We start from the raw sequence: 144,179 nt of genomic DNA on the forward strand, positions 1-144,179 counted from the left end.
CACTCACATGAAAGAGTGTTCCAAATCACTACTGATCAGAGAAATGCAAATTAAGACCACTCTGAGATACCACTACACACCTGTCAGATTGGCTAAGATGACAGGAACAAATAATGACAAATGTTGGAGGGGATGTGGGGAAACTGGGACACTAATACATTGCTGGTGGAGTTGTGAAAGAATCCAGCCATTCTGGAGAGCAATCTGGAATTATGCCCAAAAAGTTATCAAACTGTGCATACCCTTTGACCCAGCAGCGCTACTACTGGGATTATATCCCAAAGAAATACTAAAGAGCGGAAAGAGACATATATGTGCCAAAATGTTTGTGGCAGCTCTTTTTGTTGTAGCTAGAAACTGGAGGATGAATGGATGTCCATCAGTTGGAGAATGGTTGGGTAAATTGTGGTATATGAAGGTTATGGAATATTATTGCTCGGTAAGAAATGACCAGCAGGAGGAATATAGAGAGGCCTGGAGAGACTTAAATCAACTGATGCTGAGTGAAATGAGCAGAACCAGAAGATCACTGTACACTTCAACAACAATGCTGTATGAGGATGTATTCTGATGGAAGTGGAAATCTTCAACATAAAGAAGATCCAACTCACTTCCAGTTGATCAATGATGGACAGAGGTAGCTGCACCCAGAGAAGAAACACTGGGAGGGGAATGAAAATTGTTAGCACTAATATCTGTCTGCCCAGGTTGCATGTACCTTCGGATTCTAATGTTTATTGTGCAACAAGAAAGTGATATTCGCACACATGTATTGTACCTAGACTATATTGTAACACATGTAAAATGTATGGTATTGCCTGTCGTCGGGGGGAGGGAATAGAGGGAGGGGGAGTAAATTGGAAAAATGAATACAAGGGATAATATTATAAAATATATATATATATATATATATAATAAAAAAAAAATACATACAAAAAAAAAAAAAAAAGAAATAAGGGGGGAGGGAAAGGATAATGTGGGATATATAGAAGGATGTGTGGACTTATGGCAGTGGGACAAGTTGTGTGGATTAATGGGAAGGAGATAAAGTATAAAATGGGGTATAGAAGGGTGTATTAAATGAGATAAAGTGTGTAGGTTACTTGGAAAGGGATAAATGGGGGTGGCATAGTAGAAGGTGAGATACAGAAAGGTGTTTAGATTAACAGGAGTGGGATAAAGTATGTAGATTAATGGGAATAATCAATATACTTTATCCCATTCCTATTACTGGGAATTCCTAATGGGAATAGGATGAAGAGAGAAGGAAAGAGTGGGGGAGAAGGTAAAGGAGGGATTCATGGGGGAAGGAGATTAAGTAATAGCAAGGCAAATCTAAGGAGCAGAATTAAAGTAAAGTAGAATTAAACAGGTAGAATTAAAGGAGCAGAATTAAAGTAGGGATAGGAAATAAGAGATGTACACAAACCTCACAAGGATCAGGGGTTGAATTTATTAGGAAAAAAAAGTAGGGCTAGGAATCATTTATCTTAGGCAAAATCAGACTTAGAGATTCAATCAAGAGAGAAATCAGTCTTATTAATATTGCTTTAGATATATGTTTACATATGGATAAATGAGTATTATGTAAAATATGTGTATATATATCTAAGTATATGTGGATATATGTATGTAGGTGTATGTATGTATGGGTGCATGGGTGGATGTGAGTGTGTTTTTGTGTGTATGAGTGAAGCATGCACACACACACACACACACACATATATATACATATATATATATGGCCTGCTTGGGGAGGTGGATAGATGGAAGAAGAAAAAAAGAATAAAGTAAATAGTGCACATTAGAGAACAAAAGAATAATTTACAAGGAAGCAAAGGAATATAATCTCTTCTATTATCAAATATGCTTTCTTGAAATGGAAATGTATTTTTATATATTTTGAATTTTCCATAATGTTCTGCTGGGCCTGTAACAATGTTTTGTTTTTGTTTTTGTTTTTGTTTTTTTCCTTTTCCTGTCTTTTTCTATTTTTTCTTTTTTTTTTTCTTGTGTATTTTGTATTCAGTTAAATACAAGAAAAAAAATTTTTAAGTCGTAGAATTAAAAACACAACAAAACTGCAATGGGAATTTGCTCATATCCAGATCAATTAAGGTGGAGGCCTTCATCCATATGTGAGACATTAGGAGCCTGCTTCTGTGAGAAAGCATTCTATATTCTCTTACCACTTGGTTGTAAACAGTCTTGTTGTGTAGCCAAAACTGTATCTTTAAATTTATCTGACTGAAGCACAATTGTTATCTCTGTCTTCCTGGTAGCACGTAAGGGTGAAGGTTTTGTTCAGCCAAAGCATGACTTTATTCACTAAACTGGGTATAAGGAAAACTGATCTTTCCACTCTCCCTTTAGGCCTCCTTTGGGGTTTTGGTCAATTTTGTTTCTCTCTTTCAATTCTAAGCACGGATGATAAAGTTTCCTAACCAGGAACTTGAGACATGATGAAGTCCTTTTTCCAAGGCAGATGTTGCTGTCATAGTAAGGAATCTTTGAGAAGTCAAGGTGCACAGACATGAACCTGAGAGAGCTTTGAACTTAGAACTTGGAGGGATTGATGCTATATAGGAACTATCTAAGTTGTAAACATAATGTCCCTCCTCTTCTCCCTCTCCAGAGACTGAATTGGTACTTGGGAAGAGATTGTATAGACATTAGCTCAATCCAGTACCATCTGGTAAATTCAGATATTCTGAGGCAGCTCAGTGTCATAAAAGGTATATATACACATGACCATTGCAGTCTTAAACTGAAACCATGTTATAACTGTAGCTTATACTAAATAATTTGCGTGCTACTTTGTGTGTGTGTATGTGTGTGTGTGTGTGTGTGTGTATAACAAGCAGCATGATGTCTTGAATGCTGAACTGACTTGGATTTAAGTACTGCCCTTAATATATATTGAATATTTGACTTTGGAGAAGTTACTTAATCTCTCTATTCTACAGGAAACTATTAATCAGTCAGCCAATAAACTTTTATTAAGGACCTACTATATTCCAGGCATTGTGTTAAGTGCTAGACATACAAAGAAGGATGTAGTCCTGTTTGCTTTCGAGGAGCTCACAATCCAATGGAGGAAGAAAATTCATAAAAAGAATGTAAAAAGGTAGGGGAGGAGATCAAAGTATAACTTAACTAGTATAGAGGTATGTTGAAGTCCAGAAGAGTGAAGCTTGAAAGGATAAGATGGCTGCTCTGGGTGCCTCTTTCAAACCAAGGATCTGGGGGATGTTCTTCCCTATCCATCCTCTGACCTCTCCAATCAGAAGGAGGGAAAGGCCTCTGGGTTAGGAGGTATTAAAGAGGTGAGAGGTTTCAGAGTTAATGTAATCTTGTAGGATGGTGAGATACCAAAACTCTAAATTTCAGAGAATGTGTCAACCTACATCATGAGAGGGAATTTCCTCATCCAAAAGGTTTACTATATCAATGAAATAATGTCTAGTTTCTATACTATTCCTATAGTGTAATGCTGGAGAAACTGAGCCAAGATAGGGATTAGAGTTTTTAATATTTTATTTGAGAGGGAGAAATTGTGCTGGGGGCATGTTGCCCCCAGGGCTGATGTCTCAAAGTATCCAGCAGTGAATGTGAGTTCTCAAGGACATATATATGGCTCTAAGTTCGAGTAGCTAAACAAAGGCAGGGGGGAGTTCAATCCAAACTCTGGTGAGTGAGAATCTCCAGGCTGGGACCATCAATCCGGTTCTGACAGGTTGGGGATAGGACTATAAATTCTTACAAATTGGGACGACTTAGGAGGTATCCAACTAGAGCCAGAAAGTCTGGGACTTAGAGATATAGACAATGCCAATTAGGTATCTGAGATAGGACATATGGAGTCTTATCTTCTGGAATGTCAGATCTCCATATCCCTAATTATCCCAGTTCTAATGGGCAGAAAAGGGAGGTTGCAACCAGGGGGATTGAGGCAGAACAGTTCAAGGAACTGAGGCAGAACAATTTAGGAAAACTGAAGCAGAGCAATTTAGGGAAATTGAGACAGGACAATTTAGGGAAACTGAGGCAGTATAATTTAGAGAAACTGAGGCTGGACAATAAAAGGAAATTGTGGCACAACATTAGATATAACAAATATATTAAGAAACTATTGCTAGGTCTGAGAATCTAGGATACTGTGCCCATTTGAATCCTTTCCTATTGAAAAACAAATTGCTCTGGACCCAGGGGCAGGTTTAGAATGAGTTCAGTCCTGGGGGACCTTGGCTTATAATAACTCTCTTTTTTCATATTCTTTAAATAAGTGAAATACACACACACACACACATTTCCACACCCTTCAGACTCCCAGGTTTTGATTCACATCCAAGTTTCTCTAAAGAGGGGAATGTAAAAGATACCAAATATGTATAAAGTACATCAGGCATTGACAGGTGTTTATTTTTTAAACGCAAAAGATATATTAAAACACAAAAGACACAATACTAACATGACTTAAAACAGTATTTAGTGACTTAAATTATAATTACTGTTATAATTTCTCATGAAGTTATACTTGTACTTCACTAGAAGATAAAGCATTTGATGGAATTGCTAACTAGGCATTTAGCATTTTGCCTCAGCTCCTTCTGACCAAACAACACTTAAATACATCTGCTGGTAAGGTTGCTGGTTAACTGATGGTTGTTACTAACATTCTCTTGCTGGTTGTTGTCTTCTTTGCACAAATGTTTCCCTTTATATTATACAGTTCCACTCATTAGACCTTATAAGTTCCTTCTGAAATTTTTAAACTCACAAGATCACCTCCAAGTCTCAAGAAATATCTGCATATTTTTCCTGTCAGGAGGATGAAAGCAGGAAGGTGAGTCAGAACAATCCTAAAATCATTTGTATTTGGAAAATGAAATAACAGGGACTAAAAAATGACAATTTTAAAGACTGAAAAGAATGAGATATCATCTCCTTTAAAATCCATTTCCAGATTCCCCCCTTTGCCATCCCAATTTGTTTTGCTCTATACTTTCCCAAAACCAAAAATGTTGTTTTGAATAGAAAAACAGGTTTAAGTTAAAGGGGGAAAATTCAATTTTTCCTCCTTCCGTTCTCCCAAATTTTTAAACCTCCTTAGTTCTTTAATCCTTTATATTTCTTTGACCTGTAATAGTCCTCAACTACGACAGGTTTGTTTTGGTTTGATTTGGTTTTTAAACAATAATCTTTTCTACCCTCTAATGAAAATCTTGATCTCCTGATTAATCTTTTCTTATCTACTGTCTTGATTTTCCTAAATAGTGTTCCCTTTGATTATTTATGGTACAAAGTGCATGAATGGGAGATGACATTTCAAAGTAGTCTTGAGAGGTAGGAAGGAAATGAAGCAAAAAGAAAACAAAAGAGAGGGAAAAAAAGAAAGACGAGAAAAAGAAAAAGGAAGAAAAGAAAAAAGAAAATTGTGCTTAGAAAACAATGTCATAAATAAATATCACACTAAACAAATGGCAGCAAGGAAGAATATGGTAGATAAGGATAGTGTGAAGATTTTAAAGAAAAAAAGCAATCAAATATCCAGAAAAGGTAGAAAAGATTAAAGGCACAAAGGAGTTGCCATTTATTTGTCATAGCATTTTCTGAAATTTGACTATGAAAGAGAAGAACAAAAATAGAAATCAAGGGTGAGAGACAAGTAAAGAGTGGGACATATTGGGAATACTTTTCTAAAATTCCAAGCTTTTTGTTTGTTTATCAGTCTTACTGCTGGTTTGTTTGTGAGGTGTATTTTTTAGTTACTTTCTTTTTTGTTTCTCTTTAATTCTTCATTTCCATATGGCATATTATTTGCTTTTTTTTTTTTTTTTTTTTTTTTTTTATGATGGAAAGGGATTCATCTTAGAGGACTCTCTCCCTCAGCTATCATATTGCAGCTTCTTTCATCTTGTATTTTTCTTTTCTTTCTTTTTAAAGTACTTATCTTGTGACATGATGGTATACTTAGAGAACCCCAAAGACTCTACTAAAAAGCTATTAGAAATAATTCAGAATTTTAGCAAAGTGGCAGGATACAAAATAAATCCACATAAATCCTCAGCATTTTTATATATCACCAATAAAATGCAACAGCAAGAGATACAAAGAGAAATTCCATTCCAAACAAATGTTGAGAGTATAAAGTATTTGGGAATCCATCTACCAAAGAATAGTCAGGAATTATATGAGAAAAATTACAAAACACTTGCCACAAAAATAAAGTCAGATTTAAATAATTGGAAAGACATTCAGTGCTCTTGGATAGGCCGAGTGAATATAATAAAGATGACAGTACTCCCCAAACTAATCTATTTATTTAGTGCTATACCAATCAGACTCCCAAGAAACTATTTTAATGACCTAGAAAAAATAACAACAAAATTCATATGGAAGAATAAAAGGTCGAGAATTGCAAGGGAACTAATGAAAAAAAAGTCAGAGGAAGGTGGTCTAAAGCTATATTATATAGCAGCAGTCACCAAAACCATTTGGTATTGGCTAAGAAATGACCGGTTGATCAGTGGAACAGATTAGATACAAAGCACAAAAAAGGGTACATCTATAGCAATCTAATCTTTGACAAACCCAAAGATACAAACATTAGGGATAAAAATTCATTATTTGGAAAAAACTGTTGGGAAAACTGGAAATTAGTATGGCAGAAATTAGATATGGACCCACACTTAACACCATATACCAAGATAAGATCAAAATGGGTCCATGACTTAGGCATAAAGAATGAGATCATAAATAGATTAGAGGAACAGAGAATAGTCTACCTCTCAGACCTGTGGAGGAGGAAGGAATTTATGACCAGAGGAGAACTAGAGATCATTATTGATCACAAAATAGAAGATTTTGATTACATCAAACTAAAAAGTTTCTGTACAAACAATACTAATGCAAACAAGATTAGAAGGGAAGTAACAAATTGGGAAAATATTTTTAAAGTTAAAGGTTTTGACAAAGGTCTCATTTCCAAAATATATAGAGAACTGACCCTAATTTATAAGAAATCAAACCATTCTCCAATTGATAAATGGTCAAGGGATATGAACAGACAATTCTCAGATGATGAAATTGAAACTATATCCACTCATATGAAAGAGTGTTCCAAATCACTACTGATCAGAGAAATGCAAATTAAGACAACTCTGAGATACCACTATACACCTGTCAGATTGGCTAAGATGACAGGAACAAATAATGATGAATGTTGGAGGGGATGTGGGAAAACTGGGACACTGATACATTGTTGGTGGAGTTGTGAAAGAATCCAGACATTCTGGAGAGCAATTTGGAACTATGCCCAAAAAGTTATCAAACTGTGCATACCCTTTGACCCAGAATTGCTGTTATGGGGCTTATATCCCAAAGAAATACTAAAGAGTGGAAAGGGACCTGTATGTGCCAAAATGTTTGTGGCAGCTCTTTTTGTTGTAGCTAGAAACTGGAAGATGAATGGATGTCCATCAATTGGAGAATGGTTGGGTAAATTATGGTATATGAAGGTTATGGAATATTATTGCTCTGTAAGAAATGACCAGCAGGAGGAATACAGAGAGGCTTGGAGAGACTTACATCAACTGATGCTGAGTGAAATGAATAGAACCAGAAAATCTCTGTACACTTCAATGTTGTATGAAGATGTATTCTGATGGAAGTGGATATCTTCAACATAAAGAAGATCCAACTCACTTCCAGTTGATCAATGATGGACAGAAACAAGTACACCCAGATTAGGAACACTGGGAAGTGAATGTAAATTGTTAGCACTACTGTCTATCTACTCAGGTTACTTATACCTTCGGAATCTAATATTTAATGTGCAACAAGAAAATGGTATTTACACACATATATTGTATCTAGGAGGATCTGAGTTCAAATCTGGTCTCAGACACTTAGCTTCCTACCTGTGTGACCCTGGGCAAGTCACTTAGCCCTAATTGCCTCAGCAAAAAAAATTTAAAAAAAATAAAAAATTGCAGGCTTCAACCCATTTTCTCATCAAGGGGCAAAGTTTCTTATAATTTTAACACTATTAAAAGTGGGCTGAATTCCAAAAGAAATTAGCAAAGTCCTAAGAGACCTTTATTCAGCTTTCTATGGCCCAGAGGAGTGGTCTCTGGAATTTGGTTATAACTGACCAACAGATTATCTGAGCTGAGGAGTGGTCTATTAACTTTGTCTCAAGAGTTTGTGGGACTATCCTGAGACTAGAAACTATCTGACTGAGGAATAGTCCATTCAGAATCAGATTGTCAGAACAATAGCATTCCTAGGTTAGGGGAGGGGGACAAAGCCAAAGGACTTTGGAATCAGATTGTCAGAAAAGAAGCCCTCTAAAATCACTGTTATATTTCCCTAGAAGCTATATTCCTTCAAAACTAGTGACTCATCACTTCTAGTACAATCGATTGAGAGGTCTGGTGGGGATATGAGCAGTATTTGGAAGACTGCTAATCATATAGCTAGCATTTTACCTCCAGTAAGCATGGTATAATCAAACAATAAGAGAAATTTCCCTTCCACGGGTTTCCTTCACCTATGCCAAAGACTTCCTTGTCAAAAAGGATATCCCTAATACTGCTGCTGTACTTACAGTCACTCCAATAGACTCTCCTTTTTGCCAGCCTTCAAGGGTCGCCCAGAATCTGTATTCACAATACTAAAAAAAATTAAACATCAAAAGAGAGGAGAAGGAATGGGGCCTTTGGTACCAACTTTATTACTGAATTCACTTTCCATTTTGCTAAAGTAGAGAAGGAACTTTCTTTCATCTCCTCCCTCCCCCAACTAGAGCCACATTTTATTTTCCTCAAAAATATTCCCTAAGAGCTAGAAGCCACTGTTTCTCTCAGGAGTGGCACCATACATTATCAACTTTTCTGGTTCAGCAAATAACCCTCTGATGGGGATAATGTAATAGGACTCTGTCTCCCAGATCTTTGTGGAAAATGGAACACTTGGCCTGGGGAAATTCCTAAAAATGATCCCCACCCACCTGAATCTCCCTTGGGAAAGCTACCTGGTTCCCACAGAAAACTCCCACTGGGAGTCACTTTGGTCTGAGAAAGGATCACTACCCTTATTGATTTGGAAATTAGCCCCTAATTGCTCCCTAGCTCCAAATCATAGAAGGCTAAGTTAAAAACAAGATTCTATACCCAAACTTTTGCTCTTCCTGATCAGGAAGCAGCCTGCTGAGAGAAAGAGTTTCTCAATTAAGTAAATACATTTTTGCCCAAAAATGCAGAGTGGGACTGTAAATACTTTCTTTCGCAAAACCTGCTACACAAGCCTGAGGACTCCCATCACTGTTAAGTTATCTCTCACTCTTCAAAGGGTGGGGGGGGGGGGAGAAAAAAGGGGAATGGGTGATGCATTTTCTGCAAAAGGCCCCATTCCCAAATGTCAGCATCTCATCTCTGAATGACACCCCACTTTTAATTTGCTCCTGATATTTGTTTTCTCTATGCTTCAAGCATTGGATTTTCAATTGCTCTTCAGCCTGGAGAACATGGGAAGCCTGACTGGGACAGGCTACCATTTTCAGACTTCACCTCCTGGCATGAACCCCCAAATGAACTAGGGACATCTCTATGACCCTTGCCAGCTTGAAGCAGCTATGGAAGAAAAGACCTTTGCCTCTTTTATCCCAAGTGAATTTGGGGTGACTGCTTGAGGGGGGAATGATGAAGGGACCCCAAAACTCTCTAAAACTCCTTGAAGGAGAGATTCTCCTTGAACCCTGTGTCTATGGGACCCTGCCTGAGGGAAACAAGATAAACAGCTTCATTCTGTTATCTAGGTAGGATTAGTTGAGTCTGGAGCTGGAGAATTCCAATCCTATTCAATTAAAGACTCATTCAATTCTATTCAATTCCATCTTAAACTCCACCCACCAGCCCCCATCGGGAGGTAGAGCAGGCCTCAACTTGTAGCTAAGTCTTCTATTATAAAAGAAACGATCTTAAACATCCTCTCCTTGCAGAGGACTTAACATGTCATGCCATGTTATCCCATGCCAAGGAAACCTCTGCCTGCTGGAATGATATTCTCTTTTAGCATTACCCTCTCTTTGTCCTCATTTATTTCCCTAATGAGACTTTATACCTCTCTGTCGGGATTTCTCTACTAGAAACTTTACTTCTCTGCCAGGATCTTGCCACTAAGCAAAGGCTGACTTCCCAATGCCTATAATAAACTTCTTTTTATCAGTCTAGCTTTTTGGGTTCATAAATTCCTTTACGAAGGACCTCTGCACCTCTAGAAGGGGGGTTCCCACAATTCCCTACCTTGCGTGAATCCTTAAGGGGATTTAGGGGAGCCAAATCTCTTCATTTGGTTCCCTGATCCTCGAACCACCACTAACCTCATCATTTAACTCCCGGACCACCAGGAACCCTATACTTATCATTTGGTTCCCTGAATCTAATCTCATCAAAGGGAGATTAAATGCAGCTACCACTCACAGATAACTAGAAACAGTCAAAGGATATTTGTAACTGCTCAAATGCCTACTCTTTCCCACTCCATCCCTAAAACAGAAAAGATAGGTTGCAGAAGCAAGTTTTTGAAGGTTTTGTTTTTTTGTTTTTTTTTTTCCTGTAATACCTCAATATTTTTTCACGAGATATCAATCAAATGTTTATTCACATTTTCCCCACTGCTAAGGATTTTTACATTGATACATATCTTATATAGAGATATATAATATATATATAAATTATCTATTTTCATTCAAAACTATATTATTCCAGTTATATTAATTACTATACAGTTGAGATTAGATTTTAGTGACTCCAGCCCTAAAGAGAGATATGTTAATCCAACTGGGTCACTGCCTAAGGGAAAAGCATTATGGAAAACAATGGGTGCTATCTTGACTACCTTAATTCACATCTCAGTAGCAGGATAAAGTTCAAAACAGTGAGCTCTGGGAATACCTAAGAGCTTTGACTGATGATCAGCCTTTTTCTCATTGAAGCATTCACTTCCATTTTTTTCTCTTGTTGTTTTATTATTGTTCTTTTAAGTTGGGTGGAGATGAGGGCTATGTTTAAATGAAGTCTCTCAGGTATCTCTTAAGAAATTCTCAGCATTGTATGGTTCAGAATGGTGGGTGATCCCCATCAAAAAAAAAAAAAAAAAAAAAGCTAGAGATATGTCTAGGAGCAAAATGAAAGTTTATTATATGTTCTGGAGAGAAGTGGGCCTTCCTTCAATTGAACAAGCAATGGAAAGGGGGAAGTACCTTGGGGACAAATTTAACAGTTTAAATAGTCTCTAACTCAAATACCCTTCCCACCACTGATCCTCATCCTCATTGGTCGAGGGTCTTACATTCTAATCAAGGCAAATTGAACTTTGGCCAATAAGTACATAGCTATCTATATTTGTTTGAGGTAGGAAGAAATTAATGTGATGGAAGAATAGCAGGAAGGGGAAGTAGATATCTTTGGGTCAATGTCCAAGAACTACCTTAAAGTCTACTCCAACTCTGGGGTAGATGAAGCCTTATTTGATTTTCACAACTATCTTTTAGAGAGCTCACTCCATCTCATTCAGCACCAATTTTTTTTTTTAGCAACAGTATTCTACTGATACTTTTTGATAATGATGAAAAATTATGAAGTACCAATCTCCAAAAAATTAAAGTTTCCAGTTCTGATAGGTGCAGAACAGAATATAGTAGAAGTGAGAATGTTACAAGCATTAAGAAGATACATGTGTTGGACGTGTGGGACAGTATCATTCACTAAAACAATCAGAGATTCTCAAAGTAAGAAAATGCAAAAAGAAGTATGAGGTTTATTAAGATCTCTTAAGAAAGGCTATTTCCTATCTGACAAGGTGTTTGTCAGCAAAATGAATGCAAAGCATAACTTCTAAAAACAAGATTAAATAGCCTAAACATAGAAGTCCCCACTCCTCCAGGCTGGCCTTTTCTCCCATTATTTGGGGAAGTCCAGACTTTCTAATGCAGAACTCTAACCCAGAAACAAAAGAATACAAGTCAATAATAATAAACTCTTAATTTAATTTTCCCTAGAGAATTTATATAAAGCAGATAAAGAATTCAAAGCCATTATCACCAAAGCCTGCAACTTTTAGCTATAGCTCCATTTGTTATCATAAAGTCTCAAGTTACAATTAAATTATAGTTTAAGGCTATATTCCCTTGAGAGCATCTTTACTCAGTTAATTCCTTTCTTGGGCATGTAGTGAACAGAGCAATGAAGGATATGACTCATTGGTATCCATGAAATACCAATTCATCAGTCAATAAGCATTTATTATTAGCCTACTATTGGCCAGGTACCATACTGCAAGAGATACAAGAGATCTGGAGGAAGTTCCACTACCATGTTGAGTTGAACCCTGTGAAATATTTATGGACTGACATTGGTAAGAGTCACAAAAGATGAAAAAGCTTAGATGGAATCTACTCCTTTGGAAGAGTTGCCTGAATCAATGAGATCACCAATTCCAGTGAAACATTAACATTTCAGTCTCTTATGATAAGTCTGGCTTCCTAGCCTGGGTGGCCAAGCCTAGATGGGTAGCCAAAGGAGGTAAGGATTTGGTAGTGGACACGTGGGTCTTCAGACCAGGTGTTCACTCGGGAACCAACAAGTCAGCGCATCAGTCAGGGCATTATGTGAGTAGGTATAATAAAGGCTTTTAAGATTACACGTGGCTGTTCTTGAGTGCGCTACTGGTTATTAAGCTATAGATTCAAGAGATTGTGGCCAGAGACCTTTGAAGGCCTCAGAGGAGGCCTACCTCAGAGGTAGAGTTCACACTGCAAAGGACAGTGGTCAAAGGTACTCTGGTGGGTTTAGGACAGACTAGTAATTGTAACTGCCTGGAGAGCTCGTTACAAATCCCTACAAGTCCCTTATCAGTCCCTTTGGTCAATTGATCAATTGATCTGTATTTTCCTGTTTTGTGCCTCATTTGATATTCATAATTAGGAAGTCCATAGTGAAAACTCTGTGATTGGATATATTAAGGAATTTCATATGTATAAGCAACTACTTATTAAAGGAAAGACTTTAAAAAATTAGAAAATCTGCCTAGGCAAAAGCAATGTCCAAAGTACTTAGTTATTAAAGGTTTGTTTGTTTGTTTGTTTGTTTTTCTGTAAAGCCATAATATTGATAGGGGTTAAAGATTCCTTTCTAATTCCCAGCCCCATGAATCTCAATGGGAGATATCCGGGCTTTCCCAGCCCTCACCAGGTCTGAAACTAACTTGAGCTGTCCTAGTCCCCACTCTAAAGATCTACTCTGATTTTCCCAACCCCCACCCCCAGCACAAACAGTTCCTTATCTAAAAACCCATTGAATTCTATTCAATTCTATTCAATTCTAACCCTGGCCTTAATCGGCCAGGAGCCTGGGACTCCACCCACCTTCAAGATTACCAACAGCCCCCATTATAAAAAGGGGAACGCTGGAACCCACTCTTTGCAGAAGCCCCAAACATGACATTCTTACTCAGGCCATGTTTGGGTTCCTGTTCGCCTGGCACTAGAATCTTTCTTCCTTTACCCTTACTTTCAAACCCCAAATAAACCTCTTATTAATCTAGGTTTTCGGGACTGTAAATTCCTTTACAGAGGACTCTGTGAGGCTACTAGACCTCATTTAACTCTGTATCCTTGCACCAAATGCAAAGGATTCAGAGCAGGAGAGCTCTATTTGATTCCCTGTACCCCAAACCTGCCACTAGACCTCAATTAACCCTAATTTCATCCAGGTATCCCTTACCTAACTCTCATCATTATTGTCTAATGAAGTAAGAATCAAATGTTTATTTACATTTTTGCCAATGCTAAGGATTTCTATATTGATGTACATCTTATTTAGACATATACATGTATATATAATATACAGAAAGATGTCTATTTTCATTTAAAATATATAGACATATTCCTAAAGCTTTATTATTTTGAGCTAAATTTCCTCATGAGTGGCTTCCCCTCCCCTCAAAAAAGGCAGGCATTTTAGGAAGGTTTAAGAAAATGTATGCCTTACTCTATCATTTCTGAATTAGATATTTGCATGATAAATACATTTATTGCTTTTCCCCCCCCCAATTGATTCAAAGCCACAAATTTTGACAAGTCAATGACTCAGGAAAAGACATTGAAAATAATCTTAGAAATTAAGTACATCAGCTTCTGGAACTTTTCTACTCTTCCTCACCCTCAAAATTCACTTCTGTAACCTATGGATAAGATGTTTCCTTGCTTGCAAGACAGTGTTTTAGTAACAATTTCAAATCATTGCAGACTGATCAAGTAGATGGGTTACTTCTCAAGTCTGACACCATACCTTTAGTTCAGCTGCTTCAGGTATAACACATATTATACTCTCCAAAAGTAGACTTTCAGTGACTCTTCCAACCTTTCAAAGCTCACAATGTCACAATCTGGTCCATTCACTCTATGATGCTTATTCACTTAAGATCAGGAAATAATGAACACAACTAGACAGAAAAAAAAAGGGGGGGGAGGGGACTAAAGGTTTGCAGCCATGGCCTCCTGAGTGGGGAGGGATAAGGCATCCAGAAGCACTGCTTGATATATCTCTCCCCATCTGAAGGGTTACAAAATTTCTTCCATCTTTCTCAAAAGGCTTCAAGGAAAAATATTAATCTATTCCTGACTTTTGTATTCACACATAATTCCAGTTCAATAGTCTACTTAAAGGCTTTTTTATCACCATGTAGAAAGAAGACAAGAAATGATCAAAAGAATATTTTCACACATATTCTGACTTTGGATTTTTCCCTCCCTCACATATCATGCATTTCTGGAAGCACAGCCACATCTTTCACATGAGCTAATACCACCATCTCCTCCAAGAATCTGAAGGAGAATGCTCAGAATTCTAAACCCAGGAGTAATATTCTTCCAGCCCAATATCCTTTGCCATCCTTCTAGGAAACATTCTCTGTAGAGTGGTATCCTAGAAACAGTTCAACTGCAGCATGGTCTCAGAAAAATTTGGGAGATTTTATGAAATGATACAAAGTCAATTGAGAAGAACTAGGAAGACATTGTACATATTAACAGCAATATTATAAGGATGATCAACTGTAAAAGACTCATTTACTCTGATTAAGACAATGATTCCAATCCAAGATAGTTCCAATAGACTTGGAATGGAAAATGCCATCTATATTCAGAGGAAGAACAAGGAGATTTTTTTTTCTTGTTTTTCCATTTGTTCTGATTTTTCTTTCACTGTATGACTAATATGTAAATATGTGTAAAAAGATGAACATGTATAACCTATATCAGATTCCTTGCTGTCTTTAGGAGGGGGGAGAAAGGGAGACAAGGAGGAAAAAAAAATTGGAACTCAGAATCTTACAAAAGTGAATGTTGAAAACTATACATGTAACTGGAAAAGTAAAATTCTATTAAGTGTGGGGCGGGGAGGGGGGAAGAAAGACATTAATCCAAGGCAGTTCCAAAGATCCATGATGAAAAATGCTATCCACTATGAACAGACAATTCTCAGATGAAGAAATTGAAACTATTTCTAGCCATATGAAAAGATGCTCCAAGTCATTATTAATCAGAGAAATGAAAATTAAGACAACTCTGAGATATCACTACACACCTGTCAGATTAGCTAGAATGACAGGGAAAAATAATGCAGAATGTTGGAGGGGATATGGGAAAACTGGGACACTGATACATTGTTAGTGGAATTGTGAATACATCCAGCCATTCTGGAGAACAATTTGGAACTATGCTCAAAAAGTTATCAAACTGTGTATACCCTTTGATCCACAGTGTTACTACTGGGCTTATATCCCAAAGAGATTTTAAAGAAGGGAAAGGGACCTGTATGTGCAAGAATGTTTGTGGCAGCCCTTTTTGTAGTGGCCAGAAACTGGAAACTGAGTGGATGCCCATCAATTGGAGAATGGCTGAATAAATTGTGGTGTATGAATATTATGGAATATTATTGTTCTGTAAGAAATGACCAGCAGGATGATTTCAGAAAGGTCTGGAGAGACTTACATGAACTTATGCTGAGTGAAATGAGTAGGACCAGAAGATCAGTATGTACTTCAACAACAATACTATATGATGATCAATTCTGATGGACATGGCCCTCTTCAACAATGAGATGAGCCAAATCAATTCCAATAGAACAGTAATGAACTGAAACAGCTACACCCAACAAAAGAACTCTGGGAGATGACTCTGAACCACTACATAGAATTCCCAATCCCTCTGTTTTTGTCCGCCTGAATTTTGGATTTCCTTCACAGGCTAATTGCACACTATTTCAAAGTCTGGTGTTTTTTTGCAGGAAAACAACTATTTGGACATGTATACATATATTGTATTTAATTTATACTTTAACATATTTAACATGTATTGGTCAACCTGCCATCTGGAGGAAGGGGTAGGAGGAAGGAGGGGAAAAGTTGGAACAAAAGGTTTGGCAATTGTCAATGCCAAAAAATTACTTATGCATATATCTTGTAAATAAAAAGCTATAATAAAAAATGAAAGAAAAAAAAAGAAAAGAAAAATGCTATCCACCTTTGGCAAGAGAACTGATAAACTCTAAGTGCAGATGGAAGTGTAGTTTTAAAAAACTTCCTTCATTTTTCTTTTTTATTTATATGTATGTTTGTGTGTGTGTGTGTGTGTGTGTGTGTGTGTGTGTGTGTGTGTGTGTTTACAACATAGTTACCCTGGAAATATGTCTTTTATGACTTCACATGTGTAATAGGTATTGCTGGCTTTCTGAAGTGATGAGAGAGGGACAGGAGAAATGAAGAGAATTTGGAATTTAAAATTTAAGAAAACAATTTTAATTCTTTTTTTAAAAATTAACAATAAGAATTGAAAATTGAAAAGACACCCATCAAGTGGGGAATGGCTGAACAAGTTGTTATATATAATTATAATGGAATTTGTTAGTGCTATAAGAAATGACAAGCAATGGCTTTTCTCAGCAATGGGGTGATTCAAGACAATTTCAATAGACTTGGGATGGAAAATGCCATTCGCAGCCAGAGAGAAAACAATGGAGACTGAATATGGATCAAAACATAGTATTTTCACCTTTTTTTGTTTGTCTGATTTTTTTCTCATTTTTTTCCCCTTTTGGTCTGATTTTTCTTGTATAACATGACAAATATGGAAATATGTTTAAAAGGATTGCATGTATTTAATCTATATTGGATTGTTTGCTATCTTGGGAAGGAGGAAGGTAAGAAAGAGAAAAAGAAAAGTCTGGAACACAAAATCTTATAGAAATCAATGTTGTAAACATGTATTGGTCAATCTGACATCTGGGGGAAGGGGTGGGGGGAAAGAGGGGAAAAGTTGAAACAAAAGGTTTTGCAATTGTCAATGCTGGAAAATTACTATGCATAAAATTTTTGTAAAAGTTAATTTAATTAATTAATTAAAAAAGAAATGAATGTTGAAAACAATTTTACATGTATTTGGAAAAAATAAAATACTATTAAGAAAAATATAAAAAGATCAGTAAGCAAATTAACAAATATATGAATGAATTTTTTTTAAAAAGAAAGTAGTATGAGTTCAGGAAAAAAATTAGAAAGTTTTACATGAAATGATGCAGAGTGAAGTGAGCAGGATCAGAAAAACATTGTACATAGTAACAACAATATTGTATGATGAACAACTGTGAATGACTTAACTATTCTCAGCAATACAATGATTCAGGACAATATCAAAGGAGTAAGGATGAAAAAGGCTATCAGATTCTAGAGAAAGAACTGATGGTGTCTGAATAAGATCAAAGCATACTATTTTTCTCTTCTTGCTTTCCTTTCTATTTCCTTTCCTTTTCTTTCTTACCAATAAATACATAGTTGCCCATATTTGACTGAAATAGGGAGGAAATTGTGTCATGGGAGTATAGCAGAAAGGGGACTCAATTATCCCCTTGAATCAATGCTCAAAGTCCTTCAGGCCTACTCAAACTCTGAAGTAGATGAAGCCTTACTCGATTTTCACAACTGTCTTGAAAGATCTCACCTCATCTCATTCAGTCCCTCCTCTTATTTGCACACTGAGATCTCTTCAAATTTTTGTAACATAATTTTACATTTGCCTATCTAATTCCTCATCCACTTCTGGTTGCTGTTGGCCTTGGGCCACTGGCTCCATCCTTGTCCTTTTAACAGCATCCATCTAACAGACCCTTCAGCTTCTCTTCCAACCTAAATCATTCTAGATAATGAGTTTTGGACAATTCTGGTTATTAATCGGGGCAAACAAGGGATGCAGATAGGGAGTAATATGACCACTAAGGGCTATGAGGCCAAACCAAAGGAGCTGCTTCCACCAGCTTTCCCAAACCAGAACCACCAAGAAGTATTGAATGGTGAGGTCCAAGTCTGTACAGGAACATGAGCAAGTTTCCTAATGTTCTTAGGGATTTCTCTTACTAGATTTCCATGTCATCAATCTTTATACAACATGTTGATAAATTTAGTTTAGCAAAAAAATCCCCCTTCCTCAGCCAACAAATAATCCAACAAATGGTTAGTGTTGGAAATGTTTTTGCACAATTGTATATGTATAACCCATATCAGATGGCTTACCTTTTCAAGGAGAGAGGAAGGAGATAGAATTTGGAACTCAAACTTTTTTGGGGGGGAGGGGGTCTTTTTTTTTTTAATAGTTTTTATTTACCAGATATATGCATGGGTAATTTTACAACATCGACAATTGCCAAACCCTTTGTTCCCATTTTTCCCCTCCTCCCCCCCTCCCAGATGGCAGGTCAACCAATACATGTTAAGTATGTTAGAGTATAAATTAAATACAATATATGTATACATGACCAAACAGTAGCTTTGCTGTACAAAAAGAATCAGACTTTGAAATAGTGTACGTTTAGCCTGTGAAAGAAATCCAAAATGCAGGCAGACAATATTAGAGGGATTGGGAATTCTATGTAGTGGTTCAGAGTCATCTCCCAGAGTTCTTTTGCTGGGTGTAGCTGGTTCAGTTCATTACTGCTCTATTGGAATTGATTTGGTTCATCTCATTGTTGAAAATGGCCACATCCATCAGAATTGATGATCATATAGTATTGTTGAAGTATACAACGATATCCTGGTCCTGCTCATTTCACTCAGCATCAGTTTATGTAAGTCTCTCCAGACCTTTCTGAAATCATCCTGCTGGTCATTTCTTACAGAACAATAATATTTCATAATATTCATATACCACAATTTATTTAGCCAATCTCCAATTGATAGGCATCCACGTAGTTTCCAGTTTCTGGCCACCACAAAGAGGGCTGCCACAAACATTCTTGCACATACAGGTCCCTTTCCCTTCTTTAAAATCTCTTTGGGATATAAGCCCAGTAGTAACACTGTGGATCAAAGGGTATGCACAGTTTGATAACTTTTTGAGCATGGAACTCAAACTTTTAAAAAAGAATTAAAAATTGTTTTTACATGTAATTTGAAGAAAATAAAATATTAAAAAAAAAGAAAGTTTAACAGGTTAACACTTTTACATGTAATTTTGAAATATTTATCAAAATAAATAAAAACATATTTGAAAAAAGAAAAAGAAACAATCTAACTGCCCCTGAAGATTCTATACCATAGCTACTGAAGACCAAAGAAAATTCTTGTAACCAAAAAAGTCCTTAACCCTATAAAATAATTAAATATCAGAAACAAATATGATTTTAAAAATAGAAATGACATAAAAAAAAAAGCAATTGCTTTCTGCTTAGTTATTGTACCATGGTGATGAATATCTTCTAGGAGAGACGGACATTATTTTGAGGCCCCTAATTTTAAGGGGGTTTCTGTTCTAACAATAAATAAGTGATGCTAAATCTTCTGACTTTGGAGTCTGCTTCAGGGACTTCTGATACCCAGTTTAAGAATAACAATCTGTCTGATTCTGAATAGACCACTGCTCAATTCTTTGCTGACTATCTGATATCTTCTGAGATAACACTGATAATCTGTTGGTCAATGAGAACCAAATACCAGAGCAACCACTCATCTGAGCCATAGAATTAGCAAGTCAATGACAGAAAGCTGAGTAAAGTTATCTCCTCTCTCTTAGTACTTTGCTAAATTCTTTCAGAATTTAGTTTCCTTTAGATTGGTGTTACAATTACAATAAGACTTTGCCCCTTGATTAGGAAATGAGTTCAAGCCTGAAAATTCTTTTGAGATACCTCCTGACACCAATCTGTGACCCCAAACTTTTGGGGTCCCCTTCCCATCTCAACTTTGGGACCAAGAGACTTATCTTTGTATATATTGTCTCCCTCATTAGAATGTAAATTCTTTGAAAGCAAGAACTGTCTTACTTTACTCTTCACATACATCTCCAGCACTCAGCATAGTGCTTTGCACATAATAAGTGCTTAATAGATGTTTTATTCATTCATTTATTTGGTATCTATGTTCATAGTTCATACCCTGTCATATTCATAGTCATAGTCATAGTCAATAAACATTTCTTAAGTACCTCCTCAGTGTCCAGGTGAGTGCTAAGCACTGGAAATACAAATACAAAATTGCAAAGTCCCTGTTCTCAAGGAGTTTATAATCTATCTACTGGGAGAAGAAGATTTATAAAGACAGCTGAAAAATTGGGGGAGGATGTGACTGGAGGAAAGGAGAGGATATGGTAACCTTAAGCAAATTATTTTCTCTCTGGATTTTAGTTACTTTATAATATGAATAGGTAGTATCAGATTATCTCTAAGGTCTCTTCCTTCTTCCTTCTACTCTCATTTTTCTACCTCTCTCCATCTCACCTTAATTCTCTTTTCCTCTCTCCTCATCTTCTTCCCTCCCTCTCTGTTTCTCTGTGTTTCTGTGTTTCTCTTTGTGTTTCTATCTCTGTCTCTCTGTTTCTGTGTATTTATGTATCTCTATCTCTGTCTCCATGTCTGTTTCTATCTCTTTGTGTGTCTCTCTAGCTATCTATTATTTATTTTTCACACATATACCTTTTCTGAAATTTATAGTCTTAAAGAGTTATCTATACAGGATTCCATGTTACCCAGTTTATCTATTTTTCAAGGCAAAGTACTCAGTCCTCAATAAACTGTTAGGTCCTTGTTATGCATCATTTAATTTTTTTTTTTTTTTTTATAATGGAAGAATAACTAGAAAGTCTTTTTTATTCTCAACTCCTCCTGAAAGCTTTTTAAAAATGTCACATCAATCATATGTAATAGAGGATAATTAAATTTTCCTTTGCTTTTGGAGGATCTGACCACAGTGCCTAGGGGACATGATTTTGGACATGCGTTTCATTGCACAGAACTGTAGGTGGAGGCATAGTAATCATTTAAAAAAAGAAATTGGCTGACCTTGGGACATACCACAAAAGCAGTTCACTTGAAATATCGTTGCTTCTATATGGTTCTTTCTCAATTGAGGCAAAATTCTGTTTGAGGCTCCTCTTTACTGAGATTTTCTTATATTTGCAAAAGTACTAATTAGCCCATACCATTCTTCTCAAGTAGTCTAATGATGTAGAGACAGCTAAGGGTAATAAAGAAGTTCATTTTATTTAATTTATGTTTAACTCATGCTTCTAAGTGTGAAAGAATGTTGTTGTTTTTCTTCAATAGGTCTTTCTACTTTAAATAAAAAATATCCTACTGTGTAAAAAGAGGTCACTAATACAATTATAAGTTACTTAAAGTATCTGAATGAAAATTATGTAGTGAGGCATTTCCCTTCTCCAAAACTTCTCTATAGCAATTCCTGTTTCTAGCAAACCAGACCCTTAGGACACATCCTGGCCCTAAAGCTAGTTTTGGATTGCTTCTTTTGTGTTTCATTTCTTAAGTAAATGACAAAGGAACTCTGAGACAGATTTGTCCAGGGATGACCTTGTGAGTTGAAATGAATGAAGATCCTGAAATTGATGTTAAAAGCTAGTAGTTGTAGTAACTGCAGGAGTTGACTTGGGGCAAGGGATGCTTTTATATCAAAGAAGATGCCAGGGACAAGAGGGTTGGCTCAAGACTAACTATGTCACCAGTAGACTTTTTAGACAGTATAGAGTTAAAATATAAAAGACCAAATTAGCAGGTTTAAATATTAACTTCTCTGAACAATGTAATAGAACTTATATACATTGTTATAGTTGTTAAATCCTCTTAAGTTTTTGAATCCTCTTAATGTGCACTTGAGCTCTTTATGTTTAGCTTTTACTTGTGTGTGTGTCAGAATGAATTAACTGCCCCATAAATGATTTATATTGTACAGTGAATACTTATTTTTGTTTCTTTTTTTTGTGAAGACCTCTAGACTTGTAAGTAATAATTAAATTTGCTAAATGTGCTGTGATACCAATGTGGGAATTTTAAGGGCTAAAGAATATGAGGAAAAAAGTCTAATTCATCGTAATTAATAGCTGACTAATCCAAGCCTGAATCAAATCCTAACAACATTCTTCATTGGGTACACAACTGGGAGTAACATAGTACACTAGCCCTTGTAAACCCAATAGTACTTCAACTAAATATATAAGCATCAAGTATAAATAAAATATAGAAATAAGCTATTTTACAGGAATATAAGAAGCAGTTCAATTTCTTATCCTCTTGATTCTCTTTTCATTTCAAAACATTTAATGTTCTACTTTATTTAATTCTATTTTCCTCAACAAACTGGCAGGTACTCAGGGATTATGAATACAAAGACAAAAAAAAAAAAAAAAAAAAAGATTTCAAGAGTTTATATTCTACCAAGATAAACCATACAAAGATAAATAAATACAATATAATTCTGGAAGAGAGTCAGTGAGCAAGTGGAAAATCAGGAAAGTCTTCTTCTTTATTGCCAATTAAACTAATCCTTGAAAGGGACTAGGGGATTTTAAAGGATGGAGATGAGAAAAAAGTGCATTTTATACTGGAAACAGCATGCAAAAACAGAGGTAAGAGATAGATTATTATACATAGGTACAGCAAGTAGACCACCATGTCTAGGACTTGAAGGGCATGAGAAGAGATAACGTGAAATAAGAATGGAGAGAGAGCTGAAAAAGAACAAGAAATACTTTAAATGCTGAACAAAAGAGTTTGTGCTTTATCCTAAAGATAAGAAAAAGCCACTTAAGCTTCTTTAGAGAGTAACAGGATCAGACCTGATTTAGAAATATGAATTTGCAGGTATGATAAAGATAGAATGGAGAAGAGGAAAAACTAAATGAGGAATAAAAATTAAGCAATGACTGAGGTCCTACAAGACCAGAATCAGCATGCTTGTGATGATATAAATGGAGAGGAGATGGACTCAAAGAATGGTATAGAAATCAAATCAATAAAACTTGCCAACTGTTTATTCTGGTCCTCCTGACTCCAGGGCTGGTGCTCAATCTACTACAACATCTAGCTATTCTACTAATTGGTTATTCTGAAAATAAGGGAGTATTGGGAGATAAATACTCATAAATACTCAAATAGCCCAATCAAAAAGCTTATGTCCCATGCAAATACAATTCCTCTCAATATTCTCTTTCTGCTCCTTCCTTCTGCTGTTAAGTTTTCAATTTTCATACTTCTGTCTGGATGTCTGGCTGTTAGAGCAACCACTCCTCATAGTAACTGTTCAGCTTGATGGAAGTTCCTTCATTCAGGTACTACAGAAAAACTTATACTGTCATTCCTATCACTTTGTTGCTATATCAAGAGTTCTAAGAGTGAATTCTGCATTTTATGACACTGACTGGTTGAGTCCTCCTTTTTATAATGGGAGAAAAAGAATGAATCACACAAAATACATAGACACAGAAGGATTGTAATCTGGATTTCAGTTATCACTACACTATTTCACAAAATATACCATTTTTTCAAACTTCTTATTACTACTGATAGTACCATCTTTAAAATAATCTAGGTTTTTACAAGTTCAATCTTTCACTCCTCACTTTTTCCTGAAAATCCATTTGGTTGCCAAATCTTGTTGGTTCTAACTCTACCTCTCATTTTTACTCATATAGCCACCATGTTAATTTAGGCCTAGATCATGTTGTATCCTGAATTCTTGCAATATAGCTTCCATATTTTGACTCATGCTTTGTCTCTTCCCTCTCCATTATATCCCCCATTTGCCTGCAAATTTTATTCCCAAATTGAGTGGATGCCCATACAGTTGGAAATTAGCTAAATAAGTTATGGTATATGAATGTTATGGAATATTATTATTCTATAAAAAACAATCAGCAGGATGATTTCCGAGAGGACTGGAGAGACTTATATGAACTGATGCTAAATGAAGTGAGTAGAACCAGGAGATCATTGTATATGGCAACAGCAAGATTATATAATGATCAATTCTGATGCATATGGCTCTTTTCAACAGTGAGAAGATTCAAGCCACTTCCAATGGTCTTGTGATGAAGAGAGCCATTTGCACCCAGAATGAGGACTGTGGGGACTGAGTGTGGATCACAACGTAGTATTTTCACTTTTTGTTGTTGCTGGCTTGCATTTTGTTTTCTTTCTCATTTTCATCTTTTTGATCTGATTTTTCTTATGCAGCATGATAATTATGTTAATATATATATATATAGAATTGAGCTTATATTCCAAAGAGATCTTAAAGGAGGGAAAGATACCCCACATGTGCAAAAATGGTCATGGCAGTCCTTTTTGTAGTGGCAAGAAACTAAAAACTAAGTGGCTACCCATCTGTTGGAGAATGATTGAATATGTTATGGTATATGAATTCTATGGAAGATTATTGATCTATAAGAAATGATAAGCAAGATGATTTCAGAGATGCCTAGAGAGACTTGCATAAACTGATGCTAAGTGAAATAAGCAAACCAGGAGATCATTGTACACAACAACAGCAATATTTTATAATGATCAATTCTGATGTATGTGGCTCTCTTCAACAATGAGATGATTCAGACCAGTTCCAATGGTCTTGTGATCAAAAGAGCCATCTACACTCAGAGAGAAGACTGTGGGAACTGAGTATGGTTCACAACATACTATTTTCACTCTTTTTATTGTTGTTTGTTTGCATTTTATTTTCTTCATTTTCTCTTCTGGTTTGATTTGATTTTTCTTGTACAGCAAGATAATTATATAAATATGTATTCATATATTGGATTTAACACATATTTCTACCATGTCTAACATATATTGGACTAGGGGAAGTAGATGGGGAAAAGGGGGAAAAATTGGAACACAAGGTTTTACAAGGGCTAATATTGCAGGTTTTACAAGGGCTAGCTATGCTTATATTTTGAAAAATAAAAAGCTATGAGAAAAAATTTTAAAAAATGTATAAAAGAATTGCACAAATTTAACATAAATTGGATTATTTGCTGTCCAGGGGAGGGAGTTGGAGTAAAGAAGGGAAAAATAAAAAAAAATAAATTTTATTCCTAAAGTATAGGAATGAAGCCACTCCCCTCAGGGAAAAAAGTTTTAAGTAATTTTCATGTTGACTTTAGGATCAAATTCTAACTCCTCATTTTAGCATTTAAAGTCCTTCATAATTGGATTCTAACATATCTCTTTGGATTTATTTTATATAATTCCCTCTCATACGTATGTGTTATTTTCTTAAAATACAGTGCCACTGAGCATGCCACTCTTCTACCCAGTAGACCATCAATCAGTCAATAAATATTTATTAAAAGCACTTATATGTACCATGCACATATATAAATAATGAAAATATAGAAGAGGTAAATATCAGCTCCTGTCTTCAAGGAGCCCACAATTTAATGAGAGAAACAAAAAGTAAACAAATATGTAAAAATAAGCTATATGTATAAATAAATAGGAAATATTTTGTAGGTAAGATGGTACAGTAGATAGAGTACTATGCCTGGAATCAGAAAGATCTGATTTCAAATTGATCTCAAATACTTCCTAGTTGTGAGATCCTAAGAAAGTCATTAGTAACTTGTTTATCTCAATTTTCTTATCTGTAAAATGGAGCTAATAATGACACCTATCTCCCAAGATTATTTTAAGGGTCAAATGAGATAATACAGTAATTGTAAAGGTTAGAACTATATGTTAGTTGCTAATTATTAGTATTTAGTAGTTTTAGGCAGCTAAGGGGAACAGTGGAGAGGACGAGGAAACCTCATCTTCCTGACTTCATATCTGTTCCCACATACTATTTGACCCTAGGCAAGTCATTCAATCCTATTTATTTCAGTTTCCTCATCTGTAATATGAGCTGAAGATGGAAAAGGCAGAACACTCCAGTATCTTTGCCAAGAAAACCCCAAATGGGGTCGTGACTCATGCCCAACCTGACTGAACAACAAAGTAGTTAGTATTTAGGAGTATTTATTAATTCGGAGAAGGGAGCCACTAGATTTAAGAAAGGTTGGGGAAAGGCTTCCAGAAGAAAATGAGATTTTGGTTGACACTTAAAGGAAGCCTAGGAACTGGGAAGCTTAAAAAATGTAGATAGCAAGGTAAAGCATTCCAGGAATGGAGGACAGCTGGAAAATATGCCCAAATTTTTTCCAAAATAGAAAGTCTTGCTCACCTGAGAGATTGTGTCCTGCCCTTGAGATAGCTAGGAGATGAAGTTGCACGTGGCAGGAAATAAAGTATAAAAAGAAAGAAAAGGTAAAAGACGATAGGGTACTAAGAACTAAACACCAAGCAGTTTTTGTATTTGCTCCTGGAGGTAGCAGGGAAGCACTGGAGTTTCTCGAGCGAAGGGATGTTATGAAACGTTTTGGTAACTGAACAGATGATGAATTGGAGTGGGAAAAGGTCGAGGCTGGTCCATAGCAATAGTTTTAAGTGTGTGGTAAAGAAGGCCTTCACTAGAGCAGTTGCAGTATGAGAGGAGAGAAGGGAGCATATTTGAGAAATGTTTGCATCCATTCCTTACATCTTTTCATTACGATTATTCTTTACAGTATTAAGTCAAGAGTTAAGTTACGGCATCTCGGGGGAAGAATGGAATAAAAAGTAAAAATAACCACTACTATCATTAACCATTTAACAAGTGAATTGGAATAGCTCAGGGCTAAAGTTTTCCCCTAAAAGGAAACTTCCAGTAAATTCTGGAACTAGATTCAACCAATCAGGGCAGAATCCTGGGACCACATCGAGGGGAGGGGCTGGCGGGTGTGGCTTTTAGCTCCACCTCTCTCTCCATATTCAGTCCTTAGGGTTGTGTGGCTTTCGGAAGGCGGAGCACAAGTTTCAGCGAGTAGGAAACTTGAATCGAAACTGAAAGAGTCATCCCTGTGATTGGTTGGCTTTTTCATGTTCCCGCCCCCTCGCCCTAGCTTTCCCCCTAGTCCAGTCGAGACCCAACCTTTACCATTCATCCGGACGAGGAACGCCAATCAGCGCTAAGATTTGGAGGCCCTCCCCCAAAAAAAGTCCCGCCCCTCTATATATTGCTGGACAGGCCCTGAGCAGCTGCCTCAGCGCTCCGCGGCCTGAGACTGACATCATTCTCAGCTCGCTGGAGCCGCTGCCCCAGAAGCCCCCTCCAGCATCTCCCCCCCGGGCCCCTCTCCTCTCCCCCATATAGTTCCCACGTCTTCCGGGACTTTTGAACTAATTTTTCAGGGTGAGGAGAGGACAGGCGCCGGGGGGGAGGCCTGCTACAGAGGAAGAGCCGCCGCGAGGAGCTCAAGGTGAGGGATCGGGGAGGCCCAGGTCGTTGGCAGCAAGCGGTTGAAGCAGTTGGAAGATTTTTGGAATTGTTGAGGCAGAGTGGGATGGGCTGGAGGATGCGGGGTGGGCCCCAGTGGGAGGACTTGGCACCAGAGGAGGGGGGGAGAACCTCTGAATTTGGGAGGTTCAACAAATGCAGCGCCGCCCATTCCCTCTCCCGACACCCCATTCCGGTCCTCTTCCTTCTAAGTCCTTAGTTCCATTCACACCTGTAAATCTCTGGTCAGTTTTTTCTTTCTCTCCCCGTTCTGTCTTTGTTTTTGCTTCCCCTCCTTCCTTCCCCCCGCCCCATATACCTATGTCTACTCAACCCTGTCTCTCTACCAAGCTTCTATCTCTTCCGCCAAAGTTCCCTTTCTGTCTTTGCCAAAGCTCCATTTCTCCTCAGATCTCCGTCCACTGTCTTTATTCCTCATCCGGCTCCACTCTCTTAGTTTCTTTTCTTTCCCTTCCCAGCCCTCTGACCCTTTTTCTTCCCTTGAGGCCCTGAGCCACTTCGCTATTCCCTTTTCCTCCACCCCTGAGCAAGCACTAGCCTAGACTTGTCGCTGCCAGGTGGAAGTGGAGGCGGTTCCCACCCAACACACGTGTCTCACTCCGCCCCCAGTGGCTGTAATATAATGGGTGGTGACTTGTGAGGAATAAAAGAAAGTTGATTTGAAAAGCTTTAAAGGTTTCTCAGTTGTCCGATCTTGACCATCAAACACCCCCATCCCAAGTGAATATCTCTGGAGAGAAGGCCAGATCTATAGCTATACCTAGGAAAGAGCTACCCAGCCCCCACTCTCCCTTTCTGAGTTGTCTTACTCCTCCTTTCTCGGTCTTGCACTATATATAGATGATAGAAGCACTAGTAACAACTGAAGCTCAGAAACTGCTGCACCAGCTGAATGTTCTGTTGGAACAGGAGTCCAGATGTCAGCCAAAGGTCTGTGGCTTGAGACTAATTGAATCTGCTCATGATAATGGCCTTCGGATGACTGCAAGACTGAGAGACTTCGAAGTGAAAGACCTTCTTAGCCTAACTCAGTTCTTTGGTTTTGACACAGAGACTTTTTCTCTAGCTGTGAATTTACTGGACAGATTTCTATCCAAAATGAAGGTATGTTTTAAAGCTCTCTCTGAATGCTACTTGATTTGGGAGATCTGAGCTTAAATTGTTTTACTTTGGGTTTGTTTATAGCCACAATCCATTCTACAGTTTTTTAAAGTTATCTGCTAGGTGCTGGCTGGGTCACATTGGGAATAAAGACAAAGACAAAACAATTTCTGCATATATATATGTATATACACACATACACAAATGTACATAATGTAAAATCTATTCAGAGTAAGTTTGATCTTTTTTCTTTTGAAACACTATTATACGGTTCACTAATATTTACAAAAACTTTAAAGGTGACCTACAATTAATACTATACATTTGGACAATAACTTAAAATTTTAATGTTAACTTTGGAATTTTCTGAATAATATTTCTGGATTTCAGTAGAATTTGGTTAGATTGAGCTAACGGGTATTTGGCTTTTTGTCTTAAACATTATTATTAAATTATAAATATTTTGAGGGATAGATTGAAAATAAGAATTACAGGGTAACCTATAATTATTAAGTGTCCCAGGTGATTCCACTGAAATCCTTAAAGATTTTCTTCTTATGACCCATTTCAATCATTGAGGTATGGTGATAACTTGTGCACATTCTTTGGATCATAGTTAGAGAAAAGACCTCAAGAATCATTTTGTTAAATTCTCTTACTTTACAGATATAAAAATTGATGTCACAACTAGAATCAGTAATAGAATTTGAATCCATCTTCTAATGTGTTGCCTCCTATCTATAAAATAAGTAAAAATATTATTTGTGAAATTTCTGCTTACTCCAGAAAATGAAAACAATTGCTAACTTTCAGAATATAAATCTAAATGTCTTTTTTTTTTTTTTTTTTTTTGCTGAGGCAATTGGGGTTAAGTGACTTGCCACGGGTCAGGTAGCTAGGAAGTGTTAAGTGTCTGAGGCCAGATTTGAAGTCGGGTTCTCCTGACTTAGGTCCTGGTGTTGTATCCACTGCACCACATACCTAACCCAAATGTATTTTTAAAAGAGTACCATATTATTCACCACATCATTCAAGAAATTGTTTGCCAAAAATTGCAAAAGATACAAAGCTGAATAAGAGTTTTAATGAGTTTATCCAGTGTGCAGAAATAAGTGAACCTCACAAATAATAAAACTGAGGGAAAAATGCCATAAGAGAAACAAAATAATTGCCACCAGGATTCAGAAGGAGGAGCAATCACATCTAGTTTGGGTGATCACTTAGGCTTTGAAAAATAGATCAGATTTCACCTGGCAGAGGTGAGACAGGGAATTGCAAGTATGTTTTCTTTTGTTCATAAGTATTACTATGTTAATGTTTCTTGTATCACAAACTTCATAATTGTGTAAGTTGCAGAATATACTTTGTAATCTAAATTACAAAAAAAACCATCTTGTAGAAAGTTAAAACTAGCTGGATTGATTTGAGAACCAAATGCAAAGAATGGGTGGCACTTTTGTCACAAATGTAAAAATAATCATTCTTTAGGAAAGACAAAACTTGGAAATTGTGGCCCAGCTATTTTATTATTTATTATTAAGTAATCATTTAATTTTATTAAGTAATTATTAATTTATTAATAAAGTATTGTTGTCATACTAAAATATTTTTAGGTTGACCAGAAAATACATTTTTATTAAAAACGTATGGGGATATAGGGAAAAAATTTCTGTGATTAGAAGCTGTAAAATGCTTCCTTGACTTGTTAATTTCATTCATTCATGCCAATGATGCCATAGTCCTATAGATTTTATAGTCCATAATGGGCAAATCATTTATTTTCCATTCACAAATTATACCTTTTTTTTATAGCCAAATCAATGAAAAAATCCAAGGAGGAGATAAGAATGAAGGCAGCTAAATATGAATGTAGCTGTTGACATTTTTTTTATCTACTTAGTTTTGAAAAAATTGCCCAAAATATTTGCCACATAGAGGCTGAATCCAGTTTGTCTTTTATATATGAGAATGGTAATTAATAATGAAAGTTTCTTAGAAATGTTTAAATATGTTTGATTTAAAAATCATGGAGACTCAATATTTTGGGTTGTTTATTTTTGTAGGTACAGCCCAAACATCTTGGGTGTGTGGGATTAAGTTGCTTCTATCTGGCTGTGAAATCAACAGAAGAAGAGAGAAATGTCCCATTAGCCACTGATTTGATCCGAATAAGCCAATACAAATTCACAGTTTCTGACCTAATGAGAATGGAAAAGATTGTATTAGAGAAGGTGTGTTGGAAAGTCAAAGCTACTACTGCCTTTCAGTTTCTACAGCTTTATTATTCACTCATTCATGAAAACTTACCATTTGAAAGGTATGTCATTTGTATTTTAAAAGTAGAGTTATACAAAATGCAATGATAATTGTGAAACAATTTTAGTCATTTAAACATTTTAATATTAAATAGACACCTGACAAATTGCTGTTTTAACCTCCCTCATTAGCTAGATATTCATTTTAAAAATTCAAATGTAAAGCTAAGTAATTGCTAATGCTTCCCTATGAGTAATTGATAGGTAATCTTTGGGGTCTTCTCAAGAATGAGTTTGTACTTCATGAAATTTTCCAGCTTCAATTAGTTACTACTAATTTAGAATCTTTTATAAATCAGAGAAAAAGAACTTCAGTGGACACCTAATGCTGCAGTATTTTTTTTAAAAGTTAAAAAGATAATTTGGGTTTCTGTGGCATGGAAGTCACTTGACTAATGGTAATTAGTAATTGAAATTATTTATTTTGGTTTGAACATATTCTGAAAAGTCACTAGAATTACATTTTTAAAGGAAGTAAGGTTCAGTTAAAGTTCATTTTCTTGCTATGATTAATAGTGTATGATTGTTTTTTGATTTGATAGTTTTGTACAAATAATTTTACTTTATTTCTTCTTTTAAAGGAGAAAGAACCTGAGTTTTGAAAGACTGGAAGCTCAGCTTAAGGCATGCCACTGTAGGATTATGTTTTCTAAAGCAAAGGTAAATACTTTTAAGACTAAATCTATTGATGTAAACCTATTTTTACATATAACATTTATTACAAATTTTATCTTTAGCCATCTGTATTGGCCTTGTCTATAATTGCACTGGAGATTCAAGCACAGAAATTTATAGAATTGACAGAAGGAGTAGAATGTCTTCAGAAACATTCCAAGGTATGTTTTTTGTCACTTGCTTAAATTCCTAATACAGCTGCCCATTTGTTAATACATTTCTTAAAGCAAAAGGAGTGTTGTATATTTAATATATATTGAATAGTTTTGTTTTTGTTTTTGTTTTGTTTTTGGATAAGGAAAATGCATAATATTTCAGCAATAGTTTAAAATGTTTTTATGCAGATAAATGGCAGAGATCTGACCTTCTGGCAGGAACTTGTAGCAAAGTGCCTAACTGAATATTCATCAAACAAGTGTTCTAAACCAAATGTTCAGAAGTTGAAGTGGATTGTGTCTGGGCGTACTGCACGTCAGTTGAAACATAGTTATTACAAAATCGCTCATCTTCCAACAATCCCTGAAACGGGGTCTTAATAGGTAATTTGCTTCTAAATTATTTTTGAAATAAGAATCCATTATATAAATTTTCTTCCACTTAGGAGCTAAATGCTAGTTCTTGTTGAATTAAGTTTTCATATATCATTGATTAATTTTATAAGTGAAATTAGATTAAGGAAGCTAAAGGGACATTGATCTTCCTTTAAAAGATATCAGTGATTGGAGTGTCTACTGTGTGGAAGATACTACTACTATATTGGAGTTTTTTATTTTGGGTTGGGTTTTTTATATATTATTGATATACTTATACCATATAGAAATTTATTTTGGATTTTTGGGTGTTTTTTTTTTCCCTCTATTGTTGATGTACCTAAGACTTAGCATTTAAACATAAGATCAGTAGGATAAGGAATTTTACGGTGATAGTAATGTTTTCTTCATCTTCCCTCAGCATTTATACAAATGACAAATTTAAGAAAATACAATCCTTTAAAAAAAAAAATCTTTAATCCTAAGCATGTACAAAACCACATTGAACCAAATTGAAATTATCATCAAAATAGTTTGTTCATTTAAAAATGGATATTAGGGGGCAGCTAGATGGCACAGTAAATAGAGCATCAGCCTTGAATTCAGGAGGACACAAGTTCAAATCTGGTCGAAGACACTTAATACGTCCTAGCTGTGTGACCCTGGGCAAGTCACTTAACCCCAGCCTCAGGAAATAAAAAAAATTAAAATGGAAATTACTAAAGTATTCACTGTAAAACATGTCAGAACAGTATGTTGTTAATTTTTCTGTCTATATGTGCATTAACTGTCATGTAATTTAAAGCTCTGGATTGAAAGCCCTTCTGAAAGCTTTTCATATACCCCTAAGTGTACCTACTTTATCAATCAGAAGCTTAGAACTATGAACTTTTTTTGAGGGTCAAAAGTTTATTTGTTTTTTTTTTTGTTTGTTTGTTTTTGTTTTGTTTTTTCCTGAGGCTGGGGTTAAGTGACTTGCCCAGGGTCACACAGTTAGGAAGTGTTAAGTATCTTGAGACCAGATTTGAACTTGGGTCCTCCTGAATTCAGGGCTGGTTCTCTATCCACTGTGCCACCTAGCTACCCTGAGGGTCAAAAGCTTAAGGCAAATGCCATCTGTGAATGTAGTTTACAGATCTCAATTGCTTTATATACTAATCTTTAAATGATATTTCTTAGTGGAAGAAAAAAGATCTTTTATCAGCATAGATTTTTGGATTTTTATCTCCAATAATAATACCATGTTCCCTTTAATTCCCATCAAAGGTTTTTTTTTAAATTTGTGGTTAAAAAAAATTAAAGTGAATTTGTTTCTGTGCTTTGAGTTTCATTAAACCCTCTATATAATTGGGAATGCGTTTCAAGTATCACCAAAAAAAACTCCTATGATATATAATTCAGATTGTTAGATAATATTCTGAGCACAAAGAATATGTACATATACTACCTATTTTTTTTTTTTTTTTTTTTTGAGGCTGGGGTTAAGTGACTTGTTCCAGGGTCACACAGCTAGGAAGTGTTAAGTATCTGAGACCAGATTTGAACTCAGATCCTCCTGAATTCAGGGCTGGTGCTCTATCCACTGTGCCACCTAGCTGCCCCCATAAATTTTTTTTAATAAAAAGTAATCTTACGTACACATCTTTAAATTTTTTGATGTTTGGAATAGAAAAAAATTTTTTTTTCCCAAAAAAAAAAAAAATTCATTCCATCATTAGTTCTTAAAAAGAGTATGATTCTAAAGTTTTACATATGAACAGGTTGTTTAAAACTTTATAAAGCTTGTATTTTTATAGGCTTTTAATAGCTTATTTCCTTTGTTTCAGTAGGATTCTTATGGTGAAGAAATTCGGCTATTTTGAAAGCTCACTTCACATCAGAATTGTGGACTCTCCAGTATTAGAATGGATTTAAGCTGTGAAGCCTGAAACATAGCAACTAGGTTCGCATTGATGTTTTCAGACTTGGAGAGAAAACAGGCTTATAGTTGGAAATTGATTATGTGTTCTGCAGTTGGAAATGTGTTCAGGACTAAATTATGATCTTCTTTGAAGCATGTTTATAAAAACTAAAACTCAAATGTGAAAACTTAATGTAGAATAAGGATGGGAGACTATACTGTGAATTGACAGTTAATATTGATCCAATCTAGTATCTGGATCATTATATTGATTATAGGTAGTATTGATGGCAAGGTATGATTGATTGAGGTTATTTGAATTGTGATACAAGTTCACATCAAAACAGATCAACTTCAGAAAAATGATATGATGCACTTTAGTATAGTCAGGGTTACTAGTCTTTGAGGCAGTATAAACAACCTTGTTAAAGCCTTATACAACTAGATAATCCAATAATTCTAAAGTTTTATTTTTGTTTGGCATATTATTTAAATTTGATTTATAAAATTCTATTACAGTTGTAGACTGATATGTTAAATTTTAAGTGGTCTTCAAAATTATCCTAGGGAACAAGTGATATGATATACAAAGTTTTATACAGAATGATTTTTATCTAAATATCTAGCCCCTAAGAAAAAAATTTTTATTATAAAAGCAACTCTCATAGTCTACCAATCTGAAACCTCAGCTGAGCCCTTCTAAAGCAATGTATGCTAACACTAACACTCCAGAACTTTTAAATAAGGATTATTGTTAGTATAAAGCTGAATTGTTAGTATATAGAACTTTGTGTTTAAAAGCAATACATATGGGGTATGCTATTGTTATAATGCTCCTGTAACAGTTCAACTTAGACTAAAGTGAGTTGTCTATCCAGATTCAAATAAGTAGCAATTTAATAGACAAATTATGTGGTAGTTGGAGCATTTAAGGCTAGTTGTAGGTTAATGAATCTAAATTGACATATATATAGGGTTGGGAAAGCATATAATCAGTGCAATATATAGCTTAACTTCCACAATAGCTGTAACTAGTTCAAATTTCCCTTTGACATCATGTGGAAAAATCAAAATGGGGGGGAAAAATCCTTTAAAGAGAAACCAAAGAAACACAGTATGTCTCATGTCTTATGCTTCATTTTGTAAAGCATTTTGCAGATGCACTCTTCAGTTACTCCTAAACACCTGATTCATTGAAGAATTTCCTTTCTAATTCATCAATGCAAACTAAAGTTGGCTGAAGTAACCTAACAAAGTACCATTATGTTCTGGTACTAAGAAAGTGACCTTTCAATAAAACTATTGAAATGCCTTGTCTGGAATGTGTTGTATATAGTTAAAATTACCTCCAAATTACCAATTAGATATATACTAACAAGAACAAAATAAAGCTACCTGATAATAGACAAAAGAACATAGACCTGGGGGTTAGGAAATCTTGATTTTTATTCCAAGCTCTGTGAGACTATGTGACTACAGGTAAGAAGTAATTCACAATGAAATTTTTTAAGTACCTTAGAAATAATCTAATCCAACTTGTATTTTTGAAGACTTTTTATTCATGCCCTGTTTAAAAGGACCGTTAGAAAAGATTACCCAAAATGAAGTAGCCTATTTTACTTTTAGACTGCTTTACTTTCTTACAAGATAAAATCTTAATCACTCTATAATTTCCACTTTTTTTGTACTTCTGATCTGTGGAGATAGGAAGTAAAAGTCTGTGACAACCCTTAGAGTTCTTATAGACAACAAAGCTAAAAAACAGGTATCCTAACTCTACAATTGAGTAAGGAATTCTTGATTCTTTTTGTGTCATGAATGTTTTAGCAATCCAATGGAAATTAATGGATCTTTGGGGGAAAATCAAATGTGTAAAATCTTTAAGATTACAAAGGAAAATTTGCTAAGTTATCTACCTTTGTGTATATAACTTGGGTAAATTAAGTCCTAGAGAATATAGAATTTGGATTTCTACATTGGACACTTAATGTATTCCCAGCCAGGAAGATCATTGTAGATCATTAGTAGTGGGTAGTAAAAATAAGATTAGACCTCGGTTCTGCTTACTCAGCATGTGCAGATTGGCAGCTTGAAGGATTGCAAACTACCCTTGGCTTATGTTGATTTTATTTTCCAAATAATCAGTTACATCCAAATACTTGATATTACAGTTTTACTAGAAGAAATATCCATTTCTATAATGACTATTGGAAGAAATAATAAAATTATGCTGTTCTTTGCTTATGCAGGGTAACACAAATTCCAATGAGCCTTTTAGTGGATTGCTTTGACAATGCAGGGGGAATTAATCATTGCTAAGATTTTTAAAAAACTGGTTAAATTTAGGTTTTTGAGAAAGATCCTTTGTTTACATTTAATTTTTTTACTGTTCTAATTTTATTCTAATTCCCATTTCTCTCATGACCATAAAAAAAAAAGAGTTCAATCCTATAAGGCATTTAACTGAAACTAAAAGAAAACTAGGTTTCATTAAGACTATTATGCCATTTTAAGAATCATCCTTTTTATTTTTCCATCATTGTTGGACTGTTTCACTAAGGTGAATCATTTCCCTTTGGTACTCTAAAATTGGTGAGTAAAACCTATAATGGAATTAGAAAGCTTTATTGACAGTTATTCTGAATTACAGTTTAAAAAAAAAGCAAAAAAAACTTAATTTCCCCTGAAGGCACACTTGAGTTTCACATGATTATGGCCCACTGCTTAAGAAATTAAGAATTCAAGACCTGTTTAAAATGTCCTGCAGAGCAAAATAAGTCCCAAAAAAAGACTCCAGAAAAGTTTCCATTGAGATTCAGAATGTTTCTATGTAAACTACATTTTGAATGCATTCTTTGAAGTCCTATTTAAATGTTTTGTTTGTTTTGTTTTTACAATTCTCATTCAGTTGTAAAGGCAAGCAAAAATTTTCTTCTCTCACATAATCCATTCCTTTTACATTGGCAACATCTTCTAGGCTCCATGGAACAGAGTTAAAAATGGCAGTTTTTATTTTTCAAGACTAGAGAAATCTGGTCCACCTTTACTGTAGTTTCCAGATATTTCTGCTCCACTGAAGTCAAAACCAGGGTTCTGAAAGGAGGAAATAAATAAATTTACATCTTTTATATAAGGTTTATGTATAATAAAAGCAATTTGAAGAATGATCCAGACACTGCTAGGTATTAGGGAATACAACAGTGAGTCAGTCCCTGCTCTTAAGGCACTTAAATTTTATTGCCTGGTTATAATCTACACATTAAAATACAAAATGCATATTAAGTGTGGTTTCAGTGGAGGCAGCAGAAAAGAAATCTTAGAAGGGGTAGTATTCTACCAGAACTTAGAAGGGAACCCTTAGTGATTCCAAGGAGGAATCAAAGGGAGAGTCAATTGGAAGCACAGAGGAATGACATGGAGGCAGGAAGGGGCAAATGATTTAAGCAAGTTTGGTTGGAAGCAGGGTATATGAATGTACTATGTAGTTAGCCTGGAAAGACTAGTTGAAGCAAATACAAGGAATTTTAAGTGCCAAACTTTTGTCCTAAAAGCAATAGAAAATCATTTAAGTATTTTTGAGCTGGACAGAGTTGAAAAGTGGACCACAGATTTGATATGATAGTTGCCTGCACTGAAATGACAGTTGAACCCACGGAGCTAAACAAAATCAAGAAAGTGGATAGAGAAAAAAGACTTCAAGACAGATCTCCAGAGTTTATGCACAGAAGTTAGTGCATCTTGGAAAGGAGACTGAAAAGGAATGGTCTGATATACCAAACAAAAAAGAAAAATGTCAAACACCCAGAAAGAATCTCCAGAAACCCTTGGATTTAGCAATAAAGACTTGACTGATGACCTTAAAGAGAGACCTTTTGACTGAGGATATGGAAATGGAAGTCCTTGTCCAGCTATGTAAACAATGAATTTAGACATTTTAAAAAGTGAAAGAATAGAGACAAAGGTCAGCTTACAAGCATGTTGAGATCAACTGAAGGCTTTTAAAGGACAGGGAGGTTCTGGATACATATAAAGGTGATCGACAAGCATTTCTTATGCATTCAGATCCTAAGATGCTGTGCTAGACTCAGGAGATAGACAGATAAAAAGTTTAGCAAATTAAACTACTTGTATATATAGAATAGATACAAAGTATACATACAAAAGAAATATATACAAAGTAATTGGGGAAAGGACATAAGATTGGAGTTTAAAAAGAAAGGTACATTTACAAGACAGCAGAACAAGGGAACCAATGATTGAAGATAGTGAAAAGTTGAACCAGTTAAAAGATTTCTATGAGGTGGAAAGTGAGATCAAAACTGGAGAATAACCTACAACAACAGAAAGGTGGAGTTTCAGTGAGTACTCAGTATATATTTAGCAAAAGTGAGGTACCAAAATAACTAAAAACAAGAAGTGATGAAGGAGAAACTGAACTGAGGTGGTAAAAGGATCAAGGCTATCTGTGTGGCTTTGGTAGAATGAAGGTACAGATCATAGGAAATGATGCTGATGGGGAATAAAGAATTACTGAGAAGACATCAATATGTAAGCTGAAGTCCTCAAGTATTTGGACAAGAACTGGGATGGAGAAAGACTAATATTAGGAGCCTGGTACTGAACCCTAGGAGAAAAAGAATGGTATGAAATCAAGTTGATAACCACTTTAAAACCTAGTTGAATGACATATTTGGACTAAATGAACTTCATAAGAAAGGTTACTGAATAATGGTACTACGCATGAGCACTTCTAAAGTGAATAAAGCACTAGGTTTTACAAAGACTTCCTATTAAGCCTTAGAGATGTATAGTAACTATTATGTGAACTTATCACATGCTGAATACAGGAATTCACAAATTCATGTGACTTACTTCTTTTTGAAATCTCTCTAGGGTAAGTTTCCTTTGCATTTGGTCCTGTACCCAAGGATCAGCTGCATATTCGGTTTCTAAGAGAGAGGTCCAACAATTTGCTGCATCTCTCTTTGTCTTGGTAAGAACTATTCGAACCATTTTTCTGTCCTCTAAGAGAAAAATTACAAATTATGAAATTATAATTTATCATTGGATTTGGTTTTTCAAAATCCTTACTGTTTTTAAAGATGCAATGACAAAATAATATAGCTTAAAGGAAATTGGGAAGCAATATATGACAAAATATGCCAAACTGAATTTTCAAATGTAGCAAATATCCTTACCTAATGTCCATGTTCCCTCATCAGCTATTGTAGAATCAAAGAGTTTGCCCTGAAAAGAGAAATTTGCAAGATTGCCCCAAAATGTTGCAATTTAATGAATATATAAAATCAGTTTTAAAAGTTTAATGTTTTATTAATGTTTGTATATGTGTATATATACATATGTGTGTATATATATATATATATATCTATATATATATATACATACATACACACACACACACACACACACATACATACATACATACACATATACCTATCAACCACACCATCATTTTTCAATCCTTCCATATTGTCACAAAAAGGCAAAATAGTATAATGGTAAATGTCTTGGGTGTCCCAGTAAATTCTTGACTAAGTTTCAGATTTGCATTGGCAAAGGGAATTTATTAAGCGAATCTTACACCAAGGAAATGACAAATAAAAACCAAAATAAAACAAACTCCAAACACTGCTTTACTAGATTGATGTTGACTCATACTGACAGGTATAAGTCATTGGGATAGACTAAGTGTACTTCTACTATGATACAGTAGTAAATGGTATGGAGATTGAGGAATGTCCTCAGCAGGATCAATTAGGATTTAGGTCATTAAGAAAAATATCCACAGATTAACTGGAGTATAGGTCCTTTTTTTTTTTTTTTTTTTTTTAACCATAAAATTTTTAGTAGTTTAATTCTTATATATAGGAGAGGCTAGAAGAAAAATTTCCTTATAATTTATTGAATGAATTTTTTTTTTAATCATGCCTAACATAAGATAGATGAAACTAAGTAAAACTTGACCAATTAAAAAAATCTCCCTAATTATAAAACTAAGGCATTCTGTTTTTCAACAAATGGGTAGACACTTCAGATCACTTCTTGAGCAAAGTCATAAAATTAGAAAGATTTTATAAAGAATAAGCTTATAACACTTTATAAAGAGATAATTATTTTTTAAAATTCTATGAAACTAGTGCCTGAATAATCCTTAAGAGATGAACATGGGGCCTTGTACTCAATCCAGAAAATCTCTCTCATTAAGACACAAGTGAATGTATGCCTCAACATTCACATCTCCCTTTCCTAAAATAACTTTACTAATAAACAGTTGTCTGTTGGGAAAGCTATAATTAGAATGATTATTAAAGAGATATGTCTAATTAGGAGATTTATAAAAAAAAAATTTCATATAAAATTAAAATGTTTCTAAAAGAACTTACCAACTCCTCCCTCCTCTTTTTAAAACAGCTACTTGCTAGACCAAAAAAACATAACTTTTTTTTTTTTAAACATAACTTTTAAGAAATTTAAGTAAAAGCCTTCTCATCTGGGGAGACATTTATAAAGAAGCCAAAATTTCCTAAGATTTTAAAAAAGGAATCTCTTTTTAGAAGCCATATGAATCCATAAAGGCTGAAATTATTATATAATTTTGTTATAATTCAATGTATTTATTTTGTAGTACTCAAGGTCCTACTGCATTAAAAAAAAAAAAAAAAAAAAAAAAAAGACACCTTGGGAAACTGAATTTAATATACATTAAATATCCAGTATGTACATAGCCTAGAGCCACATAACGGACCTAAGAGTAAGTCCTGATAAGATACTAATCTTAATTTATCTTAAACATCCAGGTAGAGGAAGAAATTTAACTTCATCATATAGATTAAATAAAAGTACTATTTTTCAAGGGAAAAAAGTTCTTTGTCTTGTGTCCCATGAAGTCCCTTTCCAGTTAATAAAAGAAAGGTTATAGAGATATAATATTGTATAGACTTTAGATTCTAAACCATAAGTTTAACGATACTCTTCACAGAAAAAGTACATTTAGAGAAGGTGGTTGGGGAGAGAAAGTTTAAGTTATGTTTGGAACATAATGGCCTTGAGATAATTAGGCAACATGTCCAGCAAAACAGCTGGCAAATGTGAAACAGAAGAACTAAGTATAAAGATTTGAGTCATTTTTATTTGGATCATAGTTGAAACCAAAGCAACTGATAGGAGCAATGAAGTGGTATCAAATTCAAACAGAAATCTCAGCTCGGTAAAGAAATGGTACAACAGAATCCTTTCTAGTTACATATTGATTTAGAATACCTCACATATACATTATCTGTGTTTTACTGCATTTTTGTTTACTTTGTTAAATATTTCCCAATTACATTGTAATCTGGATCCCTGCTTTTGGGATCTGGAGGGCCCAGGAATACATCTTTAAATATGAGAAGAGAGGTGGATGATAAAGAGGCCTGCCCCTGCAGATGAGCATTTGATACATAAGGAGATATTAAAAAAAAAAAAAAATTGAATATTTTAAACTAACTATAATTTATTATTTAAAGGATTTAGCATAATACAGCAGAAAGAGCAATGGATATGGTTGGTGTCAGAAGACTTAGGTTTGAATCCTGGTGCTGCCACAAACTGCCTATGAATGTCACTTTGGGCATGTCACGACCTTAGTTTCCTTTTCGGTAAAATAAGAGAATTAAATGACTTCCAGTTCTAAATCTATGATCCTACGATAATATCTGCATGACTTGGGACAAGTCGGAGGATTTTCTTCATTTCAGTTTTCTCATCTGATTTCTGTTGAGATTCCCTTCTGCTCTAGAGATTATAATATTTGTCTTAAGTGTGGCACGTTTTCTCCAGAACAAATCTTCTCAAGTCCTATCAGTCTATAGCACGGACTGAAGTCAACTTGAAGTTTCTAGAACAAAGAAGTGAGGAATTCATAAGATCCCTCCAAGTCATCATCTAAACGTTCCCATGGTAACTCGGAGCATCTGACAGCTTTGTTTCAGAGAGTAGTACAACGAGGTCTACCAGAAAAGGAGCGATCTCTTTCCTAAACCTAAATCATCCTCTTTGATAAGGATAGAGGGCTAAATCAAGCCACAAGCATGCGGGAAAATAATAAAAGGGCTCGAGGGAAGTTTCTTTTGGAAACGATTAAGAAATTTCCGCCCTTAACCCTGGAAGGGCAAGGAATGAAATCTTATGGAGTAGTTCCGAGTAAAGGAACGGGCACCCAAGGCGCGGTTGAGCTCCGACACAAGGGGTCAGTCCCTTGAGGGTGGGTCCCATGGTATGAGTGAAGGGCCGCCCCTACCTTAAGAATCTCCTGGCCCCGCACAGCTAGCTCCACATGGCGACTTTGCAGGCCGCACTGGATTTCCTGAGCACGAGTGCCCGGTGGTACCTGGACTTCGATGAACACCTCCTCTAGGGTTTGGTACCACTGGCCCCAGGGCGTCCCACAAGGCACCACACCACTTCTCTCCTCAAACGGGGCAGACATGCTTCCCTCGGTTCCCAGCGACTCTCTCAGTGCCAACCAAGAATCCTGGACGCAGGCGCAGAAGCGTTTCTGCACACCCTGCCCATAGGTTATGGCGCACGCGCACAGCTCGGTGAAATTCGAACGGAAACCAGAGTTTTTTCACCTCGGCGACCATTATGTTAACTGTCAGGGGTAGAAGTGAAAGAGCTGAAATTCAGGAGAGATCAACGAGGGAGATTTGCACAAAAAGAACAAATAAGGGAAATATTAGGAAAGAAAAAGATTGAGAGATGGGGAAAGTCAGGCGAAATTCATTACGCTTTCAAATATTCCGTTGAAATGTCGATAAAAAAACTCGTCGATGTACAATGCGCTTGCGTACTCTACATCTTCACACATAGCACCTGAAGCTATTACGGAATGGCGATTACCAGTCCTCTTATTGGCTGAATTCCTCAAACATCGAACTTTGCATGCTTGTTCATCTAATTGGTTGGTTGGAGATTTTTTTGCGCATGCTCTGAAATGATTTCTGGGATGATTGGTGCAGTAGAAGGAATCGATGTTCCGATTGGCTTCTCTAGAGAAGGACGGAGGCCGTGCTGAACTTTTCGAATTTTAGTGAGAGTGTTGCGGTTGCTGGAATGTCTGGTGTGCCTGACGCTTCTTCTCTTTGCTGACATGTCCTTCCCTAAGGCTCCGCTCAAACGCTTCAATGACCCTTCGGGTGCGTATAGAGGAGAGCCTGAGAAATCTCCAAGTGGGGAAGCTTCCAGTGACTAATTTGGAGTCAAAAGCTAGGGTGTTTTTTCTTTGCTCATGACCTAAATGAATGAGGGAGCACTGAGAAATGGGTACCCTGAAGGACCCTTAGAAACCTGACTTGCTTCTAAATTAATACTCTTGATAGGAGTTTATGAAGGGAGAACAAGTGGTGATATTTATTTTAAGCTTTCAGTAAACTGTATCAGAGGTTGTAAGGCTTGGGTTCTGAAGCTAATTCTGAGCTAGGCCCGATATGCGCGCGCAGGCTCTTGTCCTTAAGTCCTTAGGGAGTCGGATGTAAACGTAGTTTATGGACCCTTCCCTGAATAAAGTTTTTACATACATAAATTAAAATACGTAATATTTCAAAGGAAACAAATTACATTGAAACACAGATACAAAAATTTTTTTTTCTAATTTTTAAACATTTTTATTTAAAGTTTTGAGTTTCAAATTCTATCCTTGAGGTGAGCAATCAGATACAGGTTATACGTGTGCAATCTTTTAAGAAATTTCCATATTTGTTATTTTGTACAATAGACACGGCTAAGAGAAAAAAGTGAAAATGAAACATAGCATGTTTCAGTTTCTCTGGAGGGGGATAGTATTTCTTTGGGATTGTTTTCTGTCATTGTGTAGTTGAGAGTAGCTAAATTATTCACAATTTTTCATCAATTAATCTTGCTGTTACTGTGTAAAACTTTCTCCTGATTCTGTTCACATCACTATTGTAAGTCTTTCCAGATTTATGAAGTGTTGTTTTTCTTATAATTGTGACTTTTATGTCAGAAATGTTGATGTTACATTTCTTTTGGCTTAAGTCTTCATCTACCAACTCCCTCACTTGTAAGTGTATTTGCCACAAACTAAAACTAACAGCTATAAGTTTGTTGCAACAAAACCTTAGTAATCCAAGTTTCCACAACAAAAGGACTTGTATTTCTCAGGCTTAAATAAAATAGTTCTACCTATTCTCAATAACAAGAAACAGCTGGGTTTTTTAATGTGAAGAAAAACAAATGAGCAGCTTTATTTTTAAAATGTCATTTTTACTGTTAATAATCTATTCATTTACCATATCTCATCCTATAAATTTGATGAATAAATCAAACATGAGTGTTTGATTTTATTTATTCTAGGCTGTGCACCATCTCCAGGAGCTTATGATGTCAAAACTTCAGAAATACCCAAAGGACCTGTATCATTTGAGAAATCACAACGATTTAGGCGGCATCAGGGTAATAATACTTTCCAAAATGAAAGGGACAAGCTAAAATTTTTTTTCCAATCTTTCTAAATTAGTAATTTTTTTTTTCCTTCTAAAATTACTTTGCATTCAGTTATCTGTGTGGAAGTTGTTTTTCTTTCAGTAGAATTTAAACTCTTTGAAGACTGGGAATGTTTCTTTTTTTGCCTCTGCATCCCTAGCACTACATAGTGGAATCATTTAATAAATGTTTGACTAATTGAGTAATAGCCTAAAGTTTTAAAATTTAAAACCTATTTATATTTTAGAGAGATGTCTGGATGTTTCTGAGAACTAAACACTGAAGCTGTAGGCAATTATTATGTACAAAATTGAATGAATTATAAAGGCAAAGATTGCTCACTATTTGACATACTTTATGACTGCAATTACTAAAATTAGCATATAATCTAGTTATATTAAGGCATATGGATGTAACTGAAGTGATTTTACCTTTTTATAGTCATCTTTTTCCCTGACTCTTTTATTCCTAAAAGGTTTAGTCAGGATACAATTAGGAACTGTCAATAAAAAGAAAAATAAAATTTTGATTAATGATTTAGAATTTAAAATATTTAAATCTTCCACTGTTGAGAAATATGTGGTAACCTTTGTTTAAACTTTATTTTTTATAGCAGCTTCTATGGAAACTCAACAAAGTATTAATTATGACAAAAATAGGCCTATGTCCACAACAGCAAACAATCTGAAACCTTTGAGATTAAAGGTAAGAAACTTTACTTGATAGGTATTAACTAAAATAATGAAAGATACTGTTGACTGAGAACTGCTGTTCAATAAGAATCTATTCCAGGATCTTCTTAATTTTCTACTTAAGACCATCAGTACAAGTTCTGTTCTAGCCATAGTCATATTTATTTTGTTAAAATGTGATTATTAATTCCAAATGGTCTCACGCTTTCAGTTATTTTCATGAAATGATTTGAGATTTCACAATTAATTATTGAGCATCCTTTATTTATATAGTTCTGGTTGGTTCCTTCTACTTTGTTAGTCTTAATGTTTAGAAAACATTCCCTCTGTACCAAAAGTTTAAAACTTTTAATTTTTCCTAAGGACTTGTAGCTTCTCCAGGTATAGGAAATTTGTTAACTCCAGCACAAATCTGTTGTATGACTACTTCTGTCTTTCATTTATTATCTGTCTTTCAGTTTCATCCTTAAATATCCTTGGACATACTTTGTTTAGTTGGGGTTCTCACCAAGATGCACTGTTGCTTCTCACTATTTTATGAAGTGATACTGCCCATAACTGCTCATAACTTTTAACTTTACAATGAATAAATTTTCATCTCCTTTCAGATTTATATTTTTATTTAAATATTTATATTAAGCTGACCTTTGATTTTAAAAGTCAGTGATCTAGTTGATCCAAGAATGATTCCTAAAGTGATGAGTCTTTTTCTGTATGTTAAAAAAAAAAAAAAAATCAATATCATTGCTTTGTATTATATGTTTTTCATGTCCAGTACAATGTATTTTTTTTTTCCCTCAAAGAAGATATTCATTATATATAGGCCTGAGGCTTCCATATAGTCTATAAAGATCTTTGACCACATTCGTTGTTTCTAAACCATGTTTACCCGTGTATTTTTGGGCCATAATTCCTGTACTCACCTTTGTATTGAAGACATCTGTTACCAAGTATGTATTGATTGAATGTGGAAGGTCTTATCTAATTAACCATACTCTTCATACTTAATACATTAGAATATGTAGCCACATAAACTATAAATTGTTTTCATAGTCTTTTTGTAAACATTTATCATGAGCACTTAAATACACATGAAATTGTATTTGGATATCTGATGAAACCAATTCTGCAACCTTCTTTACTTGCTACTCCAAGGTGAATCTGTAAACCATCCTTCCATTTAGCTGTAATTGTATTTTCTGGTCTCATTTACGGCAATAATGTCAAGATTGATAGAATTCCATTCCTCTAGTACTATGTCTACTTCCTGATTATTGAATATAGATATTAGGGGCAGCTACATAACACAGTGGATAGAGCACCAGCCCTGGAGTCAGGAGGACTTGAGTTCAAATCTGGTCTGAATACTTAACACTCACTATTAGCTATCTGAACCTGGACCAATTACTTAATCCCAACTGTCTTAAAACACACATACACACACACACACACACACACACACACACACACACACACACACACACACATTTAGAATATCAACATCTGAACTGATGTTATTAAAAAAAAAAAAAAAAAAAAAAAAAAGCTCCAAACATAATTTTCAACTTTTCAGTTCCCATTGTCTTCTATTCTGCTGTAAGTGCTAAAACGAGAAGAGACAGCATAGGACTAAAGGACATTTTGAGGTTTTCTTTTTTTCTTGGGTGACCAAAGAATTTATTATGCAGCCAGCCTCTTGCCAGTGTGCTGCTATGATGCTCCTCAGAATCCAGGCACAGGCTGTCACTGGAATCCTCTGCAAGTCTTATGAAAGCTTGCTTGTGCTTACACAGCATGGCTGAGCACAGCTTTGAAGACCTCAGTTTTACCTCTGTTGTGGTAGAGATTGATGAGTTCTCCAAGTACAAAATAAGTCTATAAAGTCATTAACTTCATAAATTATGCTTACTATTTATTGCCTCTTTTGATATAACAGACAAAATCTCAAAGGGATATTAAAGAGCTGAAAAAGCTAAAGATGCAAGAAAAAGAGGTAAGGAAAAAATATTTTCAGTTCTTTAAATACAAAACAAAGTTATCTGAAAAATAAGTTCTTATTGATATCTTTTGTTTTTACATTGCCTAGATTTCCGTCTGTATTCTTTCCCGCACTTTTCTAGAAGGAAACTGCAAAGAGGTTTTGTGTGTGTGTGTGTGTGTGTGTGTGTGTGTGTGTGTGTGTGTGTGTGTGTGTGTGTGTGTGTGTGTGTGTGTGTTGAGGGGAAGGGATCAGGATAGAAGTAGGTAATGAAGGGATTTGAACACCTAATAAAGGTCCAGAGGACTCATTGAAGTTTATTGGGGGGAGAGGAGAAAAGATCAGAAATGCACTTTAGAAAAATGACTTTGACATCTTAGTAGAAGATATACTTGTGTAGGCAGACTTGTGTTAGGGAGACATTAACAGGCTTTTGCAGTAGTCAGGGCATGAGGTGATGAGGACCTATCCAGGGTGCTAGTATCAGAGGAAAGAAGGGGGTGTTTTTGAAAGATGTAACAAAGGTAAAATTGGTAGGTTTTGACAATAGGTTGAATAAGGCAGGAAAAAGAGAGTGAGAAGTAAAGCATGAAACTTTGGTTGTGAGCCTGGGTGATTGTGTCTGATACTACCTTAACACTTAGAGAAATTAGGAAGAGGGGAGGACTTGAGGAGTAAAGAAAATTACTTCAGTTTTATACATGTTGAGGGTCTGTGAGATATCCAGTGTGAGATGTAGATAGTCAGAGGTATGAAACCAAAAGTTAATTCAAGAGGTTAGTCTGGATACTAATCATTAGCAGAGAGAAATGATAATTTACGTTCAAGAAAGCTAATGAAATCACCAAGTAAAATAGAATAAAAAGAGAATAAAGCCCATAATATCTTTTAAATCAGTCAAAGTTAGTGAGCAAGATTTGGATGAAAATCTAACAAAGTTAAACTGAGGAGGAGTGGTCAGAAAAAAAGGAAAACCAGGAAAGTGTATCTCAAACACCTATAAGAAAATATCAAGGCAAAGAGTGTTAATGATTGCAGAGAGAGCAAAATGGATGAAGACTGAGAAAAGACCGTTAGATTTGTCAGTTGGTTGATAATTATGGGGATAGCAGTTTTAATTGAAGTATGAAGTCAAAAGCCAAATTTCTTAGAAAATTAAGGAGAGAGTGAGAGGGAAGGAGATAGAAGTACTTATTATAAACAGTTCTCAAGGAATTTAGCCATAAAGAGAGGAGAAATATGAGATAATAGTGGGGATGAATAGATCAAGCAAGGATTTTAGAAGATATGTGAGACATGTGCATGTTTATAGGCAGTAGGAAAGCAGTAGACAGAGATTGAAGATTGGTGAAAGAGTGGGTAAACTACTGGAGAATATAGGATGAATGTCATATCTCTAGAGGGCTTTGCCTTAGCAAGGAGAAGGGCTTCCTTATATGAGATAGTTTAGAATAATATGGAGACTGTTTGTATCTCTAGCTATTAATATAATTTCTTTTTCCATAATAACTACTCAATAAATATTTATGAGGTAGCAATTGTTTCAGTTATTACTAATAAAAAATACCATATACATTTAAGAAGTTGTGGTCAATGAAAAATAATTTTCATGAGATATATTGATTCAAAAATATTTTTGTGGGCTATTAGATGAAAATTTGTGGTTAAACAATAAGAATAATGGCATAATGACAAATATGGAAATACGTTTATAAGAAGTGCATGTGTTTAACCTATATTGGATTGCTTGCTGTCTTGGGAAGGAGGGAGAGAGGAAGAAAAATTTGGAATTCAAGATTTTGTAAAGCTGAATGTTGAAAACTATCTTTGTATACATTTGGGAAAATAAAATACTATTCAATGGGGGGGAGGGTAAATGAATAATAGAATAGCAATTATCAGTATAATAGCTTTTTGTATGATCTTATAAGTAAGAATATTTTTTAAGGAATTAGAGAAGGTAGTGTCATATACTAAAAAAAAGCCCTGAATTAGACCCTAGAACAGTTCTAAATCTATTTCAGCTACTTACAAATAGCTGTGTGACCTTGAGGAAGTTATTCCTGCTCTGGTATTATTTCCTTAAAATTATCTCATAAGATCCCTTTCAACCATACGTCTTATGTACATGAATATGTGGGTATTTAAACTGCCTAACTGTATCTAGAAGTGAGACCTTGAACTCTGATAAATTCTCCTGTAAAACTGCTTAAGTCCTGTTCGGGGTGGAAATGGTAATTATGATCTGTTCAAATGGTTAAAACTACTTTGTAATAGGTAAGAAACATCTAAAGTAAAAGAACATATTGTGGGAAGTTAAGAGTAATTGATTAAAATAGATAGAATTTAGGTTTTGTTGTTATATACAATTCAGTTTGTGTGCATTTGCATATGTGGAAGTTATTTTTCATTCATTTGATTCTAGATACGTGCCCTGGTACACGAACGTGGAATACAAGATAAACATCTTCAAAATCTGGAAGCAGAGTTTGAGAAGATGGAAGCAAAGCTAAATATAGCTGTCAGAGAGAAAACATCTCTCTTAGCAAATATTGCATCTTTGGAAAAGCAGCTTATTGAATTAACTAAAGCTAATGAACTACTAAAAATAAAGGTATTTAGGCCTTACATTTAAGTTCAAATTATTTTTGCCAGTAATGTTAATTGAAAAATTTTAATTACTAAGATTAGTCAAGTATAAAGCTATTTTAGTGGTGATTTTTCATAAAAATTTTATTTTTTAATAATATTTTAAGTAATTTTATTGAATATTTGCATTACTTTAGAAATAGTCATGCTTTACAAATGAAAAATATATTTATGTACCCTACAAGATTTGGGTTTGGAGATGTCAGAAAGGGTTTTTTGTTTTATTATTTCAGTGGCACATGCCATTGCAACCTATAAGACACATTGTGGCAACCATTAAGTAATTCTTTCCTTCCCTCTCCCCACTTAAATAAGAATGACTGAAGACTGAAAGGATTTAGGATCAAAACATAATTTGTCCAATATTTATTGAGGAGCTACTATGTAAAAGACATTGTTAGGTAGACAATGCTTTGGAATTAATACATATGCAGAATTTTAGAATTTCTATCACAAATTATTAGCATTTATATCATAATTGAGGTTTTTTTTTTTCTCTTTTTATATAGTTTATATCTTAATTTAGTTTTTTTAAATAAATAATGCTATATATATATATATATATATATATATTAATTTGCTCATTACAACAATCCTGTGAGTTAAGTGCTATTATTATCTTTATTTTATAGAGGAGGAAACTGACACACATCAAGGTTAAGTGATTTACCCAGGGTTACACAGTTAATAAGTGTGAGGCAGGCTTTGAACTGAGGTCTTCTGAACTTCAGGTAACACACAGTATACTGTGTCACTTAACTACCTCACTATCATAGTTTCTTATTTAACATATGCATACATTTTTTTCCTTCAGATAGTTTTGTTCTGGTACATATCAGTCTTAATTTGGTCAGTGTCTCAGGTGTTTTTCTTCAGTTTGAGAAACCTTTGTAGTAGGGAATAGCTTGGTAATCAACTATCTTTCTTCATACCTTTCCATCCTTGAACTTAAGAGAAATTTAAAAACAGCACCAGATGGAACAGGAAGACACTGATAAATACAACCCCCTTATTTTACTGATGAGAAACTTAAGACCCAGAGTGCCTAAATGAATGGTTCAGTTTCACCAGAATGGGTAGGGACAGAGTTGAATGGCAAACCCAGGTTTTCATCTTTAGTTCCTTTCTACTCTACTATAACTTTTTTTCTGACTTTTAACAAAAATCTACATTTCTTCTCTCCTACTTTCTTTTCTCCTTCTGAGTGTCTTGCTAAGTTCCTAAGTATTTGTTGAATAGAGCTTTATTCTCAACTGTGGAATTTTAAAAATATTTCTTTTTAAAAAGTTACTGAAGGATTTTTTTTAGCCTTCTGTGACTGATTTCACATGGGCCAATGTACCAAAATAAGGAAAATTACCTATTAATGATTTCAAGAGAGAATTACAATTGCAGGGATTATATATATAGTTACTGAACAAGTTTGGTACCAAAAAACAATTTAAGGAGTTTAACTTAACTGATTTCTGAAAAGCTCTGTCCATATTTTAATAATTTTGAAAACTGTTAACAATCATAAATCCTTCCCTATGAAGATGCTTGTAGTTAGAAAAAGGTAAAGATTTCCATGAGAACTCTTTTCTGTTCGGATTCATAACTAAAAATATTTATATTCCATGTTTGTACAACATCTCTGATCAGTTGGAACCAATCAAAAGACATCTACAAGAAAATCGCCTTAGTTTGTAAACATTTCTTAGAATTCAAATTTTCTATATTAGGATTTGAAAATTAGAGAATGGATTTTAGGTACCCTGAAATGGTTATTTTACCTATAAAGAAAAATTTTAAGAATTTCCTAAAATCATTCTTTACTTAATGATCTAAATGCAACTCCATTAAATCTTGATTCAGATTGACTTTGCTTGTCACATACATAGAGCTGAAGTGGGTATTTTGAATTGGTAGTGTTTTAAGGAGGCAGTACACATGCTTTGGAATCTTAAAAAGAAAAGTACAAACATAGGGTTAGTTATTGCCTAAGCAGCCTCTAAGCAACATATCAAGATATCCACTAGTACATGTGATAAAATAAAGAAAGGTGAGATATTCTGTATGATCAGTAAAGAAGTATAGTCAACTGTTCTGACAACTCTCAGCTGACAGTTGCCATTGCAAGATATTGGAGAAGTGTCAACGATAGTTGACCATAGTTAGATAGACAAGAAACTGCCATGTGATATTTAATAATTATATGTAGCTAAAATACTTCTGAATTTTAAATTGCTTTTAGTTTTCTGAAGATGGTAACCAGAAGAAAATGAGTCATCTAAGTTTAGAGTTAATGAAACTGAAGAATAAGATTGAAGCAAAGAAGAAGGTGAATATTGTCTTCAAGCTTGTTCTGTTAAGACCATAAGCGCTTTTTCCTATTACAAACTGTAAATTTTATTGTTTAGAATGTTGCTGATAAACAAGAAGGGATGGAAATCAAACTACATATAGCACAAAAGAACCTTCATGATTCTCAAGGAAACCTGGCACAACTTGACGAAAAACTGTAAGTTGGTAAAGTAGAATCTAAAGGCCTTTTCTGTTATGGTTGAGTAATGTGCCTGTCTAGCCATGGGCAAATCCAGTTTAAATTAAAATTTCCATTGGACCATTTCACCATTTCTCTACATGTTTATGACCCATTGGGTATTTCCCAGACTCTCTTCCAACTGGAATGCTTTTTTCCCTTATTTATTTGTATACTTATAGATGAAATGATTTCATTAATGTTAAGATCCATCCAGAGAGTTCAGATTATACTCTGATTCACATTTGATAACCTTATGAATAGCAGTTCTGACTCTTATAGATGTGTAACTTTCTCCATAGGTTCTGAATTCTTCTAAAAGTGTTTACTTTAAACTGTTCAGAAGGTTATGCATTGATCTTAGATCATAACCTGACAATATATGTAATTTTAGAAAATCTTTAATTTAAAACCAAAGTTTACCTTTGCCATAATTTTTATTCAGAATATAATAAAAACATTGTGTCTCACCATTTCTTGTAGGATTACTACAGAAAAAGAAAAGACTGAAGAAAAATTAGAAATTGAAAATTTCTTGGAATATATTACAGAAGTAAGGTAATGTCTTTATAAATGTTTCTTTTTTTAATAAAATATGAAACAATATCTAATGGAACTTGTATTCTAAACTTGTAATTCTTCTAAATTTGTTTTAATGAAGCTCTACATCAGATCAATTGGAGAAATATAAGTTGGATATTGTCCAATTGGAAAAGACCTTGAATCAGAAGAATCAAGAGATTTTGATCCTTAAGCAGTCTCTGGATGAAAATGTGAATGTGTTATCAAAAAAAATTAAAGACCTGAACACTAGATGTCAGATGCTTGAAAACCAAAAAGGTACAGTCACTTATTCACAGAAATGATAACTTAAAATTTGCAACCAAAAAAAAAAAAAAAGAAAGAAAAAGAAATAGTGTTACATAAAGCTTGAATGATCAGTGAAATAAAATAAAAAGTAACTTATGGACTATTTTTCAAAACCTTTAAGCCTCTAATGCTAATTTTCTGATAGTGAGAACATAAATGACTTGAATATAATTTGTTAATACTGCTTAAAAACATAATTTTTGATTTTCTGGTGGCATGATAAGCAAATTACATTTTTAGTCAATTTATTAATTAAAGATTTTTCAAATCCACAAAATGTTCTAACAAACTTTTCTACTTATAACTATAGTATTATACCATAGTAATTTTATCATTAAGTTTAAATTTTTTCTAACTTTGGTAATTTATTCTTGTCATTAATATCTGTAGAAAGATTCCTTTTAGTATTTTTAAAGAGGTTTAAAAAAAAAACACTTCCTGTATATACAGTATAACAGTTATCAATATTAACTAATTTTCTTCTCCCAAAATATCTTGTCAATTTAATTAGTACTAGAGTTACATTTCTTTTCAATTACTGAATTATTCAGATTTTTTTTTTTTTTCTCATTTGGTCTGAACCAGTAAAAATTTACTGTGATAATTATTCCTGAAGACCTAAATGAATGTATCATATAGTTCTTGAAGAAACAGATGAGGTAATTCAGAGTATTTAAAGCAGTTTAGATTTTTTAAAAAATTAACAATTGGATATATTTAAACAGTAAAGAGAGCTCAATGAACTATTAATGTGAGACTGTATTCATTCAAATATATTTTTTATTTAGTCATAATATTTTAGAAATGTCTTTTTATAGAGGAACTTATCAAGGAAGACAAAGAACAGGAAGAAAATCTCAATGCTGAGATACTAAGCTTGAAAGAAAGATTAACTCTAGAAAAACAAGAAAATGAAAAGCTAAAACAAAGACAGACAGAAAGTGATTTACATCTGCAACAAGAGCAGGTAAGTACTTCCTTGTTCTCTAAGATGTAGAAATATTATTCTTTCTTAAATCCTAATGTTTTATGTTGCTTGATTCTATCTAGATATACATCTTTCAAATGTTGTTTATTAATACATAAGAATAATTTAAGATAATGTTGTTTGCCATAGGAATTGTCTTCTTGTCTTAAACAAAGGCTTTGTCTATTCCAAGAAGAGTTAATTAATGAGAAAAATCTTTTTCAAGAAGAATTAAAAGAAGCATTTAGTGAGCTAGATAAATTGGAACAAAAGGATGAGCAGGCTAAAAGGCTCGTGAAGCAATTGGAACAAGAGAACGCATCCAAAGCTAAAGAGCTCCAACTCTTAGAAGAAAAGATTAAAGGGTTTGTAGACTCTTGAGTTAAATTTTAAAGTTGAAATTAATAATTTGAACAACTATTTTATGCCTTTGTTCTTTTGCTCTACATATTTTAACAGTGATCTCTTGAGAAAGAGGCAAGTTCTGAGTTTATTTGGTTTCTTGAAATTTCTATAGAAAGAATACAGCTCTGCAAGTTGGAACACCCAAGTTCTAGTCCTATTTATAATGATAAATTAACACATTCATCTCAAATCACTTAACCTAACTGGGCTAAAGTTTATTGTAAAATGGGAGGCACAAACTAAGTGATTTCTAAGGCCCCTTTTGGCTCTAATAGTATCAAATTATTGGGAAGATTAGTGATTAATTAATTCTATTGTTAATGTCTTTCTTATATTTTTCAAACACATTTTGTAATTGAAGTTTCTTCTATTGTAGTTTTTATTTTAGCTCTGTCTTATTTCCCAAATGATTTTAGGTTTAATAGTGAGTATATTTTCAAACCTAAAAACTTATCTTTTGGGCTATTTTTATCCATTTTTAATATTTTGAGAAGCATATGAAACTTCAAAGTGCTGATTTTTAAAGGTTTTCATTCCATTTTTGTTTTATAGCTCTTTTCTCAGGTCCTTGAGTAATAACAATACCTAGGAGAAATTATCATTATAAGGATGCCTAAAGCCTTCTAATAATTTGAGAAACTTTTTCAGTAAAACATCTTTAAACCAAGTATTTCTTTTTTGTCATCTCAGTCTTCTGCATAATTTAACTCCAGCAATTATTCCTGAGTCTCTCTTTGGCAAAAAACAAGTAAACAAAAATAGTTTTTAATCTTTTTTTTTTCCCCCTAGAAAACAGGATGAAATTGAGAAAAGCAATGAAGCCTTTCTGCACTGGCAGAAAAAGTACAACGATACATTACAAAATCTTAAAGAAGTCACTGCTGAATTTGAAAGGTATTTTGTCCACCACCCAGTTTCTCAAATTTTAATCCAACTTATGTTAAACCTGCACTAGAAACATAGTGGTAAAAGATGAACACTGAAAGAATGACATCCCAACTACTATTATTTTTAAAATATTTGAACTTTTAGTTGTCTCTATACAACTCAACTGTATATTCCCCTTTTCTGTCCTATGTGCATCAAATAGGTTTTGAATTATGCAAGTTGGCAGGATAATTGCTTGTCATAATACAGTGGTTCAAAAGAATTGTCTAATTTTTTTGTTTGTTTGTTTTTTGTGGGGGGGATTAAGCCATAAAGGATCAGTGGCTGAAGAAATGGCAAATCTTAGGTATAAGAATTCATCACTACAGAAAAAGACTTCTGAGGCAGAACAAACAGTTGAACTTATGCAGCAGCAAATGGTGGAGGTTCAGCATACTAAAAATAAAAAGGATGAAGAACATGCAAGGTAGGATCACCTACATTTAATTACCCCAGGGAGAAAATGCTAAATACCATGCTTATTACATAAGACTTGTTACATTTCATTAGCATTTCAAAATAGTTATAATATCATCTATGTGGTACTTCTTTCACCTATTTGGATTGTAAGTCCTTCATGTCTTATTAGATGGCTTCAGTAATTTGCATTGTGAACCCAGAACTCTTACTAGATCTCTCTCTCCTTATGAGAGGCATTAGGAAAGATTTATTTAGGGACTTTTTTGTTATAAACCAGTTAGTTCAGTCAGTGAATTGCTGTACGGGGTATTGGTAAGTTTATAAGATTTTATTTTTCTTTTGTGAATTTAAACATTCAACTTTTATCATAATTAAATGAAACTTAAAAATCACAGGAGGATGTGTACCTTTCAGTTTCATATGAAGGAATAGAATATTTATTTAATTTTATATCTGCTTCAAATCTAAGGATGCTTCTAGACGTGCAGAGTAAACTGGCACTTAAAGAAGAAGAAATAAAAGAAATAACAGCTTCTTTTCTAGAACAGATATCCAATTTACAGAACAAACTCAAGCAACAAAGTGAAGATTTTAAGAAACATCTTGAGATGGAAGAAACAAGGTAATATCTTACAACACATCTATTTCTTATATTAGAAATATGTTGATTTCTGTTATTTAGTCTATTTTCCTTTTCATTTAAGCAAAACTGGAGAAAAAACTATGGAATTAAAGGAAGAAGTGAAAAAATGGCATCTTCTTTATGAAGAACTTTATAACAAAACAAAACCTTTTCAGGTTTGTTCACTATAAATTTAAATAGTTACTTTTCATTGTCTTAGAAATGTTTAATGCTCGTTATTTATAGCTATGATGTAAGATACTGCAAAGAAGATTCTTTACCTATCAGTTTGAAGTCTTTTTTTTAGTGTAACTTTTTATTAAAAGAGCTGTACACGGTTCTATCAGGCTTAAATCTTTTAAGTTAGCCTTTCTAAATTTTTTTCTTTGTTTAGTTTTTGTTTGTCATTTATTGATATTTATTTTGGCTTGAAGATGGAGAAAACTCAATATATAAGATTCCTATAAGTCTATACTTTTATTTTTAGCATTGTTAAAATATAAGAAGTGCTAGAATTCTATGTTAGAATTTAATTTCTAAGGTTTAGCTGAATGTGTATGAACTTGTAACTTCTGATTTTAAAATTTTTCTCTGTGAATTTTTTTTTTTTTTTTTTTTTTTTTTTTTAGCAACAATTGGATGCATTTGAAGCAGAGAAGAGAGCTTTATTGACTGAACATGGTGCCACCCAGGAAGAACTGAATAAACTAAGTGAATCATATGCTAAGTTATTGGGCCATCAGAATCAAAAGCAAAAAATCAGACATGTCATGAAATTAAAGGAAGAAAATAACCAACTCAAATTGGTTTGTAAATTTTTAACATTTCTTTCTTGTTTTATTAATAAGACTCTCCCACATAATTAAACTAGTAAATTCATTCCCCAGTTTTTGAAAATGATTTACAAAAATTTAAATGGAATCAAAATATTAGAATTGAAAAGTAACTTCATAGACCAAGTCCCTTGCCTTTGTCTTGAATCCCCACTTCACAGTATTCCATAATTGCCATGCAGCCACTCTGTAAATACCTCTGCAGATCATTCCATTTTTTGACAGTTCCATCTGTTTAGAAAGTTTTAAATTGAGTTCAAATCTTCCTCAAAGTTACTCACTCACTACTTTTAATTTTGCTCTCTGGATAAATCAAGTCTAATATTACTTCCACATAATAATTTTTTAAATGTATGAATGGTGCTAACATTCCCCTTCTTTCACTTCCACCCTTCATATCTCTCAGGTATTTTTTTCTCCAGGTTAAATGTCCCTAGTTTATTCCACAAACTTTTAAAACATGATTTTCTTTTCCTTCCCCATATTGGTTGCCCTTCTTTCATTGTATTCGCTTCTTGTTGTCCTTTATAAAATATAATGGAAAAAGTGCTTCAGGTGTAGTCTGTCTTTTCAGATGACACTATAGAAAGTGTATAATCTTCTCATACTAAACATTAGTTCTCTTAACATAACCTAGGATTTCATTAGATTTGCAGTTATTGATCAAGTGGTTGATACTGAGATATTGAATATGATGTCCATCAAAACCTCTAGGTCTTTTTCATGAAGACTTATTTCTTGATATTACTTGGCAGGCTTTTTTTTTTTTTTTTAAGTTCAAATACAGAAATTTTATATCCATTTTTCTGATCTTTCATCTAGTTGATTTCAGCTTACCATTCATGGCTATTAATCTTTTTGTATTCCAATCCTGTTATCTGGCTTATTAGCTATCCCTTCTATAGTGTTGTGTCATTTTCAAATTTGCTAAGAATGTCATCCATGCTTTTATCTAGTCACAGGCAAAAATTTAGAACAGGATCCAAAACAGCCACATATTATTTGATTTCAGATTAATATTTATCTATTGAGTCAAACATTTCTATACCTACCTAAATGTATTATCATTTAGCCTACATCAGTCCAGTTTGTCCACAAGCCTATTCTGAGACATACTGAATTTCAGAAAGGCATTTAGCATCTATATTCAAAAGAGATAATTTTGATGTAGTAGAATGAACACTTGAATAGAATTGGAAGACTTGGGTTTATAACCCAGCTTTGTTAATTTTTACTGTGCCTATACTATTAAGTCCTTAAACCCTTAGAATCTTAAATTTCTTCATCATTAAAATGAAGGAATTGAGTTATATCATGTGTATTATGTATTCACATACATACATAAATATGCAATTTATACATAGACACATATATATATATGTGTGTGTGTGTATATATATATATATATATATATATATATATATATATATATATATATATATATATATATATATATATATATATATAGTCAGAAAAAGATCAATAAGTCATTCAAACTTCATTTCTTTTTTCAATGGCCATCTTGACCAAAAAAGAAATGAATTTAGTTTGAATAAGTGATCACTTCCTTCTAACTACTCGCAATAATTTAAATAATCTGTTTTACAATTTTACTAAGAATTGAATTCAAACCTGCTACTATATAGATGAAAGTATCTGCTTTCTCCACTTAATGAGGTGGGATGTTTTCCCATTTCCATTCTCTCTTCTCAGACCTCAGAAATCATTGAAATGGTGCAGCTATTACATTTATAGAATTTTTTAGTATCCTGGGATATAGTTTATCTAGCCAAGTCTTTGACGTCAGTGAAAAAACAATGAGGAAATTCCTCTAACCCTTGTTTTTAACTTTACTTGGATTTCAATTTCTTTTTCAACTGTTTTGTTTTATTGGAAAACATTCTCATTAGCAGGATAAACCAATTCTGGGATAATATCCTAAAATATTCAGTGTTTAAAGTTACCATGATACTTTTAGGATTGATGAACTTTATCTTTATGAGGGAACACTAGGCAAATTGTCTTAAACATTTTTATTTGCATTCAAAAAAGCCTTTAATGTGAGTTACATGATAAATAATGAAGTAGATCAAGGAAAATATTTCTATTTTAATATTAACTCCTTTTAGGATTTAGACTTTCAAGAAATTTTAGAGATCATCTTGCCCACACCAACTCTTCTTTTCATTTTATGGTTGAGGAAACTAAAGTGAGGGTAAGTGACTTACCTAAAGGTCTTACTAATAACTGAGCAGACCAAGGCTCAAACCCAGATATACTGATTCCACAACTTTCTTTTTTAGGTGTTCATTAAGAAAATATTTAAGTAATCATTTTGAAAATCATTTGTCTTGATTTAGTTTAAGCTATGCCAAAAAAAAGAAAAAAGAAAAAAACACACATTTATTTATAATTTATTATCTGTCTTAAAGATTTTGAATGCAGCGATACTTTGAAATTTGTTTTTAATACATCCTTTAGAACTGGGGTTTTTAGTGTTTTTATGTGTATTAAGGACCCTTTTGACAGTCTAGTTAAACTTTTGGACTCCTCAGAATGTTTTAAAATAATTAAAGGAAGGGATGTTAATTTCAACTAAAATTAAAATTCATATTTTCATTAAAATGTATTTTAGTGAAAATAAAGAAGTAATTTTTTTCCCTATCCAAGGTCAGAGATACCTTAGAATCTCTCTTTTTCAGGCTAAGAATCTATGCTTTGGAAACTTGGCACATTATTGGCAAGTGATATATGTAGCACATATCTATTGCAAAATAAAAATTACCGGGTATTTACTTATCCTTTATTTAGGAGATTTCTAAACTCCGTTCTCAGCTGACTAAGGAAAAACAAGTTGGGAAAAAGCTTCAGGAACAAGTGAATGAAATAAAAGGCTTCAGACGGTTTGATCCTTCTAAAGCTTTTCAGCATGAGAGTAAAGAAAACTGTACTCCCAAAGTGCCTTTGAAAGAAGGTAAGAATGTGTAACATGCCCTCTTAGCAGTTACTATTACCAGTCTGTCCTAGGCCCAACAGAGTACCTTTGACCACTGACCTTTGCAGTGTCAACTCTACCCGGCTCACCTCCTCTGAGGCCTTCAAAAGTCTCTGGCCATGATTTCTTGAATCTATAGTTTAATAACCGGTAGCGCACTCAAGCACAGCCACGTGTAATCTTAAAAGTCTTTATTATACCTACTCACATAATGCCCTGACTTGTTAACTCCCTAGTGAACACGTGGGTCTTCAGACCAGGTGTTCACTACCAAACTCCTTACTTCTCTGGGCTATCCATCAGCTTGGCTCAGCTACCCCAGGCTAGGGAGCCAGGTTAAAGAGAACAACTTGCTATCTGCAGTGGGCTTATAAAGGGCCTGTGAGGTCACACACACAGCCAACCAGTGAGAGAGACGTCACCCATTACGAAGCTATCTCAATATGGCCAGGATCCCACCCACAGGGCAGTCCTATCTCCACAGAGATTACTTCTGGGCCACTCAAATCTCCTGTTGCACTGTGGCCGCCCATTTAAAGTTCCCTTACAAGAATGTATGGGATTGCCTGTCATCTAGGGGAGGGAGTAGAGGGAGGGAGGGAGGGAGAGAGGGAAAAATTTGGAAAAGAATTGAATACAAGGGATAATGTTGTAAAAAAAAAAAAAAAAAAAAAAAATCAATAAAAAATAAATTAAAAAAGAAAGAAGGTAAGAAAAGATCAGTGTTGTTTGGGTTAACTCAATAGTGTCTGCTAAATTAAAAGAAGAAGAATCCCTTTGTTGTGGGCTTAAATCTGCCAGAAAGAATTATGTGAATTAAATCATTCTAATTATTGCTGTTTAGGAAATAAAGTTCAAAGGTGAGCAGAGTTTCCCCTTCCCTTTGAAAGATTCTCAAACAATAACTAAAATGCCATAGTAAAGATTTAAAAAGATTCAGAGTTTAGGTAATAGTCTCAGATCAATAAGAACTTTAAAATGTCTTTGTACCTTGTAGAATCATTATCATAAAATCATTTTAATCTTTCTTCATTCAATCCCTCCAAGGATTTTCCTTTCCTCCTCATCAAAAAAGAACTCAAGAATATTTTGTTTGTTTTGTGAGGCAGTTGGGATTAAGTGATTTACTTAGGGTCACAGCAAAGAAGTGTTAAATGTCTGAGACCAGATTTTTACTCAAGTACTCCTGACTTCAGTTCAGGTTCTGTACCATCTAACTATCCCTAGGATATTTTTAGTAAATGAAGTAGTCAAAGATTTAATTTGAACATTTTCCCAAGCAGGTATTGAGAAAAAAGGAACTGCTTTCACATGGATCAAAAGTCTGTTGGTTCTTCTTTGGTCATCTTCCTAATTTTGTCATCAAAGAGAACAGAGTCCTTCCATGAACTTCTATTCATTTTCCTCAAACTTTAAGTCTAAGATGAGACTTTAAAAAGTGAGGGGAAAAAAAGAGAGGGGTTGACTTCTTTATTTTGTCACACTTCCCATGTATGAAGAGAAATTTTTTAAAAGTTCCATTTTATTCTGAGTAAAGATGAGGTTTTTTAGTAATGTTAATCTTTTAATTTTGGCATGCTTATCAATGAAAGTATTCTGTAGAAAACACATTGCAAATTAGCTATAAACCTTGAGAAACTAATTTTAATAATTATAGTATAAACCCATACTTTTTGTATGCTAATATATTTGCTTCTTCTAGGTAACAGAAAATGCTACTGAGATCCTATGGAGTTTCTAGAATCATGTGAGAAGACATCACAGATAATCTATAAGGACTATTTATAATATGGTTTGGGAACACTCAAATTTTTGAGATTTTAATAATGCTAAAAATTTTAATAATTCACTCTTTTAGCTTTATGAAAAGTATATCGTATTCCATCAACATTGATTCCTCATAAAATGCCCCATTTTAGTTTTCTTAAACCTTTCCATTCATATTATCACTATTGTAATGAGTACTCTGTATAATTAGTCTCCGAGCTTCAGATCTTTTTTTCCTATTTCAATTTTTTTCTGTATACTTCTATTGGATTAGTCTTCCTTTAAAGAAAAATAATGTTATTATGTATTTTCCCCACAAAATTTGTTGCATTGCTATTGCATGATTATCAGCAGCCAAAGAGACAAAAATTACAGTAGTCAGCTTAATATTTTGTTTGATTATATTTAGGTGAAATACTAAATTGGGGCTACTAGTTGCAGCATTTTGAATGAAGGCTATGTATATGTTTTAAGAAATTTTAAAATAAGGAGACATAAATCATTTTTACTTACCCCTTTCAATTCATATATTTGTAGCAAGTGGATTTCCCAATGTGTAACTATTTGATAAATCGTATCTTTTCCCAAGAGAAAGAAAAAGGTGAAAGTCCATTCAAAAGACTTACCCATCCAAAAGTGGGTTTATTAGAACATATTCTTTCTAGATATCTAGATAGAGATCGGTGGTGGGTGTTATGGTCATTTAATTCTCGTTTCACACATGATGACATGGCAGTTCTCATGTAAGGTATTTGATTTCCCTTTTATATAAAAAAAAAAGTCCCATCTCTCTGATGTGTGTAAAAGATGCTTTCCCCTTGAGGAAAGATAAGGGAGGGTGATCCAGAATTGATTAAGAGCAAGGTAATATCTGGTATCTTCCAGATCTATGCTTTGGGATCTTTGAGTACAACAATTGAGAAGCATGAAGGTAAAAGATTTGCCTGCTTCCTCTTTTCCTTGAGGTTGCCTACAAAATGTGGACAATTGTATGTAATATCCCTGGTAATAGGGCCATTTTGACCCAGGTGGCTGTTCTTCTATGAAGTTGTCATTAAGGAAACCTAGTGTGAGTTGCCAGCTTGAAAGGCTAAGTAAGAAAGAAAGAATTAAGACTATTTAGATGTTCTATCAATATACGCATATCTTTTCCTGGAATCTGCCCCTTTTTATCTGTGCCAGAAGAATGGTCTTGGGCTATTCTCTCTATTTAGAATCTGACACCTCTGATTAAGATACTTTTATCCCTTAGTAATCTACATATGAATATTAACTCTGGTTCTAAAATAAATAGAGAAAAAAATTATCCTAGGATTCTGATTGGGGGGCAGAGGGAGAGAAGGGGAGAGATATAGTAGGAAGGGAAGAAGCTGTTATTTATTTAGCTACATTTAAAGTCGTGTATATGTATATTTTTTTTCCTAGCAAGAAATATCACTTCATTTGAATTTCTCTTCACTTACAGTACTTCTAAAAATATGTAACTTTATTAAATATTTCTGTATAACAAATGTCAAATAAACCACAAATTCTATGCTACGAAGTGGGCAGTGATAATAGATTATCATTGTGATAGAGATTATCATTAGGGATAAATTTGCTAATGTGGATTTATTTTCATTAAAAAACAAATCTTAAAATGTGTACAAAGTATGTAGGCTTAAAGCATTTTAATTACAAAATAAAAATTATCTTAACCTTGTAATTTATTTTAAAAAATTTGAGGCTTCCTTTTTTGTCTTGAAGCAGGCTTTTCAAAAGATTTAAATATTAATAAATAGAAGAGAAATTACTTCTCCTTCAATTTGTTATTTTGTAAATAAAATTCTACTTTGATTTTCTTTTGTACAAGTACTTTAAAAGTATGTGTTTAATGGTCACTTTGGTTAATCCATCTTTGAATATGAAACAATGGCTATTTTATGTATTAAAGAAGCAACTATTAAGTGCAGTGTATTATACTACATTATGGAAAGATCAATCAATACAATTCTTCTTCTGCATTTGAGAAGTCTGCTATCAAGGTTCACAATTTATACTCCTATCCCAGTTGAAACAAATGGTAAAATCTTCCAGATCTGGTGTTGGTAAGCAGAGGTTGTACATTTCATGTATCTGCACTGCCTGCTTAGTTAGTTCATCTCTATATTATTTTAAAGTAAAGTATATACAAATAAATTTTGCAAACTGGCAAAATGTATTAAATAAGGTATTATTTTTTGAGTTTGAAAGGTGTTTTATATTCCATTGTGTAGAAAAACTTTATTTGCTTTTAATCATGAAACCTAAATGACTTTTAAGACCTGCTATTTTATTTTATAGCCCTATTTATAAGAACATAATATAATAAAAGACATCCTTTTGTGTAATACAGAGAAATAAAAAAATTATAGGAAAAAAATCTGATTTTTTTTTTTTTTTTTACATTTTGATCTTTTAATTTCTAATATCACCAGATATCTGTGTTAGCTATTATTCACAAATAGGTTTGTTTTGATATTTCAGTTTATTATAGCTGTTGAATAATGTCAGATTTCCTTTGGATCCCAAAAGAAAATTTTTTAGTTTTAGTAAACTTTTTCATTTTTGACATTTTGCTATTCTACTATTATATGAATGTAAGGAAAAAAAAATCTTACCAAGAACTTCCCTGACTGATGAATGCTGGAAAGATTTTTTTATTTTACATTCTTGTAAGAACTAGTGTCTAGTCTTAAGTATGCACATTTTTAAAAATACAAAGAAAAACTTTGGTTTCCTATCCTAAAGTGCTAGTCCCTTCCCTGAATTCCTATTAATTGGGTATAAACAGAAGTTAAAAGTGTCAATCTCTGCTTCTTATTATATAAGACAGTCCCTGTCTTCAAGGAGCTTATATTCTTTTGGGGAAAAGATAACCAGAATAGAGGCCTGTAAGTTCATTTTTTTTTTTTTAATATCTTTTTATTTTCAAAATATATGCAGGTTGTTTTCAACACTAACCCTTGGAAAACCTTGTGTTTCGGGTTTTTCTCCCTCCCTTCTCATCCCCTCCCCAGACATCAAGTAACCCAATATATGTTAAACATGTAAAATTCTCCTATATATATTTCCACATTTATCATGCACAATAAATATCAGATCAAAAAAAAAAAAAAAAAAAAGAGAGAGAGAGAGAAAAAAAAAAAAAAAAGTTGAAAATATTTTGTTGTGATCCACATTCAGTCCCCACAGTCCTCTCCTGGGTGCAAATGGCTCTCTATTAGAAGTGGCCTTAATCTCCTCATTGTTGAAAAGAACTATCTATATCCACTGGAGTTGATCATCACATAATCTTGTCAGCATCAGTTCATGTAAGTTTCAGCAGGCTCTCTGAAATCATCCTTTTATTGTTCTATAATGATCTCTTTTGGATACAGACTCAGTAGAGATACTGCTAGATCAAAGCACAGTTTGATAACTCTGTGGCTAACCACAGTTCCAAATCTGTCCAGAATGATTAGATCAGTTCATAACTCCACCAATAATGTATTAGTGTCCCAGTTTTCCCACATCCCCTAAAACATTTATCATTATCTTTTCCTGTCATCTTAGCCAATCTGAGAAGTATATAGTGGTAGTGAGGGTTCCTTTTCAAATCTAAAACTTCTAAGCTGATTATTATCCCTGATCTAAAGGAGCTTTCTTTTTAGTGAAAGATGACTCTTCTAGCAACCAGAGAAGGGAAAGGGAACAAAGTCCAGAGGATTCCTTTTCAAATCTAAAACCTATACCCCATTACATTCTTTAGTTTTCTTGGGAGTCCCAGCTTCCCATTTCTTAAGTTTCAATTTTTGAAGTTTTATTTGTCCAATTTAATTTTTCATAACTCTGGAAAGTAAATCACCATCCAATTCTCACATAAAGATTCCTTAGAAATGTAATGCCAGAGAAACTGAGGCAAGATAGAGATTAGTTTTAATATTTTGAGAGGGATATCTCAAAGCATCCATCAGGGAGTGAGTTTCCCATGAAATATATATGTATACACACGGCTCTTAAGTTATTAGAGTAGAGTTCAAGGCAGGAGGTCCAAACTCTGGTGAGCAGGAATCTCCAAGAAGGGATCATCAATCTAGTTCTGATTGGGGGAAGAACCATAAATTCTTTTTTTTTTTTTTTTTCTTTTTTTTTTTGTATTAAAACTTTTTATTTTCAAAACATATGCATGGATAATTTTTCAACATTATTCTTTGCAAAGTATTATGCTCCAATTCCCCCCGCTTTCTCCATCCCCTCCCTTATATATAAATCCAATATATGCATATATATTATTACAATTATCTTGCTGCACAAGAAAAATCAAATCAAACCTGAAAAAATGAGAAAGAAAATAAGATGCAAGCAAACAACAACATTAAGAGCAAAAATGCTATGTTGTGAACCACAGTCCCCTCTCTGGGTGCAGATGGCTCTCTTCATCACAAGATCATTGTCTGAATCACCTCATTGTTTTTTTTTTTTTGTTTGTTTTGTTTTTTAATTTTTATTTTATTTTATAATTATAACATTTTTTTGACAGTACATATGCATGGGTAATTTTTTACAACATTTTCCCTTGCACTTACTTCTATTCAGATTTTTTCCCTTCCTCCCCCAACCCCCTCCCCCAGATGTCAAGCAGTCTTATATATGTTAAATATATTACAGTATATTCTAGATACAATATATGTGTGTAAAACCGAATTTTTTGTTGCACAGGAGGAATTGGATTCAGAAGGTAAAAATAACAGTTTACATTCATTTCCCAAGAACCATAAATTCTTACAAATTGGGAGTAAAGGTGATAGTCTAAACTAGAGCCAGGAAGTCTGAAGAGATAGAGGTAGACAATGCCAATTAGGTATCTGGGATAGGACATCTGGAGTTGGCTAAAGTGGCCACAATCCTAATTATCTCAGTCCTAATGAGCAAGAGGGGGAGGTATTGCAACCAGGGGGATTTAGGCAGAACAATAAAAGGAACTGAGGCAGAATAGTTAAGGGAAACTGAGGCAAGACAATAAAAGGGAACTGTGGCACAAAAGATATTTAGATTTTATAATTAGGAAACATTAATTTTATATAGTCCACATTTATATAACCATTTAATTGGATTGATACAAATGTTGATGACTGCAATTAAGGGTAAAATTATTTTTTAAAGGGGTAGCTAGGTGGCGCAGTGGATAGAGCACCAGCCTTGAATTCAGGAGGACCAGACTTCAAATCTGGTCGCAGACACAACACTGCCTAGCTGTGTGACCCTGGGTAAGTCACTTAACCCCAGCCTCAGGGGGGGGAAAATATTTTTAAATTTAACTTGTTTTCCTTTTTCCTCTTCATGCATTTTAATCTAAACCTGTCAAATAAGTATCTTTTTAAGAAAGTCATTGGAAAAGGGAAGATAACAAATATGATTGTCAAATTCATCTGTTTTTTAATGTCTTGTGTTTCTCTACCATGCAAAATTGTCATCATATAATGCTTAGTTATGGTAGACCCAGATGTATTTAACTTGAATTTATGGACAAAATTAAAATTCACAAGAATTTTATGATTCTTCACCCTCCTCCCTCTGCCCTTTTAGGAACCTACTACCTCTGTTTTGAGACTATATGACACTTTGTATTTTGAGTTGATAATGTGTGGGTAGGTGACTTAAATGGCATTTAAATTACAATTGATTTTTCAAAATTTAAGAGCAAATAAATATTTCTTTGGATTAAAAATTTTGGAAAAATGTGGCAAAATTTATCATAAATATTTGACATTTTGATTTAAAAATAGAAATAAAATTCTAAGTATAGTGGTAGGCTCAGGGATATTGTTAGCATAAATGATGGACATTCAAAACTCTTCACAAATATGAAGTCAACTTACAGTTAATTGGAAAATAATTTGCAAAAAAAAATTTATCATCTTGAAACTGGGAAATTCAGAGTATTAAAAAAAATTAGGGAATCCTTTCTGATTGAATAGACATATTGATGAGCACTTTTTTTTTAAAGGTACTTTATTTTTCCAAACACATGCAAAAACACTGACCTTTGTAAAACTTGGTGTTCCAAATTTTATTCTCTCCTTGCCCCTCCCAAAGACAGCAAGCAAACTGATAAAGGTTTAATGTGTTCAGTTTTTCTAAACATATTTCTATATTTATCCTGCTGAGCAAACAAAAAACCAAGCAAACACAAAGGTGAAAATACTATACTTTAATCAATTCATAGTTCTCTGGATGTGGGTGGCACCTTCAATCACAATTCTTATTGGAATTGCCTTGCATCACCTCATTGTTGAAAAGAGCCAAGTCTATTACAATTGATCATTATATAATCTTGTAACTGTATACAATGTTGATTCTGCTCACTTCTTTTAGCATTAGTTCATGTTAAGTCTTTCCAGGCTTTCTGAAATCAGCCTGCTCATCATTTCTCAAAAACAAATATTCCATTATATTCATAAACAATAACTTAGGCATTCCCCAACCAATGGGCAACCACTCAATTTCTGCTACAAACTTATGCACAGTTTTATAGCTCTTTGAACATAGTTCCAAATCTTAAAAATCTTAATCTTTAATCTTAAAACACTTTAATTTTAGCACTTCAAGAAATATGATGACATTAACATTAATTAAAAAAATCAGTGGACAGGAAACAAGTTCAAATTTCATTCGCAGGAGACAGCTAGGTGGTGCAGTGGATAGAGCACCAGCCCTGAGTTCAGAAGGACTCGAGTTCAAATTTGGTCTCAGACACTTAACACTTCTTAGCTGTGTGACCCTGGGCAAGTCACTTAACCCCAGCCTCAGGGGAAAAAAAAAAAAATCATTCACAGGTGTGAACTTATGTGTATAATTTCCTTAACCTCTCTGCCTGTTTTTCTGTTTGTAAACTAGGGAAATGTTTGCATTGCTTCCTAACTTAAAGCTGTTACTTCAAAACAAATTTAAGAGCTGCTTTAAAATTTTACCACTTTAGAAGTGCCTCGAGATAGATGGGCTGTATTGTTATATATGTTGTCTCAAGGATGTAGTTTCCCCTCCAGTGATACCCATCATGGTGCATCTGTGGTCTTTTCCTGTATACTTTTTCACCCATGCTTTTCTCTCATTTCTCCATAGGGGCCTGAGCCAATTTCCTGAGGACTTTATTGTAATAGTATGTTGGTATCAATACAGCATCCAGTTTTTTGTTTTTTGTTTTTTTAATCTTTTAAACTTATTATGTGACCAGTTTATTGTCTCTTTTGGTTATGTATCTGAATCTTTTATGCTACTCTATGTATGAAATTATTATGTGCAGCAATTGATGCCAATCATTTGAGAGATGGGCAATTTTGATTCCATAGGAACTGTGGTTAATCCATGATTCATAGTCGTATAGCAGCACCCAAAATGTATTAGTATTTAAAAGGAAAAAAGCAAAACAATGGGTTTTTGTTTCTGGGACAATGTTTAAAAATCATTGAAAATTCTGTGACTTCCAAGTGAAATCCATCCTGCTTTCTTATTCATTTCTCTGGGGTTGACTTGTATTGTGTTTTGTTTTTAAGACAATATTGTCAATTCTAGCTAGTTCAGAAAAACAACTTACTTTTTAAATACACAGAAGTATTTCTAAAAAGCTGAAATGTGTAACAGTATTTGAGAGCCAATTGAAATATGAGGGAAATACACAAGGTATGTGGCTTTGCCTTGGTCATGAAATACAATAAGAATCTAATTTAGTGTTAGGATATTATTTCTTAAAATCTTGAAATAAAATGATTCTACTTATTAAATAGTAGATATGTCTGTAAAAGTAAAACATTCCAAGGTATTGGTTAGAATAATAGCTCTAAAATTTAGACACAGGAGTCCTTTGTACTTTTTTATATTTCATTTTTGTCAGTCTGGTGAAGTCCGTTAATCCCTTCTCAGATTGTCTTTCCTTCTTGAAGAAGACCATGAGTTCAGAGAGGTGAACCCATGACATGCTTCACTTTCCCCTCCAGAGCCATCTGGGTCCACTGGCCAGATAAAGATTTGGACCACTGGAAATGGCCTTGGATAATCTGGGAGACCTTGATCTTTTTAAACTATGATCTTCAACAAGTTTTACTTTCACTAAAGCCACACCCCATTCAGTGATTAAGTTAGGTAGTAATAGAGGCAAAACTCCTCTCACCTAGTCCAAAAAACCCCAACACAACAACAATAACAACAAACAACAAAAACAACTAAATGAATACCTCTGGGAGGGAGAAGACCTTTAAGGTTTTTAGCAAAAAAGCAGAAATGATTGTTAAATACCTTCACTCAGAGTCAATCTGGACTCAAACAAAGACCATTTGGGGCTTGTCCAGAAACCTATTATCAGTGTTAAAATGGTTTTGGTTTAAGGCATTGTCCTTAAGAAACCTAGTCAGCAAACCAAAATATCTAGGGAGGGTTTAGGGATCCAAAAGAGAAAAAAAAAAAGATCTTTAAAGAGCATCTGTAGGTAAGAGTATGACACCCAACAGGGATAAAGGAAGGGAAAGGAGCAGAAAGGAAAGTGGGAAGGAAAGTTTTCCAATTGACCAGTTCCAGTGGGGACTCAAGGGGGCGCAACTCTACTCCCAGAGATTGTCTTTTTTTGGGGGGGGGGGATTTTAAGTAGATTTTATTCTCCAGGACAAGAATTGAATTTCTACTTGTTTATTACAGTACTGATAAAGTGTAATGTTGTTTACTAATCTCCCTCTGCACAAATTCAAGTATTCAGAATGCCCAGATTTACACAGTAGCTTAAATGTTACTTTTAACTGCTACTGCCTCTGCTACAAATTTTGCATCCTTCAATTTTTGGTGTCCTTCATTCTTGAAGAGGACCATGACTTCAGAGAAGTGATGCCATGACATGCAAGTGAATTGGATTTAGGTGAGGTCACCTGCCTCACTTTTCCCTCCAGAGACATCAGGGTCTAGTAGCCAGATATAGATCAAGATCTCGGTGGCCCTAAATGACCTGGGAGACCTTGGTTTGTAGTAGGCCGAAGCCACACCCATTCAGTGATTAAGGTTAAGTAGCAATTGAGGCTAAGAATATCCTCTTTCACTTAGGCAAATAAAATAAATCAGGAGGGGAGATTTCCCTGTCTTTTAGGCCAAAAGATTGCTATTTATATTCACTCTGAATCAATCCAGACCCAATTCACTTGCAAATGAATACCTTACTTACTTACAAATGCTCTTAAAAACTTTTTTTCTTTTGGAACCCTAAACCCTCCCAAGATATTTAGTAGTCTGCTGGCTAGATTTTTTTTCTTTAAGGATCATGCCAATACCACCCTTGAATTTAATTGTTTGGCCAACAGTAAGTCCCAAGCCTTTCTCAGAACACACACATACACACACATTCTATAAAACTGGGCATTTAATGTAGGTATATACAATGTTTTATATAATTTTATATATGTGTATATGTATATATGTCTCTACTATTATTAGTACAAATTCAACGTTTACTACACAACTCTTACATTTCAAAACAATGTTTTCTCAAAACACTTGAAGAGGTCAGGAAATACCAGTAATATTTTTATTTCATTGTGGCCTTGCCACTGATAATCTTGAGTTGGAACTTAATAGCCCAATTAAAAACATGAATTTCCTCTACAACATGACTGAAAAGTATACTAGCTTTTATTTGAAAGCCTCTGGTGGGCGATGAGAGAAGTAGACATTTACTATCTCCTTAGTCCATTTTACTTTGGGATAGCTTAAACATTTAGAGAGTTTTCCTTATAAAACACCAAAGTTGTTGATTTGCAACTTTCATCCATTGTTTCTATTATTCTATAGACTAAGATTAAAGGGAAGATAATCAATTGCATGTTTGGCTGTTCCCCAAGTATTTCTTACAAAAGAACGATTGCCACAAATTACTAGAAAGCTTTTACCTTAAATCACTTGGACCTACATAATCGCTTTGCTATCTCACTCTGATTTAAGTGGAAATTAAGCCTGTAACTTCTCATTGGGTATTTTCAAGACTGCCAGAAGGAATCAGCTGCCAGCTTACTAGAATGTGGGAAACGGCACGTGATCCAGAGACTGGAATCTAAATGCTAATTGAAAAAAGGTCAAGTGAAAAAGCCTCGCTTTTGCAGTGCTAGTGTTGTTTGCTGCCTGAAGTAGACAAAGAAACAGCTAGTCCTGGACCCTGTTTGGGGGGGTTAGGGCAATTTCTAAATATAATTACTGAAATAAGAATCATGCCTGAAATGCTGATGGCAATGGAACAGGTAAGGGTTGGACATTTAAGAATTAAAATACTTTGGTTTTGGAATTCGTGGTCTTACTGCTTTTAAAACAAAACATGAATGAATGCTTAAGAAAAATAGTACTAGTATCTAACAAGTCTACAAAGTTAGCCTGAGTGTACCATTTAGATGAAAAAAGTTCAACATTGAAAATGGGGATGAGAGGAAGGTTTTGATCTAGGAGATCACAGCATTCAATTAGACAGTTTAAGTAGCTGACATGAACACAATGCAAAATGATGTATGCTTTTTCCTTTGCCAGCACTTAAAATGTTTTCCCTTATCACCTTGTTTGGATTACTTGGGAGTTTTATATATGGTGCTCTATTATTTTTCTTTGTTTTGCTACATGAATAGATTTTTTTGTCAATATAGTATGGGTGTGTATATGTATTCTCTTCGTATTCAATTTAAATTCACAGACTCATTTGTGACATCTTACATTTGATTGCATTTTCATTTATCTTCCTAGTATCACCAAAGATATTTTTTCTACTCATGTAATAGTCCAGGAATAAAAGCCAAGCCACTTTGACAGGTAGCCATATACTAATGCTCAAATATAAGTCAGTTGAGTAACTATTACAGTGGGCTTCTTTTTCTCCCATTATACGTGACTGGGAAAATCGCCATACTATTTCTTACCTGGAGTACCTCCAGTGAACAGAATAAAGTGTTTTTATGTTTTCTTAAGCTGTTACATCCGAATCTCTATTTTAACTTTAAAGCAACCACCCAGGTACTTTTTTGTTTAAAAAATCTTATTTAGGTTTATTTGCTTTTCCAATTAATAACCTGTAGGTTGTGTAATTTTAAGGGCATTCAGTATGGCCTAAATAACAACTGAATCAAAATTTACACCAGGAAATCTACAATTGTTTTGCTTGGTCCTTTCTACTAGACTGTCCCTGGTTAAGAAGTTTTGAGAAGTGGGGAAAGAAGGGTTGGGGAAGATAGTAGACAAGTATCTGGACTCAGAAAAAAAAAAAAAAAAGTTTTTAATCTTAAGTTGACTTTAGCAAATGATGATTTGGAAACCAGTCTTTCTCCCTTAGGTTTTCTGGTGTTTTCAGAAATATAATTTTCCTCCTGCTCTTTAGGTAAATGTATCTACTCTATCTAGAAAAACATTAAATGTTATTACATGTCTAGAACAGGATCTGACAAGTCAAACTTGTGATGTGTTCTCCCTATCACACAAAAAATAGGAATACCTTTGTCTACCAAAAGTCGAGATAGCTGTGGCCTATTTCCAATAGGCCAAACTCTGTTTTTCCCCATTACTTGTTTTTTTAGAACTGACTATATTATGGCAAGACAGGAAACAAGGTCATTTCCTAACTTGAGATAACTAATAGAGATCTAATAATGTGAAAATTGTTGGAAAAAATAATTTACTAGGTGCAAAAAGGGAGCAGTAACTGTGTGAAGTCATAGACCATAAGATTTGGAGCTGAACAAGATTTTGTTGTTCATAATAAACAATTCATATTTTAAGAGTGCTTGGAATAACATTGCTACTTAGGTGACTTCAGCCAAATCGAACAACTTCTCTGAGCTTGTCTCATTTGTAAAATGAGGCTATGGGGTTAGATAGCCTCTATCTTCCAGCTCTGAATCTCGGTTCTCATTTGTAAGTGATAGGTTGAATATCACAATAATAATACAGTGTCATTGCCAATAAAGAGCAGTGCAGAGACCGGTCTTTTGACTCTTACCGTTCCTTCAGTCACTTTTCTTTGGCTGTCTCCTAGGGGTAATAAAAGGCCAAAATCTAAGTCTGATTGTCTCTAATCTTTTGAAAAAGTAGATGATCTTCTCGTTCCTCCTATAGCCTAGACTCGTTTAGAACCCGCCCCCTGTCATACGTTTGTCCCTTTAAGAAACTCCGAGAGAGAGGATGAGCATGGCCAATCAGCACTTCTGACTACAGAGGAAGCTAACCATTTAGCGACCCCGATCGGGAAAAGAGGTGTAGCCAATCGGTGTGCGTGTCAGTGGCGGCGGAAGCCGGAAGGGACCTCTGCGAGAGGCTGGGCCTGAGTCTAGTGGGAGGTGTTCCTGACGCTGGTGGCTGCGGGCCGAAACCCGGGCTGGGGCTCAGGTTGGAGGCAGACGGTTCCGCCACGGCTGCGGGAATGGTTGGGCGGGAGAAGGAGCTGACCATCCACTTTGTCCCTGGAAGCTGCCAGCTGGTGGAGGTGAGCGGAGTGGGCTCTCCTACCGTCTACCCCCCTTCTTTCCTCGGGGAGCGGGACTGCTTGCGTCTTTCTCCACTTGGGTGCTTCCGAGCCCCGGGGGACCGAGGCCGAGGAGGCGCCGGCGGGCAAAGCCTGAGAAGCGCCTGACTTTTTTTCTCTGAAGGCACTCCATTTCGAAGAGCTCCAGTCTTGGTGACGATTTCACTTTATTTCTCTTCTCTTTGCTGATTTTCCTGGAATTTCGTAATCTGTAGTTCAGAAAAAGCAGCTTTCTGGCAAACAGAACGCGGTGGGGGGGGGGGGGCTTGTAGGGTTTGGGTTCTTTCCGGGTAGGGATCTTGTATTCCTAAATTCGAGGACAGGTGGGCGGTCTCTTTTAGATCTCCTTGCAGGGGTGCTATTCTTAAGGTTTGTGGGGGTTGAGAACCTCCATTTCTGGTTGAGGCTGAGGAGAGTTTAGTGTCTACAAAGTCAGACTAGGGAATGTTGAACCCACGTTCTAACCCATCTTCCTTCTCCCCTCTATCTTTTTAGATAAACCCCTTCATAAATAATTCTGGAACTGAAATAGACAGTATATAAGTGGATAATGGTTTTTGTGGTAATCTTAGTGGTAGGCCTATACATGACAAGTAGTAAATAAAGTTACTGAATTAGAATAAAGTCTTTAGAGTGAATATTTTCTTAGTATCCTTCCGTTTCTTCATGGATAAGGCCTTCATAAACGTCTGGAATTGAATTAGGCTGCATATAAGTGGATAATGGTTTTTGTGGTAATCTTTGTGGCAGACTTATGTATAAGAAGGGAACATTTACTGAATTAGAATAAACTTTCTTGAGAGTCAATATTTTCTTAGTATCACAGATTGTGCGTATTTATTATTGACATATTCTTCTAAGAGACTATAGGGTACTGTTGGTAGAAAGCTTGAAGATCAGCTGCTTCCAGTCCCGGTGCCTACTTTACTTATTTTGTGACCCTGGGCAAGTTACTCTTATAAGATTAGAAGTTGCTGACCAACTGGTGATGTTATTTTTTTGCTAGTGAAATTACAGGTAGAGACTAATAAGAAATTATTTGTTGTAAATAATACGAAGCAGGAAAAAAAATGTTAGGATACGCAGTTTGCTCACATTATCTAGCTTTTCTACTGGGCAAGTCACTGTAATCTCACTCAACCTCAGTTCTCTGATAGGTAAAATGAAATGAAATCTGCCTTTCTCAAGAGCTTAAATAAGGTAATCTAAAACATGTCATGTAAAAACAACTTTTTTTTTTCCCCTGAGGCTGGGGTTAAGTGACTTGCCCAGGGTCACACAGCTAGGAAGTTAAGTGAATTCACGGCTGGTGCTCTATCCACTGCGCCACCTAGCTGCCCCAATTATAACTTTTGAAAGAGTTATTAACTTGCCAAATTAAAACTTTCAAGGATTAAAACATAATCATATATACGTGTTCATTAAAATACTGGAGACCTTTTGAGTATTTGGCATATAAACCAAAAGTAATTACTTCTCTTTTGCTGATAAGTACCTAAATTTGTAGCATTTATCCTGCAATACTTTTGGTAGTGGTGTGTAATGGTTTGCATTTGTATTTCATGTTCAGACTAAATTATAGAGTTATTGCCTAAATTTTTTTCGGTGAAATATTTTTAAGATTAGCAACACACTAGCTTTTTATTGAAAAGTAAAACTTGGAAGATATAGTTCCATTCTCCTAAAACAAAATCATATTCATAGAGTAATAAGTAAAATTCTTGAACAGCAAATTTTAGTGCATTTTAAAATATTTTCTTTGAATTTACATTTAAGTATCAGAGTTTGAGAAAAAAAATGGTTTATTGTTTTCTACTTGTGAAAGTGGATGTTTATACATGAATTTATTAAGTTCAGGGAGCTCTGAAGCTGCAATCAAAATTTGTAAATCAAACTTTCCTGAAGGCCATAACAATGTTGAGTATCAACTAGTAACATAATTTAATCTGATTTACTAGACCAAAGTAGAATGTTACACTTAAAATAGTATTTTTTTAAATCAAATTTTTGTCCAAATATGGTTTATTGGGTTGGGTTTATATAGAAACTATAATTTTTTTTTTTTTTTTTTTTTTTTTTTTTTCATTAAATTAACAAGTTACTTGACATGGTGGAAGCCCGGAAAGATTTGGAATTAGAATAAGACTTGTATTGTTTCTCACTCCACATTTATTCAGTAACTATTTGTTACATGGTATTGGGAGAGAGATTTGAAAATAAATAAAGTACAATCTCTGCTGTCAAATTTTAGTTTAGTTAGTTTTTAAACACAATTTTGGGGAGAGCCCTGGGAATTTCATAATGTTCATAGGATCACAGAAATTAGTTGTAAGACCCTTTAGACACTAGTCAAACTTCCTCATTTTTTGAAAGAAAAAAGATAAATTTTGATTGCCATTTCTCTGTTCTGTCTATAGTTAGGCTTCCACTTACTATATTTAAAATGCCCCCCAAATGAAAATTTTAACCCTCTTGAATGAGTTGAGGGTGGCTTTTTTAAATCACAGGTGTGATATTTTTTTTTCTCCTGAGGCCGAGGTTAAGTGTCTGAGACCAGATTTGAACTTGGATCCTCCTGAATTCAAAGCTGGTGCTCTATCCACTGCACCATCATATCTATGTTTTTTGATAAATCACTGAAAAGTGTGCTGACTAAATAGTGTGTGTGAGCTACATTCAGGTGTTATCAAGTGAATAGAAATAAGATTATCTGGTAATTAACTTTACTTGTCAAATCTTTGAAATAGAACTAAGCAGTATGCAATTTAAATTGGTTTTGCATTGATTTATTTTTTAGGGGGAGGGTACATTTGTAAATTCCTGGTAGTTTGAAATCTCAATTGTAGTTCCTTAAGTTGTTTGGTAAATTTTATTTGAAATTAAGTCAATTTCTTATGACATTGTGATGTTCAAATAAATCAGTTTTTGCCTTTACATTTTAGGAGGATGTTAATGTCCCCAGTAGGCGTGCTTTGATTACTGGTGCCACTGGCCTACTTGGCAGAGCTGTATACAAAGAGTTTGAGCAGAACAACTGGCATGCAGTTGGTTGTGGTTACAGTAGAGCTCGACCAAGATTTGAACAAGTCAATCTTTTGGATACTCATGCAGTTCATGATATCATTCAGGATTTTCAGGTATGTTGTAATAGTGAGAGAAGGGAAAAGACATTTAAGCACCTTCAGTGTTATAAATTTCCCAGATTATTTGAAACTACATGTCTAAGAAGTTAGCAGGCCATTAAGAAGTCAAGACAAAAACTAAATCTTAGGGTAGTGAAGTTACCATTAAGAAGAGTATGAGGCAAAAGGACAAAGAATATGAGAAATGAATGTGTCTAAGGAACAAAGAAGTAGAGAGATGAATTAGTATTGTTTTAGCACAGGGTCCATCACCAACAATATTTGGAATTTTTAGCACACTTTAAAGGTGGGATTTCCATCTTTATTAATTTGATGGATTAACAAATAAGTTTAAAAACTATTTGCTTCACCACGGGTAGGTGATAAAATCATGATTCTGATTTCTGTCCAATTCATGTCTATATCTTTCCATAATTATGTTATAATAAAGGATCTGCTTAGTTATTTTGTTACTATTTTTTTATTCAGCTCCTCACTGACAATGTGCTGTTGCTGAAATGCAGTTGGTTTTTGAGAGGTCATTTTTTTATGGACAAATCCTTTATCATAAGAGCCATATAAATATAAATAGTTCCGTAACCCGCAAGTTGTGTGCACACACCCTCAGACTTACATACACATGCACACATCCTTTTCCACCCCCAAGACTTTTCTGTTGCTTTAGGGTAACTGAAAAGAGATAAAAATGCTATGTATGTGTTATGTCAGTGTCTATACTGCTAAATCATAAAGCTTAGTTTCATTTGAGAAAGAATGGGGGGGGAGTATAAACCACATTCAGCATAATGTAACCTGAAAAAGTAATGATAAACATAGCCAAAGAGGTTTTCTTTTTCTTTTTTAAAAGATTGAAGTGGTACTTTTCTATCAGAGACTTATCAGTCTCATTAGCTCTTTGAGCAATTCTGAACACACAAAGTTAGGTAAATCCATCAGCATTGTTAATAAAAAGTCCTACCTTCTTATTTTCCTTCCCTCTGTTCTCCCCCAATTTCTGGAGCACTACTATCTGCTCCCTGGATTCCAAAATAGACAGCTATGCTAGGTTTCACTATAACTGCTAGCCATTGTGTTGAAAGCATCTGCATTTTAATTTATTGCTTAAAGATTTCATGAAAAAGAATGGAAATATTTGAATTTATTATAAGTTTATGTGCTAGAACTTTTTCTCCCCATCCCCTACTCCCCCCCTTTTTTTTCCCCTCGAGTTATAAAGCATTATGACGTAATAGAGACATCTAGAATAACCTGACATCAAGTCCCTCCTCAAAAAAAAAACTGATTGCCAAGTCATTTAGGATCTTAGTTCTCTAAGTAACTCACTAAGTTTATAGTTTGCAGAGCAGGGACTGACTTGCATTAGTAGAGAGTGTCCTCAATTAGGAGTTCCCTCTATTAGTGAATTCACAACTTTAATATCTCTTCCTATGTACATTTAACTCCATTCACTTGAAGAAGGAATAATAGTATAACTTATTTATTCATTCAGTAGTGGTGAAGAAGGTTTTGCTTTAATGAACATTTTCTCTATATTTACTATAGGGAAGATGTAGTTAATTCTGCATTTTTGTTGTTGTTAAAAATGCATGAATGCTTAATTCCAGCCCCATGTCATAGTACATTGTGCAGCAGAAAGAAGGCCAGATGTTGTAGAGAATCAACCAGATGCTGCTTCTCAGCTTAATGTGGATGCTTCAGGGAATTTAGCAAAGGAAGCAGGTAATTTGACATTATAGAACCTTTATAAAATATTAATTGCTGAGATTTAATATTTTAAATATATATTTAAGGGACATGGTTTTGTATTACTTTGCCTGGAAAAAAAACCACAAAATAAAACACTTTCTTTTATTATAATTCGGTCAAGGGTGTTTTTTGCTTTTTGTTTTAATCTGTTTAGTCATTTAATATTGTTTTTTTTTCCCTCTAGCGGGAATTGGAGCATTTCTGATCTACATTAGCTCAGATTATGTGTTTGATGGAACAAATCCACCTTATACTGAAGAGGATACTCCAAATCCCCTAAATTTGTATGGTAAAACAAAACTAGAAGGAGAAAGGGCTGTCTTGGAAAACAATGTTGGTAAGAAATAACATTATTAGTTATTTAATGCTAGTGGGAAATATTCTTGGCTATTTTATGGCTTGTACAATTTGAATTCCAAAGTTTCTTCTACTCTTTTTCCTCTCATTGAGGTGAGCAGTTTGGTAAAGTTATGTACAGTCTGTATGTGATTCATTACATTGTTTTTAGTGAATGATCAATTTTATGAATAGTTTATATGTAAAAGAACACAGCTATAAAAAAAGGTAGAAAAACAAAACTTCAGAAGGTGAGACATCTTAGCCTTCACGATTTTATCTATTTCTTGTTTTATTACCTATAATTCTCTTAATAATACCTTATATATTTGAACATAGCCTAAGTTTTCTTGCCACTCATCTCTGTCTGTCTCATTCATAATAATCCTTCGATATCCAGTTCCCGCACAAAAACCCTTATTTTCTCTTAACGATTCCTCTCTTCTGAACTCACATAGTACTTCATTCTATTTTGCATTAGAGGTAATAATATCTTAATCATTTGACTTAACCATTTAAGCCTTCTTAGAGCTTGAATTTTGTATCACATATCTTTTTATCTCATTTATATTGTAGGCTACTACAAACATTAGAAGAACATAACTTTTGTTGGTTGAAAATATACTGAACAAATGCTTTTTAAAAATTAGAATGATTCATTCACTGATCAGCAGTTTGGGAATGCATTTTATTAAAAACCTTCAGAATAATACTTGTGTAAGAAGTTATTGTAGATGGGAAGATGTTAAGATTTTGTGATTGCCATGTTACACAAAACTTGAAAAGCAAAACTAGTTTGAAACATTGTTTCCTCAAAGGTGCAGCAGTCCTGCGAATTCCTGTTCTGTATGGAGAAGTTGAAAAACTAGAAGAAAGTGCTGTAACTATTATGTTTGACAAAGTCCAGTTCAGTAACAAATCTGCTAACATGGACCACTGGCAACAGAGGTTTCCCACAAATGTTAAGGATGTTGCCAGTGTTTGCCGGCAGCTGGCAGAGAAGAGGATGCTGGTGAGAATTCTATGTCCTGTAGTGTAGGGTTTTACATATCTAGGATTCACATATTGAATAGACTAGCTTCTTTTCAAACTAGGAAAATTGTGGATTAGATAGAGATCTCTTTACAAGTTGCACATTTATTACACACAGGTAATGTGTAAAGACAATTTATAATTTTTATGCATAGCAACAGTTAAATTGTTTATCCTAAAACTCAAATCTGTTTTTGCTAAATAATGTCTTCAATCTTAGAGAAGTTGGTTCCTCCTGTATATCAAGGAAAAGATTTAGATGTATTCTAAAGACCAAAGAAGCATCAGTTAGTTTATTATCTGAGTTGCTTTAAATCCATTTTATATAATTTTAAGACATTTGTGTAAAATTTTTGATGATCTGTAGTTTTGTTGGTGTGAGTTCTCCCTCCACTAATACATCACAATTGTTCTATAGCTTACAAATATGTATCAGGCACCATGCTAGGTATTGGTAATATAATGACAAAATCTAAATATCTGCTTTTTAGAGCTTATATTGTTCTGGGAATGTGGTAGATTTATAACATAATGGGTTCACGGCGAAGTAAATATAGACTACAAATGAATTCAAACTGAGTAGGGCAGGAAAGTATGCCAAAAACTGGGAAAATCCAAAGAATCTTAAAAGTTGAGCTTTTAAGAAAGCTAGGGGTTCCAGGAAGTAAAAATGAGGAAAGAGAATGTGAGCCATATGAGTGGTAGAAAAATGGGGAGGGGGTCAGGGAAAGGGTCTTTTGCAAACATGGAGATAAAAGATGACCACAGTGAATAGAGAACAGAAATTAGATCAATGTGACTATGGTATAGAATACAGGAGAAGAAAAATGTGTAACCAGCTTAAAAAGATAGATAGGCTGGATCCAGGTTGTTAAGGAGATTAGATTATCTATAGGTAACTATTAGAATTTAAATGTAAAATACCTCACTGGAAAAGCTACTAACATGGAAAATAGTTACAGGGAGGTAATTTAAAAACTATTGGTATATCCAGACTGCCATTATCCAAAAAAACCCAAAACCAACATAAACATTTTTCAAGAAATTATCAAAGAAAACTGCCCTGATAATTCTAGAATTGAAGGGAAAATAGAATCCATTGATCACTTCCTAAAAGAGGTACCATAACAAAAATCCCCAGGAATATTGTAGCTAAATTCAAGATTTCCCAGATCAAGGAGAAAATAGTGCAAACAAATCAGAAAGAAACAATTCAATATATCACAGAGCTATCGTTAGTATAATATAAGAGTTCCAGCTTCTGCATTCCAAAGCAAAGGAGCTAAGATTACAATGAAAAATCACTTACCCAGCAAAACTGAGTAATCTTTTAAGGGGGTAAAAATGGACATTTAATAAGAGGATTTTTCAAGCATTCCTGACAAAAAGAGTAGAGTTGAATAGAAAAATCTGATTTTCAAATTCAAGATTTAAGAGAAGCATAAAAATATAAATGTGAGTTTATGATGGGATGAGATCCACAAAAATAAGGGGAGAAGAGAGAGATAGAATCTGGTATATTAAGTTTGAGATATTTCTGGGCTATTCTGGTAAATCTATCACATAAACATGGAAACAGTACTGGAGCTAAGAAAAGAGATAAGGACTGCTTGTATTAAATTAAGTTCATTTTAGTAGGCTGAAATTGCCTTGAGGGTACTACTGTAATTGAGTTGCATTCCTAATTCAAATAATAAATTTGAACAATTTATGGGGATAGTCATTTATATTTATTTTCTAAAAATGTTAGGAAAAAACAGTATATATTATAAGATGTTTTTACTTCTTCATTAGTCTTGTTTACAGAAAAGTTGTTCTAGAAATAATATTGAAGAAAAAGGATGATCTTTGATGCCTGGTAGCCTAAGTAAACATCTCAGAAGATCTTGGTATTTATTTTGTGTTGCTTTTTTTTGTTCTTAGGATCCTACAATCAAAGGCACCTTCCATTGGTCTGGCAATGAACAAATGACCAAATATGAAATGGCATGTGCTATTGCAGATGCTTTTAACCTTCCTAATAGTCACTTAAGACCTGTAAGTATATGGCATGCAGAAGTTTAAAAAAAAAAAAAAAAAAAGAAGCTCCCTTCCTTAAAGGCCAAATGTGTGATTGCAAAGTAGACTTGGCTGAATAAGGCAAATGCACTGTGTGGATACAAAATTATGCTTGTAGTGGATAATGGATTTGGAGGCAGTGGACATGGGTTCAGTTCCCAAATCTTATCTCAGTGACTTTTCTGGGCCTCAGTTTCCTCACATATAATTAAAAAAAAACAACAACCTTTTAATCAGTTAACAAATATTTATTTAAATAAACCTCCCACCTACAAAGGATCTGTGTTAGTTACTAGGGATACGAAGGCAAAAATGAAGCAGTTCCCTGCATTGAGGAGCTTATATTTCATCTAGGAGAGATAACGTTTCATATGTGTTTTTACAAAATAAAGAAGATAATTTTGGTGAGGGAAAAAACTTAGATTATTTATAGGAAGGTGGTGGGTCTTGAAAGGATAGTATTTTGGAAAAGGAAATAAATTCTAAACAATATACAATGAAACAATCACTCACAAGAACTTGGTTCTAATTTTGTGTTCCTTTGTTCCTAGAATTCCTCAAAGAAGCCTTCCACTCACCTAGTAATGACTAGATATAAACTTTAGATTGGTTAAATGGGATTATAGGATCTCATTCATTTAGAAATGGAAGGGATATCAGAGCTTACCTTGCAATTGAGGGAACTGAGGCCCAAGGTGATAAAGGGATTTGCCCATGGTAGCATAAGTAATAACTACCAGAAGTGAGATTTGAATTCCTATTTTATAACCCCTTTGCAGTTCTGAATCTATAATTCTATGCTAACAGTTTATCCTCCTAGGGATGAGGTTTATCATTTTTCTTTATAAATGTTTAATTTGTTCTTGTTAGAGCCTCCAGAAATTTTTTTTTTTTTTTTTTTTTTTCCCCCCAAAAAGATCACCGACAGCCCAGTCTTGGGAGCTCCACGTCCAAGAAATGCTCAACTTGACTGCTCCAAATTAGAGACCCTGGGCATTGGCCAACGAACACCATTTCGGATTGGAATTAAAGAATCACTTTGGCCTTTTCTCATTGACAAGAGATGGAGACAAACAGTCTTTCATTAGTTTTAAGTACAAAAAGTACAGTACATGGCACTTTTTAAAGAAAAAGGAAATAGTTTTGTATGAGTGTTCAATTGTGACACTTATGATCTTTCAGGTAAATGATATTGCTCTTGCACTAGTGAAACTGTTACCTAAGGGAGCTAAGTGGCAAAAGAGCCCTGATTGAAGTAATAATCTTTCCTTTTATCATTTTGTTTCTACTGGCTTAATTTCTTGTTGGAAAATGGTAAATTATGATTCTTAAAATATTTTATGACCAGGATAAAGCAGATCCACCACAGACTTTCTTTTGGATGCAATGCATTGTCCATGCTGTTGACTTCAGTTTCTCATCACAAAAAAAGAGAAAAAAATCATTTTTATGGTTATTGTTCAAATGTGAGTTAAACTGATGTGAAAAATCATTGGCGTTCATTATTTCATTGCTTTGAGCTCAGATCAAATGTTTAAAAAAAAAGCAAAACCTTATTTTTGCAACTTAAGTACAATTTTTATGCTTAAGATATATTTTCAGAATGTTCTGTATCTTGAAAACTGTAGCTCGATGTTTACTGCATTTTTAGCAAAATACAGTGAGCACCCATATGAATGGGTTCCTTTATGTGTTTTTGTAACTGTCTTTTTTCACTCCATGTCTCTAAATGATGTTTTGAATCTGTGGCTGTACTTTAAACTTGTTTTAGTCTGATAATGAACCTTGTAAGCTTTTTGACTAGTCATGAATAATAATAAATCTATATTGCTGGCATGAGAGTTCTTAATTTCTTTGTTCTCAGTAATTTTTCATTCTTTTCTAGTTCCATATTTTCTTGAATAGGACTGAGTTATAGTGGGATTAACCTTGAAGCTGGAATCGGAAGAACTGGATTTGAATATTGATTCTCTTATTACCTGTTTGATCTTGAATTGGGCTCTTCAATTCTAAATTTTTCTCCTTCCCACTCCTAAAATTAGTAAGAACCCGATAAAGATTATACATATATAGTCATGTTAAACATTTCCAAATATGAAATAGTGGTTTTTTTCTAATGTCCCTTTTACTGCAAATACCAAGATAAATATTTTTTGTTCCTTATGTAGGTTTTACTATCATAACAACTTTGATACTTTGGAGGCTCAGCTGCTATCTCATCCTAAAGTATCTCTCCACTAAGCTATCTATCAGGATCACTTGAATATTTATAATATTTGCAGGCCATACAAAATTATCAACTTATAGAATCCAAGCAATGGGAGGTTCTACCTAGGTTTTAGCTCATAATTGCCTGTTGTTGATTATGCATGATTTTGTAAATGCACAACCTGGGCTGGAAGCTCCCCACTTCTATACAAATGTGGTAGGTAAAAGATAAATTGGAGATAATTTCACAAAGAAAGTATTAAAATTAAGGAAGTCAAGGAAAAGTTTTCTACGGAGATGAGCCTTGAAAGGAAGCCAGGGTAGACTCTAGAATGTGAAAATGTTAGAGAATTGATAGATTTTGTAATGGATTAAATGATCAATTCTTAGTCATTGTGTCTCAGAAAAAGAGATCTGGGAAAGACCTTAATTTAGAAAGTCCAATGTCCACTGCGTCTTGACTTTTCTTGCCATTTGACTCAATAATTCTGCAGTAGAGTGAGGCTATTGAGCAGCTCAAATCCAGTTCACTCAAAAGTCCAAAATCTCATGAGGTTATTGGGATTTAAACGGGTGAAGAAGATGATGGTGGCAGAAAGTGTCTAAGAGAAAGCATTTGAGTGGAAGAATGGGATAGTGAGGTATTAAGGGAGATAGTGAACCAAACACTAAATTAGTTGAGAAACAAAGAGGAGTGACCTAAAAGTCCTAAGGCAATAGCTATCAGGATTTTGATTGGTTGGCAGATAAGAATTGCATGAACTTCAAAAAAAAAAATTACTGAGTTAATAGGGCTAAAAAAAACAAACCTTAGAAGTCAATGGGGAATATGCAATATTCCAACTCCCTGCCTCAAGCAGTGAACCTAGGAGAATGAGTGATGGTGCAGTCCTGGAAAGGGTGGGGAGGGAGGCTGTGTTAGTGTTGTTCCATAGTTCTCTTTAATGTCCTGACCCAATTTCCCTAATTGTTTTATTGTTAATCTGCCTAGGTTATAACCATTCCCTTTTAGTGTTAGGATAAAGGTTTTATATCTTAGGCCTTAGGCTATACTTATTCCCTCTTGATATTTATAATAGGATAAAGGTCTTTATCCATTTTAGACCGTCATTAAATTATCAGGAGCCTCTCCAGTACCTCGTTATCCTAGATGTCTCCCCCCCATCCAGATACTTCCCCCATTATGTCATTATTCTTGTTACCCTATAAAAGAATGTTGTATCCGATATTCAGTGCTGGATTCTTTGAGACCAAAGTCTCATTCAGCCCTGGGATCAACCATGGATCCATTTGGTCCCAATAAATCTCTCCATTTAATAAAATCTGTATGGAATACTGTCATCTCTTATCTTGCTCAGTTTCTCCAGCATTACATTAGGAGGCCCAGGTTTTGATGATTGCTAGAGCATAGAGTGGGAGAGGAAAATATTTAGTATAAAGGCAAGTTTGTCCCCATCAAAGAGGCATCCTAGAGGGCAATGGAAGGGGGGATGATAGCTGTTGAAGATGTTAGGGAGAGCAGGTTTGATGATGGGAATAAGGAATAATAAAGCAGGGAATGATGAATGAGAATTGGATAATCTGTAGGGTTTCAAAATCATTGGGATAATTAGGATATGACCAGGTATGGGAGTATTCGTCAAATGAAAGGTGCACTCTGCCCAGAGAAGAGTGGAGATGAGGCAAGAAACGTGTCACAAGACAGAAGGGACATAGTGAAGTGGGAGGCCCTGTTTCACTACTGCTCTTCTTTTTGAAGGCTGAACATTAAGCAGGAGATGGAAGGCCTGAGATTAAAAGGAAGCTGTTTGAACTGGAAGATCATGTCACCTCCAGAATTCAGGTTGGCAGCAGGAGGTGGAAGCTAACTTTCTGGTAAAGATGAAAGTCACACCCTAATCTTCCAGTAGTCTTGCCTGGAGGACAAACTCAGTAGCATGTGAAAAGTTAGATTTAGTTAGATTCAATTAGATCAGACAAATTCAGTTTTATATTCAAAAATATCTAGGGGTGATTGCACTGTTTTATAGACAATTAGTATCTTTAGAAGAGCTAGCTAGAAAATCAGTCACTTGTTTTCTTAGTTGAATCTTCCTTAATATATATTATTCAGTAGTACATTCTTTCCCTTAGCCATTCTGCTATTTAAATAAGAGGGCATCAAACTACTAACTCCCTATAGATGGTGTGTTCCATAAAACTTGAATATGGCTACTGAAACTTCTGGGATCATTTTGTTAGTGTTTTCGATGGAAAATACTTTGGTTTTACTGTTAGTTATACTCATACTTGTAGAAAGTATGTTCCATTATAAATATCACATTTTAATACAGAAGGCAAGGCTAGACAAGGTAGAAAGTTTTATAAAAGCCTCTTGTCACAAGAAATGAGAACATGGTGCATTTTTAAAAATTAATTTATTTTTAATATACATTGCTTTGTGAGTCATTGGGAAAGAAAAATTAGAACAAAAAGGAAAAACCATGGATAAGGAAAAAAGAAGTGACCATACCCTGTGTTGATTTGCATTCAATCTCCATAATTCATTTTCTATTCAAAGTCTATTGGCATTGCCTTGGACCACTGAACTATGAAGAACCAAGTCTTTCATAGTTGATCATTGTACTTTCTTATTGTATGCAATGTATTCCTGGTTCTGCTTGTTTCACTCAGCATCAGTTTATGTAAATCTTTCCAGACCTTTCTAAAATCATATTCAGCATTTTTTATAGAACAATAATATTCCATTACCTTCATATACTACAACTTGTGCAGCCATTACCCAATTGATGGGCATCTACTCATTTTGCAATTCTTTGCTACCATAAAAAAAGTTTCCAAAAACATTTTTGCACATTTGGGTCCTTTTCCTTCTATGAATTTCTTGGGATATAGACCTGAACATGGTATATTTAACCCAGGATTCTGTGATTAACATCTCAAAAAATGTTTTATTGGGGAGGTTGTCCCCCCAAAAAAATTTCAAAAAGTTAAGAATGCTGCTCCAAATTTTCATAATAATTTCCTTTGAAAATATTAACTTTTGCTTTTATAGGATTCTTTCTAAATATATTCCTCTATATCACCTCATTTTTAACAAATAATAAAGAAAAGTAAGTTTTGGTTTTTTTTTAAAGTAAAAGAAAAGAGTGGGAGAAGGGGAGAGGATATTCAGCAAAACAAACCAACACATTGACTTCTGACATACTATGTTGCATCCATATTGACTTGCTACCTGTGCAAAGAAAGGAAAAGATGTGTTTTCAGTCACTTTAATTATACAGCATTCAGTTTTTGTTGTTTCTGTTCATTTTGTCACTGTACACCATATTTTTCTTATTAAAATGCTCCACTCTTCATTAGTTAATGTAAGTCTTCTCAGACTTAGGAGGAATTCTTCATATTCATCTTTTTTTTTTTTTTTTTTTTTTTTTTGGTACACTAATACATTTTATTCATGTACCATGATTTGTTTAGCAATTATTCTATAAGCATCTGTTGTGTTTACAATTCCTTGCTAACACACATGCACACAAAAACAAGGAGGATGGGTAAAAAGTGCCTGCTTTGAATAATTTGGTGTATATGATATCTTTCTGCCTAGGACTAACTTGGAATATGCCTAGAAGTGAGATCTCTGGATCAAATGATATTAAACTTTCTTAAATCATAATTTACAGATTATTCTTGAGAGTGGTTGGACCAATTCCAGGTTTCTCTTAAGAGTTTATTAGTATGTCTGTCTACCTGCAGCCCTTAAAAAACTATTTTCCATCTTTAAAATTTATGCTTTTCTTAGGCAAGGCAATTGGGGTTAGGTGACTTGCTCAGTGTCATACAGCCTGTGAATGTTTAGTATCTAATTCTGAATTTGAAATCAAGTCCACCTGCTTGCAGGGCCAGTGCTTTATCCACTTTGCCATCTAGCTGCTGAAAAAAAAAAAATTGTCTAATTCTGGGTTTAAAGTAAAATCTCAAGGTTTTTTGTTTTGTTTGTTTTTTTTTAATTTGCATTCTTTAACAAATTGGAAACAGTATACCATAGTGCATAAAATGTTTGCCAGAGGAAGATTTACTGACACAGTGATACTAGATAACTTATCTGTCATTCAGTTTTCTTATTTATAAAATGAAAACATTGTACTATGTGGTCTCCAAATTCCATTCCAGTTCTAAATTAGAGATCTTACTCCTTTCCAGCTCTAAATCAGGGATCCTATTACAGATCTGTTATCCAGGATTTTGCTAAAGATCTTCAAATTCATGTATATATTGCTTGTACTCTGTTAAATAAGTTTATAAATTGTTGTTTAAAAATAGAATCTCCTTTTGTTATAAGAGCCACATTTTTTAAGACTGAGTTTTTCCCTGATTATATAATTCTAAGATTATATAATTTGACAAATAAGTCTATATGTACCTTTCATTATTTTAGGATATTGAACATATCTTTCCTGAATTTTATTTACAGATTGAGGAAGTCTAATATTTTAAACTCCATTCACTTAATAGTTGAGGAAATTAAACATGCTATATTTTTTACATGTTATAGGTGCCTATAATTTTTAAATACTATGTTAGTGAAACTTCTTAAAGGAGCAGTCAGTTGTCCCTGATCTTATCTATAGCTCTTCAAGTTACATACTCAAATAATATGGATGCTAAGAACAAATCTAAACTGAAGTCAGCATGACACATTGACATTACCAATTAAATATTCATTTGTCCTTTAGATAATAGCTATCGATGTTCTCTTGTTAATGTGCAAGCTCACTAAGACAAAAGCTAGGTTCGTTGTTTCCCATTGTGAGATGAAATCTAACTTAATTTCAATGTAATCATAAATTTATACATGATAAATCCATGGTAAATATCTCATGCATATGGAAATTATAAGAATAATCAGGACATCAAAACAGGTATTAAAGCAAGTTTAAGGAAAGTTTATTTTTGAGCTAAAAGCTAATTCCTATAACTGGTTTATGTAAGCCTTAAAATAAAAGCAGATTTTTAATGTAATAAAAATTAAAAGTTCTCAACATTTTGCTTTTTTCCCATAGATTTGATTTATTGGGTACTAAGGATTTCCTTCAATGTAAAAGAATTTGCCTTTGTGCATATTCTTCCAAAGAGTCATAAAGCCAATGGGAAATTGATAAAAATCAAAAAGTTATCTGATTAGTAATTCTTTTGTTGACTGTGATAGATATTCCTTATCAGGAACAATATTATGGTTTGATCTAAAGTCAGTCTGGTAATATTGTTGAATGTCTTATCACACTCCAGAAAGTAGCTGATCATCTTGGAACAGCTTCAAAAGCAATTTTAAAAATCCCTTGAAATGTTATTTCAGACAAGAAAAAATTAGATGTATGGAGAAATGTTATGAGAAATAGTGGAGAAATAATGAATCTGTGTATCATTTGTAATTGCTCCTATAAAAAATTTATAACATAAAAGGCATCTGTTAACCTAGGGACAGACAGCTCAGGAAACCTTTTCATCACAAATGCAGATGTTTTATGAATTTGAGCTCAAAGCATTTTTAAGTGTCCAAATTGTAATCTCAAACTTTGTTTAATATATTGGCTCTCCTTCTACGTTCCAAACTGCTTTGCAAAAGCTGATTGGTTTTTTTTCCCCCCAACTGACAGGTCTGCAATGAAAAGTAGACTATTTGTCTCACTAATGTAGTTTTGAAGTTTTGAAGGGCAGTTCTGAATCAAGATGAAGGGTCAGGATTAGCACAGATGTCATTAAAGGATGATGGATTGAAAAGAATTTTTAGTTCCTAAATGTCTGAGGTTTTTGTATCTGGTTTCCATTCTTATAAGGGTCAGAAGAAAGGAAGAGTCACATACAGTGCAACAGGAAGTAAACAGGCAATAAAATTAAGACCCCCAGAAGTGGGCTTCTGTGTATTAGTAGGGACCACCTCATGGACAGGAACTCTGGTCACATTGAGATTGCACCATTAATGGGAGGTGTCTCCTCTGATTGGCTGTGTGTATGATTTCTAGACCCTATTTAAGTTATGGTCCTCTTTGATCTGGAGTTCACTGGGAGTCAGCAGAAGATCAGTTAGGCAGGATGTGAACACGTGAGAATTAGAAGAGATTGGCAGTAGTGAAGGCTGAGTGGGCATTCACACATTCTCTTTGATAGAAGATAGAAAAAAGATCACAACACTATCTTAGGAGGCAAATATTGTAAGTTAAGTATCCCTTATCAGGAACAGTTTTTTTTTTTTTTTTAATGACCATAGATCTCTGATAATAAGGGAGAGGCTAGTAATGTCTGGGATACATAGTAATGGAAAATTAACATGCATTAGTTTGAGTTCTGGCATCACAATTTGAAATTGTTCTTTTAAAGTAAAATTATTTCAATAATTACAAACTACTGGGATCTTAATCTTCATTTTCCAACTTTTGAGATATGTATGCATCTATTTCTAATAGAATTTTTCATGATGAAAATCAGGGTGGGGGCAGAAACTTATCACAGTATTATTCAGTACTTATATAACACTTTCTATTTGTGAAGTGCTTGAAGGTCTCTCAAATACAAAATGTTCCCAAATAACCTTGAGCTAATTTTTCATCTTTATCTGAATCCCAAGGAACTAAACCAATCGTGAAACTTTTTGAAAAATCAAGAGGAGCCTAGGGCTTTGAAGCTAACTGCCTCATGGAGCAATAGGCCTACCAAGCCTGAAACTCATTTAAAAACCTATGTTTAAGGTGCTGTACTCCCAAAAATTTTACCTATTTGGAGAAGAAACATCTTAAGCATTCCAGAGAAGAAAGTTCAAAAGGCTTTTAACTTCGTGCTCACCCAGATTGGAAATGGGTCCCAAGATACAGGTTTCTTTATTTTATTTTACATAAAACAGACCACATTAAAATATGTTCATACATAGAGGACCCATTTGAACAGAGAAAAATTGTGAAGTACAAGAAACTTGATTTCACCACTCCCTTGTACTGCTTTTAGCATGTCTCCCTGAGAATTGGTATGGTGTGCCCAGGGGTGTTCTGGAATCAGAGCTGGAGTTTACTCATGGGAGTCAATTATTCAGTTTTGCTTGAGTTCACTAAAACCTCAAATCAACATATGCTACAAATCAGGGCTTGATATAATGTTTTGTTGATTGTCTAGCTTTAAGAAAGTGATGGAAAAAATGCTAGCAATGCAGATTAAATTTTAAAAACTCCTAAATTTTGGAAGAACAGGTGGTTAAACATTTTGTTATTTCACTTGACTAAAATGGAACGGACACTGGATATTGAATTCAGAAAACTAGTTCTTAGGCTTATTTGCCAAATTTACCCTAAAATCATATCCAAACCTTTAAAAACATTTATACTATTATATGTTGTTATACACATTATTAGATATTGTTGACAACCATGTCCTCTTAGATAAATTATTTTCCTTTTTGTATTTTGGAAGTTTGATGAAGGCTATGTATCCTTTCTTAGAGTAGTATTTTGATTTAATTGAAAGGAATACTAAAGTTCAGTTAGAGATTAATAAAAACAAATTTAAAAAAACATTTTTCCCCCATTCAAATTTACAGATAATTTGAACTTAATCTACAGAATATTTGGGACTCTATGAATCACAGGTTAATAGCTCTTTTGATACTAATCCTATCTTATTAACCACTTCATAGTATTTTTTGCTGGATCATCATTCATGTCTCAGCTCCTACCCCTTGGGTATTCCAAGGTTCTTTTCAGATCTATCTTTATGTACTGCCTTGTAGTGATCTCATCAGCTGCTATGGGTTCAGTTATTTTTAAGCAGATCAGTGCCAGACTTTGCTTCCTGAGCTACAGTTCCTAATCATCAATTCAAACATTTGGTCCAACAAATTGGATTTTTGAAACCCGACATCCCATAAACACCCTGAATCTAAAAATGAACCCATTATCTTTCCCCCCAAATCCACTTCTCTTCCTTATTTTCTGATGTGTATGAAGGAAAATACAATCCTTTCACTTATGCAGGTAAACCACCTCAAAATGATATTTGGCTCTTTCATTCTCTCTTATCCTCCCTCCCTCCCCTATGCTTTTATAAAATTAGTTGCTAAGTCTTGTCAAACTAACCTCTACAACATTTCTTCTTTTTTTTTTTTTTTTACCTACCTGACCACCCTACTTCAGTCTTCTATTATCTTAATTTCATTTTATTTTTTACATTTTCCTCCCCCAAGCAAGTTACAGTTAAGCATGGATAAATTTTTGTGTATGTGTGTACATACCACACACACACATGTATCTACACACATACACATGTAACCTACATGCATAATGTATACATACATATTTACATATGCATAGACATGCATCTAAAACAATATTAATAAGGCTGATATAATGTAGATTTTTCTCAATTAAATATTTGTTTCATTTTGTCTGAGATCATTGATTACTAGTCCTATGTTTCTCCTCTAATATTCTATTCCCTATCTTTGTTTTTGTGTCTGTATATATCTTTTATTTTCTCTCTGCTAACACTTCTACTTTAATTCTGCTCCTTAGCTTGCCTTGTTTATTAACCTCCCCCACCCATAGATCTTTCCTTTATTTTCTTCCTTCATCTTTTCTTTCCCTCTTTATCCCATTCCCATTAATCTACACACTCTATCTCATCCCTTTTATCCCACCATATCCCATCTACATATCTTATCCTGCTCACTTAATCTAAATGCCCTTCTATAAATATCCTCTTCACTCTCTTATTTCTTTATAGATTTCAAGTATTCTAATTATTATTCTTGATATGTTCTCTAATTTTTCTTATATGATGTTTCAAATTCTTTTTTTATTTTTTTCATTCTTTATGTTTGGTTTCTTTGTCTTATAACTTCGCTGACTTCTCCTTGGCCAATTCTAGTTTTCAAATAGTAATTTTCTTCCTTAAGACTTTAGATTTTTTTGTAGTTGGTTAATTGTCTTTTCATTATCTTGTTTTCAAAAAATTCCCCAATCTTTCTCACTTGGTTTTTAGAAGTTGGTGGGGTTTTTTGTTTTGTTTTGTTTTTTTAGTTCTATGAATTCTTTTAAGGCAGGTGACCATTTAACATTATTCTTTGGAATAAAAGAGGGGTTTTTTTGTTTGTTTTTCTTTTTTTTTTTTTTTTTTTTTAATTTCAGTGTCCTCTTCTAAATGAACTTTGGTCTTCCCTATTCTTATAATAACTTTCTATGGTAGGGTTCTTTCTCCTTTACCTGTTATTTTATTTTTATAAGAATTTGTTAGTGTAATTGGTGTAATATGATTTTGTGGTCCCCTGATTTGGGGGGTTCTTCTGGCAATATGATTTCAAAGTCCTCTGGCTTTGCACCCTCTCCCCCAAGGAAGGAATGCTATTGTTCTGACAGCCCATTTGATTCAGCTAGATAGCTTTTGGCCTCAGAATAATGCCGCATAATCCAATCCAGTTCCAATGGAATTGGAATGGAAAATGTCATCCAGAAAGAGAACTAGGGAGACTAAGTGTGCATTTAAGCATACTATTTCACTTTTTGTTTGTTTTTTCTTTTTCATGTTTTTTTTTTCCATTTTTGGTATGATTTTTCTTGTACAACATGACAAATAAGGAAATATGTTTTAAAATATTGTATACATATAACCTATATCAAATTGCTTGTTGTGTTGGGAAGGGGAGAATCAAGAGAGGAAAGGAGAAAAAAACTGGAACACAAAATCTTATAAAGATGAATTTTGAAAACTAAAAAAATAAAATAAAATAATCCCACAGATCAAACTCCTGAAACTAAAGTGAATACACCATTCTTTAGTTCATTGCTAACTGATAATCTGGTTAGAAATAATCTGGTCAAGGAGAACCAAATTCTGGAGACCACTTCTTCATCCTACCTATGAGCCATAGAATTAGCATGTCAATGATAGAAAACAGGATAAATGTGTCTCTTTGCTTCTGTTTTTCTACTAATTTCTTTTGGAATTCAGCCTGATTTGTAATAGTGTTACAATTATAATAAACTTTGCCCCTTGACAAGGAAATGAGTTCAAGCCTACAAATTCTTTTGAGATACCCCATGACACTGGTCTGGACCCCTAACTTTTGGTGTCTCCTTCCCAACCTCAATATAATCATTTCTAGATCTGGGGCAGGGAAGAATGATCTCTTTGGCCTCAGGTACTCCTTCAGTTATCCCTTTGGCCTGTGGCAATGTGTATGTCAACCTACTTATCTACCTATACATTCCTAGAAAGTATATTACTCTCTTATAAGTACCCATAGCCAGTGGACAATATCCTTCATACCACTGCTCAATTCTTGTGAATGTTGTGAATGTTGAAGACTGTTATAGCCACTACAAACCTTTTCATTGCTCTGTGGTGACCTGCAAATTTAATACTTCAGAGATGAAATTTGCATAATCATTCCAAATAATACTGAAATTAAAATAATAGACCTTTGTGTCTGGAAAACCACAAGATCTTTTTGGTCCATTAATGGACCTCCTTTGAGAAGTAGCCTCATCTGCCCCTCAGCCTCCCTCTGGGTGAGTTTCTAGTTACCTACCTGTTATTATCCCTAGTATCCTCCATATTAACTCTGCTTTTGTATATTTTTTCTCTTTTGCTCATATTTAGTTCTTGTATATACTTGCAAGAGTTACTTCTTCCAGACTCCAAGTCATGAAATTTCTCAAAGGAATAGGTGCAATGGGTAGAATATTGTGTCCTCATTCTCCAATTCATAAATGGTCAAAGGATATGAACAGATAATTCTCAGATGAAGAAATTGAAACTATTTCTAGCCATATGAAAAGATGCTCCAAGTCATTATTAATCAGAGAAATGCAAATTAAGACAACTCTGAGATACCACTATGCACCTCTCAGATTGGCTAGGATGACAGGAAAAGATAATGATGAATGTTGGAGGGGATGTGGGAAAACTGGGACACTGATACATTGTTGGTGGAATTGTAAACACATCCAGCCATTCTGGAGAGCCATTCTGGAACTATGCTCACAAAGTTATCAAACTGTGCATACCCTTTGATCCAGTAGGGTTACTACTACTAATACTACTACTACTTCCCAAAGAGATCTTAAAGAAGGGAAAGGAACCTGTATTCCAATAATGTTTGTGGCAGCCCTTTTTGTAATGGCCAGAAACTGGAAACTGAGTGGATGTCCCTCGATTGGAGAATGGCTGAATAAATTGTGGTATATGAATGTTATGGAATATTACTGTTCTGTAAGAAATGACCAGTAGGATGATTTTAGAAAGGCGTTACATGAACTGATGTTGAGTGAAATGAGCAGGAGATCATTATATACTTCAACAACAATACTATGATGATCAATTCTGATGGATGTGACCCTCTTCAACAATGAGATGAAACAAATCAGTTCCAATAGAGCAGTAATGAATTGAACCAGCTACACCTAGGGAAAGAACTCATGGAAATAAGTATGAACCACTACATAGAATTCCCAATCCCTCTATTTTTGTTTGCCTGCATTTTGGATTTCCTTCACAGGTTAATTGTACGCTATTTCAAACTCCGATTCTTCTTGTGCAACAAAATAACTGTATGGACATGTATACATATATTGTATTCAATATATACTTTAACATATTTAACATGTATTGGTCTACCTGCCATCTGGGGGAGGCGATGGGGGGGAAGAAGGGGAAAAATTGGAACAAAAGGTTTTGCAACTGTCAATGCTGAAAAAATTACCAATGCATATATTTTGTTAATAAAAAGCTATTAAAAAAAAAAGAAGAACATTGTGTCCTTCAATGAGTATCATCTCTGTCAACAAAAACCCTCGAGCTTTACAAGGAAAGGGTTTTTACCCAATTAGTACAGGTGTTAGCAAAATCTAAAGCAGTTTGAAGCTCCTGCAAGGGGCACATGTACAGGCCCTTTTTTAACAGTCCTTGCAAAATTTATTTGCCTGGGAGCTGTATGAGCAGGAACATAGGAGTCAGGAGTTGGGGAATTTAGTTGTCATGGTCAGTGGCAAACAATCAGCCACATGATTAACTGATTTGTAAGCATTCTTCTCTTCACCTAAAGTGAATCCCCCTTCCTTTAGGAAACAACAGAAACCTCTCTAGGTCCACTGAAGCTGGAAGTAATTGTTTTCCCTGCATACTTAATGGAGAATTGTTTGGCTGTCAAAAATCCCCTTTCTTTCCATGTAGCCATAGATCCATAAATCATGCAAAACATGAAAAATGCATTTGAAGTCAGTATAAATCTTTGAGAAGTGAGTAAGGGGTCAAGGATAAGAGTTCTAGAGATCCCTAGGACTTAGCCCTGCCTTCCATCTACATACAGTGTAAAAAGCTCTAGGTAGATTAGTTTAGCTTTCAGACTAAAAAACAAACAAAAAAACCAAAAAACCTTAGTCTGATCAGGCCATAATAAGATTGTCTGTTTCTTCTTCCAGGGAACAAAAGGGAAAGTAGGAGTAGCCCCAAATACTTAGGCAAAGTAGATCTTTAGATAAAGAAACTCTAGTCCTTGGAAGCAAAAGAGTTAAAGATGTTGCAGCAGCAAACAGAGAATCATTCAGGGCTGGGCTACAAATTAAAATATCTATATATTTGTATTGTGTTTTATATCTTCCACTGACTACTTTCTCTAATTACAGAAATTTGCTATAAGAGGAAAAATCAGGTACATGACTTAAATAGTATCAAAACTGGCCCTTTAGGTCTTGAACTGAAAGCACATATGGGATAAACCATTTTTAAAGCAGCTTTACTTCAGGTAATTGTCTAGCTTTTAACAATTCCATTCTAAGCCAGACTCAGGAATAATCAGGTGGAGTTTGCATTCAAAAGATCAATGGGAAATTGAGTCAGAAGGCCCTCTACAGCCTCTGCTCTGGAAAGGTATACTTGAATCAAGGACAGCAGAGTACTTATAGTTAAGCACCTACTCAGTGTGATTGATGGGATAATGGTTCTCTAGTTAAACATACAATTAATGTGATGTAATGATGTAATCACTCTAGTTGGCATACATTTAGTGTGATATGGTGATGTAGTGATTTTCTAGTTACAGTTGGCACATGCTCAATTGCAGTAGTGATATAATTGTATTGAGATATTTAAGGGCTGAAAGGACTGGTATCAGAGAATCTCAGACACAGACACAAGAGAAGATTCCAGACTCTGGACTCCATCTTTAACCAGCCTCGTGGTGACTCTCCTTCCTTCATCATCACTTCTCCACCTAAAGACCAAGGCTGATCCAGAGATCCTCCAGAAAGCTACTTGTTCTCCTAATTCATTCCTAAATATTAACTAATACCTGTAACAACTTCTGAGTAGCTTGTGGCATATTCCTTTCAGATGCTGGATTACTGGCTTGATAATCAGATAGTTATACCTGAATTTAAAACTCCAAATAAATATCAGTTGCAGTCCCTAGAGATTTCCTGTCCAATAGGAATTCTCATTAATCAAAGTTTCAGATGAATCTTGCTCAAGGATCACAGTAAGAGATCCTAGAAAGTTCATAGCTCATCTTTCATATCTAAGTAGAGATCTTTTTGCTTTTAAAATACCCCATACATAGAAAAATTCTAAATTGCATATTATCCAAAATGGAAACATTTTCAAAAGGACAAAGGCAAAAACTATCATTCTCAGTCTCTTTAAATAATGGGTATAACTTTAAGATGACACAATACAATCAATTAAAACTCATACAAAGTATATAATCTCAATTTCACATAAAAGAAACTTATCGCAATTAACAATTTCTTCACTCGTAAAAAAAAACAAAAACCCAAAAAAACGTTAACTCAACTTCCTCCAACTGAGGAGTCCCTATAAACCTTTTGGAAATAGCCCTTAGCAGATCAGTTTAAAATGCTGCTCTAGGTTTTTGTTATCATATTCTTTAAACAAGGATGCACTTAGAAAAATATTAAATAATTTGCTTAAGACAGTTGGGACACCTTAATAGAACTCGATTTCAGAAAACTTAATAGTTTCAAATAATCTCTTAGAGAAGCTATAGACTTGAAAAATAAAAAAAATAAAACATTCAGTTATCAGCACCATATAAATGTAGACTCTTCCTTTAAACAATATAAGTAATTAATGTTTCAATCAGCAAGGGAGGGAGAGGAACAAAAGGCCAGAACTTTTTCATTGGATAGACTAAAAGGACATAACCATCCTTAACCAATGTTGTCTGCTTCCTATGGGTCACATCACTTGAAGTTCTGGCTTTTAGAGACCACATGACTCCTTGCAACCCAGGGTTTAAGACTGGGAATAGGGATCATGTGACTTCCTGAAACCTGAGGTCCAAGACCTCATCTTCCTTATCTAGGTATAGGGATCATGTGAGTTAGTTTCAATACTGAAAAAGCTTAATCCAATCAGTCCCATTCAAGAGCATCTGCAGGAAAGGATAAAAATTTACTGGCTAGCTATCTTTTTTTTTTTTTTTTTTTTTTATTCATTTTTCCAAATTATCCCCTCCCTCCCTCCACTCCCTCCCCCATGATGGCAGGTAATCCCATACATTTTACATGTGTTACAATATAACCTAGATACAATATATGTCTGTAAATACCATTTTCTTGTTGCATATTAATTATTAGCTTCCGAAGGTATAAGTAACCCGGGTAGATAGACAGTAGTGCTAACAATTTACATTCGCTTCCCAGTGTTCCTTCTCTGGGTATAGTTATTTCTGTCCATCATTGATCAACTGGAAGTGAGTTGGATCTTCTTTATGTTGAAGATTTCCACTTCCATCAGAATACATCCTCATACAGTATTGTTGTTGAAGTGTATAGTGATCTTCTGGTTCTGCTCATTTCACTCAGCAACAGTTGATTTAAGTCTCTCCAGGCCTCTCTGTATTCCTCCTGCTGGTCATTTCTTACAGAGCAATAATATTCCATAACCTTCATATACCACAATTTACCCAACCATTCTCCAATTGATGGACATCCATTCAACTTCCAGTTTCTAGCTATAACAAAAAGAGCTGCCACAAACATTTTGGCACATACAGGTCCCTTTCCACTCTTTAGTATTTCTTTAGGATATAATCCCAATAACAGCAATGCTGGGTCAAAGGGTATGCACAGTTTGACAACTTTTTGGGCATAGTTCCAAATTGCTCTCCAGAATGGCTGGATTCTTTCACAACTCCACCAACAATGTATCAGTGTCCCAGTTTTCCCACATCCCCTCCAACATTCATCATTATTTGTTCCTGTCATTTTAGGCAATCTGACAGGTGTATAGTGGTATCTCAGAGTTGTCTTAATTTGCATTTCTCTGATCAGTAGTGATTTGGAACACTCTTTCATATGAGTGGAAATAGTTTCAATTTCATCATCTGAGAATTGTCTGTTCATATCCCTTGACCATTTATCAATTGGAGAATGGTTTGGTTTCCTATAAATCAGGGTCAGTTCTCTATATATTTTGGAAATGAGACCTTTGTCAGAACCTTTCCTTTTAAAAATATTTTCCCAACTTGTTACTTCCCTTCTAATCTTGTTTGCATTAGTATTGTTTGTACAGAAACTTTTTAGTTTGATGTAATCAAAATCTTCTATTTTGTGATCAATAATGATCTCTAGTTCTCCTCTGGTCATAAATTCCTTCCTCCTCCACAGGTCTGAGAGGTAGACTATTCTCTGTTCCTCTAACCTATTTATGATCTCATTCTTTATGCCTAAATCATGGACCCATTTTGATCTTATCTTGGTATATTGTGTTAAGTGTGGGTCCATATCTAATTTCTGCCATACTAATTTCCAGTTTTCCCAACAGTTTCTTCCAAATAATGAATTTTTATCCCTAATGTTTGTATCTTTGGGTTTGTTGAAGATTAGATTGCTATAGATGTACCCTTTTTTGTCCTTTGTATCTAATCTGTTCCACTGATCTACCGTTCTATTTCTTAGCCAGTACCAAATGGTTTTGGTCACTGCTGCTATATAATATAGCTTTAGATCAGGTACACTTAGACCACCTTCCTCTGACTTTTTTTTCATTAGTTCCCTTGTAATTCTCGACCTTTTATTCTTCCATATGAATTTTGTTGTTATTTTTTCTAGGTCATTAAAATAGTTTCTTGGGAGTCTGATTGGTATAGCACTAAATAAATAGATTAGTTTGGGGAGTATTGTCATCTTTATTATATTCGCTCGGCCTATCCAAGAGCACTGAATGTCTTTCCAATTATTTAAATCTGACTTTATTTTTGTGGCAAGTGTTTTGTAATTTTTCTTATATAATTCCTGACTATTCTTTGGTAGAGGGATTCCCAAATACTTTATACTCTCAACATTTGTTTGGAATGGAATTTCTCTTTGTATCTCTTGTTGTTGCATTTTGTTGGTGATATATAAGAATGCTGAGGATTTATGTGGATTTATTTTGTATCCTGCCACTTTGCTAAAATTCTGAATTATGTCTAATAACTTTTTAGCAGAGTCTTTGGGGTTCTCTAAGTATACCATCATGTCATCTGCAAAGAGTGATAGTTTGATTTCCTCATTTCCTACTCTAATTCCTTGAATCTCTTTCTCGGCTCTTATTGCCGAGGCTAGCGTTTCTAGTACTATATTGAATAGTAATGGTGATAGTGGGCAACCTTGTTTCACTCCTGATCTTACTGGGAAAAGTTGCAGTTTATTTCTATTGCATATTATGCTTACTGATGGTCTTAAATATATGCTCCTGATTATTCTAAGGAATAGTCCATTTATTCCTATACTCTCAAGAGTTTTTAGTAGGAATGGATGTTGGATTTTGTCAAATGCTTTTTCTGCATCTATTGAGATGATCATATGGTTTTTATTAATTTGATTATTAATATGGTCAATTATCCTAATAGTTTTCCTAATATTAAACCAGCCCTGCATTCCTGGTATGAATCCTACTTGATCATAGTGTATTATCCTGGGGATGATTTTCTGAAGTCTTTTTGCTAATATCTTATTTAAGATTTTAGCATCAATATTCATTAAGGAAATTGGTCTATAATTTTCTTTCTCAGTTTTCGATCGACCTGCTTTAGGTATCAGTACCATGTCTGTGTCATAAAAGGAGTTTGGTAGGACTCCTTCATTCCCTATTTTTTCATGTAGTTTATATAGCATTGAGGCTAATTGTTCTTTAAATGTTTGGTAGAATTCACATGTAAATCCATCTGGTCCAGGGGATTTTTTCCTGGGGAGTTGATTAATAGCTTGTTCTATTTCTTTTTCTGAAATGGGACTATTTAAGCAATTTATTTCCTCCTCTGTTAATCTAGGAAGCCTATATTTTTGGAGGAAGTCATCCATTTCACTTAAGTTATCAAATTTATTGGCATAAAGTTGGGCAAAGTAACTCCTTATTATTTCTCTAATTTCCTTTTCATTGGTGTAAAGATCCCCCTTTTCATTTGTAAGACTAACAATTTGATTTTCCTCTTTCTTTTTTTCTGATCAGATTTACCAAAGGTTTATCTATTTTATTGGCTTTTTCATAAAACCAACTCTTGGTTTTATTTATTAATTCAATAGTTTTTTTACTTTCAATATTATTGATTTCTCCTTTTAATTTTTGTATTTCAAGTTTAATTTTTGGTTGGGGGTTTTTAATTTGGTCTTTTTCTAGCCTTTTAAGTTGCAAGCCCAATTTGTTAATCTTCTCTTTCTCTATTTTCTTCAAATAAGCCTCTAAAGATATAAAATTTCCCCTTATTACTGCTTTAGCTGCATCCCACAGATTTTGGTATGATGTCTCATCATTGTCATTATCTTGGGTGAAATTATTAATTGTTTCTATAATTTGCTGTTTCACCCAGTCATTCTTTAAGATGAGATTATTCAGTTTCCAATTACTTTTTGGTCTATTTATCCCTAACTTTTTACTGAATGTAGCTTTTATTGCATTGTGATCTGAGAAGAAGGCATTTATTATTTCTGCCTTCCTACATTTAATTTTGAGATCTTTATGTCCTAATATATGGTCAATTTTTGTATAGGATCCATGAACTGCTGAGAAGAAAGTATATTCCTTTCTATTGCCATTCAGTTTTCTCCAAAGGTCTATCATACCTAGTTTTTCTAATGTTCTATTTACTTTTTAAATTTCTTTCTTGTTTGTTTTGTGGTTTGATTTGTCTAAATCTGAGAGTGCAAGGTTGAGATCTCCCATTATTATAGTTTTACTGTCTATTTCTTCTTGCAACTCTCTTAACTTTTCCTTTAGAAAGTTAGATGCTATACCACTTGGTGCATATATGTTTAGTATCGATATGGCTTCATTATTTATGCTTCCTTTCAGCAGAATATAGTTTCCTTCCTTATTTCATTTAATTAGATGAACTTCTGCTTTTGCTTGATCTGAGATAAGGATAGCTACCCCTGCTTTTTTGGCTTTACCTGAAGCATAATAGATTCTGCTTCAACCTTTTACCTTTACTCTATATGTATCTCTCTGCTTTAAGTGTGTTTCCTGTAAACAACATATTGTAGGGTTCTGATTTTTGATCCAGTCTGCTATCCGTCTCCGTTTGATGGGAGCGTTCATCCCATTCACATTTACAGTTAAAATTACTAATTCTGTATTTCCTGCCATCATATTATCCCCAGATTGTGCTTTTTCCCTTGACCCCCCTGAATCCCTTCCCCAATATTTAATTTATAGACCCCCCTTGTGATGCACAGCCCTCCCTTTTATTTTTTAGTATCCCTCCCCCCTCCCTCCACGTCCCTTCCCTTATTCTCCTTTTCCTTTTCCCTTTTCCTCTCCCCCCTTTTAATGAGGTGAGAGAGAATCTCTGAAAAACAAATATGACAATTATTTACTCTTTGAGCCTCTTCTGATGAGAGTAAGATTCACACAATGATTCTCCCCCTCTCTAAATTCCCTCAGATATGGTGTATTTTCTATGCCTCTTCCTGGGATGTAGTTTCCCTCTTTTTATCACACCCTCCCCCTTTCACTTATATTAGTCTGACTCATTAATGGGCCAACCAATAGGTCCCCAATTGGTCATTATTTGGATCCTGATTGATTCAGAGTGAATGTAAATAGCAATCACTTCTATTTTGGCTAGAAAACCTGAGAACCTTCTCCTTCCAGATTTATTTATTTGTTTGGATTAGGTGAAAAGGTCTATTCTTTCTTTGCCTCAATTACTACCTTGCCTTAATCACTGAATGGGTGTAGCCTCAGTCAAACTGAGATCTGCTAAAGACCTTAGTTTGTTTTTTAAATACTATTTTATTTTTCCAAATACATAGTTTTCAATATTCTTTGCAAAACCTTGTGTTCCAAATTTTTTTCCTTCTTTTTTTCCTTTCACCCTCCCCAAGACAGAAAAAATCTGATAATATAATATGCAATTATTCTAAAACATTTCCATATTCATTATGCTACAGAAGAAAATTCTAATCAAAAGTAGAAAAAAAAAACATGAGAAAGAAAGCAAGCAAATAAGCAACAACAATAAAAAAGATGAAAATGCTATCCTTTGATCCACATTCCATCTCCATAATTCTCTCTCTGAATTTGGATGGCACTTTCTGTCACAAATCTATTGGAATTGTCTTGGATTGCCTCATTGCTGAAAATAACCAAGTCCATCACAGTTGATCATCACATAATCTTCTTATTATGTGCAATGTTCTCTTGGTTCTGCTCACTGACTTGTGCCATAACAGATGCAAGATAAGACCCAACAGGAATTTGATGTGGAGATTTATTAATAATGGAATATTGACATGCAAGTGTGGCTACAAGGATCCAAGCAGGTCTTAATGGATGAAGCTTCTAGTTTATAAGGAGCAAGAACTGAGGGGGAGTGTCCTTATCTCCATAAGCAATAGTTGTACAGAAGAAAAAAAGAAAAAAAACAACCAAAAAAAAAAAAAAAACCCAAACAGCGTTTAGTTCCTTATCTAGGGATGCCCTTGGACTTCATGCCGTATAAGATGTTTCAGGGAGTTAGCAAAGGAAGGAGCTGATTGAAAAACAACCCTTAGGGGCTTAAGAGAAAGGAGAGCTTATTGTAATTTCCCTGTTATGGGGTAACAGGGTATGTCTACTAGGGGTTTGAGCACAATGCAAAGCTTGTGCACAAGGAGTTGAATGGAACTGATGGGATGAAGTATTTCTCAGTATTGAGACTGTAACATGATCCCTATATCCAGAATGGGAAGATGAGTCTTGGGCCACAGATTTCAGAAAGTCACATGATCCCTATTACCAGCCTTGAACCTTGGGATGAAGGAAGTTAGTGAAGTTACAGGAAATGACCTGACCACAGGAAGCAGACAACATAGGTGACCATTGGAAATTATGGTATATGAAGGTTATGGAATAATATTGCTCTGTAAGAAATGACCAGCAGGATGAATTCAGAAAGGTTTGGAGAGACTTACATCAACTGATGCTGAGTGAAATGAGCAGAACCAGAAGATCACTATACACTTCAACAACAATACTGTATGAGGATGTATTCTGATGGAAGTGGATATCTTCAACATAAAGAAGATCCAACTCACTTCCAGTTGATCAATGATGGACAGAAACTGTTCCCAGAGAGGGAACACTGGGAATTGAATCTAAACTAATAGCACTACTGTCTATCTACACAGGTTACTTATACTGTCGGAATCCAATACTTAATGTGCAACAAGAAAATTGGGGTTACACACATATATTGTATCTAGGTTATACTGTAACATAGTAATATGTATGGGATTGCCTTTCATCTAGGGGAGGGAGTAGAAGGAGGGAGGGGAAAATTTGGAAAAATGAATACAAGGGATAATGTTATAAAAAAAATAATAACTGTCAATAATAAAAAACAAAACAAAAACAAAAACAAAAACAAAAACAAACAAACAAAAAAAACATAGGTGACCATTGGGCAAGGATGGTTATGTCCTTTTAGTTTATCCAATGAAAAGGCTTGGGTGTTTTGCTTTTAAGGCCTGGACAAGATGGAAGCTGACCAGTTTCCAGAAGCACATGATGGGAGTTGGTATAGCTCCTAGGTATATCTGGGCCTCTCCCAGCAAGGATTAAATTAGTGCTTTCTCTTTGAACCTGAAGATGTGTCTGATTAGCTAATTAGGGAAAAGGGGTCTAGCACCAGTCTCACACTGGGTGGAGACTATGAGAGTTTTTGTGTGGGGTCAAGAAGATGTCTTGTGTTGCCCTTGAGGGCAGGTGGGTTGAGTCATGCTGGTTATAGCAGTTTTCCTTTCAGGTCCCAGGGAATTTGCTGTAATCTAAGCTTCCAAGATTAGGCAAGAGTTAGTTAAGATGTTGGGGCAGTACTTTACACTTAGTATCAGTTCATGAAAGAGAGACCTTAGCTTAAAAAGGCCAAGTCTCTCACTACCTCTAGGACTATCTCCAATTTTCCTGGCCACTGGAACCAGATTGAGCTGGAGGAGAAAATGAGGTGGGTGTCCTGGAACAGCCCATCCTCACTTAAATCCAATTCACTTTTGTGTCATGGCGTCACCTTCCTGATGTCATAATCCTCTTGGTGAAGAACAAAAGAAAAACAACAACCAACAATCTATCTGTATGTATGTGTGTGTGTGTATCAGCACACACACACACACACACACACACACACACACACACACACACTAAACCATCTTAGCATCTTTGTGAAGAAAACTCCATGAACAATATTGGTGTGATATGTTCTATAGAGTCATGAAAATTGAACAACTCAACAAAAATAACGTGTCTGTATGTAAATATAAACATTCACTATACATAGTGTATACATTACTATACATAGTGTAGACATATCTACTGCACCTCATAGTTTGGACATTTACTCTTCATCTACTTGATTTTTCTGGAATGAATTAGATCAAACTATTTGATTATTTATTTATTATTTGTTAATTATCATTTAGGAAGTTCTACAAAGCATAATGTCATCTTGAAGTCTCTACTATCTGTAATGCTCTGCCCTACTCTTTCTTTTTGGACTTTGCACTCTGACAAAAAAATCACTCTGACTTTTTCCCTTTTTCATTGTGAAGCATGTTTTCAAATAAATCTTTACCACCTTCCCCTGTGTTCACCTTTATATTCAAGTCATCAAGCATTAAAGTATTATCAAATTTTGGGTATAATTTCTTTACCTTCTATAATCTAAACTAAATCTCAACTACAATTATCTTCCTCATGGGCTTAACTAGAATATCTAATACCTTAGAAATTACCTGTGGTAATTCAATTTAATTGGCTTCTTAAGATTTCATTTTATCTCTTATAAAATCTTTGACCATCACTGCCCTATAATAATCAACAAAATTTTACTTCTCTTTTACTCAATAGTTCTGAATTGTTAATAAGGCAGAGATTAAAGAATTAACAAAGTAGAGGAATCATAATTATATAATTGTAGCAAAAATTAAAAGACATATAAATAAAACAATTTGCAAATAAATAAATAATCCCCAGAGTTGATTGTACATTTCCTCATATGTTTTTTGGAGAGACTATTTTGTAGCCTCCAGATAATCCAATTTTTATAGGTTGAAGTTTAAGGCTTAACATCCCCATTACAGATATTGTCTGAATAAGTGAAAAAATGTACATGTGTAACATAATTTCAAGGAATCAGAGACTCCAAATTTCAAAAGAACTTATAGGGCTTAAAATTCATAACATCTAACCCAGTCCCCTTGCCTTATACATGACTCTCTTTTACAATTTAGTCACTAATGGAGCAGCTAGGTGGTGCAGTGGATAGAGCACCAGTCCTGAAGTCAGGAAGATCAGAGTTCAAATTCTGGCCTTAGACACTTAACACTTCCTAGCTGTGTGACTTTAGGCAAGTCACATAACCTCAGTTTCCTCCACAAAAAAGAAAATAAATTAATCAGTAGCATTGTCAAATATGCAAAATAGTGACTAATAATAAAAGCTAACATTTATGTAGTATTAATTATGAGGCACTTTATAATAATTATCATTTCATTTGGTCCTCACAATAACCCTGGGAGTCAGATGTCATTTTCTCCATTTTACAGAGAAGGAAACTGAGAGAAACAGAAATTAAGTGACTTGCACAGGGTCACTTAGCTATCTAAGGCCAAATTTGAACTCAGGTTTTCCTGACTTCAGTGCTCTATCTACTGCCCTTCATCTAACAGGTTTTAATGTATTTAATTATGGAGGGAGGACCCTATACTTATGTAGTTTATATATAAGAAAAAAGAAACAGTGAGGCAGATTAAATATCCTTTAGCTAACCTCTCTAAAAAAAGGTATAAAATGACTACAGGTGCCAAAAACAATTAGGCTGCAAATTTGCCTTCAGTTACCCAGCCACACTCCCTAAGCATTTAGTTCTAATTAATTTTCTTCATTACACAACAATACCCCTCCTAATTACACCAGAGAAACACTATAAAACTACTAGCTATTCAGAGTCTTTATTGCACAAATTATTCTGTTAGCTTTCTACTATAAGCAAAGCTTCATTGTCTAATTTATACATGCCTCATCTCAGCAGTTGCAGGTTGCTTAGTAAACCCTCGACAGCTAGGCAAACTAATCCTGAATGTGACCATAATCCAAATTAGTAATTTTAGTGAAATGAAAAATCAAGGCTGAATAATTTAGATCCTACAAATGCAGGGGTGAAAAGTACAACCAGAGATACCATGTAACATTTGAATATATACACATGTTGCCAAGGCTTCTGATCCCTGTCGCAAAGATTCAGTATCACTTGTAGGGATAAATCTCTTGCAATTTTAATGGGAATATGTGCAACAGGAAGTAGGTAGGTAGGTCCTTAGTTACTGCTTCTACAGGAAGCCTGAATATGATAAAGTTATAATTGGAACCTTAGTTCAAACCTAGCATTCTACAGATGAGGACCAGAAAAGTGAGTTGTCCTAATATGACAATTATCTTGTATTAAAATTGGAATTAGAACCCTGTTTGCTAGTCTTCTGATCTGATGCCCTTTCCTCCACATTACCCATGCATACATCACCTCTTGAAATCAGTAAATTCATCTGGGCCCTTTATATACCCTTCTCTTCTCTGATGACTAAGGTCCCTGGCTTCCTTTGAAGTCCCAATTAAAATCCTACCTTCTATAGGAAATGTTCCTCAACTTTTCTAATTTCAGTACCTTCCTTGTATATATATATATATATATATATATATATATATATATATATATATATATATATATATTTTTTTTTTTTTTTTTTTTTTTTTTTACTATTTAATCTATATACAGACAGCTTGTTTTGCTGAAATTTGTTTGCATGTTGTTTCCCAATTAGTTGTAAACTGCTTGAGGATAGGAATTGTCTTGCTTCTTTTGGAATCCCTAGCACCAAGCACAGCACCTGGCATGTAGAAGGTATTAAATCAATGTTTATTATTGATTGATTGAACTCTAAATTAACATAACCTTTGCTTTTAAGCACAGGCCAGAGGAGATTTATAACTCCTTCCCTGAGGGAAAGGACTCTCTTATTTTTAATTTTTGTTTAGCTCTGTATCACTGGCTCCTAGCACAGTACCTGGAATGTTTCAATGCTTAATAAGTGCTTTTTGAATAAATGAATGAGTAAAAGAATTAGTATTAATCAGGTCTCTCCTCCTTTTTTTCAGATGAGAATACTGAGTCACATACAGGTAAATGGAGCCATGAAGGTTGAACAGGTGGTATGTACATGAACTGGTATTTGAATCCAGGTTTCTTGGATCTGAATTACTGATAACACTAGTTACCCATGTCTATACTAGCTAACTCTGAAAACTTTTATATCTCCATGGGTTTGAATTAATAATAACAAAGAATGAGAAAGCAAATTTTTTTCTTAGAGAGTGTAGAAGTTTGCTAGCAAGCTGGAAAAGTGGTTCAAGTCTTCTGACCCTTAGTTTTTGTTGTTGAGTTATTTAAATCATGGCTCATTCTTCCTGACCCCATCTGTGATTTTCTTGGCAAAGATACTAAATGGTTTGCCATTTCCTTTCCCAGTTTATTTTACAGATGATAAAAAATAGGCAAATAGGGATAAAGGACTTGCCCAGGGTCACACAGCTAATAAATGTCTGAGGCTGGACTCCAGCCTTGAACTCTATCCATTAGGCCTTACTTAGCTGCCCTTGACCCAAGTGTATATATATATATATTTTTTTCTTTTTCTTTTTTTTTTTTTTTTTTTTGGCTGAGGCAATTGGGGGTTGACTTCCCAAGTTTTTAGTTCTTTTTGAAGCATTGTTGTTACTACCAGAAGCCTTTAGATTCTAAATCTTCAAGTCTTCTGGACGTTAATAGATTTCAGATTCTTTAGGTCTCTGGGTTTCAGATTGGGATCAGGTTGGGAGGGCTAGGTCTCAGGATTTCTCTTACCAACAAGCTTCATTAAAAGTTAGTATGCCCCCCTCCCCATTTAGCTTCCCTTGGGCATTTTTCTTTTATGTACTTCCAGAATTTCTTGCTTATGTTGGGAGAACCTGAAGATTATAAACATCTTAACAAAATAGCAGAATCTATGCCCTTTAATAACTACTAGCCTCTTCAGATGCCTTCCCATGTGGCAGCAAGTGCTACTCATAATTGAGTAATTGAAGATGTTCCAAGAAATCAGTCCACTGAGTATTTTCTTCAGCAGAAGCCAGGAAAAAGTTGCTCTCTCTTCTGTTAATTACATCTGACTAGTATAGAATGCACTAACACTGCTGCTTTCTAATCTTTTTTTCCATCTAACAACTCCAATTAGCCAGGTGCAACTATCTACTTAAAAAAATAGGCTCTGCTTATTTGTACATGGAGAATTAAAAATTTTAGACTAATTGTTTAAAGGTAAAGTCCTAATCTTTACAGAGTAAGAGTCAAAGCTGATCATGAACAATTCTTGATAAATAATACTTTCACAAAATAATTTCTGGGTTATTGATTCAGTGTTATAGGGAAAAGAATGTTGCATTTGGGATAAGACCTGCATTCAGATCTTGCTTTTTTTCCTTCCTATTTGTCCCTAGGCAAGTACAAGTCATTTAAACTTTCTAGGTCTTAAGTCAAATTTGTTCATTAAGTGTCTACTAAGATATAGTACTGTGCTAAGTTCCTTGCCCTCAAAGAACTCATCTTCCTCTAATGGGGGTGGAAGAAGACAATTTACAATAATATATACAATGGATATATATACAGATAATATATACAATGGATAAATTAGAAATAATCTCAGAAGCAAGACATTAGCATTAAGAAGAATTTGAAAAGGCTTTTTGCCAAAGGTAGGATTTTAGTTAAGACTTAAAGGAATCTAGGGACACTGTGAGATTGAAATGAAGACAGAGAGAATTTTAAGCAAGGGGGACATTGAAAGTGCTTGAAATCAGGAGATGGAATGTCATTTGAAAAAAAACAAACAAACTATAACAAAATTATGAGTAATATGAAATATTGTTTATTATCATATAATATATAAATATTGTAAGCAAATTATATTAATAGCAACAATTATATAGGTCTTACTATGTGTCAGGTACTACACTAAACACTTTACAATTATTTATCTTATTTGATTCTCACAATAAACTTGGGTCTATAGGTACTATTAACCTCATTTTACGAATGAAGGAAGTGAGGCAAAGAGAAGTTAGTTACATGACTTGCCTAAGATTACACAGTTATTAAATGGGGATCCCAGCTTTGAACTTGGATTTTTTTTAAATTTTTTTTTTTTAAATCCCAGGCTTAGTACTCTATCCACTGTACTGCATGAAGAAATATAAGATTGGGATGATAGGAAGAGGTCAAGTCATGAAAGGATATAAAAGTCACAAAAAAAGACTATATTTGATCCTGGCAGTAACAAAAAATCATTAGTGTTTATATTGGCAGGTGGTGGTGGTGGTGGTGGTGGTGGTGTGTGTATGTGTGTATGTGTGTGTGTGTTTGTGTGACACATAATCAGACCTATTCTTTAAGAGGCTTATTTTGATAGGTGAATGGAAGATGGATGAATGTGTTTTTAGGTATTATATATGCTAACTAATATTATGGAAACACTAATTAGACTTTTCTTCTCAATGAATTCAATTCTACTTTATTAGTCAAAATATACAAATGATACAAACAATATTCCCCTATTAAAACAATTCACCAACCTGAGTTTTAGACTAGAACCATCTTTCAGACTGATATTCATGACCACATTATCATCATGACTGTGTGCTCAACCAGAAGACATCTCTTTTAGGTCCCCATCTATCAATACTGCTGTCAAGAGAACTTGGAGATGCTCATGTTTCAAGTATAGGCAATGGAAGAACCTGTCCCAATAGCAATTCATGAAGAGGCTGAAGCTTTGGGCCTCTTATAGGTTGTTTTTTTTTTTTTTTTAACTTTTATCTTTAAGAACACTATTGGAATTCCTGGTTTGTTCACCACATAATTTGATTGGTAGTTAATTACATAGATTATTGATAAAGTTGTTCATATTTTTTCTATTGGTTGTCTGTATCAGAGGGTCCACATATGTTTATCAGTTATTTAAGGACACACCGTGCTGTTTCTGATATAATCACACAAGTGTTCATCTTATTGAACAACAGCCTCTATAAAAACCACTTACTTAATTCAATCACAAAATGAAGACAAAACAAAATGGAGTCTGTTAGGTTGACAAATCTTCTTATCGTCTAATTGAGAGAAAACTTATTCTCACTATGATGAGTGGGCATGTAGACTAAACTTATTGAAACAACTAAGGTGAAATATGATGAGAGCCTTTATCAGGTTGGTGGTAGCTCCTGAAGAGGAAAGGGAGCATGGAGGAGAAATGTTACAAAGGTTACAAAGGTAGAAGTGATAAGATTTGGCAACTGATTGATTATAGAAGTTGAGGAAGAATATGAAGAGTCCAAGATAAATTGGGATAAGTATGGTTGGAATAATCATATCTAGGTCTCTTCCAATTCTATACCTATGATTTACTTATGTTGTATATTTATAGAGGATTTCTAAAATATTTTCTTTACTTTTTATTTTTCTATTAATTAATTAATTTAATATTTTTCCCCAACTACATTTAAAACTTTTTTTTTTTTAACATTTTTAAAACATTCAAGTTCTAGATTCTCTCCTTTATTACCATCCCCAATTAAGAAGCCATATATAGTGCAAAAATGTTTGCAACAGCCCTTTTTGTAGTGACAAAGAACTGGAAATTGAGTGGATGCCCATTAGTTGGTGAATGGCTGAATAAGTTATGCTATATGAATGTAATGGAATATTATTGCTCTATTAAAAAATGATCAGCAGGATGATTTCAGAGAGGCTTGGAGAGACTTGCATTAATTGATACTAAGTGAAGTGAATAGAATGGAAAGAACATTGTACACAACAACAACAAGTTGTGATAATTGACTATGATTGAGTTGGCTCTTTTCAACAGTGAGGGGATTCAGGTCATTTCCAATGGACTTGTGATGGAGAGAGCCATTTGCATGCAGAGAAAGGACAACAGGGACTGAATGTGGATCACAACATTGTATTTTCACCTTTTTGTTGTTGTTGTTTGCTTGTCTGGTTTTTCTAATTTTTTTTTCCCTTTTTGATCTGATTTTTCTTGTGCAACATGATAAGTGTGGAAATATGTTTAGAAGAATTGCACATATTTAACATATATTAGATTATTTGCTGTCTAGGGGAGGGAGGGAGAAAATATACTTTTGCAAAGATGAATGTTGAAAACTGCATATATTTTAAAAAATAAAAAACTATTATAAAAATAAACTTGAAAAAAAAAGAAATCACATGTGAAGTTATGCAAAACATAAAAAATATTTTCCACAGGCCCATTTTGTAGTTTTCACTTTCTAGTAAGAAGATACAGGCTATTGATACTGATGATATCAAGTCTTAAATATTTTACATTTTTTCAATTGAATTGTATTTGTTTTCTAAAATTAACACAGCCAAACAACAAAAGACAATAGCCATCTAAAGGGTAATTTGGATGTTTCTGACCCATTTACCAGCAATTCATGATATCAATTGAAGCTTCTCTGTTTCTAAGGGAGGAAATTAGATCTGAATATATGCCCCTGAAAACACCTTTTGATGTTGCTTTATTATTAGGAGGTGATAAAAAAACAAGAAATACTCTCCTTCTGTCCCTATCTCCAAATAAAATGTAGTCCCACTACTATTCATCAGCAAATCAGTTAAAAAATGTTAATTGAATATGTTCTCATTGAACACCACTTTAGGTATGGGAAAAGGAAGGATATATATATATAGGAATTTATAGTCTAGCTAAAAAGAATAAATATAGCAAGAAGAAAGAAAATTACAAAACAGAGTAAGAAACACAAAATAGTATTGTTCAGCTTTTCCAGGTAAGGAAATGGTATAATTCTAGAACAATCATTAATGATAATAGTATATATTATTATTATTTTATTTTTAAAATCTTATCATAAATTGTGATTGTTAATAAAAGTAACTGACATTTATAAAGATGCTTTAAGGGTTTTTCAAATCACTTCACAGACATCTCATTTGATCTTCATTACAATCTTGTGACAGTGGATACAGGTATTATTATCACCATTTTGCAGATTAGCAAACTGAGCCTTGGAGCAATTAAAGTATCTGCTTTCTTGCTTTTCCCCCCCAACTAGTTAGAGGCAATACCTCTAAGTTCAGGGAGCAAAGAGGGCATTTGAAATATTTCCTTTAGTCTCACTTCCTGCCTTCCATTAGCAGGCAAAGTGAAAGGACTCCCCTCTGAGCTCCCTGACCAGGTGCATCTGCCTGTTCAATTACCACCTCAGTGAGGCAGCTGCACCAGCTACGTATTAATTAGCTAGCAGCTGGCAAGAGGTGGAACTCAGCTCCAAGTGCAGAGCCATAATTTTTGAGTGGTTGGATGGTTCTGGAAGTGACATTATCTTGCCCTCTGCGGTTAAAGCCAAAGTATTGAAGTCTGCACCAGAAATTTGGGAGGCAGAGGAAGAAAGAATATAGAGTTTACCCGAGACTACAGGGATCAGAAAGGAGGGTAAAGTAACCATCTGTGAGGTGGAGGATAAGGACAGCAACTCAGCAGTATGCTATTAAGCATTGAAGATACTAGGCTGTTGGATGGGTAATAGGGTTATTCTCTGGGACAGTAGTGTCAAACTCAAATAGAAACAGCCTTTAAATCATTCAAAAGAATCTGTGGCAAACTCCAGCTATTGACTTAATTTTAAATTGAAATGTTATCTATGTTTTGTTGTGTATTTATTTATTTCATTAAGCATTTCTCAGTTACATTTAAATCTGGTACCCACTGCTCTCAGGAGTGCATGGGTTATTTGTGTGACACTTTTACTCCAGAGACCCACCTAGTTAAGAGGCAGATCTTAGAGATACCTCAGAGGAAAATTTAGGTAGGTCCTCAGAGAAGAATTCAAACAGTTTTAAATCATTTTATTATTTTTAGCCTATGGCCTCTAAAAAGAAAGTATACATCTCAAGGAGCTTACCTTCCGTTTTTCTTTTTTTTCTTTGCTAAGCAATTAGAGTTAAATGACATAACAGGGTCAGACGGCTAGGAAGTGTTAAGAGTCTGAGACCAGACTTGAAGTCAGGTCCTCTTGACTCTAGTTGCTCCAAAGCATACCTTCTAATGGGGGGAAATATATATCTCTTAGTCCATTTTGAATTTCTTTCTTAAAATATTTGTGGATGTTCTTTCTTCTCAAATTATTTCTCAACATTCCTCCTCCTCTAACTGGAAAGTCATCTCTTATAGGAAAAAAAAAAATTAAACAACAAAAAATGAAATTCAATAAAACCAATCCGTCAAGCAAGTTCAAAAGTATATGTACTTTTGTATTTATTTAATGTACAAATTGATTGTTCACTTCTTTAATCGTCTTAGCTAACTTTCTAGTTTTAAGGCGAACAATTCACAGTTGTGTTTGCATTTTTATTATTAGTGATTTGGAACAATCTTTCCTGTGGTTGTTTAAAATTTGCATTTGCTTTGAAAATTGTTTGCTTATGAAAAGAACACTGGAAAATGAGTGTGAACCATAACATAGCATTTACATTCTTTCTGTTATTGTTTGCTTGCATTTTTGTTTTTCTTCCCAAGTTATTTTTACCTTGTTTCTAAATCCGATTTTTCTCGTGTAGCAAGACAACTGTATAAATATGTATACATATATTATACATAACATATACTTTAATATATTTAACATGTATGGTACTACCTAGGGGACGGGGTGGAAGGAAGAAGGGTAAAAGTTGGAATAGAAGTTTTTGTAAGGGCCAATGTTGAAAAATTACCCATGCATATGTTTTGTCAATAAAAAGCTATTTTTTTAAAAAAGAAAATTGTTTGTTTATGTCATTTGGTCATTTTATTGGGCAATGGTTCAAAAAGCTCTTGAACAAGGAAAAAATTAATGAAAAATTAAAGAAAAAATAAGAAAAGCGATTTGTTCTATCATAAATAATTGCATATAGTTTGTTATGAAGAGTAACAAAATGATGGTTAGATGAATTACTCCAAAGAATATCACATAAAATGAGTGGCCAAAGACTAATTCTGTTTTGTGAGATTGAAAAAATTATTTTTTTCCCCTTTTTTTAAGAAAAAAAATCCAGAATTAATTTTAAAGCCCATCAGCTACCAATTGCTCTACTTTCAGAGTATGGAGCAGTGGTAACAGTACCAATATGGGGCAGTATGATACCAGTCAGGTAAAAACCACATGCCTTCTTTATAACCTAGTGGTCCTGAGACTAAAAAAAAAAAAAATCAAACTCAACATTTCATAGAAAGGAAAGAAATACTATGAAAACATAGTTCAAGAAATATACCAGAGTGCAAAAGCATATGGGAAGGTGAACAGAAATATTTTGTTGGAACTGTTACAACATTTTAGATGTCTATTTATCCTCACAAGATGAGAAGCAGAGAAAGCAAACAGTCATTATGAAAATAAACTAAATTACAACCAAACAATTTTTAATAAAAATTTTTAGTCTGTTTCAGAAAAAAAAAACAAAAAAACAGAAGTTGATTGTACAGTTCATTCCCTTTGTAAATTAATCTAATCTAAGTTTGGCCATGCTACTTTGTATAATAGCATATACTAAGAAAGATACAAACAATTCTTGTTCATAAGCCTACATTCTAATGGGGAAGATAGCATTTAAATACTATGTACATATAAGACATATATATATAAAATATAAATGGAGAGAAAAGAACTGGGGTAAACAGGGGAGATGATCAGGAAAGGTCTCTTATGAAAGTGGGATTTGGGATGAGTTTTGAAGGAAACTAGAAATTGAGAAAGGACAGAATACCAGTCAAGGGGCAAGATACTGCAAATATATGGATTTGGCTTATACTGTGCTTTTTTCAAGGAGCAGTAAGTAGCCCAAAGTAGCTAGAGTATACTGTACATGGAGGGGAATAAAGTGTTAGAAAACTGAAAAATGTAAGAAGGAGTATGGTTATGAATAGCTTTTAATGCCAGAGAATTTTAAAAATTTGGTCCAAAAAATAATGGTCCCTGCAGTTTATTGAATATGTTTATTGGGAAGTGGGGATGTTGACACAGTGAGACCTATACTTTGACATAAATTACTTTTGGCAGTTTAGTAAAAGATATAGGGAGAGATAGTGAGGCTGAGAGATTAGGTGACTGGATAATAGTATATTCTATAATAGGAAACTTGAGAAGAGGAATGTGTTTTAGAGAAAAGAAAATGAGAACTTTAATGGGACATGTTGAGTTTGAAACTACCTATGAGATATCCAATTTGAAATGTTCAAAAGATAGTTGTTAACAGAATTAGAACTCAAAAGAAAGATGAGCTAAGTATATAGATTTAGAAATCATCTGCATAGAAATTAAAGTTTAACCCATTGGAGAAAGTAAAGAGGAAAAAGGAAATAGACCTCAGGATAGTCATAGACAATACTGACAATTAGTGGGTGTGATTGGGTTGTATTTTTTTTTTTTAAGTGGATTGAAATTAATACTGAAAGATCCCTTCCATGCTAAGCATTATCTTGTGATTTCTTTCCCTAAAAATTACTTCTATCTTTTCAGAGAAATCAGGTTAAATTGTTTGTCATAAGTATTGAGAGATGGAGTCATGGAAGGGGATTTGAAGAGAGAGGAAAGAGTTTGAAACCACTAATGCAGGATGTGACAAAGAGAACTGATTAAAAAAAAAAATTAGAATAATTGTTGACTCTGAGGTCAATTGAGCTTATGTGCCAGACATTTAAAGTGGTTGAAGTTCAATTCAACTAGCATTTATTAGGTGTTTATTGTTTTAGACACTATGCTAGGCTTAGGTGATACAACAACAAATATAAAACCATCCTTTCTATTAAGGAGTTGATGAGTTGATGTCAACATGCACACATACAAATAGATACAAAATCTATAGAAAGTAATTTGGCAGGGGGAGCCCTAATAACTAAGGAAATTAGGAAAGGCTTCATATAGGAGGTGGTGTTTGAACCGAGGTTTGAAGGAAGTTAGGAACTAAAGATGTAGAAGTGAGAAGAAAGAATATTTCAGTCATGAGGAAGAGCTTATATAAAGAAAAGCACAGTGATGGGATAGAATGTGACATATAAGGACCTGGAAGAATGTCAGGTATCTAGAGTACAAGAAGGGAAGTAATATATGATAACCTTGGAAAGCTAAGTTGAATTGAGTTTAGGAAGGTAGGGAACAGAAAAAGATGAGGAGGGCAAGGGATTCTAAGATAATGAAACCTTATCTTAGTGAAAGTTTAAAGGGGAAGAATATGGAGTGAAGGATTATATAAAGACAAATAAATTCAGAGTAGGAGAATCATATTAGGAAAATACAGAGGAAGTTTAAAGAAAAATCCTTGGTAATGTGGAAATTTGTTACCTTTGGTGGCATCTCAGGCCAACTTTGGATAGTAAATTGTTAGGAAGTTCCTTTTTATATGAACTACAGCTCATCATAGAAAAAACCCTGCAATTCCCAATTTTAGGATTCAGGTCAGATAAAATCTTTAGTGTTTTATTAGCTAATAGCAGGCAGAGACCAGTTAGCACACATAGAAATCTCCATGAGGCAAGAGGCCTATGAATGCATGGCAAGAAATGAAGGAGAAACAATGAAGGACAACTTCATTGGAACATTTCATTTATAAGTACAAGGCCATAATGTTCTATCTAAGGAAAAATAAGGACAGAACACACAATTCTCAAATATGGTTTTGTAACATTTTACAATATTGTTTGTCACAGTGATACCAGAGACACTGACGATAATATTTTGAAGGACTTTACAAAATGACAGATAGAGATAAATCCAAAAACAGAAAAGTGGACATGATTGCTCATTTTACGAAGAAATGGAAGTTTGCTTAAAGATGGAATCACTCATGTCAATGCAATAATGATGTAGGGCTCTGTGGAAGTTTTATTTAAGCTTTCACAAACATGTTGATCCTAGTTTTGCCCATGAGTAAGCCTAATCTCTCTTTTATGTGACAGATATTTAATGAAAAGGAAGGTCTTTTTCACCTTTCCTAAATCTCCTTTTCTTTTCTGTAATCATTTCTGTGTCTTTCAACAGTTCCTCAAAAGCCATGGTTTTTCTCTAAAATGCTTCCCTCTGTTTCTCTCACCTTTCTTTCTCTTTTTTTTCCTTTACTATGTCCCTTTCTCCCTCTCCCTCTCTCTCTCTCTTTTTTTTCTGCCTCTGATAATAAAATTAGCTAGCATTTATGGAACACTTTAAGGTTTGTAAAACACTTTACATGTGTTATCCATTTGATCCTCACAAGATAAGGTGAGATAGGTAAACTATCTTTATCCCCATTTTACAGATAGTAACTGAGGTATTAGAAAGTTAAGTGACTTGTTCAAAGTCACAGAGCTATTAAGTTTCTGAGGCAAGATTTGAACTCAGCTCTTCTTGGTTCCAAGTTAAGCACTTTATACTTAATTCCACTTAGCATCTTTTTCCTTTCCTTTTCTCTTTTTCTGTTCCTCTCCCCTTTAGTTTTCCCATTTTCTTCTTTTTGCCTGTGAATATATGAATGTGTTCAATAGATTATTGGTACTTACTTTTCTCTAAGCTGTGCAGAATGCTTTGTCTGGTTTCTAGGATCAAAAAAAAGAAAAAAGAATAGTTGAAAAAAGCTAGTCCCTCAGAAAATAACTGTGTACACTTTTTATTTTTACTTTTTTTTAGGTGCATGAGGAGAAAGTTGGCTCCATACATTCTAAGAAGTAGAGATTGGTCCCAATAATATCAGGCTCCCTTCTTGTCTGACAACTGATGAACTGAGACCTGTCAAAAAGTTGTACAACCTCCTTATTGGACTTGTAGACACCAATCCACAGAGTAATAGCTAGCTCCTATTACCCAGAAAGTTTGGCTCCCCAGAGTTCAATAAAAATCTGACATTTTCAGAAGTGAGTCATTTAGAATAAATTTCTGGGCCATTTTAGAAGTCACTGAAGCATAAAGGCATTTTGCTTTCCAGTAGAAATTTTATTCTGTAATGTGCCAATGATACAATCTCCATGGTCCTTTATGCATTGCTGAGCTTCAGAGGCAGCAGACCTCTGAGGGTAGTAGGGTGTTCTCCCATTAGGTTTCTTTAATTCAAACACATGGAGCTAAATATAATTGCCTGATTCTGCTGGTAGAGACATGAGTAGCTAGTGTAGAAACTGCATAAAGGCCCTGCAAGGTATGGTTTCTTTTCAAATGACCTAATTTATAAAGTAAGCTCCTCCTTGGACAGATGTTTGTGTGTGGGACACTCCACATTATTTTACAGGTGAAAAGGTAAGATATTTCTTATATGTTGAAACCAACCTATCCAAAGGAGCAAAATTAAAGGAGTTATTTATAAAAACAAAACAAACATTTTCACTCCAGTCCCCCAAATTTATTTTTGTTTGGTTTTGTTTTTTGCTTCTAATCATAAATCTAAAATCATGCTATCTGCAACTCAATAAGAAGATAAATAGAATGGAGCCTTAATTGTTTTTTTACATAATGGAACTTGGTACAGGACCAGATAACTTAAGATAGAGATAACAACGTAGATGGGAAAAATTAGGGACCTACTTCTGGGAGAAGAAAGTTTTCCTTGGACTACCACGTGTGAGGAAGTAACTATTTGCATTGGCTGCTTAGCTAGAATTGTTTGCATCTTTGAATCTACCCAGCCAAGGTATAATCGTTCTTTTTCTAGTGGTATTTAGGGTTGAAGGTCTCAAGCATCCATAGCAGAGGCATTATGAAGCAAGCTGAGAGGGGAAGGGCTACCTTCTGCTTTTGTCTGGTGATTACGAGGAATGAGCTTGAGATTTTGGTCTTTAGTTTGTCTTTTTCATTACCAGGTGCAAGAAGTGGAGCTCTGAACAGGGGGACCTTGAGCCCTGGAGAATTTGGAACTGAAAATTCCAGGTTAGCAGTTTTAACCAATTTGTCTTAAACTGAGGGGGTGTGAGAAACATTATTCCTCTAGATATTGAGGAAAATGTTTGTGAGCCAGCTCTAAAGTAAATATTCCTCTATAAAATTTGACAGTTTAGTGGCTAAATGTAACCCTGATACTTCGAGTACTTGACATTGGGAATATTAGGTTCCCAATTTCAACATATTTAGTTAACTACAGAGAGAATAGATTTCCAAATCTAACCTCCTAACAGTATCAGAGGATTCTGGAGAAAGATCTCATGGCAGTGTGAGGCAGAGTTGTCACTGTTGCAATTGTTTACTTCTTTTTCTAAGAAAAAGGGAGGATAAAACTTCAGATTCAGGATATATCTAATCTATGAAGAGTAGTGTAGTTCAATTCAACAAACAGATATTAAATACTTACCATGTGCATAGACTGTGTTAGGTGGGGAGAATACCAAGATAAGATATCACCTCAAGCCTTGTTCTGTTTACTCATGGACAGGTCACTTTAATCTTTCAGGCTTCAACTGGTAGGGAATATAGTTTCAGTAGAACTGATAGGGATCTCAGAGGCCATCTAGGTTAATTCTTCTTGTTGTATAATTGAATCTCCTCCTATAGCTAAGGAGGTAGTGAGGCAGAATTTGAACCCAGTTTCTCTGTTTGAGGACCCAATTCTGCCTTCTTGATTGTAACATGAAAAAACAAACAAACAAAACAAAACAAAACAATCTCAGGGGTATTTCTAACTTAAAAATCCTATGTTTCTATGAGTAATCAGGATCCATAGTCAGACCTATGGTACTCTATCCATTGAGCCACCTAACTACCTCAAAAATAAGCTGCAAGAAGAGCAACTAAGTTTTTTAGTGAATAGAACCTTGATCCTGCAGTCAGGAGTACCTGAGTTTAAGGCTGGTCTCAGATGCTTTTTAGCTGTGTGAGCCTGTCATTTAATCCCAATTGCTTCAAAAAACAAGAATAAAACCAAAAACAAAACCAGCAAGTTAAATCATATTATTCTAAGAGTATTTAGGAAAGAATTAAAAGGATAACAAACAGATGAAATGTGTTGCTAACACACTTGTACTTAAATATCACTGTCCCTGATGAGGTAATGAAATAGTAGAAATGGTACTAAGGAAAAACAAAGAAGCTCCCAATTCTGGAAAAGCTATAGGGTGAAAATTAAGATGTTATTACTCTCTAAAAGATAATTGTAAGGATATCAATAAATACTGACCCAGATATCTCTTTTTGCACCGTTACAAATTTTTTGAGAATAAATATTTGATACATATATCAAGGAATTCTTTGATAAAATTGAGAGAATTGCAAGTTGTTGGCAAATGATATTCTACTGCAGATGACATTTTTTACTAAAAGTTACAAGAAATATAAGAAGCAATTATACTTATTTTTGTTTATCATTTTAAAAAAAGCATTTGATTTTATAGCAAAATGAAATTTTCAAAGGTATTCTTCAACAATGTCTTTCTCATCTATGCTAATTTGTAGATCATACCCAATTCTTTGATGTATACAACAATAGGGATAATTTTGATCCTCTGATTAATATCAAGTGAAGCATAAAGCAGGGAGAGATGATACTCAGCAATGATGTTCACTATTGTGAACAGTTCTGAATACAAATAGAAGAGAGATTCTTTGTAGATGGTGATATCCTTCAGTTTCTCCTCTTTGTGGGTGACATTGAATGGCATAAGGAACCTACCCATAATCAGACAAAAAGAATCTTGCATTGTTGGAGAGTATGCTCACATAGGTGAGCTCACAAAACTATTGAAATATATTATGTGTGAATCTTGCCTGTTTTTTTTTTTTTTTTTTTTTTTTGAGGCTGGGGTTAAGTGACTTGCCCAGGGTCACACAGCTAGGAAGTGTTAAGTGTCTGAGACCAGATTTGAACTCGAGTCCTCCTGAATTCTAGGCTGGTGTTCTATCCACTGTGCCACCTAGCTGCCCTCTCTTGCCTGATTATTTGTGAAACGATTGCTGAATATTTATGCTATACTTTATTTGGGGAATCTGGCCTGTCTTTAGATGGGATTGTCAATGTTCCAGGCACTAGGGGCCATTCTTTGTAAGGAATTACTTAGTGATACAAATAGAGAATTATCTGTTTTTTCTTTGTGTGTGTGTGTGTGTGTGTGTGTGTGTGTGTGTGTGTGCATGTGCACGCGTGATTAAAAAAAAAAAAAAGTCAGAGAGTAGCTAATCTTGTTTATCCCAAATCTGGCTCTTAATGGTTTTGAATGCTTTGTACTTCTTTACTACTGGGCCTAGAGTCAGGAAGACCTAATTTCAAAACTTACTAAATGTGTGACCCTGTACAAACTATTTAACTTCTGTGCCTCATTTTTCTCAAACTGTAAAATGTGGCTCCTAATAACATCAACCTCATTAAGTTGTTGTGAGGATCAAATGAAATAATAAAGATACTTAAGCACAGTGTCTAACACATAGTAAAAATTATATAAATACTTTCCCCCCCCCCTCTTTCCCCTAAGAGCCCAAAGAGATTGCTACCATTCAGAAAAAGAAAAATTAGTATTATTGCTATTGTTACTAATAATATTTTCCTATCCTTGGCTTCAGCTGACTGTTTAGTATAGCCTCTGGCACATATTAGGCCCTAAATAATGTTTATTGACAGACTGACATAATGTATTACAGGGATTGTAGAAGAGAAAAAAGACAGTGTTAGAGAGAGACAGAGAAACAGAGAGATAGACAAAGAGAGACAGAGACAGAGAGAGAAATAATGAAGGCTATTGGCTTTCAGAGACTTCCATTTACCACATGATTCTCTTGGCTGTCATCACTATGATCCCTGTCCTTATCAACTAAATAGCTTATAAACTCATATTTTCCTTAACTTACAGGTAGTAAATATTGACTTCAGTTACTTTCACTCCTATTATTCAGAATTTGTTTGCCAACAGGAAAATCCCACTACCCAATTCCAAATTCTTATCTTGATCCAAGTCTTCCTTCCATCTCCTCAATTAGTATTCTCTGTCTTCCTTAGGCTATTGTGCCCTCCTAAACATCCATTTTTATATTAACAAATTCTTCATTGTCCTAGATCTCCTTCTATCTTCTTTCATTCATGAAAGCCAAGTTTTCTCAGGTAGAAACTTCATCCCTGGCTACCATTTTCACTGATGAGTGCTCCTTTTTAATCCCCTTGACACACTATGCCAAAATGAAGGGTTGTCATACTCACTGTTTTCCACTGTCACATACCAATGTGACTGAGCAACCTCTTTTTATTTGAAGTTCGCTCGATGTGTCAAAATGTCTAGAAATCTTTGTTTCTGTTATCAATCAGCTTTCAGGTCCCCCTCCCTCCTTTGTGAAGAAATCCAGTTTTTCTTTCTAACCTAACCTTTTTCCTCATGTTTGGCGACTTCAGTATTCATATTAGCATCCTCTAGAGCACACTGATTTTACTCTGATGCCTTTTTTTGTTGATCTACTTCAGCTACCAAGGATCTACTTATACCTTAGACTACACATTACCTCAAGATTATAATCTTGAACTCTGAAATTTCCCTCTGTTATCATAATCTCCAATGGTTTAATCTTTTCCTTTTTTTGATTCCTCTTAAAGCTATTCATCTTCACCATGACCACCAATGCCATAATTTCTTCCTATTCTTTTATGTACTATATTACCCCTGCGCAAACCTTACCTTCCTTCATAGTATTTCCCCCATAGTCAATCAAATGAAATGCATTGACCTCTGTCTTTGAATTCTTGTCTAATTGTCTTTCTGTTATTGATGCCCTGCCAACATAAACTCAGGGTCATCCCTTATATTTGCTAACTACATGCTTACTCTTAAGTTCTTTTACTACCAAAAAAACATCATATAACCTTATTGATTGGGTCCAATATAGATTTATATTATCTAAATTAAGCTGAGCCCTTGCTGATACATAGTAATCTTTTTATTCTACCCTGATTTGATCTTTGTCATATTTCTCGCATTATCTTTTCTTTTAAAAAAATCAAATATTTTATTTTCCAGTTACATATAAAACATTTTAAATATTTTTTTTTCAAATTTCGAGTTCTACTGGGAAATGAGTGTAAACTGTGTGCATTTTTGTTTTTCTTCCCAGGTTATTTTTACCTTCTGAATCCAATTCTTCCAACAAGAAATTTGGTTCTGCACACATATATTGTATCTAGGATATATCATAACACATTTAACATGTATGGGACTGCCTGCCATCTAGGGGAGGGGGTAGAGGGAAAGAGGGGAAGATTCAGAACAGAACTGAGTACAAGGGATAATGTTGTAAGAAATTACCCATGTGTATGTACTATCAAAAAAGTATATATGTATTGTCAAAAAAAATTTTGAGTTCCAAATTCTCTTCTTTCCCTGTACTCCTGCCTTATTGAAAAGGCAAGCAATTTGATATAAGTTATACATGTGCAGTCATACAAAACATATTTTCATATTAGTTATATTGTGAAAGAAACAACAGGGCAAAAAGCAAAATAAAAAAAAAGTATGCTTTGATCTGCATTCTGAATTTATCAATTATTTCTTAGGAGGTAATTAAGATTTTTCATCATGAGTTTTGGAATTGTTTTGGCTTATTATATTGCTGAGAATAGTTAAATTATTCACAGTTGTTCATTATATAATACTGTTTTTAGGATGTACAGTGTGCTTCTGGGTCTGCTCACTTCACTTTGCATCAGTTTATTTAAATCCAAACTTTTCTGCAAGCATTCTGCTTATCATTTCATATACTACAGTAAGCTATTCCTTAGTTGATGGGCATCTCCTAAATTTCCAATTCTTTGTCATCAATACTCCCCAAACTAATCTATTTATTTAGTGCTATACCAATCAGACTCCCAAGAAACTATTTTAATGACCTAGAAAAAATAACAACAAAATTCATATGGAAGAATAAAAGGTCGAGAATTGCAAGGGAACTAATGAAAAAAAAGTCAGAGGAAGGTGGTCTAAGTGTACCTGATTTAAAGCTATATTATAAAGCAACAGTCACCAAAACCATTTGGTATTGGCTAAGAAATAGACTAGTTGATCAGTGGCATAGGTTAGGTTCACAGGGCAAGATAGTGAATAAAAATAGCAATCTAATCTTTGACAAACCCAAAGATCCCAAATTTTGGGATAAGAATTCATTATTTGACAAAAACTGCTGGGAAAACTGGAAATTAGTATGGCAGAAACTAGGCATGGACCCACATTTAACACCACATACTAAGATTAGATCAAAATGGGTCCAAGATTTAGGCATAAAGAACGAAATCATAAATAAATTGGAGGAACATGGGATAGTTTACCTCTCAGACTTGTGGAGGAGGAAGGAGTTTGTGTCCAAGGGAGAACTAGAGACCATTATTGATCACAAAATAGAACATTTTGATTACACCAAATTAAAAAGTTTCTGCACTAATAAAACTAATGCAAACAAGATTAGAAGGGAAGTAACAAATTGGGAAAAAATTTTTACAGTTAAAGGTTCTGATAAAGGCCTCATCTCCAAAATATACAGAGAACTGACTTTAATTTATAAGAAATCAAGCCATTCTCCAATTGATAAATGGTCAAAGGATATGAACAGACAATTTTCAGATGATGAAATTAAAACTATTTCCACTCATATGAAAGAGTGTTCCAAATCACTATTGATCAGAGAAATGCAAATTAAGACAACTCTGAGGTATCATTACACACCTGTCAGATTGGCTAAGAGGACAGGAACAAATAACGATGAATGTTGGAGGGGCTGTGGGAAAACTGGGACACTGATGCATTGTTGGTGGAGTTGTGAAAGAATCCAACCATTCTGGAGAGCAATCTGGAATTATGCCCAAAAAGTTATCAAAATGTGCATACCCCTTTGACCTAGCCATACTACTACTGGGCTTATACCCCAAGGAACTACTAAAGAAGGGAAAGGGACCTGTATGTGCCAAAATGTTTGTGGCAGCCCTTTTCATAGTGGTTAGAAGCTGGAAGATGAATGGATGTCCATCAATTGGAGAATAGTTGGGTAAACTATGGTATATGAATGTTATGGAATATTATTGTTCTATAAGAAATGACCAACAGGAGAAATACAGAGAGGCTTGGAGAGACTTACATCAACTGATGCTGAGTGAAACGAGCAGAACCAGAAGAGCATTATACACTTCAACAATGATACTGTACAAGGATGTATGCTGATGGAAGTGGATTTCTTCAACATAGAGAAGAGCTAATCCAATTCCAATTGATTAATGATGGACAGAACCAACTACATCCAGAAAAGGAACACTGGGAAATGAATGTAATCTGTTATTTTTACCTTCTGAATCCAATTCTTCCTGTGCAACAAAAAATTCGGTTCTACACACATATATTGTATCTAGAATATACTGTAATATATTTAACATATATAAGACTGCTTGCCATCTGGGGGAGGGGGTTGGGGGAGGAAGGGAAAAAATCTGAATAGAAGTAAGTGCAAGGGATAATGTTGTAAAAAATTACCCATGCATATGTACTGTCAAAAAAAGTTATAATTATAAAATAAAATAAAAATTAAAAAAAAAAAAGAAATTGACCAATTCTTTGTCATCACAAAAAAAGTTGCTATAAATATTCTTTGTACATAAAGGTCATAAAAAAGAGTTGCTATAAATATTTTTTGTACTTATAGGTCCTTTTCTTTGCCTTTTTTTTTTTTTTTTAATTTTTGGTGCTGAGACAACTGGAATTAAGTGACTTGCCCAGGGTCATACAATTAAGAAATATTAAGTGTTTGAGGCAGGATATGAACTTAGATCCTCCCAACTTCAAGGTCAACATTCTATTCACTGAGCCATCTAGCTGCCCTCCCCCCTTTTTCCTTTTCTTTAATCTCTGAAATACACACCTATACAGGGCAAGCTTCATAGAGTAGTCAGAAAAGTGATATAAGGACACTATCAAGAACTTTAGAATCTATTGCATGATATGGGACACACTGGCACAGGACTGCTTGGCATGGTGTTCCCTCATCAGAGAAGATACTGAGTTCAATGAGCAAAGCAGAATTGAATTAGCTCAGAAGATATGCAGAATCAAAGGGTATGCACAATTTTGTAGTCTTTTGAGCATAGTTCCAAATTGGTCTCCAGAATGCTTGGACCTCCACCAATAATGCAATAGTATCTTAATTTTCCCACATATCCTCCCCTATTTGCATTTTGTTTTTCTGTTATATTAGCCAATCTGATAGATGTGAGGTGGCACCTTGGGTTGTTTAAATTTATATTTCTCTAATCAATATTGGTTTATTCTATTTTTCTATATGATTATAGATAGGTTTGATTTCTTTACTTGAAAACTTTATATTCTTCAGTCATTTATTCATTGGGAAATGTCTTGTATTCTTATAAAGTAGGCTCAGTTCTCTACATATTTGAGAAATAAGGCCTTTAACAAAAAATTTGATGTAAAAAAATGTTTCTGCTTTCTTCTTAATCTGGGCTGCATTGATATTATTTTTGCAAAAAGATTTTGAATTTAGTACAATCAAAGTGATCCATTCTGTATCCTATAATTCTCCCTATCTCTCGTTTGGCCATAAATTTTCCCCTTCTCCATAGATTTGACTGGTAAACCATTTCATGATCCTCTAATCGACTTATGGTATCACCTTTTATGTCTAAATTATGGTCCTAGTTTGACATTATCTTAGTATATAGCATGAAACATTGGTCTTTATCTAGTTTCTGCCATACTGTTTTCCAATTTTTCCAGAAGTTTTTATGAGTTCATGTCCAAAAAAACTTCAGTCTATCAAACACTAGATTGCTATGGTTATTACAACTCATAGTATCTTTTAAAAAAGCCTCTTTTTTTTTTTTTTTCCCTTAGGTCTTGACAACATTCTCAAACATCTCCCAGTAGACAACAGTATCTCTTCCTTTACTATAGAAATGAAAACTATCATGACTTCTTTTCTTCCCTCAAAACTTTGTAACTTAACTCTCCTCCCAATATTTGAGGTAGAGGCAATTCTTTTTTTTTGCTGGAGTGGACCCCTTTATACCTCTAATTGCATACACTTCTCTTTGGGAATTTGCCTCGTTAATTATTCCTTTTTCAGCTACTTCTTTTTTCACTGCCTTTACAAATACTCAGGTATAATTCATACTAAGCAGTCCTTTCAAGGGAATCCCAGTTCCAATTAACCATGATTGGATTTAGGAGAGTGAGGTAAAAGGAGGAGTCAAAGATAACTTTAAGATTATCTATTTGGGTTATACTACTCAAAAGAGATGGAGGCTGAGTAGAGGAATATAAAGATGATTAGTTCTCTTTTAAGAAGCTAATGAAATGTCTAGATAGAGCTGCCTAGCTTGAAATTTATGAAGTAAGAGTTGATCTAAAAAGAGAGATTAAGGTTAGTTGTGTAGGTGTTAAGCATGAGAATGAAAGATTAGAGAGAGAAAAGAGAAGATAACCATGGATGACTGACTGGCTTGGTAGAAGGGGTGGTCAGTAATGTCAAAAGCCTTAGAAAGGCTTAGGAGAATGAGGACCATTAAAAGGACAAACATTGGAGAGATCATTGAAAACTTTTAATTCAGCATTTTCAGTAAAGTAGTAAATAGCTAAATTTTAAGAGATTGATAAATGAGTTAGTGGTGAGGAAGCAGAGGAAGTAAACAGAGCAGTAATGTCAAATTCAAAGAGAAATCGAAGTCACTAATCCATACATTAGTATTCCTGCAGGCCATATATTGACAGTTTTAAATGTTAATGTTATCTATATTTTTTTGCATTTTTATTTTGTTAAATATTTCCTAATAAATTATAATATAGCTTCATGTTTAACTTTTGGGATAGAAGAGTTTCAATGGTAAAGAGAATAGAAGTTGTATTGGGCAAATTGAAATGTGTGTATTACATAGATACTGCTACTGCTGTGATTTAATATTCTAGTTCACTTCAGGTACCAATTCTCTATGAAGCTTCTGATCATTCATTATCTTCCTCCCCAAATTTATGCTTGGATGGATCTATGATCTCATCTATGCATACTCTCTCCAAAGGTTCAGACTATAGGCATTTTTATCATTTGTGATTCTTGTCTAAATACTCTCACAAATTCTCCACAGGAGTTATGCCTATGGAAGATTTCCTTTAATTCTATAGACATCATGTAGGTAGCTCTCTGAGAATAGGACTGTCTTTTGTCTCTTTTTGACTCTCCAGTGCTTAACACAATACCTGGATCATAATAGTTGACTGATTGATACAAATGGACCATTTGGGTAAATCACAAATTTAATTCTTTAGACTGTGACATAGTAAAACAGCATTTTTGGAAAACTATTAATGTTAAAGATAGAGGTCTTTGTTTCAGGAAAAAAGTCTTTTAAAAAACATTGCAAAATTTCTTAAAAACAATGCAATCATTCTGCTCCTCTCCATTTTGGGGCCCAGTTTGTAATCTTTCCTCTTCTCTGGTTAAGATGTTGGTTATAAAATTGTATGTTATAGCAGTCTGGATTATAAATAGTTTGGATGACTTCTTGACTCTCTGTATGCTTTTCTTCTTCACACTTCTCTCTATTTTATGAGGAGATAATACTCATATTCACCCACCATCTTCTTTCTTTCTTTTTTTTTTTTTTTATTCATTTTTCCAAATTATCCCCTCCCTCCCTCCACTCCCTCCGATGACAGGTAATCCCATACATTTTACATGTGTTACAGTATAACCTAGATACAATATATGTGTGTAAATACCATTTTCTTGTTGCACATTAATTATTAGCTTCCGAAGGTATAAGTAACCTGGGTAGATAGACAGTAGTGCTAACAATTTACATTCACTTCCCAGTGTTCCTTCTCTGGGTATAGTATTTCTGTCCATCATTGATCAACTGGAAGTGAGTTGGATCTTCTTTATGTTGAAGATTTCCACTTCCATCAGAATACATCCTCATACAGTATTGTTGTTGAAGTGTATAGTGATCTTCTGGTTCTGCTCATTTCACTCAGCAACAGTTGATTTAAGTCTCTCCAAGCCTCTCTGTACACCATCTTCTTTCATAAGATTTATGAGGGAATTTATGATCATCATTTTATGTTTCCTTTGGCTGCCAAAGTTTTCTGGTTGATAACATGATTAAGGAAGTTTTAAGCCCTTTTGATGATTCTTATTGTGGTGACAAATTACTATTGGCTAAACTTCTTTTAAAAATCACAATAGTCTGTATTTAATCTATTTTAAAAACTAACCTTCTTTTTTTCAAGTTAGTTTGTTTAAAGAGAGATTGGAGCTGATTCAGTTGGATGCTATAGTTTACCAAGTTTATTTTTCTAATTTGATATTAATTAACATTTTCTTTAACACTTCAATGATTTGATTGTAGACAGCCAAATGCAGAATTATTATAGTATTTAAAACTAGTTGTGTCATAAAATAGTTTTTTTTGTTTGTGATAATATTTGATACTCAGCTTGTTCATCATCTTTTATGTTCTTAAAGAAAATATTCATGACATAAAGGCTCAAGACTTCTAGGTATTCTACAAGCCTTTGGCCTTTCTTATTTCCTTATGAATCAAGTTTACTACCATGCTTTTCATGGACCTTGGCTGAGCCCAGTTTTGTACTGAAGTTGCTAAATATCAATGCATATATTAATATAATTAAAAGGATTTTAAATTCTTCTGCTGCTGTTTCTCATTATATCTCAAGCCTACGACAATTCCTTTCACATAGGGATTTATGAAACACATACTGCAATACTTTCTGCTTCCTTCAGGACTTTTCTAGAGAAAGTTGGATGACTAATGTTTGCAGAACGTTTGTAGAAAGAGTTTCTTGGTTAGGTTCAATGAGATGACCTCAGAGGATCCTTTCAGTTCTGATTCTGTTTGCTGAATTTAATTTAAATGAAACATAGATTTTTTTCCCCCTTTTGTTAGAGGAGGAAGTATCATGTTGATAAAATCAAGATCTTTTAAAATGAAAATTATATTTAAATTGTCATTCAAATTTAATATCTCTCTATATAGATACAACAACATCTCTCTATGTATGTGTATATATATATATATATACACACACACACACACACACACATACACACATTTATGTATGTATAATCTTCTCTAAAGTCCTGTTGTGATACTTCCTCTTGGCATGGGGGAAAAATCTCTGTTACTTGCTAGTGGAGCTTACAAGCTAAGCTTGAAAAACTTCAAACATGGGCCCAGCAATTGCTATGTGTCTTCTATCTGGGAACCAGAGTAGTTAAGTTTAAGGTTGATCAACAGGTAATGATTTTTTTTCCTCTAGAAATTTAAAAAGACTGTTAGATGTGGAAGAATTAGTACTAGCATCTGTGATTGAAATACATCACTGAAATTTCTGATAGTTGAAGGATTGAAGTAAAACATATATGTAATCCATTTGTCATTTGGATTATAATCTCTAACATGATAGACTGGGATCTCCTTGAAAAACTTTTTACAATCAATCAGTAAGTGTCTATTAAGTGTCTTCTATATACCAGCAACTAAGCTGGACAATAAAATCATGATTAATTTTGCTTCTTTCTAGATTTTCTTCTTGAAACACCAGAATTTGGGGTGATTCATTCTTTGATAAGCATTCAGGCTACCTATTCATGAGATACATGACAAGTTTTGCTTTTAAACACTATGAAAGATGAAGAACCAGCTCGTTCTTAAGATTCTTAATCATCAATTAATGTTTCATTTTCTGGAGGTTGTCAAATGAACCCTAATTTAACAAATCTTAACCTTCCATTAGGTCCTATATAATTTATCTGGGTAATGGTATTAGTTAAGAGAAGTCAGTGCATATTACTCTATATTATCCTTATTGCCCTTTGGGGCTATGCAGATAACATCACCTGTTGGCCTCTTTTGAAGTTCATCTAAGGGTTGTCACTTCATTTTCTCCATTCTCTTCTGTACTTGAAGCTCTAAATTCTTTTCTTCCTACTACCGTGTTTCCCCGATAATAAGACCTATCCTGAAAATAAGACACCCACATACTCTTTAATATTCCGCTAAAATAAGCCCTCCCCCGAAAATAAGCCCTATCGAACTTACTATGAAAACGGTCATCATGGTGATCCCCTGCGCTATATGCTGCGTAGCGGTACCTTCAGTAAGCAGCGCCGCCCTCCCCTCCCGGGTGAAACGCACGTCGCGCTCCGAGCTGCATCCAATCAGAGCTGCAGCAGTGAGCGCGTCATCCTCTTCTTCCCTGGTGATTTGCTTGCTGGCGCTACTGAGAGCAGCGCCGCGGAGTAGAGCTGAGACAGGACCATCTAAAAACTCGTAAGTTCAGTAAGCGATGGAGAATAAAATAAGCACTCAGGGGGCATGATGGAGGCTAAAAGGGGCATGATGGAGGCTAAAATGGGCATGATGGAGGATAAAAGGGGCATGATGGAGGATAAAATAAGCCCTCCCCTGAAAATAAGCCCTCTGGTGTTTTTTAGGTCTCTTTGGAATCTAATATTTCTGTGATTGAATCTCTGTGTTATCTTTTGGATAGGTGTGTCTGCTTGTATTTCCCCTCTGTGTCTATATATCAGGTTTTGTTTTACTATTTCTTCTTGAATCATTTTCTGTCTAATTTTCATATTTAATTCTTAATGAGGTTTTTCACCATCTGTTCTAAGGTATCAATTTTTATTGCTAATTTTTTTGCACATTGCTTTTCCATTCTGTATTTTTTCATTCAGTTTTTTTAGATACTCTTTAAATCTCTGTTGACAAGTCTTTTTTTTTTTTTTTTTTTTTTTTTTATCTAGGCTTTCCCTGGATTTGTTTGAGGTGAACCTCCTCTTAAGAGTTTTACTCTCTGGGTCCTCTCAGACCAAGGTTTTTTTTCTCATGGTATTTCCAAGTTTTCATTGGTTTAATAATTTCATATTCAACCTCAATATCTAGATTGAGGGGGCCTGTGTTTTGTTAAACTCCACAAATGAATGATGTGGTCAGGACATGAGTTTGCATAAAGTAACTTAGATTAAATCCCTCCTTGAAGGAACTTTAGAACTATTTCTGTGCTGAGTTCTCCTTGAGAGTGTATCTGTATTTTTGAGGATACTGCCTTCTTTATAGAAGTCAAACTCAGGAGTCAACTCAAGTGTCAACTCTGTAATTAATGTTATGGCAACTTGGTGATCCTTACTACTAGCAAATGAGAATCTAGGTCAAGGAGAATTCATCTTTTCATGAAATTCATACTTTATTTGGAATATAATAAAGCATCTTTGGGAACCCATCCAACGTGTGAATGTAACATGCCTATATCGTGGATAGGTTGTAAAGAGAATGACCTGATTCTCTACTACCAAAATATTTATTTTTCCTTCTAGAAATGATTTGAGACTAGATAGAGCTGGTAAAAATAGATTCAAAGCTCAGCCAGGCAATGAAATCAAGAAGTTACAAGTCTCTTCTTTTCTAACATTCCCTATGGGAAACGTAAAGGAATGTGAGGAACAGACTGAACATTCCCAGAGGACTATTGCTTCAGAATGCATTATTTACCTTACAGGATCTTTTCTTATTTGGAGAAAATGATCCAGAGGAACAAAGTGAAAAGTGACTAAGTTTGGAACTGATATAGAAATGGGGAGATAGAAACTGTTGAATATCAATGCACATCATTTGGGAATGAAGCTAATCTGTTTCTGCCATGTTAAGAAACAAACCGTGAAAAGGTAATGAGGAAGCAAGGGCCAAGGATCCTGTTGGGAATCTGAGACTGAAAAAAAAAAAAAAAAAAAAAAAAAAAAGATGGGAATACAATGTAGAGAAGGAGAATGAGACTGAAGTGAGGCTGGGAATTGAAAGTTAAAACCATCTGCCCTGTGCTTGACAGGCTTGAAGCAAAAAAGGTCACAGAGCATGCTTCCTGGCAGCCCTATTGAGACCACATTTTAAAAAAATGGGAAAGTCTGGTCATCCTGGTGTGAAGAGAATATCACAGAAACTCAAAAAGTGCAGCAGAAGGAAACCTTCCAGTTAGTAGCCATCACATTGCTATTCACCCTTGTCAGATGGGACACTGTATTGGAATAGAGGGGAAGGTGAATGATTGTGGTTCTTTGTGGTTTATGAAGAAATAATTTATTCTGAGTCAAATAATTCAAAGTGGAACATACTGGCCAGATATATATGATTGCACTAATCTTCTCCAAAGTTATTAGAGTTCTTGTCTTCTGATATTATTGCTTTGCTTGACAGATTGGCTACGTGGCATGGTGAATAGAAAGGTGATCATGGAGACATGAGTTAAAGTTGTGCCTCTGACACATATTGGCTTTGTTACCCTGGACAAATTATTTAACTTCTCAGTGCCCCAGCCAACTTTCCTAGAATAAAACAGGGTCAATATTGGTAAAGGGATTTTGCTTATGAAAGTTCTTTATAACAATCACGTCACAAGCCCTGGATCAAGGATGACATATGTTTCATGGGCATACATGCAGGAAGAAGGTTCTTTATTCCTTCGGAGAGTAGTTACTAAAGGAAGTTGCCTTTCCACCCATAATTCTGTGCACAAAATCTGACAAAGGGAAACATAGCCAAATAAAGCCCCAAAGACTAATCAATTAATGTTAACTTTAGTGGTTTAGACAAGGGCTGGAGATAGCCATAGAAATTGATGTAAAACAGTTTAATGTGATAGGAAGAATGAAATCTTGCCAGATGCAGAGGCAAGAAACACAGTGAACTGTGAAGCCAGGGAAAGTCCTTATGGCAGGGAAATGACTGATAGAATAATTAAGTCTACAAGATTCACGACCTTAGTTTCTAGCTGTTACCTAATGATATTTTTCTTTTGGTTTCTTCTCAGAGTCAAATGAAAGTTTTGTTTTTGAATGTAGACCAGAACTAAGGAGAAACATTTTTGCTTTGATGGATGGCTTTACTGCCATTTTTGTGTTGTTTTTTTTTTTAAACTTGAGATTTCTTCATAGTTTCATTTGTATAATTGATTCATATTTATGAAAACTTTGTTTTTGAGGCAATGACCGACCATCTCATCTGCTTTCTTTTGGGAGCTGGAGCACCGTTTTACTTTTGCCACAAGAGAGCACTGTTGCCACACTGAAAAGTCATCTTTCTTAGAGCTTCTGGTCTGAACAGATGGTGCATTTGTTAGACTTCGTTGGATATATTTTTCCTTTATTGAAGCACGGGGGAATTTCACATTTGCAGGTAGAAGGGGGAAGATAGTTAAAATTTTATATTGTATTTTATTTCTTTGTTTATACTGATGGAGGAAGCAAAGGTAGTTGATTTCTTTTCGTTTGCCAATTTAAGAGACGCGCGCCAACAAAGGTGAGCGTCCCTCCTTTCCCGCTGTGACACCGATGTGAAATTTTGCTTTTAATTGGAAATGTCGTGGAGGCGACGCATAAACAGCCCTCCCGAAAACTCCAAAACATCGTAGATTTCTTGAAGGTTCTGCTTTTCTTGGATAGAAATATTTTCCTTTCATCTCACTCACGTTTATTCAATAAAAAGAAGCAGTCAGATATCATTCAGTCATATTAATCAAGCATTTATTAAGGGTTCACCATGTATCAAACATTATACTAGGAGATGGGGACCGAAAAATGAAAGAATCCTTATGCTTGCATTATGAAACTAGAATTTTGAGTTTTTCCCTCTTTTCCCCAAGTTCAATTGTCCCATTCTACAGATGGGATAAATGATTTACTTCCCTAAGAATAAATAGTAGATTTTTGATACCTAATGGACTGAAGCTTGACAGTAGACTTCAGTTAGGTGTACCTTAGGACCTCCCCTTCTGTATACAAATAGAGTGCTATATTTTCACTGGCTTGCTGCTCTGCAGAGAAGGCGGGGTAGAAGGGAAGGGACAGGACATGCTCTTTTGATTCAGGGGTTCTGACCCTGACATATCCTTGTGAGTTTTGCAAAGACTTGTGGCAGCTATGCTCTGTGCAGTTAACGGAGAGTTTGCAGAATCCGACAGGAAATCCATTTCTGCTCCACAGATACATCACCAAAGTGCCTAAAGCAAACAGCAAAGTAAGTTTGCTTTAGTGGAGACAAACTCACAACTTTGCTCTTTCAAAGCCCCTGTTTACAAGTTAAAGCCAAGGCTCAGACTGGGCTTTTTTCTCAAACTGCCAATCTATAGGTCCTGCCTCTGGGCCTCTTACTGGAAAAGTCAGAGGATCTCCTGCTGCTATCTCTGATAACAGAAGCCTTGATGTTCTGAAGACTGAACTGTTTGTTTAAACACCTTTGGAACCAAGAGAGTGAGAACTACCCACCTGCATTGGAACTCCCACAGTCCTATTTGTGCACAAGAGAGGAGTGCTAAGTAAAATACTCATGGTCAGTACTGACCCCCAAATGAGGAGCATGAATAGTATTAAGGAATATGTTGCTTTGACAGAGAATTGGGCAGAGAGACCTAGATAATGTAAAGAGAACAGAGACTGACAAACTGTAGAGATAACACATAGACAGATAACACAGAGACAGACATAGACATAGACACAAAAGCAAAGACAGTCACAGAGACAGAGACAGAAAATTGAAATCAAAGACTGAAAGAGACTTATTCATTTATATATTCTCCAGCAATAGCTAATAGTACTTTGTACATATCAGGGCTTACCTCTCTCTATCCATTCTCATCTAGAACTTAATTTTATTTCTTTAATAGCTGAGTAAATTGATAGAACAATGGTATAAAGGGAAAAATCATTTCATTTAGAATCAGAATTTTGCTTCTGTCACTTCTTAGCTATGTGACTTTGAACAAGTCATTTTTATAAACACTAACATAATAGAAAACACACTAAGCTTGAGATGAAGATATCTGAATTCTGGGTTCAACTCTGACACTAATAAGTTATTTAACCATTATCTTTCTCAATATCAATTTTCCCATCTATCAAATGGATATCACATTATCTGACCTGCCTTCCTCACAGAATTGTTGGAGAATTCAGATAAGAATTTTAAGAAGAGCACTATAAACTTTTATAACAAAGTAAACTGCTTTTATCAATATCCCAATTTTATTGAAAGGCTTAGTTTCATAAATATTTGAATATAATCATATGACCTGCTATAGTATTATGGGAATAAATAAAAGAAATATATACTGTCTTCTTTTCTTTTTCTTTGTTTCTTTTTCTTTTCTTTTCTTTTTTTTTTTGTCCAGGGTCACATAACTAGTAAATGTTAAATGTCTAAGGTTGGATTTGCACTCAGGTCCTCCTGACTGCAGAGCCAGTACATTATCCATTGTACCATCTACCTGCTTGTGTTTCTTTCTTTTTCTTAAAGAATTCACAGTTTAGAAGAATGGAAATTAAGTTTACAGATCAAAAATAGAAAGTAGGTAACAAAATGGTTTCAATAGTACAGATTAAAGGCGTTATAGGAAGTTGTTATGTTGTTCAGGTCATGTCCAACTCTTTGTGACCCCATTTGGGGTTTTCTTGGTAAACATTCTGTGTTTTGCTATTTCCTTCATTGGCTCATTTTTCAGATAAGGAAAGTGAGGATTTGCTCAGGCTCACAAAACTAGTACATACATGTCTAAGGCCAGATTTTGACCTCAGTTACTTCAATTCCAGGGCCAATATTCTATCTACTGTGCCACCTACCTTCCTAGAAAGCTAGGATGTTAGAGGAACTCTAGAACTCAGCCTGACCTGGAGCAGTTGGGGAAAGAATTCATGAAGGAAGTGAGATTTGAGGTAAGCCTTGAAGGGAAGGATGAAATTTAGATAGATGAAAAATAAGGGTTATCTGTCCCCAAAGTCTTATAAGAAAGTGATCTTGTCACTAGGGCATGCTAAGCCAATGTATTCCTTCTTGGATATAGCAAGTACTATCCTCTCAAGTGATTAAGCATATATCTTTTACTATAGAAGGATTTATTCTGGATAACTAACCTGGCCTGGAATGGTAAGCAGAAATTTGGTATTCAGGATAGCAGGTTAGGCTCTAGTTCTGCTCAATGTTTTTTCCAAACCTTAGGGTATCTATCCTACACTATCAGCTTAGAATTGATATTCACTCTCTCCCACTCTTATGGGAATGGTGTCTGAACTTTCTCTGGGGAAGCAGAGCACTTGGAGGAATGGTATGTAGGTGAGTTGCTACTCACTGCCACCCAAAGTACTAACTGTGATTTTTGATTGGGTGACCTATATGTCTCAGTGGTGGGAGTACCCTCCGTTTGCTGACAAGGAAATTTATGTCAGCCCTTTAAGAAAAAGATGAAATAAAAGTAGCCAAATAGAGGAGGCTGCTAGAGAAGGTTTCCGGAGGAGCAGGTGCAGTTACACGGTCCCCTGAAGCCATAATATTTGTTTAGAGAATCTCATCATCAGGCACCCTTTATGAAATGCTCACCTACACATGGTGCTTTGCTATTTATTGTATTATGTGAATTAAGAGCCATGATCTCTATTCAATCTTGCTTTACATGCAAAGCAGATGATGTCAATGTGACTAGCTAGGGCTGGCTTTATGAATAGACAGCTGTGAATTGAGGAAGGAAGGCTGCCCTCCACTCCCTTCCCACCAGGCCAAAAATATCCCCCCTTAACAGCTTTTCTGAGTTGCTTAAAATTTCCAACATTAAAGTTATTGCTGCAGGGTTAAAGCATTTGGTAGTTAGGGAGGTAGGAGTGTTTAACACATTTGTGACTAGAGAGTCAGTGGTTTTTGAAGGGGAAGGATGGGGCATCTCAGTGAACCTAGGCAGCTGGCAGGACTCTGATAAGATATAGAAAAATTAAAAGACTGTGAAAAAAGAAGGCTGGATGGGGTTCTAAAAACGAACTATGCCTATTTCACAGTTTTTCTCCAAATTGTACTTGCAGGAGAATCTAGCATTTATGTCAGCTCCTGATTAGCCACAAACTTGGATTATCTGTAGTAAATTTTTAGACTTGGTTTTATTTCTTCCTACCACAAATACTGATCTGATTCACTGTTCATTTTCCTTTAATGTTTTCTTTATCCTTTAATTAGTTTATGTCAGTAGTATTTCCTTTTGGTTACCACACTCAGAGAATTCTCCTTTGTAATAGCTAAGTGTAATCAAACAAAACAAATGGGCACTTTGGCAATATATAAAAATTCATGTTTCATTCTGTATCAGTAGTCTACCACTTCTGCCATTTAGTAGTACAAATATTTCACTTAGTCTTCTGAAGTTCCATGTGGTGTTTCACTACATTGATTAAAGTTCTGAAGTGTTTCAGAGCTTATTCTATTTTTATGTTACTTGCATTGGGTATTTTTCTGGTTCTAGTTTGATTAGACCATCTCTTCTAAAATGAATAGGTCTGTGTTCACAGGAAACATGTTCAACTTAATATTATCAAATGAGATAATATTTGTAAAGGTCTTAGCACAGTTTCTTTAGCACATATGTAGAAACTTTACATAGTGCAGAACTAAAAACAAAAAAAAAAAACACCCCTCCCCCACAAAAGTTTGAATTTAAAAGAATAATCTTCTAACTGCCATAGTTAGAGCTTGAATGCTGAAATTCCATCATCTTTTTTCCCAAATGTATATATTAAACATTGCCTTTCATCATGTGATTCATCTGCTTGTGAACTGAGCATGGCTCCCCATTGACTTCTGCATCATCTTTCCAGCTTTCAAAGCCTGCCATAATTTGGCCCCAACTACCTATCCAACCTTAACAGTCCATCCCAGTCAGGTGGGTTGGCTCATTGTCCTCCAAGCACACCACGCTCCCTCCCAGATTTATGCCTTTGTTCTAGCTATTCCCCCCAACACCTGCAATGCCCTCTCTACTCTGATGATCTACTAGACTTACTGGCCCTGTGTACTTCTAACCTCTCCATCTACCCCTCATCCTTCTCCACCTGCAGGTTCTGCCTTTGCTCCAGTCTCTGAGATCAATTTTATCTCGAGGTTGAGAAAATTTAAAGAGACTCTAGTCTCAAAGGGTCAGTCAGTCTAACTGCTGTTCCTAATCTGGGCCTTACCCTCATGTCAGTAACAGGTTTGTCTTAGCTTCCCATGACCAAGACTGATTTGCAACCCAACCCACTGTTCTGGTGACTTTCCATCAGCCACCCCTCTTTATTCAAAAACAGAAGCTCTGTCCTTGAAGATAGGATCCTTATTCATGTTATTTTCCTGGCTGCTAGGACTTTTCTCTGTTGCAGATCTTTGGGTCTCTGTGGTGTTTTTTGTTTGTTTATTTGTCCTCCTATTTCTTGTTGCTCTCTTGTACTTGGTTTGGTTTCTACTTATGAGTTCTTTTTAGTTTAGTCCAGCCTACGGCTGACTAGGTCCCAGTTATGATAGTCTTTTTTTTTTAACAATCTAGATCTTACTCATTCATCAAGATTCTACTCAAATTATGCCTCTTTTCACCAAGATTTCTCTTCATATTCTAGTCCACAACTTACAGTTAGTGCTACAACATTTAAATCTTAATTGATTTCAAGCTATTATGGTATAATAGAAAGAGAAATAGGCTTGCTATCAGAAGAAAAACTGGAGTTTGAGTTCTGGCTCTGCCACTTATTAGTTGTGATTGAGTAAGTTATTTAACTCTTGTGTGGTTTAGTTTCCTGATCTGTAAAAATGGATATGATAACTATATTACTGTATCTCCTAGGGTTGTTTAAAGGTCGGAATTGATAATGTTGTCAAGTCTTCTATAATTGTACTATACAGATTTAGGGGATTATGGAACACAGAGATAAGAAGATGCATGTCTTTTTAGATCTGGGGTGGTGGATGAGCTATTTCAAGGAAATGGAAGCATGTCAACAGCCAGATGTGCTATAGCCTTCTGCCTAACCCTTCAACCTTTCTATCTTTGAAAGGCTTTTTGATAATAGTCAAGTCTACCTCCTTTTGAAAACGGTAATCCTTCTTGGTAGTACTAAGTACTAAGTCTGTAATGACTCTGGAGGAGAAAGTGAGGCAGGTGACCTTACAAAGCTCTCCCTCACTTAAATCCAACTCACTTGCATGTCACAGCATCGCCTCCCTGATGGTCATGGGCCTCTTCCAGAATGAAGGACAAACAACAACAATTAAGCCTAAACACTATATTACAGAAGGCTGTTTAGCACTAAAGGAACTAAACTAAAGGTTTAAATTGATGGCTGTACAGTAGGTATCTAAATGATGACAGTGGATAGAATGCAGAAGTTGGAGTCAGGCAGATCTAAGTTTAAATTTTTCCTTAGACACTTACTGGTTGTATGACCCTGGATAAATCATTTAACCTCTCAGCTTCCAGTTTCCTAATCTATAAAATGAGAGCATTGAATAAGATAGCCCCAAGGTCTTTACTACTTCTATATCTATGAATCTATGATTTTTTTTTTTTTTTTTTTTTTTTTTTTGTGAGAGAGAAGACGGATGAGCATCTGGAAGGAATTAAGATTTTCTGAGCCAGAGAGAATAAAAATCAGCTTTAACTGCATCATCATATAATCTACCATATATGGATTTTGGAAAAAAACAGTTGATGTGGGCATCAATCTCTATTTTTCTCCCTTCAGGACTGAAACAAAGTCTGGTGTTCTCCAAAGCCAGGTAATCATTGTTTGCTATTCAAGTCCCCTCAAAAGGCAAATAGCAGAAGGAAGTAGAGTTGAGTTGTCTGGAGGCTGATCATCCTTATCAAAGTAGGATATGAATTTGCAGAGGGAATTTGTTCACTGGGAATTGCCTAGATTAGTGAAATCACAGATTTGGTGAAAATAACAAAAAGAAATACTCTGATCTTTGAAATGTTCTCCTCCATTATCTGACATGTGACCTCTTCATTGTGGATCACAAGACCGTAGAATCTAGTTAAATATACATACCTTGTCTCATTAATGTCTAGTCTTATTCTTCATACATGTTTTATCTTTTCCCTTATCCCATCAGCATGTCAAATTTTTAGGATAGAAAGTATATCTTATATTTATTGTTGTTATTTCCTTGGCATAAAATAAATGTGTTGGTTGGTTATCAAATGTCTCCTATGCATTTAGCTCTGTGCAGTTTTGGTCATTTGCCATTAGTAAAGGAGAAACTGTGACTTAACCCTTTGTATTCTTCTGCCTTTTTGAGAATAGAAACTCAGAAATCTGAGAATGACCTGCTTCCTTGAAAACTTACTTTGGAAAGTGCAACCTCCC

At 34.5% G+C, this 144,179-nt stretch overlaps 4 protein-coding genes across 7 annotated transcripts; 3 read left to right on the forward strand and 1 right to left on the reverse strand.

Annotated features, from left to right (window-relative positions):
- The first annotated feature begins 27,129 nt into the window (after window positions 1-27,129).
- On the forward strand, window positions 27,130-35,543 carry CCNG1 (cyclin G1). 3 transcript variants are annotated; one of them, XM_074292004.1, is made up of 7 exons: window positions 27,130-27,673; window positions 28,552-28,815; window positions 30,876-31,129; window positions 31,709-31,787; window positions 31,865-31,963; window positions 32,147-32,341; window positions 34,162-35,543. In XM_074292004.1, the coding sequence occupies exons 2-6, from the start codon at window positions 28,552-28,554 to the stop codon at window positions 32,336-32,338; spliced, it is 888 nt and encodes a 295-aa protein (XP_074148105.1). In that variant the 5' UTR covers window positions 27,130-27,673; the 3' UTR covers window positions 32,339-32,341; window positions 34,162-35,543. The 3 variants fall into 3 exon arrangements, 2 of the variants coding, with proteins under 2 accessions (XP_074148105.1, XP_074148104.1); XR_012486671.1 differs by lacking the exon at window positions 34,162-35,543 and adding an exon at window positions 33,330-33,651 and having other exon boundaries at window positions 27,188-27,673; window positions 32,147-32,959; XM_074292003.1 differs by having other exon boundaries at window positions 27,188-27,673; window positions 34,159-35,543.
- Window positions 35,544-35,660: 117 nt separating this feature from the next.
- On the reverse strand, window positions 35,661-43,120 carry NUDCD2 (NudC domain containing 2). Its single transcript, XM_074292005.1, has 5 exons — window positions 43,021-43,120; window positions 42,532-42,885; window positions 39,431-39,479; window positions 39,105-39,256; window positions 35,661-37,325 (listed from the first exon to the last, which is right to left on the reverse strand). Exons 2-5 carry the CDS (start codon window positions 42,718-42,720, stop codon window positions 37,242-37,244), a joined length of 474 nt encoding a protein of 157 aa, XP_074148106.1. The 5' UTR covers window positions 42,721-42,885; window positions 43,021-43,120; the 3' UTR covers window positions 35,661-37,241.
- On the forward strand, window positions 43,113-63,924 carry HMMR (hyaluronan mediated motility receptor). Its single transcript, XM_074292002.1, has 18 exons — window positions 43,113-43,429; window positions 44,607-44,705; window positions 45,349-45,440; window positions 47,364-47,420; window positions 49,831-50,019; window positions 52,288-52,374; window positions 52,454-52,554; window positions 53,059-53,133; window positions 53,237-53,415; window positions 54,264-54,412; window positions 54,563-54,777; window positions 55,607-55,711; window positions 56,013-56,171; window positions 56,634-56,786; window positions 56,869-56,962; window positions 57,416-57,592; window positions 60,431-60,593; window positions 62,317-63,924. The coding sequence occupies exons 1-18, from the start codon at window positions 43,384-43,386 to the stop codon at window positions 62,334-62,336; spliced, it is 2,160 nt and encodes a 719-aa protein (XP_074148103.1). The 5' UTR covers window positions 43,113-43,383; the 3' UTR covers window positions 62,337-63,924.
- Window positions 63,925-72,453: 8,529 nt separating this feature from the next.
- Window positions 72,454-85,058, forward strand: MAT2B (methionine adenosyltransferase 2 non-catalytic beta subunit). 2 transcript variants are annotated; one of them, XM_074292007.1, is made up of 7 exons: window positions 72,454-72,649; window positions 77,850-78,044; window positions 79,655-79,769; window positions 79,981-80,133; window positions 80,951-81,144; window positions 83,088-83,201; window positions 84,140-85,058. In XM_074292007.1, the coding sequence occupies exons 1-7, from the start codon at window positions 72,620-72,622 to the stop codon at window positions 84,308-84,310; spliced, it is 972 nt and encodes a 323-aa protein (XP_074148108.1). In that variant the 5' UTR covers window positions 72,454-72,619; the 3' UTR covers window positions 84,311-85,058. The 2 variants fall into 2 exon arrangements, with proteins under 2 accessions (XP_074148108.1, XP_074148109.1); XM_074292008.1 differs by lacking the exon at window positions 72,454-72,649 and adding an exon at window positions 74,647-74,868.
- Window positions 85,059-144,179: the final 59,121 nt, after the last annotated feature.

Source organism: Sminthopsis crassicaudata, chromosome 2, assembly GCF_048593235.1.
Source record: "Sminthopsis crassicaudata isolate SCR6 chromosome 2, ASM4859323v1, whole genome shotgun sequence".
Taxonomy (NCBI): Eukaryota; Metazoa; Chordata; class Mammalia; order Dasyuromorphia; family Dasyuridae; genus Sminthopsis; species Sminthopsis crassicaudata.

Excerpts from the sequence above, each read along its gene's own strand:
- CCNG1 (XM_074292004.1), top strand. The coding sequence starts at position 28,552 with ATGATAGAAGCACTAGTAACAACTGAAGCTCAGAAACTGCTGCACCAG. Across the intron at positions 31,788-31,864 it reads TTATGTTTTCTAAAGCAAAG|CCATCTGTATTGGCCTTGTC; the intron begins GTAAATACTTTT and ends TTTTATCTTTAG. Across the intron at positions 31,964-32,146 it reads GTCTTCAGAAACATTCCAAG|ATAAATGGCAGAGATCTGAC; the intron begins GTATGTTTTTTG and ends GTTTTTATGCAG.
- MAT2B (XM_074292008.1), top strand. The coding sequence starts at position 74,806 with ATGGTTGGGCGGGAGAAGGAGCTGACCATCCACTTTGTCCCTGGAAGC. Across the intron at positions 74,869-77,849 it reads GAAGCTGCCAGCTGGTGGAG|GAGGATGTTAATGTCCCCAG; the intron begins GTGAGCGGAGTG and ends TTTACATTTTAG. Across the intron at positions 78,045-79,654 it reads ATATCATTCAGGATTTTCAG|CCCCATGTCATAGTACATTG; the intron begins GTATGTTGTAAT and ends GCTTAATTCCAG.
- HMMR (XM_074292002.1), top strand. The coding sequence starts at position 43,384 with ATGTCCTTCCCTAAGGCTCCGCTCAAACGCTTCAATGACCCTTCGG. Across the intron at positions 52,555-53,058 it reads GCACAACTTGACGAAAAACT|GATTACTACAGAAAAAGAAA; the intron begins GTAAGTTGGTAA and ends CATTTCTTGTAG. Across the intron at positions 53,134-53,236 it reads GAATATATTACAGAAGTAAG|CTCTACATCAGATCAATTGG; the intron begins GTAATGTCTTTA and ends GTTTTAATGAAG.
- NUDCD2 (XM_074292005.1), bottom strand. The coding sequence starts at position 42,720 with ATGTCTGCCCCGTTTGAGGAGAGAAGTGGTGTGGTGCCTTGTGGGACG. Across the intron at positions 39,480-42,531 it reads GGGGCCAGGAGATTCTTAAG|GGCAAACTCTTTGATTCTAC; the intron begins GTAGGGGCGGCC and ends TTCTCTTTTCAG. Across the intron at positions 39,257-39,430 it reads TGAGGGAACATGGACATTAG|AGGACAGAAAAATGGTTCGA; the intron begins GTAAGGATATTT and ends TTTTTCTCTTAG.